At 45.2% G+C, this 137,804-nt stretch overlaps 1 protein-coding gene across 1 annotated transcript; it reads left to right on the plus strand.

Annotated features, from left to right (window-relative positions):
• Positions 1 to 19,691: 19,691 nt before the first annotated feature.
• LOC146360080 (spermatogenesis-associated protein 7 homolog) lies at positions 19,692 to 94,604 on the plus strand. Its single transcript, XM_084821222.1, has 7 exons — positions 19,692 to 19,760; positions 34,580 to 34,672; positions 47,723 to 47,770; positions 86,467 to 86,588; positions 91,040 to 91,494; positions 92,887 to 92,965; positions 94,479 to 94,604. Exons 1-7 carry the CDS (start codon positions 19,700 to 19,702, stop codon positions 94,602 to 94,604), a joined length of 984 nt encoding a protein of 327 aa, XP_084677348.1. The 5' UTR covers positions 19,692 to 19,699.
• Positions 94,605 to 137,804: the final 43,200 nt, after the last annotated feature.

The raw sequence follows: 137,804 nt of genomic DNA on the forward strand, positions 1-137,804 counted from the left end.
TCCCAGTCATGATTTCCACATCCCTCACAATTCCTGTAAACATTCTATCCATGATGGCTAACAATTTGGGCCTCTGCAGCACAAGCCAAGTCCAAAAATAAGAATCACTCTAGTGCTACTACATTGTAGTGTTGTGCCAAAAAAAAATCTTCTACTTTTTTTTTTTTTTACCATTCTCATTCAATTTGTTAGAAAGGAAATTGTTTTCGAAAAGAAATTCAAAGAAGAACATTACTGAGAAATTTTGCTTTGTTGGGTTTGGGATTCTTGTGCTTACCTTACTTATGAGGTGTCTGAGAGCATGTGTGAGCATCCTGCCTTTCATTATAAATCCTCTCTCTGGCAGCCTGTTGCTGCCTCATCTTCCTGCACTTCAATTAAAACCCAGGGGAAGACATCATGAGGTAATTCGTCCCATAAGGCCTTTTAGATTAGGGAGCACAGGCAGATGCTGCAGAGCAATGGAAAGCTGTGTAATAGAACAGAAACACACACACAGCATCCTCAACCATTTTGCAGTGATTAGGTAAGCAGAAAAAACGTCACCAAAATGAATTATAAAATACCCCAACAATGAGACAAAAGAGTCGAAGCCTCTTTTATAGGGAAAGAAAACTTTCAGGAATTTGGAGGACAGATTTTGGCACAGCACTAGGGCCATCTTTTACCTGGAGCTGGACACAACATTGCTCCCGCTCAACCTGTACTGTGGGGGATGCAGAATGGGGGTTAGGCAGCCAACACAGTTGATGAAATGCAAAAAACAACACTCGAAAAAGAAACTGTGCTATAACCCCTGCCAATGCTGAGCCATACCTGCTAGAGAATTGTTGGAGAATTTCTCTTCCCCCTGGATACATTTGGTGACGTTGTCAGTGAATTTCGAGAGGCCGTTTGTGCATGGCTTGACTGTGTTGTGTATGCGCCCTTCTTGCGTTTTCGTGTAGTTTTGCTTCACTTGCTGATTTCTATAGATCAGGCTGTTTAAGGCACAAATGTTGAACAGGCTGTGTATCTCTCCTTCATGCATCCTTTGCAGATCAGTCGGCCATCTTATATGCCAGAAAACCATGATGCATGGTTATTGGATTGCCTACTATGCATTAAAGGAAGGTTTCAGGCAACGGTAGGGTAGCCATGTGTCCTATTTTGCAGAGGACAGTCCTCTACTTGAAGGGCTGTCAGAGGACAGTCACCTCTTTGAAGGTGTCCTCTACTGGAAGGACTGTCTAGTCCACGTCTGCTTTAAAGATAAAGAACCATCAGAAGGGAGAACAAGGGCCTTCAAGTTGCCCTTCCACAGTTAGCACCTGGACTGCAGACTGAGTAGGCACACAGGTCACCTGGTCATAGTTTTCCCCACTTTGGTGAGATACATTATATTTGTTTTGAAATTATATTAATAATTCCTAAATTTGCATCAATATGTATAAATTAGCACATACAATTTTTCTGCAAAACTGTGTCCTCTTTTGTGGCAATGCCTAAGTAGGGATGGCTATCGCAAGGAAATCTGGCCCTTCTTGGGCCTGTCAGATTTCCGTGGAGCCCCCAGCTCAGTTTTACATTTGCAAGTTCAACCTGCCAGCTTTTTCCTGAAATCTGGGAACTGGCTTTTTCTCATTAAAATCGCCATTTATCCAAATTACAGCCAAATTTACATAATTTATGCAGATTGCGGCCATAATTTGCAGAAATTGCAGCCATAACAAGCTTAATTTAGTGCAAACTGCACTTACGATTTGCACAGATTAAGCATATTGCAGTCACAAATTGGACAAATTATGGCCATAATTCATGTAAATTGCAGTTTTAAGAAAACGTTTGCACAATTTGCACAAATATGCTTAATTCTTAGCAAATTGCACCTACAATTTGCACAAATTAACCATATTACAGTCGCAATTTGCACAAATTACAGCTGTGATTTGCATAAATGGCAAAAAAAATCCGCAAGCTGGCCCAACTCAATACAGATACAGATTGAGTTGGGACAGCTCATAGGTAAGCAAGCTGGAGTTCGGGGGGCCAAGCTGCTGAAAGCTTGGTGAACTTCACCCTAAAATGGATTCCTCCAACACCCCTATGCGTAAGAGGCCACCCCAGGCAGTGGGCTAAAGTTGTCAATTTTCCCCCCGATAGGAAAGGGAAAACACAATTATTAAATTACAGAATGGGCCGATATCTAATTATACATTCAAAAATTTAAGAAGGAAAGCCAGTGTGGTGTAGTGGCGAGACTGTTGAACTGGGAGCTGGGAGATCCGGGTTCTAGTCCCCACTCAGCCACGGAAGCTCACTGGGTGACTTTTGGCCAGTTGCAGACTCTCAGCCCAACCCACCTCACAGGGTTGTTGTTGTGAGGATAAAATAGAGGAGGAGGAGGACCATGTATGCCGCCTTGGGTTCCTTAAGGAGGAAAAAAAGGTGGGATAGAAATGTAATAAATAAATAAATAAAGTTTTCTGTGTAAAACAGTGGCTTCAGACTCCCTGGTGGGGCTCTTTACACAGGTCTGCAACAGGATTTTCCCTAGGCCAAAGTAAAAGTGTGGAGTGGGGGAAGTTTGAAGGGTGTGTTGCACCTAAGGAGAAAGTGAACAGTTAATTCTTTGGGCTTCAATACAAGGCATCAAGAGTCTGTCACGGAATTGCTGGAACCTAACCAAAAGGTTAAGGGACAGAACAAAAAATGGCAAGGCTTGTGAATTCAAACAACTTATTAGAGGCCTCTTTTTCGTTATCATGGCTGTATTTGCAGTCAAGCCACCTGCTCAGTTCATAATGTATTGCTACACATTGCAGGTAACATTGTAGAGCCCTGCATGGGCGCTAATTAAATTGCTTGAGTCCACACAGTACTGTCTCTTCCTCTCCCTCACCCGTTTTCAACCTGCAGTTGCTCACTGAACTCTTCAGCTTCAGCTCCAAACAAGGGAAACTGGGATACAACATAACTGAATAAATAACAACGGCCCTCTCATTTTTAAGACTTTCCCGGGGGGCGAGGGATATAACTGCCCCCTTGGATTTATACATGACTAGATCCTCCAGAAAATAGCTCTTCATATAAAATATCAGCTTGTCAGGGTGGAAACTGAGCCAATAGAACCCCAGAATAGTTCTGATTCTGAGGAGGATCAGCAATCCGTGGGAGAGGAGCCAGCTCATCCCTCACAGGCACAGCAGCTGGCAGAGATTCCTCCTGCCAGCATTCCTGGGATAGATAGTGACCCGGGCAGTGAGAGAGTGCAGGAGGGGGGCTTGCTAGATGCTCGATGCAGACGCAGGGATCGACGAGCAATGGAGGGCGTGGAAAGGAGGCATAGCACCCGTTTGGCACGCAAGCAACAGCCGTGTCCCGTGGACCCAAGGGAAAGAGGGAGGATCTCTCCCTAGCCCATAAGTTCAGGGTCTTCAAGTGATTCTCCTTCAAACGGGGACCAACTGCCTACCTGGAGCATAGGCTACTCTGCTGTTCATTGCTTAGTCACTGGTGATTAGCATCTGAAAGAGTCATTACGTTGTAAAAGGATTAAAGCCTTGAAAAGAATCCTTTCATCTGTGTCTTGAGTTGGCTATTGGAGTGAACTGAAAGAGGCCGCTAGGGCGCTCCTGACACAGCTTCTCACAAACAGCTTCTCTCTCTAATACAGTTTATCATCAAGAAATGGCCCCACAACACTTCCAAGTGAGCACCATCACTTGTCCATCCCCACCCCCCTGAATGAGAACTAGACCCACACTCGTATGTTCCGAAAACCGCTGCATGTATACTGTGAGGCCTCATTTGTGACCAGTGAGTATCCGTCAAAAAGCCCTCAGTATTCTGGGGCTGAGCTGACTTCTCAAGAAAACATGTTCCCACTTAATTCTGAGAATGGGGAGTTTGTGTTATTTTACAGAGAACAGCTTTCTGTTTGAAGGTATCATCTGTTTGAAGGGTTGTCTTGTCCAAGTCCAATTCAAAGATAAAAACCATAACAAGAAGAGAAAGCTGGGACCTTGGAGGTGCCTATCAGCAGAGATTGCATTTCTATTTAAACTGTACTAATTATTTCTACATTTGCTCTATACATATGTCAAGGTTTCCCTTATGACCTGGACCCCCTGAGCAACTCTTCAAGGATCTCTTGCCTCCTTAAGAGTCCCACCTTCCTTCTTTTTTTACCTTCCCCTTCCCAGCAACATAGGGTGATTGACACCCTAGACACGGGTTTTAACCACAACAGTTCCCTAGTAGATTTAAAGCAAAGAAATTACAGCTAAAGGTATTTACACAATAGAGCTGAGTGATACCAAAGGCCTTAAAACAAAAGTTGCAAAAAGCAAGTTCCTTTACCCTAGGTGCACTGAGACTTTTACAGGCTGCTTCTTTCTGCTCCCTCTTTAGGCTCTGCTCTCACTCTCTCTGCTCTTGCTGCTGCTGTTGCTCTCTCTCTTTTTATACCTTCCACCCCCAAAATGGAAAGTACTGCTTCAAACATGAAGAAATGAAACTTAGTACTTAGGAGTACTGTGTCCAGTTCTGGGCGCCACACTTTAAGAAGGATGCAGACAAGCTGGAGAGGGTTCAGAGGAGGGCAACAAAGATGATCAGGGGGCTGGATACAAAGCCCTATGAGGAGAGACTAGGAGTGCACGAAAGCCACTTACCTGGTCTCGCAGCTTTTCATGGTGGGGGGGAGGCGCTTCGCTGCTCTCCCCCTGAAGTTCAGGCTGGGGGGGGAGGCTTCCCGCCTCGCCCGGCTGAAATTCAGGCCGGGGGGGAGGCTTCCCGCCTCGCCCGGCTGCGAAATTAAAAGTTAAAAAAAAACACCCCTGTGATAGGCTACGTGACGATTAACATAGCCTGTCACAGCTAGATCTGCAAAGTCAGCCGTGCTAGGCTACGTTAATCGTCACGTAGCCTATCATGGGTGACTTAAAAAAAAAAAAAAAGCGCGTATGCAAACGGCGGCCCCCATAGGGAGCCGCCATTCGCGTTCCTTATTTGGTCGCTGTAGTCTACGTAAATCTTTACGTAGACTACAGCGACCAAATCAGGAACGGGAATGGCGGCTCCCTATGGGGGCCGCCATTAGCCGTATGTGCTTTTTTTTTTAAGTCACCCGTGATCGGCTACATGACGATTGACGTAGCCTATCACGGCTGACTTTGCAAATCTAGCCGTGATAGGCTACGTTAATCGTCACGTACCCTATCACGGGGGCGCGGTTTTTTTTTTTACTTTTATTGGAATGGTGGCGGCGGCAGCTGGTCAAAAGACCAGCTCCCGCCCCTGACCAAGACCCGACGAACCGCCTCTGGGACCCGCCACCGGGAGGGACATTCGGGAAAGGTAAGTCCCGACCCGGGGGGGGGGTGCGGGGTGTGGGGGGGTGCGGAGAATTTCTCCCCGAAACTTCTTCGGGGGGGGCGAACACGTTGGTGCTCGGCCCCCTGAAGTTTCGGGGAGAAATTCTCCGCCATCCCTAGGAGAGACTGAAAGAACTGGGCATGTTCAGCCTTGAGAAGACTGAGGGGAGAGATGATAGCGCTGTTCAGATACTTGAAAGGCTGTCATGGAGAGGAAGGCCAGGATCTCTTCTCAATCATCCCAGAGTGCAGGATACAGAATAATGGGCTCAGAGCACGAGCAGCGGCAGATTTCATGGCTCCTCAATCTGTTTGTTTTAAATTTTTAATTGTTTTAAATTGTCACAATGTGTTTTAAGTTTTAATTTGCCAGTTTAAACCTCTATTATTGTAGTGCACGCCAGGCAACTGTAATGTTTTGGCTGCCCTAAGGTTTAATCTGTTCAAGTTTTTACCAGCTGTGAGGAGGCAATGCGACAGCTCTCAGTGTTTGGACTATGTTTTGAAATCTCCTGATAAAGTCCTTACATACACACACAAACCGTAGAAGCATATGTGAATGCCTGCCTCATTGTTCTGCCAATTTTGCTGACTTCTGTAAGCATTTATCAAGTGGAGGAGCTTGCGGAATGGTGCTACCTGATTTTTCTACCCTCTGTTTGCAATGTGTAGTAAGAAAAAGAGACAGAGAGACCAACTAAGAGTCTCCAACTTTCCCTGTTTCAAAACAATCTAAAATTGATAGCTTCATGTTGGGTGGCTCTGATACCCCTGGAGGACTCCCAATCCTTACTACTAATCGATATTCAATCCTGGCCTCCCCTTTGGAGGAAAATGATGAGTCCCAGGAAGGAAAAATTGAGGACTCCCAGGAATGGAGAAATGAGGAGAAACAGGCAACTACCGGGCTGAAGCCTGAAGATGTGAACATGGCAATTATTGATACCATGGCAGAACAGTGCTTGTTAATTTTTAAAACTCTAATTAATATTTTTGGGACAATCGGAGCTATAAATGATAAACTAACTCCTACCACTGGATATACAAAGCAACTTGATGAGATTATACAACTTCTCAAGGATCAGGATACCAGAACAAAACAAGATGTGAATCCAGAAGTAAATCAGAAAGACATGACACTTCCAGTTTTACAACCTGTACAGGCTTTGGTTCCTTCAACTGTATCCCAGCATTCGAATTTCTTGAACCTTGCAGACTGTGGAGAACTTGTAGAACTGAAGAAGAATTGGGACTTTAAGGGAAACTTAATTTTAGTCCCAGACCAAGTTGCCTTTGAAATATCACCATTGTCAAGTGGGGTTCTGCCTAGTTGGTGGGGAAAAAACTGAGTTGTGTATAATCTTAATGCATTGTTGAACTTAATGGAGTCAGTGCAGTGGAGTCAGTTCTTAATATAAGAAATATTAGATCTGTACACACACTTCCGCGCTCTCTGTATTTACAGAGATGCATAATAACTTTCAACTCACCAATGTTGGTTAAAGAAATATTTGCTGCGAGGCTCCAACTGGGTAAATATGGAGTAAGGGCTAGAAGGGTCTTTAAAACTTCTTCATTAACACCGCTATTTAAGCAGATATCTAGAAGGAAACCCATAGATCAGTATGCCCCAGAAGCAAGTCGACTACATAATGTTCTAGAGCAGTCTAACACTGAAATGCTCATTGATTTTACAACTCAGGAGACAGACGCTGGGACCATTGATATAGAGTCCACTGATCAGGGTCTTCAGAGAACAAACTTTAGGTCTTTATGTCCCTCTAGTCCCCCACTCAAAAATGATGTTTTGTTAGACACTGAAATTCTCTTAACCAGGACTGAAATTCTTATATTGACAACTTTCAGTTGATACCGCAAAAAAAAACAGAAAACAGTGGTGGCTGAAATCAACACCACAGTAGTCCCAATAGCAAATAATTCTCAAAGGAAACACATGATCCAGAACTCCACTTCCCGCTTAAATGGTGCCGTGCAGCTTGACCCCTCAATAGATCAAATTACATTAGATTGTTCCTCCTGACAAAATAAGGCTTTGGGGAGTTCACTTAAGTGTGTCTCCTGGAACATCTCTGGGTGGTCTAATAAAAGGGCAGATGGTTCCTACAGGAAACATGGTTCATGGGGGAAATTCTTCTGAGTGATTACAAAACCTATGAAGTCCCTGCAAGTGTCCCCAGAGGCATGGGACGCCCGTGGGGGGGATTAGCCTGTTGTATATCAAGTTCATTGACAGGCGAAAGCTATCTCATCAGTAATTTGGAGTCCTGGGCTTTGGCCATATTTTTCAAAATTAATTTAACATCATATATCATGGTAAATGTATATATTCCTCCTTGGAAATCAACTCATCACAGCAAAAATGTTTGGGAAAGCCTTACAGATTACATACTTGGCCTGCAGACCCAAATATTTGGAGCTCATTTGATATTAGTTGGTGATTTTAATGCCCAGATTGGCCCAAACTGGAATGCAATAGAGCCAGTCTCCTATTTTTCCCTGGATGACTTCCCACTGATAAAGGATAGACAGTCAAAGGATCACACAATTAACACCCAAGGGAAGCTGTTTATTCAAATGATCTTTCAATCTGGACTTCTCATTCTGAATGGCTCTCTATCCGAGGATTTGACAGGGGAATTTACCTTTATCAACCATCTTGGGGCTAGTGTAATTGATTATATTGCAGTTCCTCCAGCTGTGTTTGGGCTGATTACGCTCTTTAGAGTAGATTCATATCCATGTAGTGATCACCAACCACTGATTGTCCAGTTAGAATGTCTTAAAAATACCCAGGCAAATCAAGAAAATAGGCTCCCAGTCCCAAGCACGAGGGTTGCAACATACCATCGTAAATGGGCAAATGTGAATTTAAATGCTTTGGAACGCTTATGGCATTCTGAGAATGTACAACTCTTGCTGAATACCCTGTCCTCTTCCAAAGAGACGGAAGTAGTACTAGAATGTTATGCCCAGATTATAGCAGCAGTTGAACCTCTCTTATTTTGGAAAGGCCAGTCAAAGAACCAGAGGCCAGAAGAGGGCAATCCATGGTTTGACATGGACTGTAGGAAACTTAAGCAGGAAATTAAAAGACAACATAAATTCCTAAGAGACAGAGGTATAGTCCCTTTACCACAGTCCTATTTGGCACTGCGTAAATTATATAAAAATACAATTAAAGAAAACAAGAGCATGCTAGGTTGCAATGGGTGGAACTAGCATCAGCACTCGAAAGAAATGATAGACCTAGATTTTGGCACCTTACTTCAGACTTAAGATACTCTGAGACTCCATCCATTGACTCTGTTATTACGACACATGAATGGGAACAACACTTCCACTCCCTCTTTTATGATGAGATGGCCTGTCTTCCCCCATTGCAGGAGGAAGACCCAGAATCATCTAGTTGGCCCCCAGTCACCTGTGAGGAAATAGCTATGCTGATATGGAAGTTGAAGCACAGAAAGGCCCCCCGGAAGGAGTGGCATTTCAACAGATTTCTTGATCAATTATCCTCATTGGTGGATCCCAATGTTAGCAACCTTATTTACACTTTTTGATAGAAATGGGAAATTTCCCCAAGATTGGGCAGTAGCTATTGTAGTGCCTATTTATAAAAAGGGCAATCGGTCAGACCCTAAGACTTATCGCCCTATAAGTCTACTGGATGTTATAAGTAAGTTGTATGCAAGACATCTTTTAGATAAGCTGGAAAATTGGGTGCTCAGGGAGAATCTCCTAGTTGAAGAACAAGCAGGCTTCCGATGTGGCAGATCTACAGTAGAACATTGTTTTCTACTAAAATATTTGGCTGGGAAATATACATCTCCCCCTTATCACTCACTTTTTGCTGCATTTGTAGACCTTCGAGTAGCCTTTGACTCTATATCTAGATCCCGCCTTTGGCAGAAGCTTACACTTTTAAATGGGGATCATAAATTGCTCAGGAGAATACAGGGGCTGTATGAGAATTCTATCTTGCATGTGAGAGAGTCTTCAGGTGATCTTTCAGGCCCCATTATTGTTAACAAAGGAGTGCACCAGGGATGTTTGCTTGCACCTCTTTTATTCAATCTATATCTTAATGATATGGTTCCCTACTTATCTAATCCAGACTTCTTCCCACCTCTTTTAAAAGACAGGAATATTTCAGTGTTATTATATGCAGATGATGCTGTTCTCCTGTCATACACCCAGGTGGGGATGTGTAGGCTGTTAAGAGCCCTAAACTCATATTGTGTGAGAGAAGCCCTTCAGGTCAACTATAAAAAAACTAAAATCTTAGTCTTTGGGAAAAGGAGGAAAAAAATACTGATGGCAGCTGGATAACCACCTGCTTGATCAGGTCAACAAATATAAATACCTAGGAGTGATATTTCAAAGTTCAGGATCTTGGTTGGAGCACTTGAAAGCAATAGCCCTGACAACTAATATAACTAGTAATGCCATTCTTCGTTTTGCTGCTGGACCAGGTGGTAAGATGGTGGCCCCTTTAATAGAGCTATACAAGGGCAAATTACTTCCCCAAATATTATATGGGGCACCTGCCTGGACCCATGCTAACATTGCTTCATTGGAGTCAGTGCAGCATAAATTTCTATCCAGAGTACTTGGGGTTCCCAGATCCACTTCTAAGGCCATTGTCCGACTAGAAACAGCTTGTCACTCAGTGGGAATGCTTGTCCAAAAAGCTGCCACTTTCTTCTGGTTAAAGATAGTGTTCCAACTGGCCTCCCCCTTGGTCTTATTAGCATATGAAGCTATGGGAAGGGGCTCATGGGCAGACAAGATAACCACATCTATCTCTGAGTTGGGCTTTTCACAATCGTATTTGCTTGCGAGGGGCTATGATAGAGCTAGGGATGAGATTTCAAAGAGGTTACAGGACATTGATATTCAAACAACAATGGCTGTTGTTGCTGAAAGTTGCTCTAACAAGATCTATAAAAGCATCATGACCTCTCCGGGGAAGGCTCCCCCGTATTTGATTTCCATCACTTCACATGAGTTGAGATGGCTCATGACTAGGTGTAGACTGAACTCACTCCAATTGATGGAGGTGAAGGCACATTATAGGACCCATCATGGCATGAGTGCAGATTGCCCAGCTGGTTGCCCCAAGGTAGAGGACATGGTACACTTTCTAGCAGAATGTCCATTGTATATCGACTTGAGGAAGCAATACCTTGAGCCCCTATTAGCTGTGCTTGAGGATACTTCTGGTGCAAGCATAACTCGATTATTATTAGCTGGAACAGATCATTATACATCATGTAGGACTACTAAGTTTGTCAGTCGAGCCCTGGAGAGGCGAAAGTAATTGACTGTTATAAAAAAATGAAATCCGTAAACATGGTAATAATATTCTGGCAGATATTGTTTTAGGATTTTAAAATGTTTTTAACTTGCTCTTGTTAGTTATTTTATTAATAATTTGTACTTTGGTCTCCCTTTTGGGTTGATGTGAGAATTCTATTTGTTTTGTGTGTGGATGTCCTGATTGGCTAAAAAGCAATAAACTGTATATATGTATGTATGTATGTATGTATAATGGGCTCAAGTTTCAGGAAGCCAGATTCCGGCTGAACATCAGGAAAGACTTCCTGACTGTTAGAGCAATACGACAATGGAACCAATTCCCTAGGGAGGTGGTGGGCTCTCCCACACTGAAGGCATTCAAGACGAGGCTGGGCAGCCATCTGTCAGGGATGCTCCGACTTGGATTCCTGCACTGAGCAGGGGGTTGGACTCGATGGCCTTGTAGGCCCCTTCCAACCCTACTATTCTATGATTCTATGATTAACTGAGGAATTGACCCAGAAACTTCACTGGAGAAATGAAACTACTCTTCTCAGGGTTATCCCCCTCCCAACAGAAAATTTTCAGGCCTCTAAGCCTGACCTTCCCCCACACACACACACCCCTTTGCCTCTTTAGGCCTCAGACCTTTACAGTGTACTACATACACACACAATTTGTATTTACATATACAAAAAATGCATATTCTGATTAATCTAGAAATCTGTGTTCTCTTTTGGACATGTTTTGAATAACGTGTTTCCTCTCTTTTTGGGTGATGTGTAATTGGCTAGCCTAGGTGTTGTGCGACACCCTAACTGCCCAATATAAATCTCTGCAGATCCACAGGTGTTTCTCCTGTTGAATATGTTGATCTTATGCCTCAGATTTGTCAAACGCCCTCACTCTTTAAAGATACTGTTTCTGAACGCTTTGCCCTTGGTGGGATAGTCCATCTTTCTTCCCAAGGAGCGATGATCAGGAAATCCCTGCTGTCATTCATCTCAATCTTCAGAGCATCACTTTCTGTCTTAAAGAGGATTATTCTTTCTCCCAGAGGGGAAAAACAACTTATTATTAACAAGATGCAAAAATCTAAGTGCCTAGTAGTCACTGAAAGTAGGCACCTGGGTTGCTACAGGCTATGCCTTCCAGGTAATCTTAAACTCTGTCACCTCACAATGAAGTACTGCCTGAAAGGAAGGTAGTGAGGGGAAACTGACACAATTGTACCAAAATTGGGATCCCTCTTCTCACTGGTGTGCTTTGCTCAGGTTCCTATATCTCCCCCCTCTAATATGGCTCCTATGTTCCCTTGCATCCCGCCCCCCAGAATGTACATGACAATTTACAGAGTATCTTAAGGGTGGAAAGAAGGAAGAAAGGGGGATCCCAGCCTCCAAGGAGCTCGCAATCTAAAATATAATGGGATGAAAGGGAGAGGGTAACAGTGGAAGAATATTTGTAAATGCAGTTACTCACAAGTTCCCTTGACACATTAATCATGCAAAGGGGGATCAAGTGCAGAAACCCTGCCCACAAAGTTGTATGGCTTCCTCATTCCACCCCACCCATGGCATATTCTTCCATGCATGCATAAGATTGTTGTCTGAGGCCAGACCAGATGGCAGCGGTATCTCACTAATGAGCTAGGATAGTTAGGGGATGGCCAATAGCTTACTGGTAACCCACCTCTGACCAGGTAAGGGCTGGGAAACTAGGGATGTCAGAGAACTTCGCCACGAATCTCAGGGAGGCTGAAATGCCAGCGCATTTGGCCCCCCGAAATTGGTGGCGAAACGGTCTGCCCCCACCGCCCCCCCCCCGGGACGGGACTTACCTTGGGCGAATCCTCCTGGCGGCGGCAGCGGTGCGGCGGCGGCGGGGCCGGTCTTCCGACTGGCTGCCGCCGCCATTTCCAGTAAAAAAAAAAAACACCAGAAAAAGAGATAGGCTACGTAAAGATTTACGTAGCCTATCATGGCTAGATTTTAAAAAAATACCGTGATAGGCTACGTAAATGTTTACGTAGCCTATCACGGCTGAGAAAAAAAAAACAAACCCGCACGTACGCAAATGGCGGCGCCCATGGGCGCCGCCATTTGCGTTCCTTATTTTGACACGTCTAGTCTACGTAAACATTTACGTAGACTACGGCGAAAATAAGGCAACGCTATTCGCTATTTGCCGATGGGCGCCACCATTTGCATATGGTCTTTTTTTTTTCCCCCCAAAGTCAGCTGTGATAGGCTACGTAAACATTTACGTAGCCTATCATGGTGTTTTTTAAAAATCTAGCCATGATAGGCTACGTAAATCCTATCACATTTGCTTGTTTTTTGTTTGTTTTTTACTTGGAAATGGCGGTGGCGGCAGCCGGTCAGAAGACCGGCCACCGCCGCCGCCGAACCGCTGTTGGAGCCGCCGCCGCCAGGGACATTCGACCAAGGTAAGTCCCATCCTGGGGGGGGCGGAGGGGCAGACCGTTTCTCCAGCAATTTCAGGGGGCCAAATGCACTGGCATTCGGCCTCCCCGAGATTTGTGGAGAAATTCTCTGACATCCCTCTAACAAGTAGCTGAGGAAAGAAGGGAAGCGAAAAGCAAGGGAGAAAGGGGAAGATATATCCAACTGAATGCAGAGTTCCAGAGAATAGAAAGGAGAGACAAGAAGGCCTTCTTACATGAACAATGCAAAGAAATCGAGGAAAACAACAGAGTGGGAAAGACTAGAGATCTTTTCAAGAAAATCAGAGATCTCAACGGAACATTTTGTGCAAAGACGGGCATGATAAAGGACAAAGAAGGCAGGGAAATAACAGAAGCAGATGAGATTAAGAAGAAGTGGAAAGAATACACAGAAGAACTATACAGGAAAGATCTTAATGTCCCTGATAGCCATGATAGTGCGGTCACTGAACTTGAGATGGACATCCTAGAGAGTGAAGTCAAGTGGGCCTTAGGAAGCATTACTAACAACAAAGCTAGCAGAGATGACAGTATTCCAGCTGAGCTATTTAAAATCCTAAAAGATGATGCTGTTAAAGTGCTGCACTCAATATGCCAACAAATTTGGAATACTCAGCAGTGGCCACAAGACTGGAAAAGGTCAGTTTACATTCCAATTCCAAAGAAGGGCAATGCCAAACAGTGTTCAAACTACCGTACAATTGCGCTCATTTCACATGCCAGGAAGGTTATGCTCAAAATCCTACAAGCTGGGCTTCAGTAGTATGCGAACCTATAACTACCAGAAGTACAAGCTGGGTTCCGAAGAGGCAGAGGAACTAGAGATCAAATCGCCAACTTTCGCTGGATCATGGGGAAAGCAAGAGAATTCCAGGAAAACATCTATTTCTGCTTCATTGACTACGCTAAAGCCTTTGATTGTGTGGATCACAACAAACTGTGGCAAATGCTTAAAGGGATGGGAGTACCAGACCACCTTACCTGTCTCCTGAGAAACCTGTACGAGGGTCAAGAAGCAACAGTAAGAACCAGACATGGAACAACCGATTGGTTCAAAATTGGGAAAGGGGTACGACAAGGCTGCATATTGTAGGGATGGCGGAAAATTCCGCCACGGATTCCAGTGAGACCGATTGCAGTGGCATTCTCCTCCTGCCCTCCTCCCGTCCCACGGAATCCCCCGGGACGGCACTTACCTGGGGTGGCTGCGGTGGCTGCGGCGGGCGGCTGCGGCGGGCGGCTGCGGCGGCAGTGGTGGAAGGGGTGGAAGGGGCGGGGTGGAGGTGGAAGGGGCGGGGGCGGCAGATGCCACAGTGGCGAGGGCGGCAGATGCCGCAGCGGCAGGGGCGGCAGGGGCGGTGGAAGGTGCGGCAGCGGGGGCGGAAGGGGGGGCAGCGGAAGGGGTGGCAGTGGGGGCGGCGGTGGCAGCGGCTGGTCTCCTGGCCGGCCATAGCTGGGCACAGCGTACGCAAATGGCGGTGGCTACGGCGGCTGCCATTTGCGTTCGCTATTTTTGGCCTTTCTAGCTTACGTAAATATTTATGTAGGCTAGAACGGCGAAGAATAGTGAATGCAAATGGCGGCTGTCGTAGCCGCCGCCATTTCTGTAAGCGTTTTTTTTTACTTTGCTGTGATAGGCTACATAAATATTTATGTAGCCTATCATGGTTAAGTACAGGGATGCAAATGGCAGTGGCTACGGCAGCCGCCATTTGCATCCCTGCAGGCTGCCCAGCGGCCGGATGTCCGGCTGCAGGCAGCCAGAGCTGGCCGGTGGCTCCGCGGCTTGGCCGCAGAGCGGAGCCAGCCAAGCAGGATTCTGGGAGGGAGGGACAGAGCACCTCCCCCCCATCGAGGATTCCAGGGGGGAGGGACGGAGCACCTCCCCCCTGGCGAGGATTCCGGGGGGAGGGACAGAGTGCCTCCCCCTCCAGTGGAAACAGAACGGAATGGAAGGTAAGTGTCCCTATAATATCCCTAGCATATTGTCACCCTGCTTATTTAACTTATATGCAGAGGACATCATGAGAAACGCCGGGTTGGATGAATCACAGGTTGGAATTAAGATTGCCTGGAGAATTATCAACAACCTCAGATACGCAGACGATACCACCCTAATGGCAGAAAGCAAAGAGGATTTAAAGAGCCTCTTGTTGAGGGTGAAAGTGGAGAGTGCAAAAGCTGGTTTGAAACTCCACTTTAAAAAAATGAAGATCATGGCATCTGGCCCCATCACTTCCTGGCATATAGAAGGGGAAGAAATGGAAGCAGTGACAGATTTTACTTTCTTGGGCTCCAAGATCACCGCAGACGGTGACTGTAGCCATGAAATTAAAAGACACTTGCTCCTTGGGAGGAAAGCTCTGGCAAACCTAGACAGCGTAGTAAGAAGCAGAGACATCACCTTGACAACAAAGGTCCGTCTAATCAAAGCTATGGTTTTCCCAGTAGTAATGTATGGTTGTGAGAGCTGGACTATAAGGAAGGCTGAGCGCCGAAGAATCGATGCTTTCGAATTGTGGTGCTGGAGAAGACTCTTACGAGTCCCCTGGACTGCAAGGAGGTCAAATCAGTCAATCCTAAAGGAAATCAACCCAGAGTACTCATTGGAAAGACAGATACTGAAGCTGAAGTTCAAATATTTTGGCCACCTAATGTGAAGAGAAAACTCCCTGGAAAAGACCCTGATGCTGGGAAAGATTGAAGGCAAAAGGAGAAGGGGACGGCAGAGGATGAGATGGCTAGATAGCATCACCGATGCAATGCATATGAACTTGAGCACACTCCGGGAGAGAGCGGAGGACAGGAAGGCCTGGTGTGCTATGGTCCATGGGGTCACGAAGAGTCAGACATGACTTAACGACTGAACAACAACAACAATTCCTTTGAAACTGCCCTATCGTTGGAGACACCATATTTGTATGGTGTACAAATATGAATGAAATAATGCATAATAAATGTACTAAAGCCATAATATTATAATGAAAACAGGGAAGGCAACAAATACAACAAAACAGACAAAACCAAGCAGTTAAAATGCCTGTGGGCCGATCTACATTGCGCCTGCCATCACAACAAAGTCGGGGTCCTGTCGGGTTAAATGCACTCGCATTAAAACGTGATTATCCACACTCATTCATTTTCCCCGTTGGGGTTCTTGATAGAATGCGCGAGTTCAGTTCACACCCGAGAGCTGCGCTGTTTTCCTGATCTTAAAGACGGTGGCTCTCATTGGAGGAGCAGAAACTCTCCCTGTTTCTGCTGATTCCCCACCCACTGTCCCTCTCTTCCTCTATCCCTGTGTGTGTGGGGGGGTAGGGATGGTGTGAGCATCCTTTTGGGGCTCGAAGCCCCATAAGAGCTTGTCCCTTGCTGCCACCACTGTAACCACTGTAACTGTACACCCACAGTTGGGGGTAGAGGGAAGAAGGAGGCACCTATCCTCTTCTCTCCCCCCCCCCACCTGCTGGAGGCCAGGGCAAGAGGCTGGGGGGTGTTAGCCAATGCTCTTTTCCCTGCACCATCCCTTTGCAGCAAGCCACAAGGAAGAGGGGCAGCAGTGATGGCACCCAGCACTTGTGTTTTGGGGAGGGGGGCTGCTAGCTTCTTCAAAGCTTCGAAGAAGGCTGTGAGATGACATTGCATAGGTTCCTCAGCACTCCCCATTTCCTCAGCAACAAGCAAAGGGCTGGATGTGCGCACACTTGTCTGATCTCGGAAGCTCAGCAGGGTCAGTCCTGGTCAGTGGTTGGATGGGAGACCGCCTGGGAATCAGGCTTCCTGCACTGAGCAGTGGGTTGTTCTCTTCCTTCAAATGACACTAACTTTTACCTCCTTCTATCCCCTGCTTTGTCTTTTTAAAAAAATTAAGGATCAGAACTGAGTGTCTGTACACACCCTTCCCCCCATTCTAGTTTAACTGGTGCTGTAATGTTTTCTCACGGCCCCAGTCCCGGGCACTCACTTACTCGGGAGTAAGCCACATTGAACTCAATGGAACGTACTACTGAGTAGACATAAGATCACCCTGTAAATCTGCAAGCCTCGAGTAAGCCCCATTGAGCCCCATAGGGTGCTCTGGAACAAAAGAGAACATTGCTTCTGAGCTTGGAGGGGTGGGGGATCAGAGGTGTCTCCCTTCATTGCAGGGAGGCATTTTACCCTCTGCTCCCTTGGATTGAGAAATGCAGAGGGAGGAGATGCTCAGGTTGGGAGGTGGGGCTGCTTGCACCTTCAAAGACTGCCCAGTGAAGAATTTTATGCTTGTGTGTGGAGAAATCAGGCTGGAGAAGGTCTATTCTTCAAAGATTTGAAGATCTGAAAATTCGAAGTTAATGACTTAATTTAAAAAAAAAAATAACTTACAGGGTGATCATATGTCTACTCAGTAGTAAGTTCCATTGAGTTCAGTGTGGCTTACTTCTGAGTAAGTGAGTGCCCAGGATTGGGGTTGAGAGAAAACATTACAGCACCAGTTAAGCTAGAATGGGGCGCACGGCACTCAGTTGTGATCCTTAATTTTGTTTTAAAAAAAAGCCAAAGCAGGGGACAGAAGGGGGTAAAAGTTAGTGTCATTTGAAGGGAGAGAACAACCCCCTGCTCAGTTCAGGAAGCCTGATTCCCTTGCAGTCTCCCATGGGGATGTCAGAGAATTCCTCCACGGACTCCAGTGAGGCCGGATTCTGGCAGAATCCATGGCGGAACGGCCTCCCCCCCACTACCCCGCAGAATCCCCCCAGGACAGAGCGTACCTGGCAGCAGATGCAGCGGCTCTGGTGGCTCCGGTGGCTGATGCGGTGGCAGCTCCGGCTGGTTTCCGTCATAGTGGCTGCCATTTGCGTGGCTGCCTTACTTTAGTAAATAAATACTAAAATAAAGTCAGTAAATACTTATGTAGCCTATCACGGCAAAGAGCAGTGGCGCATATGGCGGCCACTATGCCATTTGCACCTCTTCTCTTTGCTGTGTCAGGCTATATAAGTATTTACATAGCCTATCATGAAGAAAGGCAGCCACACAAATGGCGTAGCGGCTGCCATTTATGTGGCTGCCTTTTGTTGTGATAGGCTACGTAAATACTTACGTAGCCTGTCATGGCTTGGCGGCCGGTGTAGCGGCCACCATTTGCGGCCACAGCAGCTGGAATTCCGGCTGCAGCCGGCCCTGGCCAGTGGCTCCGCAGAGTCGGCCGGGGAGGATTCCAGGGGGAGGGATGGAGCACTTCCCCCCCCACTGCGGATATCCTGGAATGGAGCCAGGTAAGGCTTTCGTACATCCCTAGTCTCCCATCCGAAATTCTGACCAGGGCTGACCCAGCTGAGCTTCCTAGATCAGGCAAGAGCCAGCACCTCTAGCCCTCTGCTGGTTGGTGATAAAACTTCCAGTGCTAAGGACCCTATGCTGTCAGTAGCCGGAAGACCAGATGGGGGCATCTAGAGATGTGATTGGACAGGAAGAAAATATATTCACTTCCTCATTTAGGCCGTGATAGTCTATGTAAATACTTACATAGCCTATCACGGCTAACGCAGGGATGCCATTTGTGTCCCTGCGGAGGCCGTGATAGGCTACATAAGTATTTACGTAGCCTATCACAGCAAAAAAAAAAGGGAACGCAAATGGCGGCCACCATAGCCGCTGCCATTTGTGTTCCTGTTTTTTTTGCCATGATAGGCTACGTAAATATTTACGTAGCCTATCACGGCAAAAAAAAACAGGGGCACAAATGGCATAGCGGCCACCATTTGCGCCCCTGTCTTTCACCGTGATAGGCTATGTAAATATTATCACGGCCAAAAACATGAACGCAAATGGCGGCCACCGTAGCCGCTGCCATTTGCATCCGCAGGCTCCAGACGCCTGCGAATGCACCCGGCCGGCGCCTCTGTGGAGTTGCCGCGGAACAGAGCCAGCCAGGTTAGGATTTCAGGGGGAGGTGCGGAGCAACCCTGAAGTTTCAAGTTCTGTGTGACCTGGGAAAGCAGGTTTTCAGGTAGTGTATACTCCGCTTTTCTTGCTTCGTGTGCTGCTGACAGACCAAAATCAAGATGTAACCAGAAAGCGCTTCTCATTCCATTTGCATGTAGATTGGGCCCAGAATAAAACCTAGCAGCAATGCAGGGATTTAAAATACAGAGTGCTAAAAAGCTGGGAAATTAAAAATGTCTTCATCTGGTGCCAAAGGGAGTACAATGTGGGTGCTAGGTGAACAACTGTAATGTTGCCAGCAGTCGTATCTCCACGGGAGTATTCTGTCATCGGGATGCCACAACCAAGAAGGTTCTCTCTGTTGACACATAATGTACCTAAAGTACCTGGATAAGAGTCTCCTCTAACAAGCAGGTTGGTATAGCGAGAGATGCTCCTGAATATATTTGGGTCCTAGTTCCTTGATATCTACAAGCCCTGTCTTCTGTACATACATACTATGCTATACTCTCTACTGGCACTACTGTTTTCTTGAATTTTATGCAGTGTATGAACAAAAATGACAAAACTAGTAAAACTTAATATTTCCTGTTTATACCCATTTTTCCCTCAAGGGTCCCAGACAGCAATGATTCCCAAGTATTCTTTGATGGGGCCTTTCAAAGGACATATGAGTATCAAAAGTAGCCGTAAGTATTAACACGTTCAGAAAGAGAAGAGCTAGGCATTTTTATTTTTTATCACCACAGATGAAATGTGCACAAGAGGTACAGAAATGCTGCTACCATTTACCTAGCATACCTGGGATATTTAATGTGGCTCTGAATAATTAGGAGGTTTAGCACAGAAGATATTTTCAGACAGCAATCTTTCCATTTCAGTACTTTAGATTAAAATAGCTTTAAAACTGATTGGGTTTTAAAAAAACCTTAAGATTTGGTTTGCAATTGCTGTAGTGTTTTGGGAGTGTTATATATATAATTCAAAGTCACGAGTTAGTTGGTCATCCCTTTTTGACTCTCTTCCCATTGACTGACTCTCATGAAATACACTTCACTGGAAAGCTCTTGACAGCAGATTCCATGAGTAGCAACGGTTTTCATTATAATTCAAAGCTGGGAATTTATTTATGTCTATAAATCTTCTTTTCTTTTTTTAGGAATGAGGCTATCTTCTATAACAATGTACCATATAGTTTGGTTGTTAATATAAAAAAGTCAAGTATAATTAAACAAACATAATTCATTGCAAATTGGAGCAAAATGAAATATGAACACAAAAAAAGTCTCTGTACACCTTTGTAAACACAGTTGCAGGCCAAAGTACAATGATATGCCAGTAACATACAGCCTGTAAGCAATCATGGAGGGATTAAGAGATACTTACACTTTGAATTAGGGATGTCAGAGAATTCCGCCACGGATCTCAGTGAGGCCGAATGCCAGTGCATTCGGCCCCCCAAACTCTGTGGCGGAATGGCCTGCTACCCCCCTGGCCCCCTGTGGATCCCCCCAGGGATGAGACTTACCTGTGGCGGATCTTCTGGGCGGCGGCGGCAGCTCTGGCGGCGGTTTCGGTGGCTGCGGTGACTGGTCTTCCGACCAGCTGCTGCCGCCGCCATTTCCAGGCTTGTAAAAAAAAAAAAAAGACATGATAGGCTACGTAAAGATTTACATAGCCTATCATGGCTAGGTTTAAAAAAAAACACACACACAACGTGATAGGCTACATAAATCTTTACATAGCTTATCATGGCTGGGTTTTAAAAAAAACAACCGCATACACAAATGGCGGCAGCTACGGCCACTGCCATTTGCGTTCCTTATTTTTGCCGTCTTACTATACGTAAATATTTATGTAGACTATGCGGTAAAAGTAAAGGGGAACGCAAATAGCATAGCGGGTGCTATTTGTGTCCCTTTTTAATTCACCGTTTTAGCCTACATAAATATTTACGTAGGCTAAAACGGCGAATCAAAAAGGGACGCAAATAGCACCTGCTACGCTATTTGCGTTCCCCTTTACTTTCACCATCATAGTCTATGTAAATATTTATGTAGATTAAGACGGTAAAAATAAGGAACGCAAATGACAGCGGCCGTAGCCGCCATTTGCATATGCGTTTTTTTTTGTTTTTTGTTTACCCAGAGCCCTCCGCGGCCAGAAATCTGGCTGCGGACGGCTCTGGCCTGGCTGGGCCTGGCTGGCTGCTCCACGGAGCTGCCACAGAGCACAGCCAGCCGCGGAGGATTCCGGGGGGGAGGAACGGAGCGCCTCCCCCCCCACCATCAACATAATCCGCGAAAGTTAAGTGACTTTCATACATCCATACTTTGAATGTTTCAATAAACACAGCTAAGTAAATCCTTTCGTTAGATTTGGTTTTTCTCCGTGAACTGCAGGGAAGCAACTGGTTTATTGCATAACTGAAAGCTAGGCAATGATATTGTGCAAACAGACAAGGTAGAGTTTGGGGAAGCTTTAAATAGAGTTGGGAGTCCTAGGAATGGGTGAGAAATTAGTTCAGTTTGCATTTTAATGTGAACTTACAAAATTCACACTTCCCAAACCAAGACATGAAACAGAACACAGTTATTACAGTGCTATCATCACTTTCCTGAATTTTGTGATGCAATTTGCAAAACAAAAAAAATGCATATAATAGGCACAAAAATCTGTATATTAGGGGAAAGCGCACACGAAATACATTATGCTGGGGAAATTTGCTTGCAAAAAAAGTGTACACTAGGAAAAGTGTGTACAAAAATGCATATATTGGGAGAAATGTGTATGAAAATGCATACAAATTTTTGTATAGACTTTTAGGGCAAAAAGCCCAAACTGATGCAGAAACTGGGTGGAACGAACCTAAACTTGAAAAAATGAGACACTGAGCGGAATCAAACTTGACAGATTTGTCCATCCCAGGTTTGGACTACAGCATTTACAGGGCACTCAGAAATAACAAATGCAGAGCATTTTGTTTATTAAAAATTGACAGTCAATATTACATTCTCAGTTACGTTATTTTGAATTGATATGCTGCTTTCAGTATAGCAAGCAACATTCCAAAGATGCCTCTAGAATAAAAATGTTTTGAAAATGGTGAGGAGGGGTTCTAAAAGGCTCAAGGCTTCTGCACTAGTTCTGGGCTTAACTCAAGGTACTGCCGATGACATTTTTTTAAAAATATAAAGATAGATTTATATCCTGTAACCCTTCAGCATTAACGTTCTCAGGGCAGCTCACAACAAGAAAAATCAAAATAATGATCTAATCCATAAAAATCAAAGCCAAAATGACACCAACAGATAAAACCACAGTCCAAACAATAAAAGAGAGCTTAAACATTCAGGAATACAGTAGCTTAAAAGATCTTAAAAGAACTAAAAGCAGGAGAGAATAAAAAGGTCTTTCCCTAGTGCTGGAAAGTCAGCAGTGTAGGCACCAAGGATGCTCTTTTCTGGGCAGAGCATTCCTAAGGCAGGTCATCACCACCACAAATATCCTCTCTGCCTGTCATGTTCCCCCTTATCTCAGAGGACAGCGTCAGGCAATGATCTCAGTGACTGGGTGGACTGATGTGGGAGGAGGAGGTCCAAGCAAGTACCTGAGTCCCAGACTGTGTGGAGTTTAAAGGTAGGCACGAGCACCTGGAATTGAGCTCAGAAACAAACTGGGAACCAGTGAAGTAGTATTAACACTGGCAACTGATTTAACACTGATCTCACTGCCCGGCCCCATTCAGCAGTCTAGCAGCTATATTCTGAACTAGCTGGCTTTCCAGAACTATCTTCAAGGCCAGCCACATGTATAACACACTGTAGTAGTCTAGTTTCAAGATTATCAGATCATGACACATAAAGCCTTGAACAATCTCGGTCCAGTATACTTGAGAGACTCACTTTACCCCTATGTTTATTTATTTATTTCATTTTTATACCGCCCAATAGCTGAGGATCTCTGGGTGGTTCACAAAATTGAAACCACAAAAATACAACATGTTCCACTATGACCTTTGCAATCAGCCAGAAACATATTCTTCAGTATTTCATCATTTCATTAACAGAAATGTTCTTGGTGGTTGATTCTCAATTTTGGAATCTTTCTCTAGAAACTTACCAAGCCTGTACATCTTCCAAAAGAGGTGTAAGATATTTTTTATTTATGCTTGTTTTTTGTGGCTAGACATTTGGGATGGGGAGAAATTCATTTCCATTTTGGATCAGAATTTACCAGTTTGCACCTCTTGGAACTGAATGTGAACCTGAACACAATGAACGGTTCGGATGATATGCTGCGGGCACCCAGACGCATATGCAAAACAGACCATGGGTTATGTGAGGGTTGTTTAAGCCTCACATAATCCACACTCAGTGGGTTCACACAACATGACAACCCCCAAGTGGGGGTTGCATATTCAAAATGGTGCTGCTCCCACTGCAGCCTCACCATGCTTTAAATACTTCATGGTGAGCTGTTGTTGGAACAGCCCCATTATGTGGTCTGAAGTCTGTACTTTTCTCAGCTTGTGACATGATTTGCACAACAAAAATGCATTCAGAAAATGCATACATTTGAAAAATGCACACGAACATGCTTTAATCAATGGGAGAAAATCCATATATTTAAAATGTGCACAATTGGTATGTGCATTTGGGAAAATGTGCATGGAAATACACATTAATTTTTGGGTGAAAAAAACTACTAAGCTTGCAGTCTGGTATGGACACAAGGCAGAATGAGCTTCAAGATGGAAATCGCAGATTTGAGTTTTGCTGATTCACACATCCCTACTAGAGTTAGGGAATAATAGGGTAGAATTATCCACCCCAAGTCCTTGGGGTGGGATGGCTATAAATACAATTAACTAATTACTAATTAATACATTGAGACCTCCTGGTTTTCATGCCAATAACTGCTGTAAAATAACTGCTGGGCAGAAGTACTACACGCAGATTTATGTGGCTACTTATGATTTCCTTCTCCAGCCCCCCAAAAGAACCCCAGTTTGAATACAGAGACTGGGGGGCTGTGATTGGAACATGCTACCGTACACCGAGATCTTCATTTTGCATTCCAGTGCAATTCATTTCTTATTCCCATTCAGTGGTATTCTAAATGCCACTAGAAACATAATGCATTATTCATGTGACTATTTCATGTCCGCATTCAATCCAGGCTACCCCAAGGCCATGCACACAACCAGCTTCCTTGGGGCCCGAGCTTCTTCTTTTCTTTTTTTTCTACTCCCACCCACCACTTTTTTTTTTAAACTGAGCATCTAAGAGGAATGGCAGCATGTTTGTAGCTAAAAGCATGATGAGGAACAAAGTAACCTCGCTGTTGCATTTCTGTTCGTAGATTTTTGCTCATGCTAGGGGCATGCTTTATGGCTCTGCTCGTGCATCAATCAAACACTATTATTGCTTCTTTCAGATTTATGACAGGAAATTTATTACTTAAGATATGATTTATTCACGATATAATATGCCAAAGAAATCTATTTCAGTTTAGTCTGCAGATACAGGATAAATTAGTAACTACAATTCTTCAGTTGTAACTGCACAATATATTGACTTTGGAATATGAAAAGTATCCTTGCTGAGATAACTATTGACACTTTTTACTACTGCTAGTTTATTACGCTCTGTGCTCCCTTAGCTGATTTCATAGATGTAGTCCATTTTAGAGAAAAGAAAAGAAATTAGTTTCTACAGCAAATAATAATACCTATTACAGACAGGCAGGCATAGAATGGACTATGTCTACATAGAGCATCGCATGCTTATAAATTCCCACGTTCAGTTCTCAACCTCATGGTTTTCAGAGGCAAGACAGGGGACAGATGGCTGAGAAAAGCCTGCATAGCTGCTCCCTGTCAGAGTTGTCAGTACTGACCTAAATGGTCCATTGGTCTGGTTCAATATTATCAGTCAATCAAAAATATATTTATCTTGCATCCCATCTTTCTGACAATACTCAGGGCAGCTTACATCCTAACATATTATTAAAAACCCAATCAGTAACAATCTTTATAAAATATAAAACCCTGGGTCTAACATTCTGTTAAACTTTGTAACAGGGGTGGGCAACATACAGCATATGCCCCCTATTTGGGGGGGGTCTCCTGCCCCCCCCCACTCCCCATTGCCGCCGTTGTGCCACTGAGATTCATGGTGGCAAATAACTGGCCATTTGAAACCAGATTCCAGCAGCAAGCAGCTACGGAGGGTTAAAAAGGACTTTTTTGTCTTGAAAACAAGCTAGAGATTTATCCTTTTCACCCTCTGTAGTTGTTTGCCACTGAAATGCTTTGGCAAACTGACAATTTTTTGCTGCTGACAAATTTGGCATAGTAGCAGCAGCTAAAGTGCAGCCTGCAGGGGTTCCGGAGGGGGGGTTGAAAGTGGCCCCCAGGTGCCATGAAGTTGTCCACCCCTCCTCTAGAACCTGAAACAGATAGGGACTAGCTCATAACTCAGTGGGATCCATTGAGAACTATGGGGTAAAGTAAATGAGGTGCTCTCTGAGATACAGTTGGGTTCAGAAACAGAGATGTGGTAGCATGAACCAGTGAGTTGTATTTCCAACAGGTGGTCCCAGTTAAACTTCTAGCAGCTGCATTCTGTACCAACTGCAGTTTCTCAGCCCTCTTCAAAGAAAGCCCCATATATAACACGTTACAGTCGTCTAACAGGGAGGTTAGCAGAGCATGCTGTCATGTTCCCTTGGCCCCCTCCTTCCTCATGCGCACACACACAAGAAGAGAGGCTTCAGTCTCACACCTTTAATTCACTATCAACAGGTTCATTACAGATGCAAATCCTCGAAGACTCTCTGGCTACAAAGGAATGGCAACAGGGGATCCAAATGGGAGCTACGATGTTGCCAGCAGTTTGAAACAAGACTTGCTGGCTAGAATAATTTAGGGAAGGATGCCCCTCCTTTCCCTGATGCTCCCCTACGTTGACCCTCACGCATCGCCAACCGGATCAACCATCTGGGCTCTGCCTCTAACTTTTCCCTCTTGGATCTGCACTGCAGTCTAGCATTCCTCAGGTCACACCCCGCACTCTCCTCCTCCTCCTGGGTTGTCACAGAGGAGGGAAAGGGGGGAAACACCCTTTAAGCTGGGTGTTAGCATCCTGAGAAGCACACCTATCCATATCTGAACTCGCTCAGGAAGATGCCTCTCTGGTTCTGGCTGTTCCCCTTCTGAATCTGAACTGCTAACTATCTCCATACGCTCAGAATCAATCCCGACACAGGGCTAGAACTCTGCCTTCCCCGGACAGTTGCAGCTGGTGTATCAAACAAAGTTAGTAGAAGTTCTCCATGCCATTGAGGCTGTTAGTGACAAAACTGGATCTAGGAGCATCCCAAAATGTAAACATAATCTTACAGCTCCAAAGGGGCTGTCAATCCCAGTGATATACCCCAGCATGCACAATTCTATCCCACACTAACAGCCAAAATCTTGAAAAGGGGTATCAGGACTCATACTCCTTTTGTGCTGGGCTTTGTATCATAAGAGCTGTACTGATTGTAGCCATTATGCCTTTCAGCCATGAAATCTTATTAACATTAATTAGCCCCTCTCATTTCATCAGTTGTTTGACAATGTATGCATATTCTGATGGAGCCTCAGTAAATCTTAGGTTATTCCTTTCACCATGCTCAGGTCTGAGGAAACGTGTTTTCTCCCATCCTGCAGAAACATTCTTGATGTAACTGTCATCACACCACATAGAACCTGCCTTCCCTCCAGCAACAATTCTACCATAGAATGTACATGCCAGAGGGTGCATTATACATTTCCCTCAATTTTTCTAACCTTCAATTTGGCTGCTATTCCTGAATACTATAATTCAAACAATAACTTCGGAATTCTGATGGGCATTCTGAAATTTGCTCTGCTTTCGAAGAATCTGCTTTTAACTCACAGTATTCAGTCTTTCATGCCAAACCATCTACATCATTATGAGTCAAGCCATTTTTGTTTTTGTCATATATACAAGATATATAAATCTTAGGGAATTCCAGTATGAATGGAGCTAATCAGAACTTAGTTATCCAGCAGCTTTCACACTTCCTGAATGTTCCAATGTAGGGAGAGAAAATGTGTATGGCTATTTTGAGAGGAAAATACTTTTTAAAATATGTATTTAAAAATAAGTATTAAAATATATAATGTCTTTCCGATATTTGTGAACAGTGCTGAATGTAAGTCTCTCTCTACAGCACCCCAGCCACTGTCCACAGGGCAGACTCTTTCCAACCCCAGGGTCAACCTGTGGCTGGCTGACCAGGCTCTCCTCGTCCGAAAGCCTCTCCGTGCCACCTGCTCACACCTTCCTCCTCACACCTCCTTTCCCCCCTCCTCCTCCCACTCATGCACACTCTTCCGCCAGTCACTCCCTCACTCTCCCCCTCTGCACGTTTCCTGTGTGGGGGTCTGAATGGGGTCTGAATGGGAAAGCCCACCTCCTCCCCCCACATTCTGGGCTGAGAGTGCAAGAGGAGCTGGGGCAAAGGGAAGAGGGCGCCTAGAGAGAGGGGCAGGAAAAAGGGAGAGGGGGGGAAGCGTGTTGCGGGGTCAGTGGGTGGGAGAGTAAAGAGAATGTGTGCACTGCTGCAGCTGAATGTAAGTCTTTATATCTAACAATTGTTGAAGATCAAGAATCTCCTAATACCACTGTGTTATTTGATGAGTTAATGGAAGCCATGGTCAATTGCATGCCTAAGGATATTTCAGTGACAAGAACTGACAGTGCTGCTCTTATAAGATTGGAAACGTGGTTTGATAATTCCTGTTATAAGTTGCAGACGATATTGAGAGGGTTTATCTTAATCAAGACTAGGTTTATCGCATCTCCTGAAACAAATTACAGGATACTGTGAAACTAATTCATTGGGCATTAACTACGGGAAAACCAAGGTGATGAAAAGGAAAAGTAAGTACAAATGGCAGCTAAATGGGCAGGATGTTGAACAAGTCTGGTCATAGTGCCTCTCCAAGGACCGAGATCTGTTGGAGGGGCCCTCCTCTGCATCCCACCAGTGTGAGATGTACACTAAGGTGGAACATGGGAGAGGGCCTTCTCTGCTGTGACAACCCAGTTGTGGAATGCCCTCCCCTTGGAGGCCCGATTGGCACAGACACTGGTTTCATTTCGGTGCCAAGTTAAAACATGGCTTTTCACCAAAGCCTTTGAGGACTAATTGGATTCCCTGCGTTTGCACACTGTTTTAACTGTTTTATTGTTTTAGATTTTAAATTGGTATTAGATAGCTTAACAATTTAACATGTTTTAGCTGTTTAAATTATTTATTGTTTTATACTGTTTAAATTGATTTTACCTGTACACCACCTTGAGATCTTAAAGATATTTAAAACATATACATGATATAAATAAATAGATAGATAGATAGATAGATAGATAGATAGATAGACAGACAGACAGACAGACAGATACTTGACTCTTCCCTAACATCCCAGATTCACCACTTTGAATTATATGGATGAAAGGCAAGGGATATAAATGTAGCCATTTAAAAAAAAAATACTAAGCACTACAAATGTGAATGGGGCTCACAGACCCTCAGAAGTACAGAACAGATTGTGCAAGTTATTTGTTCCCTTATGAGAGGAGTCTTATGTTCTACATGAGATGGATGGTTAGCCACAGATTATATTTGTTAGTTAGGGCCAATTATTGTTTAAGCACCATCTTTCACTTCCGTTATACTAAAGGAGGGAAGTATGTCCCAGTTGCTATCAGGTTTACCAGGCTAAGGTTTATATACCCAAGTTTATATGGAGCATCAATATGGTATACCGATCATCTTAATCAGTATGAAAAACTGCAAGCATGCTTTTTAAGGAAAAGATGCGTGGTAGGTACCTCTTTCAATCTGGAGGCAGGATTATGCACAGTAGCAGGCATCGCATGGAAGCAGATGCTATGTTCCTGGCTGTGCCACTGTTTGAGCGACACAATCAGCACATTTGCCTGCGTAACTTTGATTAATTCTTATGACTCTAAGGGGAATAAAGGTATTCCTGAGTTACTACACAGGCTTGGTTTTTTGATCAACATTTGATCAACAGTGGAGCAATTGCAAGCCATGTGTTTAATTATATAGAGAAGTCAGGATATAAACAGACAGAAGCGAACTGCGTTTGTTCACATTTAGTTTATCAGCCGACATTTTCCGACTTGTTGCAAAGTGCTCAGTATTTACAGAATCTGGCTATTCCAAAGTACCATACGGCTTTCACCTTAGCTAGGGCCAGATCTACACCTTGTGTCATATCATTAGGATCCTGTCATGGTAGCACTATATCCCTCTTACACTTTTATACCTCATAGAATACACAATGACATTTGTGGTGATATATTGGATAATGTGGAATAAAAAGCAGGAAACAACGCTACAAAAACAGTGTATTGAATTTGTGATGTGCCCCAACAGTTATCAGTGCATTTCAATACTGCTGTAGAGCAGGACTGTAGATCTAGCCTAGGTTTAATGTGATGCAGTTCTGATTGTTAGAAGGCCAATATGGAGGAATACTCACTGCTCTAAGATCTGCCATTGTGGTTCTGGGAATGTTGAAACTTCGACACACGCAGCGTTTTACTGTAATTATCAGGGAGCCAGAGCAAAACTGATTCAGCCAATTCTGGCATCTTATCCTGGTTGTTCAGATGTGGCGCTGCTTCTGTTATGTCTCAATCCAGAAGGTTGCGATGTTTTTAAACAGAGCTTTAAAAATTAGACCTAAGATGCTTACAAATGCTGATCCTTGATTTTGCTCATTTAACATTTCAAATTTGCTCATTTATATGTATGCAACTGCTGTCCCTATACTGTTACGAGCATATATTTTGTTTGCATGTGCATTTTCCTTTTATTTGTAAAGAAATGTAAATGGTCTGTGGGCTAATTTTAAATACACGATCTATTTCTCTGTCTCTATATCTTTCTATCTACCTACATTGAAAAGAGAATTATCATACTGATTTTATTTTAAATTGCCAATTAATGTGGAAATGAGACAGAACAGAATTATAGGCGAAAGCGTGCAAAAGTGACATGGACCAGAAATAGACTGATTTACTCACCGCCTCACTAAAAACAACAACCCCCCTCTCTTTCATGGAATTTTTATTTATTTATTTTATTATTTTATTTATTTTATTGCATTTATACCCCGCCTTTTTTCCTCTTGCAAGGAGCCCAAGGCGGCTTACATTATCCTCCTCCTCCTCTCCATTTTATCCTCACAACAACAACCCTGTGAGGTAGGTTGGGCTGAGAGTCTGTGACTGGCCCAAAGTCACCCAGTGAGCTTCCATGGCCGAGTGGGGACTAGAACCCGGATCTCCCGGCTCCCAGCCCATCACTCTCACCACTACGCCACACTGGCTCTCTTCTCACACTTCTCACATTCTCACACTGGAATCAGACCATTGGTCCATCTTGACCACTGTTCTTACAAGTAAACACAAGAACAGCTGTTCTACACGTTCTACAGCTGTTCTTACAGCCTTAAGACTACAAAACCAATGGTGTCATGCAAGTGTGAGCAAAACACACATATGCACAAATGTTCAGGGCCTTTCACTGAAGTGAGCAAATGACTATTTTGGAAGAATGCTAGTCAGTCTCTACCAATTTTGTCTAGATGGCCAATACTAGAAAATTGTGAGTACTTTGTATGTATACCAAAAGATCTTCCACCACCACCACCGAAGTGTGGATTTTTAGGCATGGCCAAATGTTTTCCTCCCTACAAGTAACCTTAAACACTCTCTAAAATAGAGAGAAACATTAAATGGAATGGGCCCACCATCATTTCTAAGTTGTGGATTTTTTTTAAAAAAAAAACAACTGCTACAATCCTACACACGCTTATTTGGGAATAAGCCCTACTGAATCAGTGGGAGTTATTTCTAAATAATTATGCATTGGATTACATTACAAACTAATTTTCAGTAACAGTAGAAGGTCTAATTTACATTACCAAAGAAATGATACTATATATACAAAGCCCATTTTGCAAAGGCCAGTGAGTGCATGGTGGTAGATGAAACAGAAACCAAGATGACCCATCCAACTCCATGTTTCCGGAAATGCCATTCATTTGCTGGTTTCATGTATATATTGTTGATACATTCCAGTCAGGAAGGCTGAACTGCTGCACAACCAAATGCTGGTGTGAATGGGAAATGCATTCAGGAAAACTACTTTAATGATGCTACAGCCATTTTGGCTTCAAGTTGCAAAACAGGTCACTTCAACCTACAGTGCCCATCAGCCAGGTAGGAACACTCAGTAGGATTGCTTTTATTCTTGCCTTCCTACCTCTAACAAAAATGCTGGAGACTAAATGGTAATTAAAATTGCCTCTCGGGGACACAGAGGATTAAACAGTCAATCACTTCTCTAGCTTCAGCTGCAAACCCAGACTTAAACAGACCTAGTCATATAGATCAGGGAAGGAGAGCAAGTTCAGACTTTTACCCTAATGTTTTTAAAAGGGTAATGTTATTTCCCCAGAACTATCCAGCCACAATGCCGCCGTGTCATGCTTGGAAGAAGAATCCTCAAGTGGAAAATGGCACTGTTCATAGAAAAGCTAGAAATAAGTGAAAAGAATAGATATTTTATAGAGATGGAAAAGCAAAAAAAATCCCTTTAATTCTTGATAATATTTTTGCTCCTCCCAGTTTGAAACCATTCAATCAGTTGTCTCTGAATTAAGTGTCGAATACATCCTACTGTATATTTTGGAAAGTAAAATCTTATTTTCTTCAATGCTGACAACAGCTAGTGGTAAACATAAATCTTACTGGGCAGTATCCAAAGCTGCTTGTCCATGAGTGGGTCCCACTGCCACTTCCATTCCATGAGCAGCCAGCCCCACCAATTATGTTATGCAAGTGGTGCCCACCGTTTCTTCAATGGAGATTTAGTGGCTTTCAGGAACAGGGCAGGTTGATGGAATTGGTTGCACAATGGAATTGGTGCGGTTGGTCACTGGTGGGCGGTCACAATTGGATACTGCTCTCAGCCTTCTTAATTTTATTTTAAAGAAGCCTTTGCTTAATAGTAAAATTTGCTATTATAAAACATGGACCTAATGGCATAATTATTCAACAAGCAAAAGCTTGTGTTGGCCCCTTGTTTCCTCCTGGAAGTGAGTTACACCCCACACACGCGCACGCACACATGCTCTTACTATGGGTGCCATCAACCTATATCTCAAAAAGCATTGAGCTGAGCATAGGTGGCGGCTTCTGAAGGATAAATAGGGATGGGCAAATCTTTCAGGCTTTCCAGTGCTAAGTTTGTTCCATTCCAATTCCACATCAGACTGTGACTTTTATTTAGTCCACATGAAAATTCATACACATTCTTTTTGCAGATGTACTCATTTCCCCCCCCACACACACACACACACACATTGAATAAAGCATTTTACATGCATTTTAAATATACAGATTTTTGTGTACATTTTTAATGTGCGCATTTCTTGCACATGTGTGTGTGTGTGTGTATATATATATATATATGCAAACTGCATCTCACACCTCGGAAATGATGGATTTTGGCAACAAATTGCATCCCAGTTTGTGTTTAGGTTTGGGAAGTGCAAATTTGGTATGCTTGCATTGAAATTTCAACCAAACAAATTCCTCAGCCATCCCTAAGGATAAAAGTCTTCTGAAAGGAGAGAAGTCGAGTGAAAAAGACATAGCTCTTGATTCCTTTCCAGTCCCAGTCAAAGCCAGTAAGTGGCTGTGTTAAAATTGTCAACTGGGAAAAGGCTCAAGCAGAAGGCTGACTTTTTCTGAACTATGAAGGCTTTGGACCAATGGTTTGCGCCATTCATACCTGTTTAAGTGGAATGTTCCCCTGAATTTCTATGAGCATCCTGCACATTGTTGACTCTATGGAGGAGGCACAAGACTCATATCACATCCCATAGCATTCCTCTCACATCCTTGCGGTTGGGTCTCAATCCATTGCTCCACCAGTGGAAGGACACCACTTGGGGAAGAGGACAGCTGCATCCTCTCCTCCCCTCTGCAGCTCCCCACACACGTTCCACTCCTGCTCCAGAGGATTGCAGAATGCCCTGGAACAGATCTGGAGGGCACATGGGGCCATAAGGGAGAGAAGGGGATGTAGAATTCAGTACTTTGCCCAAACTTGTAATTACCACTTTGGAATATAAATTTGCCTAGCTCATAACATTCGGATGTAATATGAATGGAAAAACTGAACACTTTTTCTCTCTAAAGTTTATCTACAGGTTGGAAGGTAAATGAAGCTCTGTGTAGACAGAGAGAAAGCCTTTTTTTTTTTTTTTTTTACTTAAGTCTATTTTTAGTCCAGCTTGACAAAATGTTAGATGAATTTTTACACCAATCAACAAAACGTTAGATGAATTTTTACACCAATCGAATATAATGGAAACGTTATGAGTCATTAGAACCCTTGTGGGGAGGGATGACGGTTTTTGTTTTGTTTTTAGAGCTCCCTAGAAACACTGAAATTGGTGACTCGTTTTCAGATTCAACAGAGGGGTCTTCATCCATTACTGTTAACTTCCAGAAGCAACCTAGGAACACAGGATACCTATAAGCTGCCTTCTACCAGGAGACTCTTTTGTCCATCTAACCCAGTTTATTCTGACTGCAGGGTCCTGGAGCAAAGGTTTTTCTCATCACTTGCTACCTGATGTCAGGGACTGAACCTGACACCTTGTACCTGCAACACATTGAATTATGGCACCAAAAGGTTCCTTTCCAATATTGCTGCCAACTCTTAAAAAAAATGCAGGCACCTGGGCTTGGCTAGAGGAGTAGAGCCCAGTGGTTATGGGTGGCTCTGGAGGTGGAGCCTGGTAAATTTGGGAGGATATTGGGTAACGCTCAGACCTGTCCATTCACCTGAAGCAGCCTTCCCCAACCTCGTGCCCTCCAAGTGTGTTGGATTCCAAATTCAAGAATTTCTATCTCTTCTCACTTAGTTTTCTTTAATCTGACTCCAATGAACATTCTGAAAAACAAATGTCGAAAAAAAAACCTAGCTCCATATTTGTATTGCAGTAAAAAATAAACACACATACATTTCTTTCTGCTTTTTCACCTTGATCCCTAGCTTTTAAATCTTTCCAAATGAAGATTATATTGAAGATTAAACAACAAACATAATATTCTCCCAAGAGCAAGAACGGCAGATAATACATAAAGAAATTGTGATTTAATAAGAATACATAGAAAGAACTCATACATTATTTATTGCAAACTATAGTGGTTGAGTAATCAAAGAGAGAGAAAAAAGCCATTTGAATTATCACTTATTTTGCTGCAGGTTCCTCAGACAGCAAATTTATTTCTTTGCATGTGTAAGAATTCAAAACTTTTGGTATTAATGTGCAAGATATTTCTTAAATCCATTGACTGAAATAAAGTTTTTGTTTTCTTAGCATTCTCTCCTAGTTCTTCCTGCAAGCTGTCAAGTCAGTACATCATTCAAGATCACATGGCTACACATTACAGAAAATTGCTATCTGCCAAAGGTATTTGGAATACAGAATAACTATGCCCATCAAGCTCATAGCTGCAATCTAACATGCATCTGGTCTCACTGGAGGAAGGCTGGCTATTTTGCAATCAGAACAACATAGATATTATTTCTCAAAACTCAGACCAAACCAGGGGTGACAGTATATTGCAAAGGATCATATTGCCAAACGTGATATTGTTTAATTCTCAGTTTTGTCTAGAAAACCAAATACTCACATTTTCGACAGTTTTAAGTGGATTTGGGCAAAATCTATGGGGAACTACACCTGTGCAAGCCCCAATGACATGAATGGGATTTTTTTTTTTTTAATTGCCAGGGATGTGTGAAAGCTACAGTAAATTCAGTTGTTATTAGCCTGGGCCTCATCTGGTGTGGCGCAGAGTGGTAGGTGGCAGTATTGCAACCGAAACTCTCCCCACGACCTGAGTTCAATCCCAGCGGAAGCCGGGTCTCGGTTAGCCGGCTCAGGTCGACTCAGCCTTCCATCCTTCCGAGGTTGGTAAAATGAGTACCCAGCTTGCTGGGGAAAAGGTAGTCATGACTGGGGAAGGCAATGGCAAACCACCCTGCTATAGTCTGCCATGAAAACGCCAGTGTAAGCGGCGTCCCTCTAGGGGTCAGCAATGACCCGGTGCTTGCACAGGAGGAAACTTTCCTTTCTTTCCATCTGGCCTAGTTCCTGGTCTTTCCAGTCATTGGGCAGTATCCAGTGGAGCCATTGCACATGCAGCCCCTCCCATCAATTCCATTGTGCAAGAGGCAGCCATCGCTTGCACAATTGAGATGTAACACTTCCTATAGAAAGCCCTGAAATGAGTGGAAACACTTATTTCTGGATCGGGACAGGCCAGTGAAGCAAGCTTTTGCAACCTGCCCCATGCCAGAAATGAGCTTTTTTCCAGTTGCTCCTGGAAGTGCTAAATCTCCATTACGCATGTGGTGGGTCTCGCTTGCAGAATGGAATCACTGTGGGCACAGCGCCCTGCTGGATGCTGCCCTCTGTCGGTTAACATAATTCTACCATGCTGCGTGCTGAGCCTTGGCTACAGACAGCATAGCACAGCTAGACCTTATATTTTACCACTATCTCTTGCAAGAGTTTTGTTCTTGAGATTCCAAGACAAAAGTCATATCTGGCATGTCGGGTGGCCACTTACATACCACCAAGAAAGGGGAAATCTTTCACCAAAAAAAAGGGACAAAAGAGGACACCAATTTGCATATCATATGCATATGCAAATTTATATGTATAAATAAAAATTAGAAATAATACGAATAATTGAAGTAGAAATGCAATCATAGAATAGTAGGGTTGGAAGGTGCCTACAAGACCATCGATTCCAACCCCCTGCTCAATGCAGGAATCTAAGTCAGAGTATCCCTGATAGATGGGTGTCCAGCCTCATCTTGAATGTCTCCAGTGTGGGAGAGCCCACCACCTCCCTAGGGAATTGGTTCCATTGCGTATTGCTCTAACAGTCAGGAGGTTTTTCCTGATGTTCAGCTGGAATCTGGTTTCCTGTAACTTGAGCCCATTATTCTGTGTCCTGCACTCTGGGAGGATCAAGAAGAGATCCTGGCCTTCCTCTCTGTGGCAACCTTTCAAGTACTTGAAGAGTGCTATCATCTCTCCCCTCAATCTTCTCTTCTCAAGGCTAAACATGCTCAGTTCTTTCAGTCTTTCCACATAGGGCTTTGTTTCCTGTCTCCTGATCAACTTTGTTGCCCTCCTCTGAACCCTCTCCAGTTTGTCTACATCCTTCTTAAAGTGCAGTGCCCAGAACTGGGCACAGTACTCCAGATGAGGCCTAACCAGTGCTGAGTAGAGGGGAACTAGTACTTCACATGAATTGGAAGCTATACTTCTATTAATGCAGCCCCAAATAGCATTTGCCTTTTTTGCAGCCACACCACATTGTTGGCTCATATTTAGCTTGTGATCTACAACGGTTCCAAGATCCTACTTGCTTGTAGTATTTTTGAGCCATGTATTCCCCATCTTGTAACTGTGCATTTGGTTTCTTTTTCCTAGGTGCAGTTGGCATTTATCCCTATTAAATTTCATTCTGTTGTTTTCTGCCCAGTGCTCCAGCCTATCAAGATCACTTTGAATTTTGTTTCTGTCTTCCAGGGTATTAGCTATCCCATCCAGTTTTGTGTCATCTGCAAATTTGATAAGCATTCCCTGAACCTCCTCCTCCAAGTCATTAATAAAAATGTTGAAGACCATTGGGCCCAGGACTGAGCCCTGCAATATCCTGCTCGTTACTTCTCCCCAGTTTAAGAAGATCCCATTGATAAGCACTCTTTGAGTCCAATTCTGTAGCGAACTGTGGATCCACCTGATCACTGTTTCATCTAGCCCACTTTGAGCTAGTTTGCTCATCAGGATATCATGGGGCACTTTGTCGAAAGCTTTGCTGAAGTCGAGGTATATGATGTCCACAGCATTCCCACAGTCCACAAGGGAGGTTACCTGATCAAAGAATGAGATCAGATTAGTCTGGCAGGATTTGTTCTTGACAAATCCATGTTGGCTTTGAGTAATCACTGCATTGTTTTCAAGGTGCTTACAGATGGATTGCTTTATCATCTGCTCCAGAATTTTCCCAGGGATTGATGTCAGACTGACTGGTCTGTAGTTCCCAGGTTCCTCCTTTTGCCCTTTTTGAAGATAGGGACAACATTAGCCCTCCTCCAGTCATCTGGCACTTCACCTGTCCTCCATGATTTCTCAAAGAGAATGGACAGTGGTTCTGAGAGTTCTTTTGCCAGATCCTTTATTACTGTAGGATGCAGTTCATCTGGCCCTGGAGATTTGAACTCATTCGAAGTCATTAGGTGTTCCTTGACCATATGCCTATCGATCTCGAGTTGCAATCCTGCCCCTTCAGCCTGTACTTCGCCTTTGTCAGGAGGTACATAAACCCTCTTTCGGGAGAAGACTGAGCCAAAGTAGGAATTGAGTACTTCTGCCTTTTCTTTGTCATCTGTTATCATTTTGCCATCCTTATTTAGTAGTTGAACCACCATTTCTTTTCTCTGTCTTTTACTATGCACGTATCTGAACAAAGCCTTTTTGTTGCTTTTAGCATCCCTCGCTAACCACAGCTCGTTCTCAGTTTTAGCCTTCCTGATGACATCCCTGCAACTCTGTGCTACCTGCCTGTATCTTCCTTTGTAGCTTGGCCTTCCTCCCACTTCCTATAGGAAGTGCTTTTTTCTGAGCTTTTTTGTTTTCAGGTTATCTCTAAGCTTTTTTTGAAACCACATTGGCTTCTTCTGTTGTCTTCCACCTTTTTTTCTTGTTGGAATTGTTTGTAATTGTCCCTTTAGAATTTCCTTTTTTAAAAACTCCTACCCATCTTGGACTCCTTTTCTCGTTAGAGTCGCTTCCCATGGGACCTTACTGTTCATTGTTCTGAGTTTATTAAAATCAGCTTTCCTAAAATCCAGGGTACATGTTTGGATACACTCGGCTTTTGCTTCCTTTAGAACCAAGAACTCAAGTATAACATGGTCGCTTTCCCGCAGAGTTCCTGTAACTGCTACTTTATCCACTAAGTCATCTCTGTTGGTTAGGATCAAGTCAAGGATAGCCAATCCTCTAGTTCCTTCCTCTGCTTTCTGTAGGAGGAAGTTATCAGCAACACAAGTCAGGAATCTCTTGGAGGGGCCATGTTTTGCAGAATTTGTCTCCCAACAAATATCGGGGAAATTGAAGTCCCCCATTACTACTACATCATGCTTCCTTAAAACATTGGCAATTTGCTTTTCAAAAGTTTCATCCTCATCTTCTCCTTGATTGGGTGGCGGGTAGTAGACTCCGACCACCATGTTCCTTTGATTCTTTGCTCCATTTATTTTAACCCAGATGCTCTCAATGGGGCTACCAAGCTCATCCTCCTGTATTTCTGTGCAGAGATATGTATTTTTAACATACAGTGCAACCCCACCTCCCTTTGTGTTTCTCTTGTTCTTTTTGAACCAGTTATATTCTTCTCAGCTGTATTGGGAAGACTGACCAGGTGATCTGTGTGCCTGCTCAGTCTGCTCTCCAGGTACTGTTAATGGGCAACTTCTTCATTCTAATAGTTTTTTAAATAATTGAACAGGACATGGATTGGACAGTGCTTCAAATAGAAGGTACCTTCAAATAGAGGACTGTGAAATAGAGGACTGCCCCTTGTAGAGTAGAACTTACATTATACTGTGGGATCTTGGGCCTACAGATGTCCTACAATTGTATTCCAATAAAAGCTGTGTTCCTGCAAATTTTCAGATTTTATGGGGATCCTTTGCATGGAAATGCTGCAAAACCCAGGCCAGGCCCAGAAAGTCATCCCTTCCCCTCTGTGGTTAGGGTGGCAACTTATGTATCACCCCCACCCCAAAAAAGAGGCCAGAAAATTGCATAATATTTGCATATGTATTTGTATACTTGCAAATTTGGAAATAATTATAGTGTGAATGTTTGAGGCCTACAGAGGCAAAGGGTGGGGGGAAGTCAGGATTAAAGGCCTGGAGTTTTTGATTTGGAGGGGGTATCGCTGAAAGGAGTAGTTTGATTTCTCTGGTTAGGTTTCAGTTTCGTTTCCCCAGTTAAATTTCATTTCTTTGCATTTGAATCAGTACCTTCGATTTTGAGGGAGGAGGGTATATAAAGAGAGAGGCAGCCAGTAAGAGCAGAGTCAGAGAGAGCAGGAAGAAGCAGCCTGGAGAAGTGTAAATGAGCTAGGGTAAAGGAACTTACATTTTGCAACTTTTATTTTCTCTTAATGCTTTTAGTATCACTCAGCACTATCATGTAAATACCTTTAGTTGTTATTTGCTTGCTTTAATGTACTAGTAAACTGTTGTGGTTAAGCCCTGTGTCTAGAGTGTCAATGACCCCATGCTTACAGCTTTAACCCCATGTTACTGGACAGGGGAAGGTAAAAGAAGGAAGGTGGGACTCTTAAGGAGTGAAAGACTTCTCTTTGAGAAGTCGCTCAGGGGTTCCAGATCATAAGGGAAACCCTGCAAGATAGTTTAAAAAGAAATACAGTCCATCTCAGCATAGCGGGGAAGACTGTACTGGGTGACTTGTGTGCCTGCCTGCCCAGTTGGGTGCCCAGGTGCTAGCTGTTGATGGGCAGCTTCAGGGCCTCTGTGGTTCTTTATCTTTAAACTGGACCTTAGTTGTTGTTGTTGTTGTTCAGTCATTCAGTCGTGTCCGACTCTTTGTCACCCAATGGACCATAGCACGCCAGGCCTTCCTGTCCTCGGCTCTCTCGCGGAGTGTGCTCAAGTTCATATTCATTGCATCGGTGATGCTATCTAGCCATCTCATCCTCTGCCGTCCCCTTCTCCTTTTGCCTTCAATCTTTCCCAGCATCAGGGTCTTTTCCAGGGAGTTTTCTCTTCGCATTAGGTGGCCAAAATATTTGAGCTTCAGCTTCAGCTTCAGTATCTGTCCTTCCAATGAGCACTCAGGGTTGATTTCCTTTAGGACTGACTGATTTGACCTCCTTGCAGCCCAGGGGACTCGTAAGAGTCTTCTCCAGAACCACAGTTCGAAAGCATCAATTCTTCGGCGCTCAGCCTTCCTTATAGTCCAGCTCTCACAGCCATACATTGCTACTGGGAAAACCATAGCTTTGATTATACGAACCTTGGTCGATAAGGTGATGTCTCCGCTTCTTCCTATGCTGTCTAGGTTTGCCATAGCTTTCCTCCCAAGGAGCAAGCGTCTTTTAATTTCATGGCTACAGTCACTGTCTGCGGTGATCTTGGAGCCCAAGAAAATAAAATCTGTCACTGCTTCCATTTCTTCCCCTTCTATATGCCAGGAAGTGATGGGGCCAGATGCCATGATCTTAGTTTTTTTAATGTTGAGTTTCAAACCAGCTTTTGCACTCTCCACTTTCACCCTCAACAAGAGGCTCTTTAGATCCTCTTTGCTTTAGACTAGGGATGTACGAAACACTTACCTGGTTTTGTCCAAGGACATCTGTGTGGGGGGAGGCGCTCCGTCCCTCCCCCCAAAATCCTCGTTTGGGGGGGAGGCGCTCTGTCCCTCCCCCCCGGAATCCTGCCTGGCAAGCTCCGCTCTGTGGCCAGGCTGCGGAGCCGCCAGCCAGGCCAACCCACAGCGGGGCCTCCAGCCGGTGCCAGGCTGCTGGGGACGCAAATGGTGTCCTGAGTAGGGGACGCCATTTGCATCCCTATGGTAGCCCATGATAGGCTACGTAAATATTTACGTAGCCTATCACAGCTAAAGCGGGGATGCAAATGGTGTCCCCTACACCATTTGCGTTCCCGCTTTAGCTGTCATTGGCTATGTAAATATTTATGTAGCCTATCACGGAGAAAACGGGAACACAAATGGCATAGGGGACGCCATTTGCGTCCCCGCTTTAGCCGTGATAGGCTACGTAAATATTTACTTAGCCTATCACAGGCTACCATAGGGACGCAAATGGCATCCCCTACTCAGGATGCCATTTGCGTCCGCAGCAGCCTGGCAGCGGCTGGAGCTGCCGCCGCCGCTGGAGCCACTGCCGCAGCCGCAGCCGGAGCTGCCGCCAGGTAGGCTCTGTTGCAGGGGGCTTTCACGGGGTGGTGGGTTGGATTGCTCCTTTCCTCCACGGATTCCGGGGGGCTGAATTCACTGGAATTCGGCCCCCTGGGATCCGTGGCGGAATTCTCTAACATCCCTACTTTAGACATTCCTTCAAATACAGGACAGTCCTCTGACAACCTTTCAAATACAGGTTTGTCCTCTGTAAAGAATGACATGTGGCCACCCTACTTGTGGTGCACCAATCCCTTCAGCTCCCAATTTAAAGCTGAGCTGAAATGCTTCTGGTTACACGTTGGTCTACCTCATCACAAGGTGTCTCTACCTCTCTCTTTCTCTCTCTCTCTCTTTAAACTTTCGTCATGCATAGGCTTGCCTGTCCCCCTTCTGCTTGCTGTTTGAAGTAACCTTTGTCCACCTTTGGCCTAATACATGTAAATCACACAGAAAAGAAACAGCTAGGACGGCCGCAGCCCAAGAATCCAAGCTTTCTCATTTATGCTCATAAATGTGCAAAACATCTGAACTACCTGAGGGTAGCACAGGGCGGCCTCCGTAGTTCACACCTGTTACATTCTCTTCGAAGTTGAGCAGCTCCCTCTCACTGCTGTATCTCACCATGTCATGAAGGAGGATAAAATGGAGCCCAATAGAACATGACGGAACTAATTCAAGGGCATGATATGACCTTCGGTGGATTCTTTCAGCCTGTTGCATTCCTTGGCGCTGAAGCCAAAATTTATAGGGATGAATTCCTGGCGCACCAGGACCTCAGGTAGTATATCTCATTTGTCCAACGGCAGTTTTGGGTTTATTTCACTCCAGTAATGAAACTGCTCACTCTAGCAAAATTAAGCATGTTCCCTTTCCACTGCAAGCTGCAAATCACAGTTCCATCACACCAAGATTTCAGACGTTCAAGGTAGTTGGAAGAAATATTCCTCAAAATTCATTTTCAAGCTCTTAAATGCTGTGCAGACCCATATTAAAAAGCCAAAATACCATTATTAAAACACAGAAAGTGTTCCTTTTCATGTATCCCTAATCACTTCCATAAATTCTAGGCTAAAGAGGGAAATGTAGGAAGACTGTAACCTTGCAAAACAATATAACAATAAATAAATATGAAAATATAGCAATATGAATTTTGCCTCTTCATCCAGAAGGCTTAGGACATGCAAAAAAAAAAAAAGTTTAATCCTAAATTTCTGTAAAAGCGGGACCTGCATTAAAACGGTGGAGTGTGGAGTGTTCTTTTTCCATTAGCCAGCCATGCCCCCACTCCATGACGCTCCATTGCTTTCCATTCCCACCTGGTTTTCTGTCCCTCACCCAGGGCCAGCCCTAGGATAAATAGTGCCCTGGGTGAGGAGTGCCTTTGGTGCCCCCCACCCCGGTCAGTTTTGCAGCGCCACTCAGAGGATTTATGGGATCTGGTGTAGTTGTGATATCCATTGAGAATGACATTGCTCAAAACCTTGGTATCGCAGCCGCCACTGTGCTACAGTTTGCACAAGCCAAAGTTCGAAAAGCCACATTCTGAGCAGTGACCGTGCACATGCAACACAGCAGGACTATCGCAGGCTTGTAGCAAATATTTTTAGTTTTGTAGCAGTTCCTATCTTTTGGTAAGCGTTCTTTATTTTAGAATATCCATTATTTAAAATAATAAAGGAAAGTTATAAATAAATAAAGCCAGCTGACCTCTTACAGCTTACAGCTTTATTTTATTGTTATTTATATAGTGCTTATAGTGTTTACAAAGGGCCGCGGTGGCTTAGTGGTTAAGACGCTGAACTGCAGACTGGAAGGTCGGCAGGACAGCAGTTCGAGACCCGAGTGCCGCGTGACGGAGTGAGCTCCCGTCTTCAGTCCCAGCTCCTGCCAACCTAGCAGTTCGAAAGCAAGAAATGGCAAGTAGATAAATAGGCGCCGCTTCGGCAGGAAAGGTAACCGTGTTCCGTGCACCTCAGTGTTCTGTCATGCCGGCCACATGACCATGGAAGCGTCTTCGGACAGCGCTGGCTCTTGGGCTTAGAAATGGAGATGAGCACCACACCCTAGAGTCGGACACGACTGGTTGGGGACACCTTTTATAGTGTTTACAGCATTTGAAGTGCTACGCGCTCAGTAATGCTGCCTCAAAGTAAAGCTGCGTTCCACCGATTTTTACCTAGTGCAAATGACATCGAAGTGGAAATTGAAAGAGAAAAATATTTCAAAGCTAATTAAAGGAAGATCATTATTGTAGTTAGTACCCAAACAGCCAGTAGAACCTTGAAAGAAAGGTTACAGACACTTACTTTTTACCACACTAGCTCACTGCAGACAGTACATTAAAAAAACACTGTCACCGAGCTCAGCTTGGCACCCCCCTCAGCTTGGTGCCTCGGGTGCCCTGCCAGCTCGCCCACCCCCAAGGCCAGCTCTGCCTCCACTCCCGCCCTAACTGTCAGTGAGCCTTCTCTGACAGCTGGGGATGATGAGCCCTTATTGGCCTGTTTATTGGTCCACCATCGCTGCCCAAGGATTTTTTTGCTACAGGCTTTTCTTCAATTCTGACAAACCTTGGAGTTCGCCCATGCCTACTGAAACCTATCTCTTGTGTGGGAGGTGCAGTTTTGGCTTCATAAGCAATGGCACTCACAACCTGAACATCAGAAAGAGAGGGGATAGTGTAATAGATTCCCTCCTTCCTAGAATGCTAGTTGGTTTAATCATCACCACCTGAAATCAGCTCAGGTTAAAATTTCCAGAGGGGTAGCTGCATTAATCTGTTGCAGCAAAAACAACAAAAGTTTTTGCGGCACCTTAAAGACTAACCAGTTTATTCTGGTACAAGCTTTTGTGGACCGTAGTCTACAAAAGCTTATGCCATAATAAACTTGTTAGCCTTTAATGTGCCACAAGAATCTTCAGAAACATCCTATTTAACTTCCAAAAGATTATCATGCTTGAGTTTTGGGGAATCCTGTTCCACAGAGAATACCATCTTGCACACCTTATCCTTGATGCGCTTGGAGATTATTGCACAATAATCTGATTGTGGTGAGATCTGGGCTAGGTTCAGACATTCTTTCTGTTGCATGGATGGGAACTCTGCCCTGTTTGTTGCTTGGTGTTCTGAGGATTTCTGTGCCCTCTTTTACAGAGGGCTGTCCTCAGTTTTGAAGGCATCCTCTAATTGAAAGACTGTCCAGTATAACGATAAAGAACCATCAGAAGGAAGGCTGGGCCTTGAAGTTGCCTGAGGTTCAACACTAGAGACCTTCGGCTATTAGGCGGAATAGAAATGAAATAAATAAATAAATAGGGTGGCCACTTATGAATCGCCAAAAAAGAGGAAATGCATCACCAAAAAAGAGGACCAAAGGGGACACCAATTTGAATAAATATTGCAGATGCTAATTTATATAGATAGATGCACATTTAGAAATAATTATTATAATTCCAATAGAAATACAGGACATCCCTTCATAGTATGGAAGACTGACCAGGTGACCTGTGTGCGTTGCTTAGGCTGCTGTCCAGGTGCTGTTGATGGGCAACTTCAAGGCCCAGCTCTTTCTTCTGGTGGTTCTTGATCTTTATTCTGGACTTGGACTGGACAGCCTTGAAGTAGAGGATCCCTTCAAACCGAGGGCTGTCCTTTGTGAAAGAGGACACATGGCCACCCTAAATCTATACCTCCCCTGGCAGTCTGCTGGATGGGAAGGAAAATGGGGTGGCAGAGAGAGAGAGAGAGAGAAAGAAAGAGAAATACGGGTGGCCCAGCCCCTGGTAGGTTCATTGCTGGCCACCACAAGCATGCGTCCCCCAGTAGATTACCTCTGAGTTCATGTAATTATTCTTTTCTGCCCACTTCTACAATTGTATGTACTGTACATCTAATCAATCACCCTCCTTCTGCATTACAAGCCAAGGATAAAATGAACAGAGATGTACCAGTGAGTGCTATATTTAATTGAAAGTAAATGCCACTGACTTTACTTGAGCTTACTTCCAAGGAAGCGTACACAGACTGCAGACCACAATAATCAGTTGATGTGAATCGGAAATCCAGTGACTTTGCTGGAGCTATGAAACCCTGACCTAAGGTCTTCTGCTCTTTGAGCTGGCTAAGGCATGCCACTTCTGTTGGCTGATAATAGGAAGAGAGTAAAGACATCTGACCAACTTGTACTTCACAGACTTGGGAAGAATCATGTTTGCAGTCAATGAGCTTTTAAATGCACCCAAAGGAAGAAAGTCATTGAGAATAATGAGTTTGACCTTTGACCTTCAGATGTCTTTTATGCTCTTTAAGTATGTACTAGCCAAGTTGCTGCTGAAGTTATTCATTTTAGGGATGTCAGAGAATTCCGCCACGGATCTCAGTGAGGCTGAATGCCAGTGCATTCGGCCCCCTGAAATCCGTGGCAGAACGAAGCCCCCCGCGAAAGGCGCACGAAACAGAGCACTTACCTGGTGTCGTTCGCACTGCTTTGCAGACGCGGCCGCCATTTGCTTCTTCCTTATTGCTGTGATAGGCTATGTAAATACTTACGTAGCCTATCACGGCTAACGCAGGGATGCCATTTGCGTCCCTGCAAAGGCCATGCTAGGCTACGTAAATATTTACGTAGCCTATCACGGCAAAAAAACAGGGACGCAAATGGCGGCAGCTACAGCGGCCGCCATTTGCGTCCCTGCGCAGCCCAGCAGCCGGATGTCTGGCTGCGGGCGGCTGCGGGCAGCCCTGGCTGGTGGCTCCGTGGAGTCGCCGTGGAGCGGAGCCGGCCGGGGAGAGTTTCGGGAGGAGGAATGGAGTGCCTCCCCCCTACATCGAATGACCCCACGCAGAACGAGGTAAGGGATTCGTACATCCATAATTCATTTGTCCAGAATTAATGCTAACAGCTTCTATTTGTCTGCATATCTAGTAAATAACAAATTGTTCAATATCCCATTGCTTATTGCCTTGGTTCAATCTTAGGACGAGCAGACTGCAGAATGTCCATGTTGCTTAATGACTGATGTACTATTTACGTAGTATTACTAGGGTAATATCAGCTAAGCTGTGGAAAGGTCCTCTTATTATTCAGCACCCCCACCCCTGTATTCTTAATTCACATCAATGTCAGATTTAATGTTTAATTTTGTACTAAAATCCAAAGTTCAAGCAGTTTATGGTGATGAGACCACCATGCTAAACAAACAGTCGTAGGATGCACATCACTTTAACAATGAACCCACTGTGGAAGTGCATTCACCAAATTTGGGGGACACTTATTTTATATCCTGGATTGAGCTCAGGGGGAATCTGTTCTTCTGGTTTTCATGAGCACCAGGATGTGCATAGGGCTAATTGGACCACCCTTCTGTCAGTCATAAAGTCTCTTCCCCTTCTTTTTTAGAGCAGTCTTTTTAGCATGCAACGTATCTTTAAAAATACACACACACACACACATTTGAGCAGAAAAAAACATGCAAGCTGCTTGAAAACAAGAACATAAGCAGACAGCCCACCTGAAACAGCAGCAGGATGGGGCGGGGCGGGGGGAGGCGGCGTGTAGGATCTGGTGACCATACATATGCCAGCAGTGGTATAGTGGAGCCGGGACTCACAAGGATGTGGCACTGGACATCTTTTATTAGCAGGGATGCTGATGACATCTGCCACGCCCCCACCCCCCGAATTCCTTGTTCCCCTGAGCTTAGCTGCAGTCTTCACACTAGCTGTGTCAGGAAATATATATTGCAACAATACATGGTTCCCTTTTGTAATGCAAACTATTTGGGGGTGGCTTGGTCTTGAATGGGCAATAAAGACCCATTTGCTTAAAAAAGACCTGATCCTGGTGGAGATGAAAACTGCTAGAACTTGTCTGTTGATATGCAGTCCGGCATTTTCTGACTCTTCTTGGGTGTGGGGGGTTGCTCTGGGGCTGTCATGATGACTGCCTGCACTTCAGGATGTATCGATACACCGCTGTGGGCCAGTACACGAGTGAAGGCAAGAAGACACAGAGCTCGCTTCGCAACAGGAAAAAAATGTGCCTGCGGTATGCAGCTTTAGGGCGCAATCCTATGCATGTTTAGACAGAGAAAAGGCCTACAATTCCCAGCACTGCTGGGAGTTGTAGGCCTTTTCTCTGTCTAAACATGCATAGGATTGTGCCCTTATTCACTTGAAATCCACAGCTCAGCACTATACTTTTCTTTTAAGCTACAGGTGAGGATTTCAACCTACAATCAAGAAAGAAAGAATATTGATCGATTATAATTTGTAGTTGTATATATTGCATATTATTATTCAATTCATGAACAAAAAGGGTTTAGATCAGTACGTTACTTAAGGGCACTGTTTTAATGGAATCTAGACTTTCAAAAACCTCAGTCCCCTATCAGTTGTATGCAGGCTATATGTTGCTCTTTCCCGTAATCTGAAAGTGAAATACTGAGCACATAGATAAACATTTTTTGTTGTTGTTAATTCAGCTGCTGTTGATTCATCTGCTCCAAAGAGTTTGAACATGAGCATCAAATGTAAGTATAACTTGTTCTGCTTTCAAAATAATGTCTGGGCTCACCTTGTTTGGTCTGGAAATATTTGTTTTGGAAGATCTCTCCCTCTCTTACAACATTCATGCCTTTTGCTTTCGCATACCATACGACACCCGCATAGAGCTAATCTGCGTTAGGGTTGTGTGTATTGCATGGGCTGCTGTATTCAATCCTGAATCTTAGTGATTATTAAACTTCTGTTAACCATATTTGAATCTGATTCTTACAGTATTTACCACATTACAGGTAAAACAGATAGCAGTATGCTGATCACAAAAGGACAAGCACAAACTGACGTTTCAAGCGTGAGGCTGCAACCCATTATAACCAATTTGTTTTTAAATGCAGGAGCATTACTTTGCACCCTTATGCCACCTATAGGCCTAGTGTGATTTATTTAGATATTCCAAAAGGAAAACGCTGAACTCAGTATAACCGTAACACCTTTATTAGGCCAACAGAGATCACAAAACACTGTGCAAGCTTTCGGGTTCTTCAGAACTCTTCATCAGGCAAGAAGGTAAACAAAGCAAAAGAGGGAGGGGAGGAAAGAAGTGGCTGATGTTAAAGCTGCGGAGTCTGCATTTGGTACCAGGCACTGAGATGTTTGTTTGTTTTCTTCTTCCCAGCAAGCATTGAGAGGGTCCCAAGCGTAAGTTAAAACCATCTCAGTACTATCTCAGTAAACCATCTCTGCAGTTTAAGACTGCAAGATCAAACAATCATAGCTCCCTTCACTTTTCATTTAGATATGTTGGTTGTGGACCGTTCCTTTCTCTGTGGATTACACAGAAGATAAGACTGATTTCTCAAGCATGCCACTTAATGTGTTTTTAGCCTCTCTCCTGCTGTTTATGTGCATGTGTGAAAGACAGAAGCATGGTCTTAAATTCACTTGTTCTCACATTTTTAAGTCAATTGATGGCCATGCAAGGAGGTAGATTACCAGGAGATTAATCCTATGCATGTGAACTCGGAACTATGCATGTCCCCCCCCATAACCCCTTTGAGGCATCTACTCTTATGCAATTAGGAACTGTATGAGCCTGCTGGTCATCTCCCCACCTCCCCGTCACATCCCTACGCTCGATCATCTGTGCATGGGGAGAAGATCTAAAGAAGACAGATTTGCAGTGACTCCTTAGACCTGATGAGACACTGCTTTAGAGGAGAGACTGCTGTTCCATCAAGGGTGACTTTTTTCATCTGATCTGCCCCACTCCCCTGCCTGGGAAAACATATAAGGAGCCAGGAGTTACTCCAGCCCTCCTTTGGCATTTTTCTCCTTTGGTTTTTGCTTTTGGACATGAGAAAGAATAAGTTCGGGCTCTAGGTTTTTTCGTTTTAAATCATCATTGTGATATTGTATTTTACTGTATTGTTTGAACTTGTATTTTACTGTATTGTTTGAATGTTGAATTGATTAAAGGGGCACCAGAGTGCACTTTAGTTAAGGTTAGCTGCAAGAAAAAATGTTTCCACCATTATAAGCTTCAAAATTCTATTGCTTATAAAAAATAAAAAAATAAATCTGTTGACCTAGTAACTTGAAACTTGGGATCTGTGATCTATCTAATGAGGTCTACAATTGTCCATAAATTCAAACCAATCCTATAAAAAGTGCCACAGGTACAGCAAGTTAAAAGGTGCTAAATATTGACACAGTTACCCTTTTTACTTCAGTTTGTGGCATGACATATACATTTCTTTCACATTTTGGTGAAACTACCAATGTACTTTATTCAGGCTTGTCATGGAGGTGTGCTTCTCATTGGTTTGGTGAAGTTTTGAGCTGCAGTTCAAAAGTCATTAAGGCTTCCCTGTCCCATTTTAGCCCATGGCAACAGCTGTTTGCAAAGCTAGGTCATGCATGCCCAGGTTCATTCTGAAGCTAGAATGCTGCCAGTACAACAGGTTTTCAACAGGTTTTGCAGAGAAAATCTACAATATTCTATGTTTAGTTTTGAAATGTGAACTCAGAAGGTCAGGCTATACATTGCTACACAAATCGGGACATGTGTGTGTGTGTGTGTCCGTGTGTGGTGGATGGGGTGGGGGTGGTGAACTATAACCCTTTGCCCCACACATTGTAGTCCCAAGCTGGATTAGGGCCCTCACACCTCCAATTGGCAAAAGGCATCCAGTTTCAATGTAAAATGAAGGCACAGGACAAAGAGTAATCCCCCACTCTATCCTTATTAAGTCTGATCCCTGATCTTCCTTTCCATGTGGTCAGTAAAGGAAAAATGAGGTTTGGGGCCTAAGTGCTAACTTTCCAAAGGCAGGAAGACTGAGGGCCTTGATCTCTGTTGTTCTTTTTTGTGTGTTAGGAAAAAGATGTGTAAGCATCATGTCGCACACAGCACACTGCGTTCACACTCTACGTACACTCATTAAGAGGGGTGTGAGAAGCTCGCCTTGTTCAGTTGTTCTCTTCACATTCAAGTTCTACACAAAAGGAGGGTCTCTGATTGAGGTGGTCTCTGATGTGCGTGTACAGTCCCCTAACTTATTGGTGTTGGGGGACTTCAACGTACATTCGGAGGCCATCCTCACAGGAGCACCTCGGGACTTCATGGAGACCATGGCCTCCTAGGAGCTGCACCATATTCTAACTGGGCCCACCCATGTAGCCAGTCATGCACTAGACCTTGTGTTTGTTTCTGGAGAAGCGGGAAGTTTCTGGAAGTTGGGGGTATATCCACCACCCCCTTGTCATGGTCAGATCACTATCTGGTGACGTTGGACTTCTCGGTTCCACAACCCCTCCGCAGGGGTGGATAGGGATGGGGGAGAATTTCTCCCCGAAACTTTGGGGGGCCGAGTGCCAACGTATTCGGCCCCCCGAAGTAGTTTCGGGGAGAAATTCTCCACCCCCCCGCCCCCGCCCCCCCCGGGATGGGACTTACCTTTCCCGAATGTCCCTCCCGGCGGCGGGTCCTGGCGGCGGTTCAGCAGGTCTTCGACAGGGGCAGAGGCGGCAGCCGGTCTTTTGACCAGCTGCCACCACCGCCATTCCAATAAAAGTAAAAAAAAAAAACACGCCCCCGTGATAGGCTACGTGACGATTAACGTAGCCTATCACGGCTAGATTTGCAAAGTCAGCCGTGATAGGCTATGTCAATCGTCACGTAGCCTATCACGGGTGACTTAAAAAAAAAAAAAGTGTGTACAGCTAATGGCGGCCCCCATAGGGAGCCGCCATTCGCGTTCCTTATTTGGTCGCTGTAGTCTACGTAAAGATTAGGTAGACTACGGCGAAAATAAGGGCAGCGCTATTTGCGTTGCCCTTATTTTCGCCGTAGTCTACGTAAAGATTTACGTAGACTACAGCGACCAAATAAGGAACGCGAATGGCGGCTCCCTATGGGGGCCGCCATTTGCGTACGCCCTTTTTTTCTTTTTTTTTAAGTCACCCGTGATAGGCTACGTGACGATTAATGTAGCCTATGACGGCTGACGTTGCAGATCTAGCCGTGATAGGCTACGTTAATCGTCACGTAGCCTATCACGGGGGCGTTTTTGTTTTTTTAAAAAACGTCTTATTTCGCGGCCGGGCGAGGCGAGGCGCCTCCTCCCCGGCCTGAATTTCGGCCGGGCGAGGCGGGAAGCCTCCCCCCCGGCCTGAATTTTGGCTGGGCGAGGAGGGAAGCCTCCCCCCCCGGCCTGAACTTTGGGGGGAGCAGCAAAGCGCTTCCCCGCCACCGCGAAGCAAGCTGAGAGACCAGGTAAGTGGCTTTCGTGCACCCCTAGGGGTGGAGGACCCATTAAAATGGTCCGCCCCAGGCGTCTTATGGATCCAAATGGATTCCTGAACGCGCTTGGGGATTCTCTGGGGCACGCCAACGGCCACTCGGTCAAGACCCTGGTGGGTGGCTGGAATGCCGCAATCACTGGGGCATTAGATTAGGTGGCTCCGAAACGCCCTCTCCCCCTGAACAGGGCTCGGTCTGCACCATGGTTCAATCCGCGGTTACAAGCTCTGAAACAGGAGGTGAGACAGCTAGAGTGCCGGTGGCGGAAGTCTCGCTCCAAAAACTATCGGGCTAGAGCTGTATCTTCAGCCTATCACGTGGAGGTGAAGGCAGCAAAAAAGGAATATTATGCTGCCTCTATCGCGTCTGCAGAGTGCTGTCCCAGGAGGCTGTTCCAAGTGGTCCGGAGCCTGGTCCTGTGGCTCCTGTGAGGCCTTGGCAAGGCACTTTGCAGATAAAATTGATCAGTTTAGGTGTGTTACTCTGCACGCTGTGGATACAGTTAGTGAGCAAGAGGCGGCCTGTGGCAAACTGGTTTTGTGGGATCGGTTCCAGCTTCTTCCTCCTGATGAAGTGGACAAGGTGCTTTCATCTGTACGGCCGACCACCTGCTTACTTGATCCTTGCCCATTTTGGCTCATTATGGGCTGCAGAAAGAGACTGGGTGAGGGGATCAGGGCGGTGGTGAACGCCTCCCTTGAGGAGGGAGTGATGCCATCAGCCCTCAAGGAGGCAGTGATAAGACCGCTCTTAAAGAAGCCCTCCGTGGATCCTCAAGTTCTGAACAACTTTTGCCCACTCTCAAATCTGCCATTTTGGGGCAAGGTGATTGAGCGGGTGGTGGCAGTGCAGTTGAAGGCACACTTGGAAGAAACTGATGATCTAGACCCATTTCAGTCGGGCTTCAGGCTTGGGAATGGGACAGAAACAGCCTTGGTCGCCTTGGTAGATGATATGAGGAGGGAGCTGGATAGGGGTGAATGCTCCTTCCTTGTTCTCCTCGACCTCTCAGCGGCTTTTGATACCATTGACCACGGTATCCTCCTGGACCGCCTGGAGGGGTTGGGCATTGGAGACACCGTATTGCGGTGGTTCCGGTCCTTCCTCTCTGGCAGGTACCAGAGGGTAGCACTGGGAGAGGAGGTTTCGGACCCGTGGCCACTCACTTGTGGGGTGCCACAGGGTTCCATCCTCTCCCCGATGCTATTTAACATCTATGTGAAGCCACTGGGGGCTATCATCAGGAGGTTTGGGGTGCAGTGTCATCAATATGCGGATGACACGCAGCTCTACCTCTCATTCAAATCTTCACCAAGGTTGGCCGTAGAATCCCTGTCCAAATGTCTGGAGACGGTGAGTGGCTGGATGGGGAGGAATAAGCTGAAGCTGAACCCTGACAAGACCGAGGTACTTTTGGTGGGAGACAAGAGGAGGCTAGAGGATGTTGACCTGGTGTTGAATGGGGTACGGCTACCCTTGAAAGACCAGGTCCGCAGCCTGGGGGTCCTTTTGGACTCCCAGCTGTCCATGGAGGCTCAGGTGTCAGCTGTGAGCCGGACAGCGCTGTATCAACTCCATCTGATACGGCGGCTGCGCCCCTTCCTTCCCGACCACCTGCTCCCATCGGTAGTACATGCCCTGGTCTCCTCTCATTTAGACTACTGTAATGTGCTCTACGTGGGGTTAGCCTTGAAGACGGTTCGGAAACTGCAGCTGGTACAGAACGCGGCGGCTCGCCTGATTAAAGGCAGCCACCGGCGAGATCACATCACTCCAGTGCTGAAGGAGTTGCACTGGTTACCACTTGTTTTCTGGGCCAAATTCAAGGTGTTGGTTTTGACCTTTAAAACCCTATATGGTTCCGGCCCAGCCTATCTTAAGGAGCGCCTCCAGCAGCACCAGACAGGCCGCTTAACAAGATCAGCCTCGGATGGCCTTCTCTCTGTCCCATCAGCCAGGACAACTAGACTGGTGGGGATGAGGGAGAGGGCCTTTTCTGTGGTGGCCCCCACTCTGTGGAACTCACTCCCTAGGGAACTCCACCATGCCCCCTCTTTAATGAGCTTCCGTCGTGCATTAAAAACATGGTTGTTCGGGCAGGCATTTGGGGTGGGTTAGGGTATTTTAGAAAATGTTTTTATGGTAGAATTTTATTGTTTTAAACTGTTTTATTGTATTTGTACATCGCCCAGAGTGGCTGGGTGACCAGCCAGATGGGCAATTAATAAATCTAATAAAAAATAAAAAAAATAAATATAAAAAAGGAGGGGGAATGAATCCTCTAGCTCTGTTCTGCTCCCCTCTTCTCCCTCCCTGTTCTTATTATCCTCTACACATGGAGGGAGACTGTCTGCAAAGGAGCGCCTCCTCTGTCTGTGGAAACCCTCCACAATATTTTAGAATCCTGGTGCTTGACATAATGTCAAGCTTGCCCAGTGCAGTTCTCCTGCCAGCATTCTGGCAGTGGGGGAGAGGTAGCAGGAAAATGTCACAAAATGTACCTGCTTCATTGTCTACGCTAAAGCCTTTGATTGTGTGGATCACAACAAGCTGTGGCAAATTCTGAAAGAGATGGGGCTACCAGACCACCTTACCTGTCTCCTGAGAAACCTGTACAAGGGTCAAGAATAGGGATGGCAGAGAATTTCTCCACGAATCTCGGGGAGGCCGAATGCCAACGCATTCGGCCCCCTGAAATTGTTGGTGAAATTCTCTGCCCCCCCCCCCCGGATGGGACTTACCTCCCTCGAATGTCCCTCTCGGCGGAGGGTCCTGGTGGGAGTTCGGCGACGGTTCGTCAGGGGGCGGGGGCAGCGGCCGGTCTTCTGACCAGCTGCCACCACCGCCATTACAAAATAAAGTAAAAAAAAAACAAACCACCCATGATAGACTATGTAACGATTTACGTAGCCTATCACGGCTAGATTCCAAAGTCAGCCGTGATAGGCTACGTAAATCGTTACGTAGCCTATCACGGGTGACTTTGGGGGGGGGAAAGCGCGTACGCAAATGGCGGCGCCCATGGGCGCCACCATTTGCGTTCCTTATTTGGTCCCGGTAGTTTACGTAAAGATTTACGCTATTTACATTGTCCTTATTTTCGACCCGTGATAGGCTACGTAACAATTTATGTAGCCTATCACGGCTGACTTTGGAAATCTAGCCATGATAGGCTACGTAAATCGTTACGTAGCCTATTACGGGTGTTTTTTTTCCTACTTTTTATTTCGCAGCCGGGGAGACGGGGCGCTTCTCCCCAGCCTGAATTTCGGCCGGGCGAGGCGGGGCCCCTCCCCCCCGGCTTGAACTTCGGGGGGAAACCAAAGTGCCTCCCCCCCACCACGAAGCAAGCTGCGGGACCAGGTAAGTGCCTTTCGTACATCCCTAGTCAAGAAGCAACAGTAAGAACCAGACATGGAACAACCGATTGGTTCCAAATTGGGAAAGGAGTACGACAAGGCTGCATATTGTCGCCCTGCTTATTTAAATTATATGGAGAGTACATCATGAGAAACGCCGGGTTCGATGAATCACAGGTCGGAATTACGATTGCCGGGAGAATTATCAACAACCTCCGATATGCAGACGATACCACCCTAATGGCAGAAAGCGAAGAGGATCTAAAGAGCCTCTTGTTGAGGGTGAAAGTGGGGAGTGCAAAAGCTGGTTTGAAACTCAACATTAAAAAAACGAAGATCATGGCATCTGGCCCCATCACTTCCTGGCATATAGAAGGGGAAGAAATGGAAGCAGTGACAGATTTTATTTTCTTGGGATCCAAGATCACCGCAGACAGTGACTGTAGCCATGAAATTAAAAGACGCTTGCTCCTTGGAAGGAAAGCTATGGCAAACCTAGACAGCATAGGAAGAAGCAGAGACATCACCTTGCCGACAAAGGTCCGTCTAATCAAAGCTATGGTTTTTCCAGTAGTAATGTATGGCTGTGAGAGCTGGACTATAAGGAAGGCTGAGCGCCGAAGAATTGATGCTTTCGACCTGTGGTGCTGGAGAAGACTCTTACGAGTCCCCTGGACTGCAAGGAGGTCAAATCAGTCCATCCTAAAGGAAATCAACCCTGAGTGCTCATTGGAATGACAGATACTGAAACTGAAGCTGAAATATTTTGGCCACCTAATGCGAAGAGAAAACTCTCTGGAAAAGACCCTGATGCTGGGAAAGACTGAAGGCAAAAGGAGAAGGGGACGGCAGAGGATGAGATGGCTAGATATCATCACTGATGCAATGAATATGGACTTGAGCACACTCCAGAAGAGAGCGCAGGACAGGAAGGCCTGGTGTGCTATGGTCCATGGAGTCACGAAGAGTTGGACACGACTGAACAAGTGAACAACAACAACAACTTATCCTCCATGCACCTGCACTTTCCCTTGGTTTTTCAGGCCTAAATCCAGGATGGAGTGCCTAGGACCAGCAAAATGCCCCACTTTGTCCTAGCCCCATACAGCCTTATGAAGCATCTGAGCTTTACTATATTGCTAGATAAATTCTCCTGTGAGTTTACCCACACCTATTTGTTGCTTACATCAGTTACAGGCAGGATGGATTAAACCAGCCTTTCCAAACCTGGTGCACTCCAGATCATAGAATCATAGAATAGTAGGGTTGGAAGGGGCCTACAAGACCATCGAGGCCAACCCACTGCTCAATGCAGGAATCCAAGTCAGAGCATCCCCGACAGATGGCTGTCCAGCCTCATCTTGGATGCCTCCAGTGTGGGAGAGCTCACTGCTATGTTGGACTGCAACATAGTGAGGGTTAAATGCTTCATAAGGCTATACAGGATGACTGGGTCATCTTAGCTGGCCCATAAGCAATAGGTTGGATCTTGACTTAGTAATTCTTAGAGTATATCCATTGAACTCAGCGAGACAGATTAGTTATCATGACTAATGAATTCAGTCGGTCTATTCTAAGCATGACTAATGGGCATTTTTACACAAGGCGTTTATTGTGCATTCGTGATTGTTCACTCATAGAAATCCACAGGTCCTTTTCATGTCATCAACCTCCAGTACCTCTCTCATTGTTTTTTAGGTTTATTCCACCATTTTAAAAACCACTGAAAATGCAGTAACACCCCCCCCCCCATCAGCTGCAGGAAAGAAGCAATTCTTGAAATTCAAGAAGTGGTGCGCAATATTTTTGAAATCTTGCAGCACCATCTACTGGCTGATTAAATGAAACTTATGGAACATGCCCACAAAGAGACCCGGAAAAACAAGGTGTGTGGGTGGGGGAGCGCATGTATTGTGCCCATTGTAAACCCGCAAAGACTCTGAAAGATGAAGCCCTGGTAAGTTTGTGGGATTTTTCTTTAATGTAGAGAAGCTCTCTGTCTGGATCCATCACATACCTTCTACACAATATAGAAGAACTCAGTTCACAACTCAGTTGTGTAAAGGAAAACCAGTAGTAGTAGTAATGGTAGTTATGTGCATGAAAATAGATCAACTGATTTTCAGTCTTGGCGAAGTATTTCATCACCTTTAAATCATGTCATTAAGCAAAAATAGCATTTACTTCTTCAGGTAAACTGCATATTGTTTCTTTAAAAGGTACTTCAGAGCTAAGATTAATCTTTCAGAGCCTTTGATCGTTGGACTGATGATCTTCAGGCAATGCACAACTTTGCTGATGCAGTTATTGCTTTGATTGCTGGAAAGCAAGTATCTGATCGTTCCAGGCTAGATGTTCTGCTTTGATGATGAAAAGTCATGAAATGACACGAGACCTCAAAGCAGGCATGACGGCTTTGTTCAGTGAAGGGCAGCTTGTTTCGAGTGAGGACCACCCTGAGCACTTCTAATGGCCATAATGATGGTGCCCAGTTTGCATGACTTTGTCTGCATGAACTTGGCAAACAAACGTAAGACCAGCTGTAGCATTTATTGTACTACCTGAAATGTAGTGTACACTACCTTGATGTGTACAAATCTTCAGACAACCCTTGAAAAATCACGAACAGGTCAAGATTAATCTGTTAATCTGAGTTTCTGTATCATCTTTGCAGTCTTGATTCCATCCCTTGAGCATTTCTTCTTCCATTCAAATGTTCAAGAATATCTCCACAATCAATAGGAGGCCACTTATGCATTGCCAAAGAAGAGCAATGCGTCACCCAAAAAGGAGACAAAAACATGGATCAATTTGCATAACATTTGCATGTGCACGTGCATATGTACAGGTGCACATTTAGAAATAATAACTATAATTTAAATAGAAATGAAATGCATCTTCCCATAGTGGAGAAAACTGACCAGGTTACCAATGTGCCTGCCTGTTCAGTCTGCTGTCCGGGTGCTAACTCTTGATGGGCATCTTCAAGGCCACTGCTCTCTCTCCTTATGGTTCTTTGACTTTAAACCAGACTTAGGGCTTCTCCACATGGAACTTTTATCCTGCAATTGAGACTGGTTACTCACAGAGGTTTGAAGGTCCTTCACAGGACATTGTTAGTCTCCCATGTCTTCTGAACTTTATCCTGTTTTTTCTTTTTTTAAGATCAGCGATAATGAGCCATTAAAATACAGTGTATTGTATTTCTCCATGAAAAGAGGAAGTCATGCAATAATAGGAGCTGTACCACAGCACCATCTATTAGCTATATAATAAAACATATAGAACTCGCAGATAAAGGGGGGGAGGGGGGAGGGGAAGCTCATGTAAAGGGCTGATCTTAATCTCACAAAGAATCCAAAAGCAGAAGCCCCAGTAAAACTGCAGGATAAAACGCCTCTGTGTGGACAAGCCCTTAGACTGGATAGCTCATCAAATAGAGGACACTTTCAAACAGAGGATTGTCCTCTGCCAGCTCTCCAACCTAGAGGACTATCCTCTGTAGAGTAGGCCACCAGGCCACCCTAGCAATCAGGAGGCCTAAGAATGTAGACCCGATTCTACATGGATTAAACGAAACTTTAAAATAGCTGCTTTATCACTGGGAGAATCACTTCCAGGAGATTACGAATGCTGGGGGGGGGGGGATTGGAAAAAATCCATGTTTTCCCCACATTTGTGTATCACAAATAACTGAAATGTGTGGGCAAGGAGGCTACTAATCATTTTTGTAGGCTGGTTGCTTTGCACTTGTTTGCAAGGCTGCTTGGAACCAATGCTCATTGATTCTCCTGTGACTGATCATATCGAGAGCTACCTGCATCCACCACCGAATAATCATGACAAAGAGCCACTCTTTGTCCCAAGGGCTCCCAAGCCTGGTACCTCTTAATGAATGACTTCCTGGAAAAAAGACGGGCAGGTGGAGAGTCCAGAATATGCTAGCAAAACGTGGAGCATAACCCATCCTCTCAGGAGTGCACTCAATTGTCCATCCATTGTAAGTTCCACAAACACCAAAAATTGTGCCCCTCGCTTTGCTAATCACTATGAAGCAAATATATGAGTGCTTCCAGATCATGGAGGGCTCCTAGCACCACCATTCCAAAAATGTTATGCAGTTATTCCATCCTTTACAACATCTTAAAATTCCGTGGAGGCGGCAGGGTGATTGCATAATCAAAGCCTTGTCTGAAAGCATCCATTATGCCACTCTTCTGTTCATTTCTCCTTACTGGATTTTTGGTGGGGGGAAAAAAAGATGGAATACATGGTGGGAAAACATGGGAGGGTTACAAGTGGAAGACGTCATCATCTGGATCCCCTGTCAAATTCCATGAATGAGGCAGGGCAATTCCACAATAAAAGCCTCATCTGGAAGCACCCCAGATAAGTTGCCAGACAAAACTGTCATAATTTTTTTTTAAAGCACAAAGTTAACAGCTTCTTGTGCACTAATAGACAGTTGGTTGTGGGCTTTGTTGTGTTTTTACCAATGAGGAAATCTGAATTAAATGACCCTAAGGTCATTATTAGCATCATGTTCTCAGCCTGTGGAAATGAGCAGAATTATAACATGCTGTGTTTGTTTATAACAGACAAACATGGTCACTGGCCAAAAATAAAGTGTACTTTATAGTGCAGAAAATTAATCAGCTTCTAACACACTTTTCGACCCTATATTGTTTGTCTAACAGTGCAATTTTATACATGCCTACCCAGAAGTAAGCTCCATTGAGCTCAATGGAATTTACTCCTGAGTAAATGTGTTTAAGACTGTAGCCTGAAAGTTATTGCCACTCCTGCTTTATAGGAAGATTTATACGGTCGGGCTTTTTTTAATCTACCTCTGTTCTCATTCTCCCTTTAGGGTTTTTTTCTAAAGTTTTTAATACTTCTGAAAACCTTGGGGGTTCCCCAATACTCCCACTAGCTCCCTCTTGTGCATGGATCGTGCCATTTTGCTACGCAAGTATCAGCACTCCCCCTAAACTTGGCAAGTAGAGGGACCAAGTTGGATCTGCAACAAAACACTATAGTGTGGAGTGCTCCTGTTTAGAGTTTCAGCCAGCCAGCCACAATCTCTTCCAGGACATTTGTCTGGTTTTACTTGCCCCTCTCCAACAGGCATTCAGCATTTTGTGGCCTCTGACCATGCTAAGTCCTCACTGGGCTGTTTTGGTACCCCCCCTCCCAACTTAGGGTTTTTCTTTTGTTGTTTTTACTGTACTTAGGGATGTACAAAAGTGACTTACCTTTCGCGGATTATGTTGATGGGGGGGAGGCAATCCATCCCTCCCCCCGGAATCCTCAAACAGCCGGCTGTGCTCCGCAGCAGCTCTGTGGAGCAGCCAGCCAGGCCCAGCCCGGCCAGGCCAGAGCCATCCACAGCCAGATTTCCGGCCACGGAGGGCTCTGGGTAAAAAAAACACACACAAACAAACAACTGCGTATGCAAATGGTGGCGGCTACGGCCGCTGCCATTTGTGTTCCTTCTTTTTGGCCATCTTAATCTACATAAATATTTACGTAGACTATGACAGCGAAAAGAAAGGGGAACGCAAATAGCGTAGCAGGCGCTATTTGCGTTCCTTTTTCATTCATTGTTTTAGCCTACGTAAATCTTTACGTAGGCTAAAATGGCGAATCAAAAGGGGACGCAAATAGCGCCCGCTACGCTATTTGCGTTCCCCTTGATTTTCGCCATCATAGTCTACGTAAATATTTACGTAGATTAAGACGGTAAAAAGAAGGAACGCAAATGGCGGCGGCAGTAGCCACCGCCATTTGCGTACGCGTTTTGTGTTTTTTTAAAACCCACCCCCAACCATGATAGGCTACGTAAAGATTTACGTAGCCTATCACGTCTTTTTTTTCTTTTCCCACACAAGCCTGGAAATGGCGGCGGCGGCAGCCAGTCAGAAGACCGCCCGCCACCACCACCGGAGCCGCCGCCAGAGTTGCTGCCAGAGCCGCCACCGCCCAGAAGATCCGCCCCAGGTCTCGTCCCGGGGGGGATCTGCGGGGGGGTGGGGGGGTGGCAGGCCGTTCCGCCACAGATTTCGGGGGCCGAATGCCAGTGCATTCGGCCTCACCAAGATCCGTGGCAGAATTCTCTGACATCCCTAACTGTACTCCTGCAGCCCAGTACTGCTGATACTTCCCTCTTGTGGATGGATGGTGCTGTTTTGGATACTTAAGGATCAGCATTTACGGATTGAGTTTGCTGTCATTATACAGGATTATATATTTTCTTGTTTTTCCCTCTTTGTTTCTTTTTGCATGCTCACATATGAAGGAACAAATCTATCTTTATGTGTGTATGTACAATTATGCATACCTAGTTGATTCTCTTCTATAGACAAGTATGAGTTATTGGCTAGCTCAGTTTTGTATATAGCACTGTTTGGAAAATCAGTATTTCTGAAAAGAAAATATTAGTCAATTAAATGAGTTCTTCTGAAAAGCGAAGTTTTTTTTAATTGAGTTATTAAATTGTTTGAGGCCCCTAAGGTTGCAGAATTTCAGAGTAAAGTTTGTATATATATTCCTGGGCATTCATACTGCAATCCTATACTTGTCTACTCAGAAGTAAGCTCCACTGAGTTCAGTGGGATTTACTTCTAGGTATGTGTATATAGGATTGTTGGGTCAGTTACTTCAGGGACAATCCCATCAAAGTTAGGGGGCAATCCTATGGCCGCTAGACAGCTGCTAGATGGCCATAGGATATGTTGTTTTCTGGGAACCAACCTCCCCCCACTTCCGCACTGCCTCTGAGGTGGCGCGGAACAGCCCCATCCTCTGTGCTCGCAAGAGGAGTGCAGAACGGCCAGAAAGGGGCATGGCTGGGGGCGTTCTGGGGCGGGGAGAGTGTAACTGCCTGTACGACACATCCTATGTGTCATACAGCAGCCTCCTTCCCCACTCTGTCCTCCCACGACTAGACAGCCGCAATTGGCTGTCTAGCCAAAAAAGCAAGGCAGGAGAAGCACAGAGGGAATGATCCCCTCCGTGCTTCTCCTGCCCCACTTTGGAGATGTGGTTGCCTCTGAGTTTGGAGGCGGCCACCTATCTAGATAGGATTGCTCACTTAAACACCTTTTAGTCCTACTAATTTCAATGCAAAAGCTTTAAGCATGCACTCAACTCTTGGATTAAATTCAAGGGGAATTCAAATGTTTAATTTTAAGTGGATCATACCCTTTATTTTTTTTTTTAAGTTTCTCCTCCATTAGATGAACAAATGAATATGAAATTGCAGCAAGAGAATTTCAACCTATGTGAATAATCTATATCAATCAATCAAGTAAACAATATTTTCCATGCAGGATTATTACTTACCATTAATCAAAGATAATTAAATTTCATAGCATTTTGGGAGAATTAACTTGTTCAGCCTTCTCCTTTCCCACCCCCACACAGCTGCTGTTGCTAGTTACCTTCTGGCAATTATGCATGTCATGGAGAGGCTGATGTGGGTGGAGATACATCGTTCTTCCTCTCTCATAGTAGCAAAGCCTGCGGTTATCCCGTGTTGCGATTTCATGAGAGATTGAGAACACATGGTACATAGTATTCACTGCCACAAGATGTGATGGCGATATGCTACCTCCAGGTTCAGAGGCAGTAAGCCACTGAATACCAGTTGCTGGGAACACATCAAAGATTGCCCTCATGTTCTGCTCTGTGGGCCTCCCAAGAGAAATGTGGCTGGTCACGGTGGGAATCTGGATTCTGGACTAGATAGGCCTCTGGTCTGATCTAGCAGGGCACTCCATATGTTCTTCTTATGTTCTTGGGTTCACCTGTGATGAAGCCTCATGTTCAATCCTTTAGTGTAGTAGTTTTCAGTCTGTGTTGTGGTGCTCCTCAGAAGCATATCAAGGATTCATCAATTAGAACAAAGGTGATGGGGGAAAATTGGCCCGAGGGCCTCATTGGCTCTGCGCAAGCATGTGGTGGGAAGCATATGGGCAGAGCCATAGACCAAAGTGGATAGGGGCATTGCCCAGAGTCGACGGGGCCACCTCCAATTGCTGGAATGCAGCCCTCTACATTAATTAATTAATTAATTAATTAATTACATTTCTAATCCCCCAATAAGTAATGTTCTCTCTGCAGATTACAACCAGTTAAAAAACTAAAATACCACAAAACACAGTTAAAATATAAAATAAGAACATAAGAAGACCCATGCTGGATCAGACCAAAGGTCCTTCTAGTCCAACATTCTGTTCTCACAGTGGTCAACCAGCTGTCTTCACAAACATGTAGGAAGAAAGCCAGGCCATGAAGCACATGGTCTTCGATGTCTATTCACTAATGCCCAGAGTATGGGAAACAAACAGAACGAACTTGAACTCTTAATACAGGAGGGAAATTATGACTTGATAGGTGTAACTGAGACTTTGTGGGATGATTCTCATGATTGGAATACAGCAACTGAAGGATATAACTTGTTCAAAAAGAACAGGAGGAACAGAAAGGGAGGTGGGGTTGCACATGTTAAAAGTACATATCTCTGCACAGAAATACAGGAGGATGAGCTTGGTAGCCCCATCGAGAGCATCTGAGTTAAAATAAATGCAGCAAAGTATAAAAGAAACATGATGGTCAGAGTCTACTACCGGCCACCCAATCAAGGAGAAGATGACAAGGATGAAACTTTTGAAAAGCAAATAGCCAGTGTTTCAAGGAAGCATGATGTAGTAGTAATGGGGGACTTCAATTTCCCTGATATTTGTTGGGAGACAAATTCTGCAAAACATGGCCCCTCCAGGAAATTCCTGACTTGTGTGTGGCGGATAACTTCCTCCTACAGAAAGTAGAGGTAGGAACTAGAAGATCAGCTATCCTTGACTTGATCCTAACCAACAGAGATGACTTAGTGGGTAAAGTAGAAGTTACGGGAACTCTGGAGGAAAGTGACCATGTTTTACTTGAGTTCATGGTTCTAAAGGAAGCAAAAGCCGAGTGTAGCCAAACATGTACCCTGGATTTTAGGAAAGCTGGTTTTAATAAACTCAGGACAATGACAAGTAAGGTCCCATGGCAAGCGACTCTAATGAGAAGAGGAGTCCAAGATGGGTGGGAGTTTTTAAAATTGGAAATTGTCAAGGCATAATTACAAACAATTCCAACAAGAAAAAACGGTGGAAGACAACAGAAGAAGCCAATGTAGCTTCGCAAAAAGCTAAGAGATGACCTGAAAACAAAAAAGTACACATATAGGAAGTGGAAAGAAGGCCAAGCAACAAAGGAAGAGTACAGGCAGGTAGCACAGAATTGCAGGGATGGCGTCAGGAAGGCAAAAGCTGAACGAGCTGAGGTTAGCGAGGGATGCTAAAAGCAACAAAAAAGCTTTCTTCAGCTACGTGCAAAGTAAAAGACAGAGGAAAGAAATGGTGGTTCAACTATTAAATAAGGATGGCAAAATTATAACAGATGACCAGGAAAAGGCAGAGGTGCTCAATTCCTACTTTGGCTCAGTCTTCTCCCGAAAGGGGGCCTATGAGCCCCCTGGCAAAGGTGAAGTACAGGCTGAAGGGGCAGGATTGCAGCTCGAGATCGATAGGTCAAGGAACACCTAATGACTTTGAATGAGTTCAAATCTCCAGGGCCAGATGAACTGCACCCTAGAGTAATAAAGGAACTAGTAGAAGAACTCTCAGAACCACTGTCTGTTCTCTTTGAGAAATCATGGAGGACAGGTGAAGTGCCAGATGACTGGAGGAGGGCTAACGTTGTCCCTATCTTCAAAAAGGGCAAAAAGGAGGAACCTGGGAACTACAGACCAGTCAGTCTGACATCAATCCCTGGGAAAATTCTGGAGCAGATGATAAAGCAATCCATCTGGAAGCACCTTGACAACAATGCCGTGATTACTCGAAGCCAACATGGATTTGTCAAAAACAAATCCTGCCAGATGAATCTGATCTCATTTTTTGATCAGGTAACCTCCCTTGTGGACTGTGGGAATGCTGTGGACATCATATACCTCGACTTCAGCAAAGCTTTTTACAAAGTGCCCCATGAGATCCTGATGAGCAAACTAGCTCAAAGTGGGCTAGATGAAACAACGATCCGGTGGATCCACAGTTGGCTACAGAATCGGACTCAAAGAGTGCTTATCAATGGGACCTTCTCAAACTGGGGAGAGGTAACGAGTGGGGTACCGCAGGGCTCAGTCCTGGGCCCAGTGCTCTTCAACATTTTTATTAATGACTTGGAGGAGGTGCAGGGAATGCTGATCAAATTTGCAGATGACACAAAATCGGGTGGGAATAGGGATGGCAGAGAATTCCGCCACGGATTTCAGTGAGGCCGAATGCACTGGCATTTGGCACCCCGAAACCCTTGGAGGAACGTCCACCCACCCCCCGCCACCCTGCGGAATCTCCCCCCGGGACAAAACTTACCTGGGGCGGATGTTCCGGTGGCGGCGGCTCCAGTGGTGGCTCTGGCGGCGGCAGCTGGTCTCTCGGCTGGCTGCTGCGGCCGCTGTAGCGGCAACCATTTGTGTCCTGCCAGGCTGCCGTGATAGGCTGCCTAAGTATTTACGTAGCCTATCACGGTAAAGGCAGCCACCACGCAAATGGCGGCCACTATGCCATTTGCGTGGCTGCCTTTACCGTGATAGGCTATGTAAATACTTATGTAGCCTATCACGGCAGCCAGGCAGGACGCAAATGGCAGCCGCTACGGTGGCTGCCATTTGCGGCCGCAGCAGCTGGCCGTGGCCGGAACTCCGGCTGTCTATGGCGCTGGCCGGTGGCTCCGTGGAGCCGCCGCGGAGCAGAGCCGGCCCAGGGAGGATTCCGGGGGGAGGGACGGAGCTCCTCCCCCCCACTGCGAATCCAAGCTGCGAAAAGGTAAGTGACTTTCGTACATCCCTAGGTGGGAAGACTAATACTTTGGAAGACAGAAACAAAATTCAAAGTGATCTTGATAGGCTGGAGTGCTGGGCAGAAAACAATAGAATGACATTTAATAGGGATAAATGCCAAGTTCTGCACCTAGGAAAAAGAAACCAAATGCACAGTTACAAGACGGGGGATACGTGGCTCAACAACACTACAAGCGAGAAGGATCTTGGAATCGTTGTAGATCACAAGCTGAATATGAGCCAACAATGTGATGTGGCTGCAAAAAAGGCAAATGCTATTTGGGGCTGCATTAATAGAAGCATAGCTTCCAAATCCCAGGAAGTACTAGTTCCCCTCTACTCAGCCCTGGTTAGACCTCATCTGGAGTACTGTGTCCAGTTCTGGGCACCACACCTTAAGAAGGATGCAGACAAGGTGGAGAGGGCTCAGAGGAGGGCAACAAAGATGATCAGGGGACTGGAAACAAAGCATTATGAAGAGAGACTGAAAGAACTGGGCACGTTTAGCCTTGAGAAGAGAAGACTGAGGGCAGATATGATAGTGCTCTTCAAGTACTTGAAAGGTTGTCACAGAGAGGAAGGCCAGGAGCTCTTCTCGATCATGCCAGAGTGCAGGACACGGAATAATGGGCTCAAGTTACAGGAAGCCAGATTCTGGCTGAACATCAGGAAAAACTTCCTGACTGTTAGAGCAATATGACAATGGAACCAATTCCCTAGGGAGGTGGTGGGTCTCCCACACTGGAGGCGTTCAAGATGAGCCTGGACAGCCATCTGTCAGGGATGCTCTGACTTGGATTCCTGCATTGAGCAGGGGATTGGATTCGATGGTCTTGTAGGTCCCTTCCAACCCGACTATCCTATGATTCTATGACCAGGAACCCACAAGCAAGATATGAGTACAACAGCACACCCCCCACACCCATGTTCCCCAGCAACTGAAGGCTCACTGCCTCTGGTACTGGAGGTAGCACATAGCCATCAAGACTAGTAGCCATTGAGAGCCTTTTCCTCCAGGAATTTGTCCAACCCCCTTTTAAAGCCATCCAAATTGGTGGCCATCACTACATTCTGAGGCAGCAAATTAGTTTGACTATGCGCTGTGTGAAGAAGGACTTCCTTGTATCTGTCCTGAATTGCCCACCAATCAGCTTCATAGAATGACCCCGGGTTCTAGTATTTTGAGAGAGGGAGAAAAATGTCTCCCTGTCCACATTCTCCACACCATGCATAATTTTGTTCACCTCTATCATGTCTCCCTTTACCCTCCTTTTTTCAAAGCTAAATAATCCCAGCTGTTGTAACCTTCTCTCATAGGGAAGATACTCCAGCCCCTTGATCATTTTCTGCACTTTTTCTAGCTCTACAATATATTTTTTTTAGGTGTGGTGACCTGAACTGTACACAGTATTCCAAGTGTGGTCACACCATAGATTTGTATGAGGGCAGTATGATATTGGCAGTTTTATTCTCAATTCCTTTTCTAATTATGCCTAACATAGAGTTTGCCTTTTTTTTACAGCAGCCACACACTCGGTTGACATCTTCATTGAGCTGTCCACCACAACCCCAAGATTTCTTTCCTGGTCGGTCACCACTAGCTCAAGTCCCATCAGGCTATACACCAAGTTGGGATTTTTTACCCCAATGTGCATCACTTTACACTTGCTTACATTGAACCTCATTTAGATGCATTTGCCATTTAGATGCCCATTCTCCCAGTTTGGAGAGATCCTTTTGGAGCTCTTCATAGTCACTCTTTGTTTTAACCACCCTAAATAATTTGGTGTCAACTGCAAACTTGGCCACTTCACTGCTCACTCCTAATTCCAGATCATTTATGAACAGGATGAAAAGCATTGGGCCTAATACAGATCCCTGCGGGACCCCACTATTTACTTCCTTCCATTGGGAGAATTTACCTTTTATTCCCACTCTCTGCTTTCTGTTCTTTAACCAGTTACTGATCCATAAGAGGACCTCTCCTCTTATTCCATGACTGCTAAGTTTGCTCAGGAGTTGTTGGTGAGGGACTCTGTCAAAAGCCTTTTGGAAGTCCATGTAAACAATACCAGATCACCCTTGTCTACATGTTTATTGACATTCTCAAATAACTCTAAAAAATTAGTGAGACAGGACTTACCTTTGTGGAAGCCGTGTTGATTCTTTTTCAGCAGGGCTTGTCCTCCTATATGCTTACTAATTTTATCTTTAATAATGCCTTCATTACATGCCAGTAAGGTAATGCTCAAGATCTTGCAAGGCAGACTCCAGCAATTCATGGAACGAGAATTGCCAAATGTACAAGCTGGGTTTAGAAAAGGCAGAGGAACTACAGACCAAATTGCCAATATCCGCTGGATAATGGAGAAAGCCAGGGAGTTTCAGAAAAACATCTATTTCTGTTTTATTCACTATTCTAAAGCCTTTGACTGTGTGGATCATAACAAATTGTGGCAAGTTCTTGGTGGGATGGAGATACCAAGTCATATTGTCTGCCTTCTGAGGAATCTGTATAACGATCAAGTAGCAACGGTAAGAACAGACCACGGAACAACGGATTGGTTTAAGATTGAGAAAGGAATACGGCAGGGTTGTATACTCTCACCCTACCTATTCAACCTGTACGCAGAACACATCATGCGACGTGCTGGGCTTGATGAATCCAAGGCTGGAGTTAAAATCGCTGGAAGAAACATGAACAATCTCCGATATGCAGATGATACCACTTTGATGGCTGAAAGCGAGGAGGAGCTGAGGAACCTTATGATGAAGCTGAAAGAAGAAAGTGCAAAAGCTGGGTTGCAGTTAAACCGCAAAAAAACCAAGATTATGGCAACCAGCTTGATTGATAACTGGCAAATAGAGGGAGAAAACGTGGAGGCAGTGACAGACTTTGTCTTTCTAGGCGCAAAGATTACTGCAGACACTGACTGCAGCCAGGAAATCAGAAGACGTTTACTTCTTGGGAGGAGAGCAATGACAAATCTTGATAAAATAGTGAAGAGCAGAGACATCACACTGACAACAAAGGTCTGCATAGTTCAAGCAATGGTATTTGGCTTAGAAATGGATATGAGCACCACACCCTAGAGTCAGACACGACTGGTTGGGGACACCTTTTATGGCTGCAAGAGCTGGACCATAAGGAAGGCTGAGTGAAGGAAGATAGATGCTTTTGAACTGTGGTGCTAGAGGAAAGTTCTGAGAGTGCCTTGGACTGCAAGAAGATCAAACCAGTCCATACTCCAGGAAATAAAGTCAGACTGTTCGCTTGAGGGAATGATATTAAAGGTAAAACTGAAGTTCTTTGGCCACAAAATGAGAAGACAGGATACCTTGCAGAAGATGCTGATGCTAGGGAAAGTGGAAGGCAAAAGGAAGGGGGGCCGACCAAGGGCAAGATGGATGATATTCTGGAGGTGACGGACTTGACCTTGGGGGAGCTGGGGGTGGTGACGGCCGACAGGAAGCTCTGGTGTGGGCTGGTCCATGAAGTCACGAAGAGTCGGAAGTGACTGACCGAATAAACAAGAATGCCTTCAACCAATTTATCCAGAACAGATGTTAAGCTACCTGGCCTGTAATTTCCTGGATCCCTTTTTGAAAATTGGTGTTATATTGGCCATCTTCTAGTCCTCTGGTATAGAGGCTGATCTTAGGGACATGTTGCATATTTTGATTAGAAGATCAGCAATTTCATATTTGAGTTATTTGAGACCCTAGGATGGATACCATCTGGGCCTGGTGATTCCTTTGCTTTCAATTTATCAATACGGTTGTGAACTTCATCTTTTGTCACCACTATCTGCCTCAGTTCCTCAGAATCCCTTCCTGAAAACATCAGTTCAGGCAGAGGTATCTGTCCTATACTTCTGCAGAGAAGATGGATGAAAAGAATTCATTCAGCTTCTCTGCAGTCTCCTTGTCCTCCTTCCGTACTCCTTTAACTCCATTATCATCTGATGGTCCAACTGTGTCCCTAGCTGGTTTTTTTGCTTCTGATCTATTTAAATAATTATTTATTGTTGGCCTTGATGTTGTTAGCGATATGGTCTTCAAAATGCTTTTTTGCATCTCTTATTGTCTGCTTGCATCTCCTTTGTGCAGGCTTGTGCTGCCTTTTGTTTTCCTCACTTGGGCAAGACTTCCATTTTCTGAAGGCAGCTCTCTTTGCTCTAATAGCTCCCTTAACACTACTCATTAACCATGTCTGTGACCTCCTGGACTTGGTGCTACCTTTCCTAACCTGTGGTATTCATTTTAGCTGGGTTTCTATTATTATGGTTTTGAGTAATCTCCAAGCATTTTGAAGGGGTTTAATCCTCTTGACTCCCCCTTTTAACTTCCTTTTCACCAGTTTACTCATGTTAGAGAAGTTTCCTCTTTTGAAGTCAAATACAGTACAAATATTTAAAAGAATAAATTACAATATAATTGTTGTTGTTGTTCAGTCGTTCAGTCGTGTCCGACTCTTCGTGACCCCATGGACCATAGCACGCCTGGCCTTCCTGTCCTGCGCTCTCTCCCGGAGCGTGCTCAAGTTCATATTCATTGCATCCGTGATGCTATCTAGCCATCTCATCCTCTGCCGTCCCCTTCTCCTTTTGCCTTCAGTCTTTCCCAGCATCAGGGTCTTTTCCCGGGAGTTTTCTCTTCGCATTAGGTGGCCAAAATATTGGACCTTCAGCTTCATTATCTGTCCTTCCAATGAGCACTCAGGGTTGATTTCCTTTAGGATGGACTGATTTGACCTCCTTGCAGTCCAGGGGACTCGTAAGAGTCTTCTCCAGCACCACAGGTCGAAAGCATCAATTCTTCGGCGCTCAGCCTTCCTTATAGTCCAGCTCTCACAGCCATACATTACTACTGGGAAAACCATAGCTTTGATTAGACGGACCTTTGTCGACAAGGTGATGTCTCTGCTTCTTACTATGCTGTCTAGGTTGGCCATAGCTTTCCTCCCCAGGAGCAAGCGTCTTTTAATTTCATGGCTACAGTCACCGTCTGCGGTGATCTTGGAGCCCAAGAAAGTAAAATCTGTCACTGCTTCCATTTCTTCCCCTTCTATATGCCAGGAAGTGATGGGGCCAGATGCCATGATCTTAGTTTTTTTAATGTTGAGTTTCAAACCAGCTTTTGCACTCCCCACTTTCACCCTCAACAAGAGGCTCTTTAGATCCTCTTCGCTTTCTGCCATTAGGGTGGTATCGTCTGCATATCGGAGGTTGTTGATAATTCTCCCAGCAATCTTAATTCTGACCTGTGATTCATCGAACCCGGCGTTTCTCATGATGTACTCTGCATATAATTTAAATAAGCAGGGCGACAATATGCAGCCTTGTCGTACTCCTTTCCCAATTTGGAACCAATCGGTTGTTCCATGTCTGGTTCTTACTGTTGCTTCTTGACCCTCGTACAGGTTTCTCAGGAGACAGGTAAGGTGGTCTGGTACTCCCATCACTTTCAGAATTTGCCACAGTTTGTTGTGATCCACACAATCAAAGGCTTTAGCGTAGTCAATGAAGCAGAAATAGACGTTTTTCTGGAATTCTCTTGCTTTCTCCATGATGAAGCGAATGTTGGCGATTTGATCTCTAGTTCCTCTGCCTCTTCTAAACCCAGCTTGTACTTCCGGTAGTTCTCGGTTCGCATACTGCTGAAGCCTAGCTTGTAGGATTTTGAGCATCACCTTGCTGGCATGTGAAATGAGCGCAATTGTGCGGTAGTTTGAACACTCTTTGGCGTTGCCCTTCTTTGGAATTGGAATGTAAACTGACCTTTTCCAGTCTTGTGGCCACTGTTGAGTGTTCCAGATTTGTTGACATATTGAATGCAGCACTTTAACAGCATCATCTTTTAGGATTTTAAATAGCTCGGCTGGAATACTGTCATCTCCGCTAGCTTTGTTGTTACTAATGCTTCCTAAGGCCCACTTGACTTCACTCTCTAGGATGTCCGGCTCAAGTTCAGTGACCGCACTATCATAGCTATCAGGGACATTCAGATCTTTCCTGTATAGTTCTTCTGTGTATTCTTGCCACCTCTTCTTAATCTCATCTGCTTCTGTTAGGTCCCTGCCTTCTTTGTCCTTTATCATGCCCGTCTTTGCACAAAACATTCCCTTGAGATCTCCAATTTTCTTGAAGAGATCTCTAGTCTTTCCCATTCTGTTGTTTTCCTCGATTTCTTTGCATTGTTCATTTAAGAAGGCCTTCTTGTCTCTCCTTGCTATTCTCTGGAACTCTGCGTTCAGTTGGGTATATCTTCCCCTTTCTCCCTTGCTTTCGCTTCCCTTCTTTCCTCAGCTACTTGTAAAGCCTCCTCAGACAGCCACTTTGCTTTCTTGCATTCCTTTTTCTTTGGGATGGATTTCGTTGCTGCCTCCTGAACAATGTTACGGATCTCCGTCCATAGTTCCTCAGGCACTCTGTCTATCAGGTCTAATCCCTGAAATCTATTCCTCACCTCCACTGTATATTCATAAGGGATATGATTTAGGTCATACCTGAACGGTTTAGTGGTTTTTCCGACGTTCTTCAATTTAAGCTGAAATTTTGCAAGAAGCAGCTCATGATCTGAGCCACAGTCAGCTCCAGGTCTTGTTTTTACTGACTGTATGGAGCTTCTCCATCTTTGGCTGCAAAGGACATAATCAATCTGATTTCAATATTGACCATCTGGTGACGTCCATGTGTAGAGTCGCCTCTTGTGCTGTTGGAAAAGAGTGTTTGCTATGATCAGCATGTTCTCTTGGCAAAACTCTATTAGCTTTTGTCCTGCTTCATTTTGTACACCAAGGCCATGCCTGCCTGTTATCCCGGTGATTTCTTGATTTCCTACTTTAGCATTCCAATCCCCTATGATGAAGAGGACATCTTTTTTTGGTGTTAGTTCTAGAAGGTGTTGTAGGTCTTCATAGAACCGATCAACCTCAGCTTCTTCGGCCTCAGTGGTTGGGGCATAGACTTGAATTACTGTGATGTTGAATGGTTTGCCTTGGATTCGTACTGAGATCATTCTATCATTTTTAAGATTGTACCCCAGTACTGCTTTTCCCACCCTTTTGTTGACTAGGAGTGCTACTCCATTTCTTCTAAGGGATTCTTGCCCACAATAGTAGATATGATGGTCACCTGAATTAAATTCACCCATGCCTGTCCATTTTAGTTCGCTGATTCCCAAGATGTCGATGTTCAATCTTGCCATCTCATGTTTGACCACCTCCAGCTGACCTTGATTCATTGATCTGACATTCCAGGTTCCTAAACAATATTGTTCTTTACAGCATCGGATTTTCTTTTCACCACCAGACACATCCACAGCTGAGTGTCCTTTCGGGTTTGGCCCAGCCGCTTCACCCTTTCTGGCGCTACTTGGAAATACCCTCTGCTCTTCCCCAGTAGCATATTGGACACCTTCCGACCTGAGGGGCTCATCTTCCGGCGTCATATCTTTTAGCCTTGTGATACGTTCCATGGGGTTTTCTTGGCAAGAATACTGGAGTGGGTTGCCATTTCCTTCTCCAGTGGACCACATTTTGTCAGAACTCTCTGCCATGACCTGTCCGTCTTGGGTGGCCCTGCACGGCATAGCTTATGGCTTCACTGAGTTACGCAAGCCCCTTCGCCACAACAAGGCAGTGATCCATGAAGGGGTACAATATAATGCAAAATAATAAACAGCACAGGAGTCAATAAAACAGCCATAATAACCCAGAATTAGCTCTCTAAAATGCCTGGGGGGAAAAAAAAGCTCTTTGCCTGTTGCAGAAAAGATAACAATGTAGGTGCTAGGTGAACTTCTTTGGGGACTTTATTCCATAAGTGGAGTGCCACCACTGAGAAGGCCCTCTTCTCTCTTGTAGCCACCTGCCTAGCTTAGTTTGGCTGAGGCACTTGGAGGAGGGCCTCTGAAGATGACCTAAGGGTCTGAGCAGGTACATGCAGGAGGAGAGGTGCTGTTAGATACTCTGGTACCAAGCCAGAGTTTAGAGCTTTACAGGTCAACACCAGCACTTTGAACTGGCTCAGAGATAGACTGTAAGCCAGTGCAACTGACAAAGACCTGGCATCACATGGTTGAATCTCCATGATTGGGTGAAAACACACATATATTCATAATACATTCACATCCCAGTCACAGCCACATTCCGTTTTTAACACTTCCTTGTCACCCTCTCACCACTGAAGCCAATACCCTATTCCTCCTTTCCAACTTCGTTACCTCTCCTACTCTTAATGCACACTATACTTTTGTGGATGATTTCCCCCACCCCGCCCCGCCCCGCCCCGCTCCCCTGACCCATACTTTCCATGGATAGATTTGATCATGGGATTTAAAAATTATACCAAACTGTATTTAAAGACTTTCACATTCTAACAATTTTAGTATTTTGTTGTTTGGGCATGGGGCTGCTTGGCAGAGGTTTTTTTTTTTTAATCTAGTGCTAAGGCTTTGGGCAGATTAAGGGGAAAAGCTAGAGCTATCAAGACCAGCTGAAATAAATTTGTCCCCAAGGTTAAGTCATCAAAATTACAAGCATGTACAGCTGAGTGGTTGTAATATGCACCTAATGGAAGCAGCATGTTGTTGACACAGTACTAAATACTACTCAGATAGCAAAAGGATTATACGACCAATTGGGAAAATCAATCATTCCGTAGCAAGCTTTTGTTCCATAGCCATTTTTCACAATTTAATAACTTGGCTGTTTTTCCTGTATTGCGAGAGCTCCTGGTGAAACTGAGCCCTTTCGTTCTTAGAGAGTTGTAACAGTACTGAAAATTGTGCTGCATTTTAATTTCTGTAAGAACCACTTACTGTAAGGAAATAGCTCTTCTGAACAGCTAACCAATTTATAATTTTATATGCATATGCCATAGCACTATGTGGCATTCCTAAGATGAACTGGATAAGCTAGGAGCCTGTTTTTTGTTTTTTTCCGGGCCTGCCACTGACAAATTGTGTGATATTTTGCAAGTCACTTCATCTCACTCTGAGGCCAGCCCGGCCCAAGACATTTTGCTACCTGCAAAAGCTGACCACACTGGCAGTTGAACCTTGCTTCAACAGTGGCAATAGGAAAGCATCCTCTGATGTGGCTGAGGGCAGCAGGCTAATTTAGGGGGTTCAGAGGAAGCCGTGTGGCAGACGCAGCTCCATTCACTGACACCTTGCTTCCATTTCCCACCCTGCAGCATCTGCCACCAGAGGCAGTTGGCTCACTCTACCTAGTGGTAGGGCTGGCCCTGTGTCTCTATTTCATAGAGCTCTCTTGCCTGCTTATAAAGTTATGTATTTGAGGCTGATAATGTTGCCTCTTGGCTGTCAGCTGGTGAGGCTGTAAACAAGAACTGTCATCCCTACTGCAGCGTCATGGCATCATTATGTACATGGGGCTAGAATTTCAGTGATATAAAGGCAGAAACATGATCCCATCCGACTCCAAATGGAGAATAAAAAATGAACATAATGCTGAGACAAGTTGTCCTTCCTGGCTCTGCAGTACTAATGTCAACTGTGGAGTAATACCTGTTACTTTAAACAAACAATCAATCAAACTATCTGGGAAGCTTAGTAAAAGTACGAGGTATAAGTAATAGGTATATTTGTAGGTAAGGATATCTTATCACTAATCAGATAACTCACACAGATCTAATTGTCTGAAACTGCCTTATGCTATGATTCAAGAGCTGTATGCAGAAACATCAGTCAGTTTATCGGACCATGATGGCCCAGTATTAGTGTCTGATAGCAGTGATGCCCAGTATTATTTTATTTTTTTATTCATTACATTTTTATCATGTCCAATAACTGAGGCTCCCTGGGCAGTTCACAATTAAAACCATAAAATACGACTTGACAAGACATAATATAAAACTTTTACAAGTTCAAAAGTATCATGTAAAACCAGAGTAAAACCCAGCAGCAGTTACAGCTCAGGGAAAGCCTGTGTGAAAAGGTGTGTTTTCAGGAAGGGTTTCAAAGACGTCATATTTTGTACCTCTCAGACTGCATGAGGGAGGGCTTTCCAGAGGGTATGTGCAAGGACTGCCAAGGAGTACCCAGTATTATGGCAAGGAGACCTGGTTGCAGACCCTGACGCACTCCTGCTACCCCTCTCTATACCCCGGGAACAGCACCTGAACGTACATGTTTCAAATGAAGGTGAGAATGGAAGAACAGATGATATAGGCCCCTTATGCTCTCCTAGCAAAATGCATGTCATCATGACTGGCTGTGCGAATGGAGGGAGGTGTTTTACACTGCAATGACCCACGGTGGGTGCAACCCCCTGCACAATCCTTGCAGGTGGGGAGAGTAGGTTTTGCTTTTATCACAACTGTGACACCAAGTGCCGCTGTTTACTTTTCATTCATTCATTTTTTATATTTCTATCCTGCCCCATAGCTGAAGCTCTCTGAACAGTTTGCAAAAATTAAAAAGCATTAAAATACATTATGCACAGGGCAAAACTATTTACATAAAAACATATAAACAGCTAGCCCCCACCGAGACAACACATAGTTCAAAACCATTTTTAAACAATCGACCACAGACAATCCAGGGCCTGATTTTCCTTACATGAGTGGATGACAACAACTGTTCATTTCTCTGGAATAAAGTAGCAGGAATGAGAGTACTGGGTATGATGGCAAAACCTTTCTGTACCCTGGTGACTCTCATGGATTCCAGAGATTCAGAAATCACTTTGCTCCTATTTTTATAGCCCCACCCTGGGTTGTTGCTTTCTTGGTCACGCTAGGCTGTGACAGAAAGTTGGGAGGGTGTCACAGAACATTGGGAATTAGCTTTTAAAACCCTCTTGGCCATTCATCCACCCAGTGGAGGCTGGTGGCTCTGATGTCAGTGGGGCTGAGAATCTACTCTGGGCTTCAGTCAGAACCAGTCAGAACTCTAAAGGAGCTATGCAAGGTGCTGAACCCTATCCCCAAAATAGGTCTAGCACCTTGGATAGCTCCTTTAGAGTTCTGACTGGTTCTGACTGAAGCCCAGAGTAGATTCTCAGCCCCACTGATATCAGAGCCACCAGCCACCACTGCATCCACCTAAAACAGTGTCATATTCCTATGCCATTGTCCACAAGTAGCTCAATAAAACAGGGCAGAGAAGGGTGTGTCTGCCTCTCTTGAAAAGTATACGTTACCATTTTAGCTACCACAGCACAAACCAGTGTTGATGTTGACCCACAGGAACAGGCTGGTAACTGCCTCAATAGACTGAGTGTCAAGTTTTGTTTCTGTAGTTTCATTGCACAAAGTAAATTGGTTTATCACATTGTTTGTCCGGAGTTCGGCAAAATGGTTACAGGCTGCTCCAGATACATTCCCAAAGAAGTAATGGTAACTGAGAAGACAGCTGTCACTTCCACCCATGCTGTCAGGGTGGAAACTGAGCCCATAGAGCCCCAGAGCAGTTCTGATTCTGAGGAGGAACAGCAATCCGTGGGAGAGGAGCTCGCTCATCTCTCACAAGCACAGCAGCTGGCAAAGATTCCTCCTGCCAGCATGCCTGGGATAGATAGTGACCCTGGCAGCGAGAGAGCGCTGCAGGGGGGCTTGCTGGACGCTCGGTGCAGACGCAGGGAGGGGCGACAGATGGAGGGTGCCGAAAGGAGGCACTCCGCTCATTTGGCGCTCAAACAACGGTTGCGTCCTGAGGACCCAAGGGAAAGAGGGAGGATCTCTCCCTAGCCCATAAGTTCAGGGTCTTCCCATGGTTCCCCTTCAAACAGGGACCAACTGCCTTACCTGGAGCTTAGGCTACTCAGCTATCTTTCCCCAGTGCTGTTCCTTGCTTAGTCGCTAGTGATTAGTATCTGAAAGAGTCATAAAGTAATAAACGAATAAAGCCTTGGGAAGAATCCTCATCCTCTGTGTCCTGAGTTGGCTATTGCAAGGGACTGCAAGATGCAGCTAGGGCACTCCTGACAGCTTGGTCCCCGTTCCTCTTTTCTCTCTCTCTCTCTCTCTCTCTCTCTCTGCTCCTACTGCCTCTGGAGGCTGCCATGGACTCGGCGGTGCAAGCTCTCGCACAAGAGAACCAGGCTCTTCGTGATCAAGTGGCTCAACTAACGACTGCCATACAGAGTCTGCAACCTGCGGTTCAACCCCCACCACCTTCGATTCCCCCCTGCCACAAGTGCCTGGTGGCTCTGCCAGATATGTTTTCTGGTGAGAAAGGACTTTTTCAGATTTTCTGTGCCCAATCAGAGCTGTACATGCGCCAAGACCTGAGGATTTCCTGACAGAACAGGTTCGTGTGGGCTTCATCATTAACCTACTTTCAGGTGTGGCACCTAGATGGGCTTCGGGACTTCTTATCGCTAATGACCCCCTGCTTGGGGACTATCAAGGTTTCATGACAGCGATGGCCAGATGTTTTGGTGACCCCCTGCACATGCAGACGGCTTCTCAGGAGATTCGCCGCCTCAGGCAGGGCAAGGACTCAGTTTCCAGCTACGCAACAACTTTTTGCTTGCTGATGCAGGATTGACAGTGGAATGATGCCGCGCTGGTGGCTCAGTTTTTGGTAGGGATGTCAGAGAATTCCGCCACGGATCTCAGGGAGGCTGAATGCCAGCGCATTCGGCCCCCTGAAATTGGTGGTGGAACGGCCTGCCACACACCCCCGCCACCCCCCAGGACGGGACTTACCTTGGGCGGATCTTCCTGGCAGCGGCGGCTCCAGCAGCAGCTCCGGCAGTGGTTCGGCTCCGGCAGCTGCGGCGGCCGGTCTTCCAACCGGCTGCCGCTGCTGCCATTTCCAGTTAAAAAAATGAAAAAACAAAAAAAGTGATAGGCTACGTAAAGATTTACGTAGCCTATCACAGCTAGATGTTTTAAAAACACCGTGATAGGCTACGTAAATGTTCACGTAGCCTATCACAGCTGATTTAAAAGAAAAAACAAACAAACACACGCGTACGCAAATGGCGGCGCCCATGGGCGCCGCCATTTGCGTTCCTTATTTTGGCACGTCTTAGTCTACGTAAACATTTACGTAGACTAAGACGGCGAAAATAAGGGGAATGCAAATAGTGTAGACGCTATGCTATTTGCGTTCCCCTTATTTTTGCCGTCTTAGTCTACGTAAATGTTCACGTAGACTAAGACATGCCAAAATAAGGAACGCAAATGGCAGCGCCCATGGGCGCCGCCATTTGCGTACGCGCATTTTTTTCCCTTTTAAATCAGCCATGATAGGCTACGTAAACATTTACGTAGCCTATCACGGCTGACTGCAGGGACGCAAACGACGGCGGCTACTGAATCCCTGCGGAGCGAAGCCGGCTGGGCAGGATTCGGGGGGGAGGGACGGAGCACCTCCCCCCCGGCCAGAATTTCGGGGGGAGGGACGGAGCGCATCCCCACCACCACGAATGTCACCCTTTGAAAAGGTAAGTGACTTTCGTACATCCTAGTTTTTGGATGGTTTGAACGACGAGATCTTGGATGACTTGGCATGCACGCCTAGCCCGCCTACTTTGGAGGACCTCATCCAGACCTGCCTCCAGATAGATAGTCAGCTGGAGGGGTGCCGGCAGACCCGGCGGGGCGCCAGGGGCTGAGATTTCCCTCCTTCCATTCCCCACGTTTCCTGCCCCCTCCCCCAACCCCTGCCCCTGCGGTCAGGGCGGAGGAGACCCCGATGCAGCTGGGAGCCCTGCTGCCACCGGAGGAACTAGAGCGGTGGCACGTGGCGCACCGATGCTTTCAGTGTGGAAAGCTAGGACATTTCACCAAAACCTGCCACGCCAGACCTGCAGCCCCACTGCCTCTCCCTCCTCTCCTTCCTCCTCCCCTCCTCCTCATTCCCAGGCCTGACTAGGCTGCCCCCCAAGCCTGTTGGGGGTCTCCAGTGTGGGGGTTGGTTCCCCACCAGGTGGGTGCCTTCCACAACCCCCCCACACCCTCCCATCTGCTATTGCATGTTCACCTCTGCTCCTCCCAGTGGGGTGGGGTGGAGGCCCTAGCTTAGTGGACTCTGGGGCTATGACCAGTTTCATGGATGAAACGTTCGCTCACTTCCACAAGATTCCTACCCTGCCTCTTCCTGCCCCCTTGGCAGTGGAGACCATTGATGGGCGTCCTCTTTCTTCGGGTGCGGTGACCCGGATTACGGCTCTGCTCACTCTGCGCACCCAGTCCCATGTTGAGCAGATTCAGTTTCACTTGGCTGAGGTTCCCCAATACCCAATCGTGCTGGGTGTTTCCTGGCTGTCTAAGCATAATCCTCAGATTTCTTGGGAGCTTCAGCAAGTGGAGTTTGCGTCTCCTTACTGCCGGGAGCATTGCCTCCTGACTGAGGTGCCAGTCCCAGCCCAGGCCTTAACCCTTTCCTCCCCCTCCTCATCTGCTTCTAGCAGTTCTTCAGCCACCGTGATCCTCCCAGAGAAGTATGAGGCTTTTCGGGATGTTTTCGACAAGAAGGAGGCTGACCAGCTCCCCCCTCACCGCCTTTTTGACTGTGCCATTAACCTCATTCCTGGGGCGACCATCCCCACCAGCCAGCTGTTTTCGATGTCGGAGCCAGAACGTCGAGCTCTGCGGGAGTTTTTGGACACAAACCTCAGACGTGGTTTCATTTGCCCCTCCTCCTCCCCCGCCTGCACCCCTACCATGTTTGTGCGCAAAAAATTGGGAGAACTCTGCCCGGTGCACGACTTCAGAGCATTGAATTCAGTCTTGATCCCCGACAAGTACCCCCTCCCCGTCATACGGGAGATGCTGGAGCACCTGGGGCGAGCCAAGATTTTCACAAAGTTGGACCTGCGTGGCACCTACAATCTGATTTGCACCCAGGAGGGGGATGAGCGGAAGACCTGTTTCGGCACCCAGTATGGAGCGTATGAATACTAGTGATGGCGTTTGGGCTCGCCTGCAACCCCCACAAGTTTTCGCGTTTTATGAATGCCATCTTCTGGGACTATTTGGACACTTTCCTCATTATGTATCTCGATGATTTACTTATATTTTCTGAGGACTCCCACGCCCATCAGCACCATGTCTCCGCCGTCCTCCAGCGCCTCCACGAGCACCATCTTTATGCCAAACTGGAGAAATGTGCGTTTGACCTAACCTCTTTGGACTATCTCGGCTACATTATCTCAGCTGATGGTATCAGGATGGATCCTGCAAAGGTCCAGGCTGTCCTCTCCTGGCAGGCTCCATCCACCAAGAAGCACTTGCAACGTTTTCTGGGGTTTGCTAATTTTTACAGAAAGTTCCTGCCTAGCTTTGCTCAGCTGACATCTCCTCTCACAGACCTCCTTAAGGGCAGGAAATCTCCTTTTCATTGGACAGCATCTGCCCAACAGGCTTTCAAGGAACTAAAGAAGCTTTTTAGTTCTGAGCCGATCCCGTTACATCCCGACCCGAGGAAGCCTTTTGTAGTGCAAACTGATGCCTCTGACTTTGCTGTGGGGTCAGTGCTTTTTCAGCCAGATTGGGCGGGCGGCGTGTTACAACCCTCCGCCTACCACTCCAGGAAGGTGAACATGTCTGAGAGGAATTATACCATCTGGGAGAAGGAACTGTTGGCCATCAAGTCCGCTTTGGAGACCTGGTGTCATTTGCTGGAGGGGGCACAGCACGCAGTCAAAGTTAGAACCGACCATCGCAACCTGGAACATCGTCAGACAGCCCGTGCCTTAAACCAGCGGCAGATTAGGTGGTCGCTTTTTTCCCCCCAGTTCCACCTTAAGATTTGCCATGTGAAGGCCTCTGACAACCTACAAGCAGATGCTCTTTCTTGTAAGCCAGACCTCCAGCCAGGGGGTGAGGGAAATCCCCCCCCCTCTGATTCTTCCCCCCCCCCAGAGCCTGGTGGCAGCTGCGGTACCTCACTCTTGGGAGGAGCTCCTTCACTCTGCACAGGCTCAGGATGCTTTTGTTCGCACAAAAGTGGAGGAATTGGGGCTAGCCTCTGACCCCCCCACTCTACCCCCTTCTCTTTGCGAGGTGGCCTGCTTTACCATTCTGGTTGGGTCTATGTGCCTTCTAGACCCCTCCGTGAGAAGGTCCTTCATCAGTGCCATGACTCCCCCACCGCTGAGCATTTTGGCTTCGCCAAGACCCTGCACGGAGTGACGCAGGATTTTTGGTGGCCTCGTGTGTGTCGGGACGTCAAGACCTATGTCGCCTCCTGCCCAACCTGCCAGTGGGCGAAGGCCCCCTCAGGCAAGCCCACCGGCTTGCTTCACCCCCTGCCTACCCCCTCAGGACCTTGGAAACTGCTCTCCCTTGACTTCATCACTGACTTGCCTCCCTCACACTGTAGCAGAAATCAGAGTCAGAGAGACCACGGAGTAAAGAAAAATGAGTATTCTTTATTTAACGCGCGGGCTTAAGGCTGGAATCTTTTCCAAAGAGCCAAAAGCCCCGAGGCATAGCCACACATTACTTTTATAGAGATGATGACACACAAGCGACCCTTTCTCCCACCCCCTCTCCTGTGGTTTTACAGTTGGTACAGTTGTTTATAGTACAGAAAATGGGCCATAGGACATTCTATCTTGAGAACAAGGATACAGTCTTGCAGTAAGCAAAAAGGCAAAATCATGACTGTGTTGTGCAATTCGGCTTGCTGACAGGGGAAATCTCTACATTGCTGTTCCTGCCAAACTATGCTAGCTCAGCAAGAACATGAGACCACTTAGTCTGACCCCTGACATGGCTGCTACAACACGGTAAGACCACCATTCTGGTGGTGGTGGATTTGTTTTCTAAGATGGCCCATTTCATCCCCTGCTCTGGGTTGCCCACAGCCAGGGAGACAGCGGAGCTTTTTTTGGCGCATGTTTTCCGGCTCCATGGATGGCCCAAGTGTCTCATTTCGGATAGGGGGGCCCAATTCACTGCCCATTTCTGGAGGGAGCTACTTGGGCTTCTCCATGTGATGCTTCGTCTTTCCTCCACCCACCATCCACAGACCGACGGTCAGACTGAGTGCACCAATGTGACTCTGGAGCAATATTTGCACTGTTATGTCAATTACGAGCAAGATGACTGGTTTTCCTTGCTGCCTCTCACAGAATTTGCTTATAACAATGCCTGCCATGTTTCCACCCGCCAAACTCCATTTTTTGCCAATTTTGGTTACCACCCCAAGGCTTTCCCAACCGCCCTAGCTCCCTCTTTGGTGCCGGCGGCCCATGAGTGTTTAGAGGAGTTGCAAGCGGTACACCACCTCTTACGGGACTCCCTCGAGCAAGCCAAGACAGCCTACAAGGCCTCTGCAGACCAGCGGCGCCAGCCAGGTCCGTCTCTGCAACTGGGGGACTGGGTTTGGTTGTCCACCCAATACCTCCCCTCTCACTCGCCCGCAAAGAGGCTTGCACCTCGCTGCATTGGGCCTTTCCAGATTACGGCCCAGATTAACCCTGTTGCTTTTCACCTGGCTCTCCCCCCCTCCATGAAGATCCATCCTGTTTTTCATCAGTCCTTGCTGTCCCCCCTGGTTTCTGGCGACCTTCATTGTTCAGTCAGTTCCCCCCCACCGCCAGTGCTGGTGGAGGGGGAGAAGGAGTTTGAGGTCACGGAGATTCTGGACTCTCGCCTTTCTCATGGCCGCCTGCAATATCTGGTGGACTGGAAGGGGTACGGGCCAGATGAGCGATCCTGGCAACGCACAGAAAATGTGCATGCTCCATTGCTGCTGAGGCGCTTCCACCAGCTGTACCCCCACAAACCCGGAACCCCAGGGGAGGAGCACGAGGGGGGGCCTCATGGGAGCGGGGATGATGTCAGGGTGGAAACTGAGCCCATAGAGCCCCAGAGCAGTTCTGATTCTGAGGAGGAACAGCAATCCGTGGGAGAGGAGCTCGCTCCTCTCTCACAAGCACAGCAGCTGGCAGAGATTCCTCCTGCCAGCATTCCTGGGATAGACAGTGATCCTGGCAGTGAGAGAGCGCTGGAGGGGGGCTTGCTGGATGCTCGGCGCAGATGCAGGGAGCATCGACAGATGGAGGGCGCTGAAAGGAGGCGTTCCACTCATTTGGCGCTCAAACAACGGTTGCGTCCCGAGAACCCAAGGGAAAGAGGGAGGATCTCTCCATAGCCCATAGGTTCAGGGTCCTCCCATGGTATCCCCTTCAAACGGGGACCAGCTGCCTTACCTGGAGCTTAGGCTACTCTGCTATCTTACCCCAGTGCTGTTCCTTGCTTAGTCACTAGTGATTAGTATATGAAAGAGTCATTAAGTAATAAAGGAATAAAGCCTTGGAAAGAATCCTCGTCGTCTGTGTCCTGAGTTGGCTATTGGAAGGGACTGCAAGACGCAGCTAGCGCGCTCCTGACACATGCCAACAGGTATAAGGAAAATAGGATGATGATGATGAGCAATCAAACCCATTAAGTCAGTGTTGCCAGACACGACTTCTCATGATGTGTGTGGATGCCAGATATTAACATGCACCACTGATTACCATGACCAGAACAAAAGGCGAATGAAAATAATGCTAAAAGCAAGAGTTTTGTGGGGGGGTGGGGGGGAGTGTGGATACCTTCTGGAAACAACTGCTTTTTCCTGGCTTCTTCCAGATAGCATTTCTCCTTGAAACTTTTAACAGAAAAAACACTTCAAGTCATCTTTCAAATAATATAGGATGCTGCTCTTTCCAAGGTTCCTTGCTTAGACTTGAGGTTGGCAAGTACTGGATTTTAGAATAGTCCTTTTGGGGGTGACCTCCAACTATGCATCTCAAAGTGAAGGCACCAGCATATTCTTCAAAAAGCTCTGCGGAGATATGGTTAGAAGGCACACCGAGACCAATTATCTTCAAACTTTTTTGACCCATCTTTAACGCAACCGATATCATGGGATCCACTTTTAATTTTTTACCATATGTTGTGTGTGTGTGTGTGTGTGTGTCTGTATTCATTTCTCCTACTCCTTTTTTCCTTTTCTTAAAAACACTTTTAAATGGTGGTGGTACACTGTTGGAACTCACCTTAGGTGACATCATAACCCACCTGTTCACAATCCACAAACCAACAATCGAGAAGACCCACTGTGACCTTTTTGCATCGCACTTTCAGGACAAAATTGCTCATCTCCAAAGCAAACTTGAAGCTGTTGTTAGTGCAGTTCCAATTGAGGTGTCTCACACCACCATCTGCCTGATTTTGTGGGATCAGTTTCAGTTGCTGCAGCCTGATGACGTAGACAAGGTGCTTGCAGCAATGTGACCAACCATGTGGCCTCTCAATCCTTGCCCCTCCTGGCTAATTAAAGCTAGCTGAGGGGGTATGACTGGGTGGATCCAGGGTGTGGTGAAAGCTTCTCTGCAGGAAGGGGTGGTTTCTGCTGTCCTTCAAGAGGCAGTAGTGCGTCCACTCTTGAAGAAGCCCACTCTGGACCCAATGGTTTTAGACAACTACCACCAAGTTGCAAATACCCCTTTCTTAGGGAAGGTACTGGAGAGGGTCATGGTGGAACAACTGCAGGGACTCTTGGAGAATACTGATTATCTAGACCCATTCCAGTCTGGGACTGAATCAGCCTTGGTCGCCTGACCTTTATCGAGAGAGGGACAGGGGAAGTGCAACCCTGCTAATTCTGCTTGATCTCTCACCAGCTTTTGATACCATTGACCATGGTATCCTCTGGGATCGACCTTGTGAGATGGGCATCGGAGGCACTGTGTTACAGTGGTTCTGGTCTTACCTGTGGAGTTGATTTCAGAAAGTAACATTGGGTGACCACTCCTTTGCCCCTTGGCAATTGAGGTATGGGGTTTCTCAGGATACCATCCTGTCCCCAATGTTATTTAACATCTATATGAAGCCACTGGGAGTGGTCATTAAGGGTCTTGGAGCCAAGTACCATCAGTATGCTGATGACACACAGCTCTCTCTCCCTGTAACATCTGAATCAGGTGAGGCTGTGCAAGTTCTGGATCAGTGCCTAGATGCAGTAATGGATGAGGGCCAATAAACTGAAACTGAATCCTGGCAAGATGGAAGCCCTTTGGGTGAGTGATTCCTGAGTCTGGGTGTTAGGTTCATTGCCTGTTTCAGATGGGGTTGCACTCCCTCTGAAAGATCAGGTCCTTCGTTTGGGGGTAGTTTTAGATCCATCACTGTTGCTGGATGCCCAAGTGCCTTTTACCAGCTTCGGCTGGTTCGCCAGCTACGAAGCTTGGCCACCATGGTCCAGATGCTAGTAACCTCAAGACTGGATTACTACAAAGCACTCTATGTGGGGCTGCCTTTGAGGCTGGTCTGGAAGCTGGAGCTAATGCAGAATGCAGGAGCTTGGCTGGTATCAGAAGCTGCCCGTTTTCAGCATGCAATGCCTTTGCTGAGGGCACTGCACTCGCTGCCTATTCACTGCTGGGCCACTTTTAAGGTTTTGGTACTAGTGTACAAAGCCCTAAGGAACTTGGGGCTAGGATACCTTCACATGTCTCCTTCACATGTTTCCCATAAAAATATAATTCATTTATAATATCTTATTGAGACTTGGCAAGTGTATAAAAGAAAACGTATTTGTGGGAAAGGATATAGGTAGCTACATTCCAGGCTCCTTTATTCAGCATCTCTCTTCCAAACTATTTTAATGTTTTTTATTCCACACTAAATATGCTGAAAAGCCACTTAACTGGCCATTACTCTTTCTAATAAATCCTTCATATTTCCCTATATACAGACAGGGATCAGCAGAAAAGAGAGAGGCTTATCAAAGCAGCTGAGAAATTCAAGAAAGAAGTGGTGTGGATCCGTTCTGCACCCCCATGTCATTCCAGAAGTGTTTCCACTGTGAACTGTAAAGTAAGTGGGTATATTTGCTGTACAATCTGTATGCAACCAGCTTTTGAGGGCAATGGAACATGAGTTAGTTCTCTTCCCAAGGGACTGTTTTCCAGGCCTGTTCAACCTGTGGCTGATACTTTTGTTTTTATTAAGAATGCTGAACATCTCTGCTTTCGGGGGTGGAGGGAGGGGGTGTTCCTCAGAAGAAAAGGAAGCCTCAAGCTTTCTGGGTTGAGAATAAATGTTTGAAAATATGTTGGCAGTCTATGTGAAGGAGAAAGAACTCCATAGTGTATTGCTTTAAAAATTCATGAATCTCAAGGTATATTCTTATAACTATAACAGCTACTCAGGGAAGTGGTGGTCCTGGGAAAAACAACAGTGTGTGGTGACTCCCAGCTTAGAATGAGCAGGTCATGTCCAGGACTGCCAGGCAAGGACTCATATTGAGATGAGCCACTTTTGAACGTTGTCCATTAACTGTATTCATGATGCCAGAAGAATATCATTTGCTTGTCATCCCATGCAGCTTTTCCAGTTCCTGCTGTTGTTACCCATACTTCCTGGCCATGTGGAATGGCTCCCAAGTTCATGGCATCAAGCTGCACCCTGCAGTGCAGAGCTTGCACTGAGCAGGGGAGGGGTGGACTAAAGTATCTCCAAGGTCCCTTCCAACTCAATGATTCTATGAACTTGTTTAGTCATTTAGCATCTTACAGTTAGTACTAATGAAATTCCTTGATTCCTGGAAGACCCAAGTACTGAGAGCCAAAGTGTCCATCATGTGTCTTCTTGGTGAATACCTTAATTGTTTGAAAGAGAATGCTGTCAGTAGATATTTCTCCTTCACATTTCCAATTCATTAAGGTTTCCATAACCAGTGCCTTTGTGGACATGTCTCCACTTCACGCATTAGGATGCTTAGTGCAGGAACATGCAATGTGGCCCCATTTGCATTATCAAGTGGTACTCCAGTGCCTTTGTGGACATGTCTCCACTTCACGCATTAGGATGCTTAGTGCAGGAACATGCAATGTGGCCCCATTTGCATTATCAAGTGGTACTATCTTTTGTGGAATGTGTGATGTACTTTTTCTGAACTTTGCACAGGATCATAGCAATAACAGCATCTTTCCTGTATTTTATTTTCAATTCTGTTATAATGTTTTCTACATATGTGCCTCCAAGAGAACCATGTCAAAAGTATTCCTGTGGGAAAAAACATTATATTGGGATAGGTCCTATTATTATTATTATTATATACTATGGCCTGCAGTTCGTAGCCTCATATTTTTTCCAAGGTGGAATACATCTTTGCCGAACAAGCTGTCTTTTTTGGGTAGGTGCATATTCAGCAGGAGCAACTGTCCTCACCCCCGCCCCTTTGGGTTTTTATTTTGAACTAGGCTTCTCTTTGCTTTAATTAAAATACCTATTACTATTACATTACTATTAAGTCAGGGATTACATGGTAGGTATTTAATTTAAATTGTTTTTGCCAACACCATTTGCTTCGCCCACTCTGCAACTGAAACTAATCAGCACATGTCCCATGAGATCTGACATTTTCCTGTGAGTTGGAGTCATTTGACATAAATATTGGTATCATTGACTTAAGTCGTGGTCAGCATTACCTTCTGCTCAAACTTTCATCATCCCACCCACTCACCTCATCCTGCTGTCCTTGCTTGCCCTGCACACGGAGTGCTGAGGCCTTCATAACAAATTCATTCTCACCCTAAGGACACAGCATTTTAGTAATTCAAACTCATATGTTGGCCCCACTCTTGCACACTTTTACGAAGTAAAATGCATGCTTAAAACAAGTCCTGGTTTATACATGAATGAAGTGGAAGTGAGAAAATTAGCACATCAGGGAGAAAAGCTCTGGCCTATCCTTTTCCTTGTGTGTTAGTTTTATATGTGTTTGTATTTTTTTTTTTAACATGGGGAAGCATTAGAAATATGGTATTTCACCTGCAACTTGTAGTGGTACAGTGTAGATGGGCCTCTACCTCAAAATACTTCACTTATATCCTGCCCGTCATTAAAAAAAAATCCCAGGGCAAGTAACAGCAGCATTAAAACATCTCTCCCTTCCTCCTTCCATGTGTGTGTGTGTGTGTGTGTGTGTGTGTGTATGAAAGATAGAAAGGCTAACAACAGAGTATTAAAAAATATACTTAAAGCTAAATGTTTCGGCTTCTGCCCTCATCAGTAGCTGTGCTGTTAACTGAGTGTCAGGAGTGGCAGTTTGGAACGCCTGGAGAGGAAAGTTCCTTATGAGAAAAAACAGAGGTATGATTGGTATATGGACTTGAGCACGCTCCGGGAGAGAGCGCAGGACAGGAAGGCCTGGCGTGCTATGGTTCATGAGGTCATGAAGAGTCGGACACGACTGAACGACTGAACAACAACAACATGATTGGTATAATACTTACAAATTGTCCTCCAGATTAAGACCATTTGGATGAAGAGTTCTCAGTCTATAGATCCAGAAATTTCCCCTTTTGTCAAGCGTATCAGGGTCTTTTGTTTTTTCTCTTGGAACCAATTGTAAATCGGAGAGACTATGTGCAGGAGAGTTGAAATGTCTTGCAACAGGCTACTCCAGCTTTTTGGAAAGAATCGCAGATTTGTGGTTACAGAATCTTGTTCTTAGGACTGTTGTAGTTTTCCCTAGATATTGCATATGACATCCTTTTTTTTAACATTTATTTAAATAATCCACATTAAGTAGAAGTGAATGTTAATGATTGTCTAATGCAATACGTTTTGTTAGTAACTGTGCTCCTGAAAGAAGTGGTCTCTTGGAGGTAAGTGCAGGTAATGCCGCGTGTTGATTTACAATGGTATGATGCTGGGTTGCAAGTATCTTGTTTAAGTGCAGCTTTAACTAACAATTTACACAGATTGGGTGGTTTTCTGAATGCGTTGCATGGTGGAGAAGCAATAGCTTCTATTAAATGAGCACAATAAGATATAATAGGGTAACTATCTTTAATTATCTTGTGGTAATTAGGGGTGATAGCATCACCGATGCAATGAATATGGACTTGAGCACGCTCCGGGAGAGAGCGCAGGACAGGAAGGCCTGGCGTGCTGTGGTCCATGGGGTCACGAGGAGTCGGACACGACTTAACGACTGAACAACAACAATTAGGGGCAGCAGGATGGCATTCCACAAATGGAATGCAATTTTCTTTCAAAGGGTTAGCCTTTCTTCATAAAGAAGGCTATCTCTGGATATTACTGATGCTCGATTAATGTTGTAGTTAATAATGTAATTAGGATATCTGCATTGTTGGAGATGTTCTTTAAATTCATATATCTATCTATATATCACACACATACACATATAATCTATTTCTATATGTGTGTGTGTGTGTGTGTGTATTAATTAAAATTATTCAATTAATCAATCCACAGCAGAGCTACTAGGTATAAATGCCCAGGAGAAAAGATAGGCCTTAGCCTGATGCCAAACTGATAGTAAGGTCGGAGCCAGGCGTACCTCTTTGGGGAGGGCATTCCAGTTGGAGTGCCACCATGGAGAAGGCCCTGACTCATGTCACCAGCCAATGTATGTCCGCCAGTGGTGGAACAAGTTGGGCCTCTCATTGAAAATGCTTATTAATAAAGCTAATTTTCCTTTGAACACATCCCACACCAGTTTCCCAAATTACTTTATTATAGAATTTATAGGAATTATAGGATAACCTTACATGAGTTTATTGATCATAATAATTGGGGGCAGGGAGAGAATATCTGCTCCTGTGTATTTAAATGTATCTTCAGAAGCTGTCCTCCAGGGGCCCCAGCAATCTGAGGTAAGACGGGCGGTGACCAGTAAGGAAGGCCTTCTCAGTAGTGGCTGTTTGTAGAATTTCCTTCCCAGGTAGGCCCACCTGCCAGCTGTTATCGTTTGGGCATCAAGCAGTGATGTTTTTACTCTCCCAGGCTTTTTAATATATTTTAATGTTGTTGTTTTTAACATGCTGTTATGTATTTGGTTGGATCCTGCCTTTTTCCACTGGTGGGAGCATCGCCTGAGTAGAAAGGAGGGCCAGGGTAAGCAATCTTCGCCGATTCCACTTCTGCAGCCTCCAGTGCCACCTCCCCCACTGTTCTGGAGGGTCCCCAACCCTCTGGAGCAGATTCTGGAGAAGCAGAGGAAAAAACTGCAGGGGGAGGGGGTGTTTGACAAAGATTTTCTCCCCCCCCCCCCGCACTTTCCACCTCTAAGATTTCTCCACTGGATCAGAAGCCTCCGATGGGTGGAAAGAGCCCTTCCATCCATAGGAGGTCAATTCTGGATGCAGACCATTGTATTTTATCTTGTTTTTGTAAACTGCCCTAAAAGATTTGCTGAAGGACACTATATAAATCTTTTAAGTAATTAAATTAAAAATGCATGCTCCTTCACTATTCCCTCTAAAAAAATGTTTTTTAAAAAAAAAAATCTGCAGTGGATACCGAACAATCTGATTTTGGCTGCAAGTGAAAGAATGCCATCCTTGAAGAAAAGAGAACAGTATTCTTCGAGATGTTTTGAGATGACACTTCCAAATATTCAGTCCCCAGCTTTGAGTGCAGAGGAGACTATCCAAGATATTGTCCAGTGGTCCTTATCTCAGATGGACAATCATGGCAGGAATAGAGCCCAGCACCATGCTTTGCCACTCACTCTGAGACACACCAGAAAGAAGACTTCTCAAATCCCTCAGAAAAAAAATATTGGTGGAGATCTACTGGACACACATGCACAGTGGTTTACAGAAACAAAGGAGCCTTTTACTCCCAAAGTCTTAAAAACAGCAAGTAAATCGTTTCTTTCAAAATGCAGGTATTATAATTGTCCACGTGGAAAGAAAAGCCTCTCACTTGACCAACAATCGCACAAAAGACCAAGAAAGATTTGCAGGTAAAATACTCATCAGCTTAGCTTGCATGTGGTTGGCTAAGCTGAGTTGTGTAAGAGTTTGAGCACAATCCTATGGATTGGAGCTCTCTATCTATCTTATGCCCTACCAGCAAGAGCCACGCAAGGTGGGAGGAGGACAAAGGCAATTTCACCTCCCGTTCTTCTTTAAAAATCAAAAACTCAGCTAGATGGGCCTTGTAGTGGGCAGGGATGATGATAGAGAGATCATAGGATCTTGTGGATCCTGACCTCTTTTTCCCCCTCCCCTCCCTGCTCACCAGAATGCCCCCTATTTAACCTCTTCAAGGTCTTCTGAGGCCACTGTTGCAACCTTGATAAAGCAGTCACTGTGGTGCTTTATATGGCAGTGGCAAGGCAGAATGGAAACAGCCCAATGTGTCAGGGGTGTTTCTGAATGCAGGGAGTGGGACAGCAGTTCAGATACTCCTCACGTCCCACCCCCCGTGAGAGACAGCAAACAGGAGGTTGACGTAATAGATGCCAGGCACAGGCACAGAGCAAAGAGAGAGAAGGCAGGGGTTGCCCGATTGGCCTTGCGTGAGAAGCTGCACTTAGAAGCCTCACGAGAAGAGAGGGACCTCCCCCCCTTAAGTTAGGCTAGCGAGACCGCCTCCCTCTTCAAATGGCAGGCAAGCTGTCAAGATTCCCTTAGCCTCCACTTCACTTCAGTGCCCAAACATACACAGATGAGAGGCTTCAGTCTATGGCTTTTAATCCATTACTTCACAGGGTCATACAGATGCAAATTCTCAAAGAAACTCTCCGTCTACAAGGAATGCCTTCAGGGGATCCAAATGGAATTGACAAGAGTTGCTCGCCATTTGAAGAGGAAGGCAGTCTCGCTAGCCTAACTTAAGGGGGAGAGGTCCCTCTCTTCTCGTGAGGCCTGTAAGCGCAGCCTCTCATGCAAGGCCAATCGGGTAGACCATCTAAGTTCCGCCCGTGCCTTCTCTCTCTTTGCTTTGCGCCTGCGCCTGGCATCTATTAGGTCCTCTTCCTGTTCGCTGCATCTCAAGGGGGGGGAGGGACCCTCAAGCTCAGCCATCTGTATGTTTGTAACCTGAGAAATAGGCCTACTCATATCTCGACTAGCCTGGGAAAACACCTCCCCCATGTCTGATGGTTCTCCCTTAGAATCTGAATTGCTATCCCACTCTCTGCACTCAGAAACACCCCTGACACAATGCCAGATTCCCCCTTCCAAGGTTGCAAGAGTGTGTACAGCCTCAGGTGGGGGAATCCAACATATCCTATGGTCCCTGGGATGCTCTTCCAGGGACCATCAGATTGCAATGCCTATGAATTCAGTTCCAAGCAAATAATTTTAAACTGCCATCAGTGTTATTCAGAATTTCTTTTTTCATCTTTCAGGTCTTTGGAAGATGAATGTCTAAGATCTTATGCAGATTACCCTAGATGGCATCCAGTCAAGGTTGTTGTACCCTGTTTGGTATTGGATAAAATGATATGGGCAGTAGTATTCATAAATATAAGCAATTTTGGATCTGAGTGTAATGTGATTTTAGAGAAAAGCAATTCATAGCATGATAAAAATGCATCAGGCATAGCTGATTTTTTAAAATCCACAATGAGGCTGCAATCCTATACCTAGTTACCTGGGAGAAAGTCCCACTGAACTCAATGGGACTCACTTCTGAGTAAGCATATATAGGTTTATGCTGTGAATAATGTTGTTTGGTGCTGTTAACTCAAACTGGTTATGAAAACAATTGACAACTGCACAATCTGGGAAATTTAGTATTTCGAGATGGATAATGACAAAGGCCTTTTGGGATTATAAATCTAAAATAACAGAGCTTTTTTGAACAGATAAACAGTATTTTAAAAACATATATAAACAACAGCTGAATTATCCCCAAGCTAGAATTATTCCTGTAGAAACTGACTGCAAGTGTAGTCAGAAATCATGTGGGAAAAACACAATATTTTTTTTCACTTTTCAAAAGCTTGTACTTTAAAACAACAACACACTATGTCTGAATTTAAAGTGTCTCCTTTTACTTTTCTTTTTGGCTATTACTGAATAGTGGAGATTAAAAACAGAAAGGGAGAACAGTCTCAGAATGGAAAATAGAAGAATAGCAATGTAATATTTATAATCAAATGTGCCTTCCTATGTTGCAACTCCCCAGTGTAAGAATGGTATAATTATTCTGCCTCTCTCCACCAATAATTTGCAACCCTGTTTTGAGCCTTTCAAAACTCAAATTGACATCATAGTTTTGCCTATTTGGTAAAACATTAACCAAACAGCAGGACAGCAATGGGAGACTCATGCCTGTTTCTCACCCCTGGATTGCTCATTCTTAATGAGAGGACAGTAACAATAAAGGGGACCATTGGGTCAAAGAGTTTTTCAACTCTGCTGTGAAATTTGATCAGGGAAGCTACAGATTTTAGACTCTGAAGCTGACTCCTTAATTCTGTCTACTTTCTCACCATCCCTGTTTCATGGCTACAAAGGCCCATGCAAGTGTTTATGAAGTGAAAAACAATTGCTGGGAGATGTGCCCTAATACTGCATTAATACCCAGCATTTCTCTTAGCTGCCTGTTATTTCAGGAGTAGAGTTCATGCTTTACCTGGTAAGGAACCTCCAGCAGCAGTGCTGAGAATGGCCTTGGAGAGTCACTGCCAGGCAGAGTAGGTAACATTGGGCTAGATCAGGGGTGTCAAACCTCTTTTAGCCTGAGGGCCAGTTTCAGGGGCTGCATTCCAGTGGTGGGCAGGGCTGAAGGCAAAAGGGGACAGGGCTCAAATAGCATAAATAGCATAAACTAAACCTTAAGAGAGACATTTCAACCTTTTAGAATGGGGAAAACACATACACACACACCAGCCAGGAAACGGCCCAATGATTGGTGGCCAAGGGAAAGGGGGTGGGGCCAGGGGAAGGGGTGTAGCCTTCTGGGGAACCCCAGTGGGCCATATTGGGAACCCAGGTGGATGTCATAGATCCCAACCCCTTGTCCTCTGCAGAAGAGGCTCCAGAGTCAGCAGTTCAGGAAGAAGATTTGGTCACAGAAGGGTGTTACGAGGCTTCCCCCAGGACCCAGTTCCCAGAATGATACCTGGGGTTGGATCCCCTGTATCCGGAGCAGGTTGCCTTACCATCTTTGGATTCTGAGGACTCCAGCCATGAGGATACTTGCATGCAACAGCCACTCCCACACAGGCACCACTTGAGGCTGCTAAAACAGGCCAGACCCCTTTAAGAGACAAAGCCTCAGTCAGTGTGAAGGTGGAGTCAACCAGCCTAAATGCAGCCAAACACTTAATCAGTCCTTGTTGGAGCACCATACAGACAACCCTGTCCAGCTTCCAACCCTAGTACCATTTGGAGGATTCCATGGTACTGATCTCTTCTGGTCTTGCTTCCTTGAGAAACCTAACCTGACCCTGCTAAAGATCTAACCCATAGGCTATAGCAGAACCCTGCAAGTCAGGCTACAGTGCAGAGCATCAACAGAACCTACAGTGTGAAATGGTACAGTGGGCTGGATTTAACCCCATTGTACATAAAAGTACACATGAACAGCAAGCAGGCCCAAATCATATTTGATGTGTAATACATGTATTTTGTATACCGGTATTCATACAAAAATATAAGGAGAATACACACACACACACATTATACACACACACACACACACACACTATAATATATCTCTTAAGAACTGGCTCTGTATTTGACAGGGATTGGGGCCAAATTTCAAGTACTTTTTCTCACAACCATTACTGAGACTTCTTCTCAGACTGTGTACCTTATGATCCTTCCTGTTAACACAGGGTTCTGCCCTAGAAGGTAGCTAGTGCACCATTGGTGCAGGTAGTTAGTTCATTGCAATGCCGTGATACAAATCTTCTTTTCTTCATGTTTAAATTTACAGAAACGCTCCCAGAACTCAGTTTCTCTACAGTCACTGCTTTATGCAAAGTAAGTAGGTCATACTTTTTAAAAAATCAACTATTCTGTTCTCTATGTAACGAAATATTAAAATATGACCCTTATAAATGACTAAAGCAACCTGGTGGAATATGAAGCCAACTCAGTTATAGGAACTTCAGAAGAGCCCTGCTGGATCAGACCAAAGGCCTATCTAGCCCTGTTTCCCACAGTAGCCAACTAGGTGCTTCTGGAAAGCCAGCAAGTAGGACAAATCCTCTGCTCTGTGGCTTTTATCTTGTCAGTGGTCAGTGTTAGAGATGTACAGAAGGATGGGTTACATATTCCCTAATTCCCATTGTTCACCCCTCTGCCCCCTTCTCCTCATCAACTCTTTTACTGGGATTCGGCCATGACTTTGACCAGCACAAATGATTGTTTCACAGGGCACAATCCAGCCAATGCTGGATGGCCTATATAGCTCAAGGACAAAACATATGCTTTGCCTGTCAAAGGAGCCAGGTTTGATCCCTGGGAATTTAAAGGGATTTGATGTAGCGGGGATGTGAAAATCACCTCCTCGAGACCTTGAAGAATCGCCGATAGTCATAGTAGGCAATAATGGGTGGCTAGATAGGCCGATGGTCTTATTCTTGCTGATGGGAAAAAGTAGAACATTATGCACATGCTTAAATTTCCCATTGAAATCAGTGGGTCTATAAAGTGCTTCCATTTGGCTAGATCATACCAATATCCTTGTGGCTGTTCACCTAATTTCAATTTTAGCATACATTATAGGATTTTTAAAATTACCAAGGTAAAACATAAGGAACAGTCTTCCTTTGATTTACTTTATCTTGATGTTTAATTCCATGTTTCTAAAGAGAAGAAGAGTTGACGTACCTTCGGTTCCTTCAGGATGTCACAAATGACATTTTGATTAGAAGCTGTTATGGGAAGGAGTGAGTATTCAGACTTTTTTTTGTAATCAACATCGAATTCATTTCTATAAAGAAAGAAATGATACACAGTTATGCATGCATAATGGCTTGGACCTCTTCACATGCTGCAGTTGCATGTACTAAATGCGTACACACGTGTAAACTCGGTGAACAGCATAACGTGTTTGAAACGGCTTCTGGTGTCCATTCCATCACATGTACACATGCCAAGTGCAGTACCATTTGCCACAGTTTGAGAAGGATGATCCCTGCTCCCCCCCCCCCACCGACAAAGGGTAACTTTTTTCTTAAGGTACTTTTTCATATAAAAAGGTAAAGGTGTCCCCAACCAGTCGTGTCCGACTCTAGGGATTTGGTGCTCATCTCCATTTCTAAGCCGAAGAGCCAGCGCTGTCTGAAGACACTTCCGTGGTCATGTGGCCGGCATGACTGAACACTGAGGTGCACGGAACGCTGTTACCTTTCCCGCCGAAGCGGCACCTATTTATCTACTTGCAATTTCTTGCTTTCGAACTGCTAGGTTGGCAGGAGCTGGGACTGAAGACGGGAGCTCACTCGGTCACGCGGCACTCGGGTCTCGAACTGCTGTCCTGCCGACCTTCCGGTCTGCAGTTCAGCGTCTTAACCACTAAGCCACCGCGCCCCCCCTTTTTTTCATATACTTAGGTCAGTAATGGGGGGGGCAAGCAGAGGGGCCTGCTTATTTTATCCCTGCCTTCCATTTTGTTTATATCAGTCTGGCTAACCTTATTGGCTTGGTACCACAAGTACAGTGCAAAGCAAGTGCTATTCTAGTGAGAGAATATTATCCTAGCATAGACTACAGTACTCATGCAGTGCCTTGAGCCTTGGAGGACATTTGCCTCTAGGTAGCTGAGCTGATAAGTCGGCTAGAACCCTACTTGGGCATTCAATTTATCTTTTACTTGTACACAGAAGGCAGGAGGGGCGCCGTGTTGCATAGCCCAAACCCTGATGTCATGCTTGCAATGTAGCCCCACCCTCCGGTGTGCATGTGTAGGGCATGGATTTCTGCATGTACAGCTGCATAGATGAGTCTATGCAGTCATCTGTGTTATATGTGCGGATGCCAGGTGATGGGGCTACGCAGCACGGTCCTGATCCCGGATCGCATATTGGAATATAAGGTAAATTGAATGCCCAAGTAGGGCTTGGGCTTCAGTGACATGTAGCATAAAAGATATATGCGCTGTGTTGGCAGTTGGCGGATATTGCTTGCAAATCTAGACTAAAGGAATGCTATACTGGTTTTTTTAGGAAAGAACTTCTCACCATATCAAATTGGCTCCTGAGCTTAAGTGAAAGGGTAGGTCTTTCACAACCATGTGTCACACATGGTAAATATCAGTTACTGCATCCATCCAGGTGTTATTCTTTATCCTAAACTTCAATACTTTAAGGCTCCATTGGTGCAGAGTATCTTGGTCTTTTTGCTTGCAACACATCACACTCTGGTGAAGTCTAATCTATCGTGAGCTGAATTCTTCCATGATGCCAATCAGGAATGGTTGGGAATGGAGCTTTGTGCCTTGACAAGCAGGGTTGGTTTAGGAAACACAGAGCCAGTTTGCACATAATGAGAAGCCACCTTGGGTGAATTTCCCTGCAAGGCTTCTTCATGTGGCACTGGCCACCATTTTGAAAATTCAAGCAGGGTGGGGGGGGGGGACAGCAGCTTGTCAAACCCATTGAGGGCGGGTTGTTGGGGTGGTTAATAAGCCACCTGCAACCCTAAAATAGGCCATGGATTGTTAACCACCCCAACAACCCACCCTTGACAGGTTTGCATGTAACAAGCCATGGTGTGCTCCCAACGCAGCTTGATTTTTCAAAAAGCAAAACAGCAAGCCCCGCAGGGAAATTCACCCATGGTGGCTTGCCGTTACATGCAAACCAGGTCACAAACTCCTTCCAAGCCAACAATCATTGGATCATAATACCAAAAGATAAAGGAAGAATAGCTCAGCCAGTCACATGGCTACGTGCATTTTAAAATAACGGGCATTAGGAATTGTTTAGATTATGCAGCCAAACCTGGGGTAACCATTGAATCAACTGGAAACTGCAGACCATCCTGGATTTCCACCAAGGCCTGGTTTGCAGGATCATAGGGTGGTTAACAAGCCACTATGGCTTGTTAACCACCCTGCATGTGCCATTTACATAATTACCCTTGCCAGTGCAGCTTCTCATGTCATGCAAACCCAGCAAGGGTGGCTTGTTGGGGTGGGTAAAAAAACCACCCCACCCTGATGGTTCTGAGTGGTTTGTTACCCACCCCAACAAGCCACCCTCATCAGGTTCGCAGGACATGAGAAGCCGCATCGGCTGTCTTTGTATAGGCCTCCAATTGAGAGATTCTGTCAGATATATTTTTTACAAATAACTTGTGTTGTGGTTTCATTTCTTGCCACTCGGTCTTCAAGCTCATTAATTTTGTACTCCATTTTTTTCTGTGACGCATTAATTAAATCCACGGCTCTCTGCATATCAGTGATGGAATTTTGAATTAAGTCCAGTCTTTGAACTAGTCCCGAAAATTGCGAAGATAGAGTTTTCATCATCGTAAATAATTCTGCTAAATCTTCTGTTTTCAGCACCTTTGACACAGGAGTTGTGGGAGGTGTTGAAGCAAGCCCTTTTCGCCTCCTTGATTCAGCCATAGTTTTTTCCAATAAATCTTACAGGTCCTCAGATGATCTCAAATATTGTTCAAAGTTTTTAAATTGTCTCTCATAGGTTGCTGATTTTTCTTGCAGGATATATTGTTATGGAACATGCCGGCCCTGTTTTCTCCTATAAAATAGGAGTCTCATTACAGCTTTTCATGTTGGTACAGCCCTGGGGGAAACCCTGGCATCCAGCTCCTCCATTTTCGCATGGGGGTTACCTTACTCCAGGCAAAAATTCAGAGCTATTTGCCTTGCCCCTCCTTTCATTTCTAGGGGGGAGATGAAAAGGTTTTTCAACTTTTTTAAAAGCTGTTTGAGAAAGCTCCCATGGAGAGTCCGTGGAAGCTGCCAGGACTACATCAGTCCCAAACCAGAAGTCGTATAGCGGGGATTAAAAGCTTGTCTAATGATGTGAAATTGTCTACTTTTGTGGATAAGCTTTTGCATGAGATACTTTCTATATCCTCTGATTATTCTCTTGATATTGAGCAGGCATTTCATGTGCCAAATCCTAAAGGGAATGATTATACAATTGTAGTTCAATTTGCAAAAGTCTCCACAAAGTGTTATATCCTGAATTTAGCAAAACACGCTGGAAGCCTTCCCTGGAAACAGGATAAAATTATGCTCTTCCCAGATTACATCAAAGAAGTGGCGAATGAAAGAAGGCAATTTATCAAAACAAAGAATCTGGCAAACCAAATGCACTTACAATATTACTTAAAATATCCTGCTACACTTTGTATTGCGTCTGAAGACCAGATGAAGAAGTTTACGAATCATGAAATGGCGGAGGCTTGGTTGAATGTTAAAATGCATGAGAACTCTCACAATTCCATGAAATGGAATTTCTAAACAAGTACTGTTAACTGCTTGTGTGTAGCTTTCATGATCTAGGCTAACTCAAAAGAAATGATTTTTTATATATTTGTTTATCTTTATGTATTCTTTTTTTCTCTTTCTTTTTATGTATCTGCTTCTATTTTATATTTTAAAATAGACAAAATATCTAGTATAAAAATATTAGTGACTGTTGGAGATTTACCTTAAGTTTTATTATAACACAATACTATACTCTTTCTTTTTTATTACTATTATTATTACTATTATTATTACTAATATTCAGGCTTTTGGGAATGAAGTGTAGAACTGTTGTGTTGATATAAAAGATTGTTTTACTAAATTGTAAGATTGTGTAATAGATATAGTTTTTAAAAATAGAATACCATTGGAGGTTGGGAGATGTTGGAGTTTATTTTTCTTTTTTCTTTTTGCCTTTCTTTCTTCTCTTTCTGTTATTATGGTGTCCTAACTAAAATATTCCCCTTCATCACTGCCTTGTTGTGGCCTTGTTGATCACTGCCTTATTGTGGTGAAGGGGCATGCGTAACTCAGTGAAGCCAAAAGCTATGCCGTGCAGGGCCACCCAAGACAGACAGGTCATGGTGGAGAGTTCTGACAAAATGTAGTCCACTGGAGAAGGAAATGGCAACCCACTCCAGTATTCTTGCCAAGAAAACCCCATGGAACGTATCACAAGGCTAAAAGATAAGATGCCGGAAGATGAGCCCCTCAGGTCGGAAGGTGTCCAATATACTACTGGGGAAGAGTAGAGGGAATTTCCAAGTAGCGCCAGAAAGAGTGAAGCGGCTGGGCCAAAGCTGAAAGGACACTTCGCTGTGGATGCGTCTGGTGGTGAAAAGAAAGTCCGATGCTGTAAAGAACAATATTGTTTAGGAACCTGGAATGTCAGATCAATGAATCAAGGTCAGCTGGAGGTGGTCAAACATGAGATGGCAAGATTGAACATCGACATCTTGGGAATCAGCGAACTCAAATGGACAAGCATGGGCGAATTTAATTCAAGTGACCATTGTATCTACTACTGTGGGCAAGAATCCCTTAGAAGAAATGGAGTAGCACTCATCGTCAACAAAAGGGTGGGAAAAGCAGTACTGGGGTACAATCTCAAAAATGATAGAATGATCTCAGTACAAATCCAAGGCAAACCATTCAACATCACAGTAATTCAAGTCTATGCCCCAACCACTGATGCCGAAGAAGCTGAGGTTGATGGGTTCTATGAAGACCTACAACACCTTCTAGAACTAACACCAAAAAAAGATGTCCTCTTCATCATAGGAGATTGGAATGCTAAAATAGGAAGTCAAGAAATCAGCGGGATAACAGGCAAGCATGGCCTTGGTGTACAAAATGACACAGGACAAAGGCTAATAAGAGTTTTGCCAAGAGAACCCGCTGATCATAGCAAACACTCTTTTCCAACAGCACAAGAGACGACTCTACATATGGACATCACCAGATGGTCAATATTGAAATCAGATTGATTATGTCCTTTGCAGCCAAAGATGGAGAAGTTCTATACAGTCAGTGAAAACAAGACCTGGAGCTGACTGTGGCTCAGATCATGAGCTTCTTATCGCAAAATTCCAGCTTAAATTGAAGAACGTAGGGAAAACCACTAAACCATTCAGGTATGACCTAAATCATATCCCTTATGAATATACAGTGGAGGTGAGGAATAGATTTAAGGGATTAGACCTGATAGACAGAGAGCCTGAGGAACTATGGATGGAGGTCCGTAACATTGTTCAGGAGGCAGCAACTCAATCCATCCCAAAGAAAAAGAAATGCAAGAAAGCAAAGTGGCTGTCTGAGGAGGCTTTACAAGTAGCTGAGGAAAGAAGGGAAGCGAAAAGCAAGGGAGAAAGGGGAAGATATATCCAACTGAATTAGGGATGGCAGAGAATTTCTCCCCGAAACTTCGGGGGGCCGAGCACCAACGTGTTCGGCCCCCCGAACAAGTTTCGGGGAGAAATTCTCCTCACCCCCCCGCACCCCGCACCCCCCCCCCGGGACGGGACTTACCTTTGCCGAATGTCCCTCCCGGCGGCGGGTCCAGCTGGTGGTTCGTTGGGTCTTCGTCAGGGGCGGGGGCAGCAGCCGATCTTTCAACCGGCTGCCACCGCTGCCATTGCAATAAAAGAAAAAAAAAAAACTCCCCCATGATAGGCTACGTGACGATTAACGTAGCCTATCACGGCTAGATCTGCAAAGTCAAACATTTACATAGACTACCGCGACCAAATAAGGAACGGGAATGGCGGCTCCCTATGGGGGCTGCCATTTGCGTACGCGCTTTTTTTTTTTTTTAAGTCACCCGTGATAGGCTACGTGGCGATTTACGTAGCCTATCACGGCTGACTTTGCAGATCTAGCCGTGATAGGCTACGTTAATCGTCACGTAGCCTATCACGGGGGCGTTTTTTTTTTTACTGTTTACTTCGCGGCCGGGCGAGGCGAGGCGCCTCCTCCCCGGCCTGAATTTCGGCCGGGCGAGGCGGGAAGCCTCCCCCCCGGCCTGAATTTCGGCCGGGCGAGGCGGGAAGCCTCCCCCCCCGGCCTGAACTTCGCGGGGGGAGCAACGAAGCACCTCCCCCCCACCGCGGGAAATCTTCGAGGACAGGTAAGTGACTTTCGTCCACCCCTAAACTGAATGCAGATTTCCAGAGAATAGCAAGGAGAGACAAGAAGGCCTTCTTAAATGAAAAATGCAAAGAAATCGAAGAAAACAATAGAATGGGAAAGACTAGAGATCTCTTCAAGAAAATCGGAGATCTCAAGGGAACATTTTGTGCAAAGACGGGCATGATAAAGGACAAAGAAGGCAGGGACCTAACAGAAGCAGATGAGATTAAGAAGAGATGCAAAGAATACACAGAATAACTATACAGGAAAGATCGTAATGTCCCTGATAGCCGTGAAAGTGTGGTCACTGAACTTGAGCCAGACATCCTAGAGAGTGAAGTCAAGTGGACCTTAGAAGCATTACTAACAACAAAGCTAGCAGAGATGACAGTATTCTAGCTGAGCTATTTAAGATCCTAAAAGATGATGCTGTTAAAGTGCTGCACTCAATATGCCAACAAATTTGGAACACTCAACAATGGCCACAAGACTGGAAAAGGTCAGTTTATATTCCAATTCCGAAGAAGGGCAATGCCAAAGAGTGTTCAAACTACCGTACAATTGCGCTCATTTCACATGCCAGCAAGGTTATGCTCAAAATCCTACAAGCTAGGCTTCAGCAGTATGTGAACTGAGAACTACCGGAAGTACAAGCGGGGTTTCAAAGAAGCAGAGGAACTAGAGATCAAATCACCAACATTCGTTGGATCATGGAGAAAGCAAGAGAATTCCAGAAAAATGTCTATTTCTGCTTCCTTGACTACACTAAAGCCTTTGATTGTGTGGATCACAACAAACTGTGACAAATTCTTAAAGAGATGGGAGTACCAGACCACCTTACCTGTCTCCTGAGAAACCTATACAAGGGTCAAGAAGCAACAGTAAGAACCGGACATGGAACAACCGATTGGTTCAAAATTGGGAAAGGAGTACGACAAGGCTGCATATTGTCACCCTGCTTATTTAATTTATATGCAGAGTACATCATGAGAAACGCCGAGTTGGATGAATCACAGCAGGTCAGAATTAAGATTTCCGGGAGAATTATCAACAACCTCAGATACACAGACAATACCACCCTAATGGCAGAAAGCAAAGAGGATCTAAAGAGCCTCTTGTTGAGGGTGAAAGTGGAGAGTGCAAAAGCTGGTTTGAAACTCAACATTAAAAAAACTAAAATCATGGCATCTGGCCCCATCACTTCCTGGCATATAGAAGGGGAAGAAATGGAAGCAGTGACAGATTTTACTTTCTTGGGCTCCAGGATCACCGCAGACAGTGACTGTAGCCATGAAATTAAAAGACGCTTGCTCCTTGGGAGGAAAGCTGTGGCAAACCTAGACAGCATCGTAAGAAGCAGAGACATCACCTTGCCGACAAAGGTTCGTATAATCAAAGCTATGGTTTTCCCAGTAGCAATGTATGGCTGTGAGAGCTGGACTATAAGGAAGGCTGAGCGCCGAAGAATTGATGCTTTCGACCTGTGGTGCTGGAGAAGACTCTTACGAGTGCCCTGGACTGCAAGGTGGTCAAATCAGTCAATCCTAAAGGAAATCAACCCTGAGTGCTCATTGGAAGAACAGATACTGAAGCTGAAGCTCAAATATTTTGGCCACCAAATGCAAAGAGAAAAGTCACTGATGCTGGGAAAGATTGAAGGCTAAAGGAGAAGGGGACGGCAGAGGATGGGATGGCTAGATAGCATCACCGATGCAATGAATATGGACTTGAGCAGACTCTGGGAGAGAGCACAGGACAGGAGGGCCTGGCGTGCTGTGGTCCATGGGGTCACGAAGAGTCAGACACGAGTGAACGACTGAACAACAACAACAACAAACTAAAATATTGTATGGATAAGAACTGAAGTATTGAGTAGGTTGTTGGTAATTTTGGTAGTGTTTATAAAGATAAAATATATTCAAAAAATATCCAAAAAAAAAGAGAGAAGAAGCCACGTCGGCAAGAGTAATTACACAATCCAGCCAGCGCACGCACTGTGGCTTGTCAGCCACCCTGCGATCGTGTGAACAGGCCCCAAGAGTGTGATGCCCCAGTTTGCAAATGTTCTTGTGACATATATACTTTACATTAGACTTATCAGTGCAATTTTATACGTGTCTGCTCTAAAGTAAGTCCCACTGAATTCAGTGAGGCTTACTGCACAGTAAGTGTGGATATGCTGCAACCCTACTGTATACACACTTACCTCGGAATAAATCCTATTGAACTGAATGGGAATAACTTCTGAGTAAACATGCATAGGATAGCACTGCAAGTCAACAAACATGAAGTGTAAAGACATCCTTGTTTCTCAGGGAGGCAAACTTTGCTTTTTTATAACAATAAAATGGAAATCCTAGGGTGAGGATAAAGATCCAAGCGTTTTCTGTACTGCTTTAGCAAACAGGCTAGCATCTATTTTCCTTGCTGCTTGTTGCTATTTTTATTGCCACCTATTGGTTCTGTTTCGAGTCTCTGCTGATGTACAATTTTATTCTCTTCCTAGGGCATTAGGTGGTATATTTCAGATGCACATTCGAAACAGAAGATATGACCTTGATGAGGTGAACAAAAATATATATATTTTATGAAACGCACTGTCACCAGCAATGGAATACTCCTACATCTGTCTAGAACAGCAATTTATAACATTTGGGCTGCTACACTTCTTAATTAAAAAGGGAATAAGAAAAGACGCCTGCATGAAGTAAGAGCTACAGGCTGAATTTTATGTGAAGCAGACAAAAATAAAAAAATAAATGAGTTACCCTGCCCTATACATTGCACAAGTTAAGCCGAATAGTGTTTGATGAAATATGTAGCAGACTGCATTCTGAAGGGAGGCCCTTGTTGTGAAAAATGTTTCCTGCGATGCATTTCTGCTGTTTCTGCCATTTGAAGCAACAGATAAAGCCGGCGAGGATTTGTAACCCTCCGCTTTTAGAAATGGGTCAATTGATGCATGAGCTAAACTACAAAGCCTTGCCACCATCTTTGAAGTTCTCCTGGCCTCGAAAGCCCTTGCTTGAAATCTGTTTTGATGGCACAGAGTGCACGTTGAGCAGAAGCACAGAAATACATAGGGCAGCGTGGTTTGCATGTTCAAATGGGAAGAGAAAATCTTAGGGGGATTAGCCAAGCATTGTATTGCCCTACAGAGAAATATTCACCTTCATAGCTTTGTTCATCATAATATGGTTCCTACTCTCATCATGAATGCTAATAGCCATTTGAAAAGAAAAGGGCCAAGGGTCGCCAGGGTTAGGGACCTGCCAAGGTGCAGCGGGGGGCCTGCTGACAAGAGCTGTCTAGACTAGGGATGTATGGACTCTGTAAAATTCGCTCCGTCTGTGTTTCACAGACTGTCCGGCACCTTTTGTTCCATCGTCCGCTCACAGACGGATGCAAATGTTCAGCATGCGGAAAAATATGCAAATAATTACATAAGAGATTTTGTAACAAATAACATAATTTACTTTAGTAAATAACATTTAGCACATTGTCCCCCACTCCAGTCAACTTTTCCTCAGCAGAAACGTGTGTATTTTCCTACGAATAAATATGCATACATTTCAGGAAAGTAAAAAAAAAAAAAAATCCGAAAGGCTTTTTTCTCTGTGCGGCCTGAGGGGGTCGCTCTGTATCAGATCCCGCAGGTCGGATTCTTAGAAACCCAAGCTGATTTCTGTCCGTCTTGATTTCTCCAACATCTGTACTCTAGACCTGTTCCTCCTCCTCATCGTCGCAACTTGCTTGTTCACCCTAGTCTCGCTCTGGACCAGGCAATGGTGATAGTGTTGTAGTATTTTCAGTATCACCCTAAAAATCACTGCCCCTTTTCACACACCCCACACACACACCCAGCCCCCACACACATACACACAACAAATCACCAAAACAAATTGTTTTGGCAAACCAGGAAACAACCCTAAATCACATTAGATACGAAAACGGCAGAGCTGCCTTTTCTTATTGTTAAGTGTTCTTCGATAGTGTTCTCCGAAACAAGAGGTTATGTGGGACTTAACCTTGTTCAGTATAAAGGACGATTAAGGGGTAATCAAGATAATTACAGAGTAATTGGATTGCAGAGTGGTTTTGTGTCATTGTAAGTGGAGCGATTGTGATAGAATGGGTGGGTTTGGTAACTGTAGTGTTCAGACATTAGGGTGAATAACAGGCAGTAGGCTGTACAAGAGCTGTTAAAGAACAATCAGAGCACAATTTCAGGTTAATTTTTTAAAAAGAAAACAGCACTTGGCAAAACGTTTCATTAAAGTGAATGGATTTATAATGTACACCAGATAAGCAGTTCTGAATTCATCCCTTTTTAAGGACACATCCTACAAGACAGAGAACAGGGGTGCAGACCATCAGGCATACAAGTCACGTGCAGACGGCCTGGGGACCCAATCTGGCCCACTAGAATCCCCCATGTGGCCACACCTCCTTCTTCTGGCCCCTCCCCTTTTCTCCAGCTGCCAATCATTTGGTGGTTCCCAGCTTTTGCACAGTCTCCCCATTCTAATAGGTCAAAATGCCTCTCCCAAGGCAGTAAGAACTTAAAGCTAAAGTATGCTGGTAATTTTTAGTGCTGTGCCAAAAATTTCTCCCACATGTTTTTCAACCATTCTCATTCAAATTGATAGAAAAGAAATTGCTTGAGAAAAGAAATTCCAAGGAGACATTTCAAAGAAATTCTCATGGCTTGGGTTGGGGTTCTTGTCCTTACCTTACTTGTGAGGTGGCTGAGGAGTGTGCGTGAGTGTCCTGTCTGTCATTGTACAATAATATCTGTGGCAGCCTGTAGCCTCCTTGGCTTCTCACACTTCAGTTAAAGCCATCATGAGGAAGACATCATGAGGCAATTCCTCCCATGGGCTTTTTCAGTTCAGAAAGTGCAGGTGGCTTGGGAGGCTGCAGAGCCATGGAAAGATGTGTAATAGAGAGAGAAAACACACACAGCACCGTTGGGCACCTCGTGGTGATTAGGTAAGCTCAAAAATACCACCAAAAGAAATTCAAATTCTGCCTCAGAAAAGTGGAAGCCTCAGCACAGTTGATGCTGTTGCCACTTACAGAAGCAGCACAATAAAAGCCGTAGGAAAAAAGAAAGAACCTGTGCTACAACCCCTTCCAATAGTGAGCCCTATTTGTGGGAAACTACTGGAGATTTTCTCCTCCTCTAGGAGAAATATGGTGAAATTGTCGTCCCCCCCCCCCAATTTCTCTGCCTACAAATAGGCTGGAGAATGTTGAGAGGCCATTTGTACATAGCTCTCCAATTTTGGTATTTTGGCCCACTGTCTTTGCTGTTTTACATTTTGACTGGAGTGTGGGCCCCAAATTGAATCTGGGCTTTGCTTTCTCATATAGAGCAATCTTAATATGACCATATTGAGGGATCTAATCTTCTAAGGCTTAATAGCACTGCAATATCCTTACCTTCAGCCCACATCTTTATTGATTTTCAAGCAAAATATACAAGGAGTGCTTTGAAGATGTAAAGTGGAACTGTAGATCTCACTATGGCCCCAAGAGGAGTTTGGTGTTATTTGTTTCTCCTGTTTTTTCATTGAAGGAGCTTGATTTGCCATACGTGGTTCCCCCTCCTCCATTTTATCCTCACAACAAGCCTGTGATGCAGGTTTAAGCTGCCACGTTCAAGGTCACCTGTTGTTGTTGTTGTTGTTGTTGTTCAGTCATTAAGTCGTGTCCGACTCTTTGTGACCTCATGGACCATAGCACGCCAGGCCTTCCTGTCCTCTGCTCTCTTCAAAACTAAGAATTTAAAGTGGGATCTTCCCAATCCAAATATTCTATATCTTCCCCAAACCTGGTGCCCTCCAGGTGTTTTGAACTTGAGCTTTCATCAGCCCCTGCTAGCATAGCCAATGGACAGGAATGCTGGGAGCTGTAGTCCAAAACAACTGTAAGACACCAGATTGGAGAAGGCTGGAGTATACCATACCAATTCTTTGTTTTTCAAGATGGAATTCAGTGGCATCTGTGCTCAGAGAGCAACATGCAGAAAGGCTCCCATATGACCCTCCCCTCCCATATCTCATCAGCTGCTTCTTCGCCTCACATACTGCACTGCATGGACACTGATTGACATGACTGGGTTATTTGTGCTCAGCCAAGGTTCTCCCATACATTACCTTCAAGCATCCTTGGGACCCACTCCATCCCAAGCCTGTGCATACCCCTATGTCTACCTGGGAGTAGCCTGTGCAGCAGGGGCTTAACAAGTTAGATATAATCAATGACATTTTCAGCAGTGTCAAAAAGTGCACCCTATCTTACTTCTCCCCTTCATGGATGCCTTGTTGTGGCGAAGGGGCTTGCATAACTCAGTGCAGCCATAAGGTATGCCGTGCAGGGCCACCCAAGACAGACAGGTCATGGCAGAGAGTTCTGACAAAATGTGGTCCACTGGAGAAGGAAATGGCAACCCACTCCAGTATTCTTGCCAAGAAAACCCCATGGAATGTATCACAAGGCTAAAAGATATGACGCTGGAAGATGAGCCCCTCAGGTCGGAAGGTGTCCAATATACTACTGGGGAAGAGCAGAGGGTATTTCCAAGTAGCTCCAGAAAGAGTGAAGCGGCTGGGCCAAAGCCGAAATGACACTCAGCTGTGGATGTGTCTGGTGGCGAAAAGAAAATCCGATGCTGTAAAGAACAATATTGTTTAGGAACCTGGAATGTCAGATCAATGAATCAAGGTCAGCTGGAGGTGGTCAAACATGAGATGGAGAGACTGAACATCGACATCTTGGGAATCAGCGAACTCAAATGGACAGGCATGGGCGAATTTAATTCAGGTGACCATCATATCTACTACTGTGGGCAAGAATCCCTTAGAAGAAATGGAGTAGCACTCATCATCAACAAAAGGGTGGGAAAAGCAGTACTGGGGTACAATCTTAAAAATGATAGAATGATCTCAGTACGAATCCAAGGCAAACCATTCAACATCACAGTAATTCAAGTCTATGCCCCAACCACTGAGGCCGAAGAAGCTGAGGTTGATGGGTTCTATGAAGACCTACAACACCTTCTAGAACTAACACCAAAAAAAGATGTCCTCTTCATCATAGGGGATTGGAATGCTAAAGTAGGAAGTCAAGAAATCACCGGGATAACAGGCAGGCATGGCCTTGGTGTACAAAATGAAGCAGGACAAAAGCTAATAGAGTTTTGCCAAGAGAACACGTTGATCATAGCAAACACTCTTTTCCAACAGCACAAGAGGTGACTCTACACATGGACATCACCAGATGGTCAATATCGAAATCAGATTGATTATGTCCTTTGCAGCCAAAGATGGAGAAGTTCTATACTGTCAGTAAAAACAAGACCTGGAGCTGACTGTGGCTCAGATCATGAGCTTCTTGTTGCAAAATTTCAGCTTAAATTGAAGAACGTAGGGAAAACCACTAAACCATTCAGGTATGACCTAAATCATATCCCTTATGAATATACAGTGGAGGTGAGGAATAGATTTAAGGGATTAGACCTGATAGACAGAGAGCATGAGGAACTATGGACGGAGGTCCATAACATTGTTCAGGAGGCAGCAACTCAATCCATCCCAAAGAAAAAGAAGTGCAAGAAAGCCAAGTGGCTGTCTGATGAGGCTTTACAAGTAGCTGAGGAAAGAAGGGAAGCGAAAAGCGAGGGAGAAAGGGGAAGATATATCCAACTGAATGCAGAGTTCCAGAGAATAGCAAGGAGAGACAAGAAGGCCTTCTTAAATGAACAATGCAAAGTATTAGAGGAAAACAACAGAATGGGAAAGACTAGAGATCTCTTCAAGAAAATCAGAGATCTCAAGGGAATGTTTTGTGCAAAGATGGGCATGATAAATGACAAAGAAGGCAGGGACCTAACAGAAGCAGATGAGATTAAGAAGAGGTGGAAGGAATACACAGAAGAACTATACAGGAAAGATCTTAATGTCCCTGATAGCCATGATAGCGCGGTCACTGAACTTGAGCCAGACATCCTAGAGAGTGAAGTTAAGTGGGCCTTAGGTAGCATTAGTAACAACAAAGCTAGCGGAGATGACAGTATTCCAGCTGAGCTATTTAAGATCCTAAAAGATGATGCTGTTAAAGTGCTGCACTCAATATGCCAACAAATTTGGAACACTCAACAATGGCCACAAGACTGGAAAAGGTCAGTTTACATTCCAATTCCAAAGAAGGGCAACGCCAAGGAGTGTTCAAACTACCACACAATTGCGCTCATTTCACATGCCAGCAAGGTGATGCTCAAAATCCTACAAGCTAGGCTTCAGCAGTATGTGAACCAAGAACTACCAGAAGTACAAGCGGGGTTTCGAAGAGGCAGAGGAACTAGAGATCAAATTGCCAACTTTTGCTGGATCATGGAGAAAGCAAGAGAATTCCAGAAAAATGTCTATTTCTGCTTCCTTGACTACACTAAAGCCTTTGATTGTGTGGATCACAACAAACTGTGGCAAATTCTTAAAGTGATGGGAGTACCAGACTACCTTACCTGTCTCCTGAGAAACCTGTACGAGGGTCAAGAAGCAACAGTAAGAACCAGACATGGAACAACTGAGTGGTTCAAAAGTGGGAAAGGAGTACGACAAGGCTGCATATTGTCACCCTGCTTATTTAACTTATATTCAGAGTACATCATGAGAAACGCCGGGTTCGATGAATCACAGGTCGGAATTAAGATTGCTGGGAGAATTATCAACAACCTCCGATATGCAGATGATACCACCCTAATGGCAGAAAGCGAAGAGGATCTAAAAAGCCTCTTGTTGAGGGTGAAAGAGGAGAGTGCAAAAGCTGGTTTGAAACTCAACATTAAAAAGATGAAGATCATGGCATCTGGCCCCATCACTTCCTGGCATATAGAAGGGGAAGAAATGGAAGCAGTGACAGATTTTACTTTCTTGGGCTCCAAGATCACCGCAGACGGTGACTGTAGCCATAAAATTAAAAGACGCTTGCTCCTTGGGAGGAAAGCTATGGCAAACCTAGACAGCATCGTAAGAAGCAGAGACATCACCTTGCCGACAAAGGTTCATATAATCAAAGCTATGGTTTCCCCAGTAGCAATGTATGGCTGTGAGAGCTGGACTATAAGGAAGGCTGAGTGCTGAAAAATCGATGCTTTTGAACTGTGGTGCTGGAGAAGACTCTTACAAGTCCCCTGGACTGCAAGGAGGTCAAATCAGTCCATCCTAAAGGAAATCAACCCTGAGTGCTCATTGGAAGGACAGATACTGAAGCTGAAGCTCAAATATTTTGGCCACCTAATGCGAAGAGAAAAGTCACTGGAAAAGACCCTGATGCTGGGAAAGACTGAAGGCAAAAGGAGAAGGGGACAGCAGAGGATGAGATGGCTAGATAGCATCACCGATGCAATGAATATGAACTTGAGCACACTCCGGGAGAGAGCGCAGGACAGGAAGGCCTGGCATGCTATGGTCGATGGGGTCACGAAGAGTCGGACACGACTGAACGACTGAACAACATCTTACTTCTAAAGGGGTCAAAAGTGTCCACTTGTTCAGAAAGTAGTGCCCTTGCTCTAAACGGGCTTCATTGCCTTCAGTGACATCATCCTGCACTTTATGATTATCAGTGGCCGTGAATGTCTATAAGTCTGATTCCGGAAGCATTGGCCTTACCCTGAATTGACTTCATTAGCCCTCCATGACATTGTGGAGTCAAATCTGATTGGCTGTGTAGTGTCATGGCATTATTTTTCAGCAGGTGATCTGATTTGTTAGGATTGTCCATGTACTAATTGAGAAGCAGCAGCAGCAGACAGAGCAAACAATGGCAACTAAGAGGATTTAAGGAAGAGGTGAACATTCTGTCAATTTAGGGGTTTTTTCCCCCCCAGGAAATATTTCTGCCTCACCAGGAAATATTTCTGTCTCTCCCCACCCTCTCCCAAAAAACTAGCCACCAATTTGTAATTATTTGTAAGTGTATCCTATTTTGTGCAACGGGTGGTAAGCACAGCGGCTGCGATTTTAGTTTGTCGTCATTCTTACGTAAACTCTTTCTGAGAAAGCATTAGAGTTAGATGCGAGGGTAGCTTCATATTGCTGCTATTTGTGTAATCAGTTTAAGCATACAGCACCTCAAAAATCCTCCCTCATCCAAAACGATGCAGAAATTATATACAACCAAGGGAGGTGGGAGCATAGCAGGGCCCCACAGTTCTTATGGTCTGACCTCCTAATGCATCATTTCATTCCCAGAAAAGCAGAGACCAGGGACCAGGAGTCTCCTGTTGGTTTGATACCTCAGGTGTTCGCGGTGCACAAGGGTGGGTCCTGGTTATTTCAGGGAACAACTTTGCTCATATAAATCTTCCCAATATCTAAGTTTAGCCAGTAAGTCCCTACTTTGGGTTCCAACTTGTGCAGAAGCCAGATTCGGTCCTATAAAAAGCAGGTCCTTTTCAGGTATGGCTTTGTGGAAAGCACTGGCATATGACAGGAATCGTATCTGGAGAAGCAGCTTGTTCCATATCAGCCTGCTGTTACTGAGAAGCTCAGCCATGGCTTTATCATGTGTATTTTGTTGGCATGTTCTAGAAGGACTACATGGGCAAAGGCCTAATGGCAGCCAGGAGCAAAAGGATCCTGATGGTAATGTGCACCTCATGTGTTTAAAGTTCATGACCTGTGTGTCCTCCACTGTAATGAAATGATTAGGAGTTGCCCTCATTTGAATACGCAAACTATGGGAACGCTGGATATATATAAATGCCATCCTGCCCTTCAGGTCACCACCTTAGTCAAGCAAACCATGAGGAGGACCTAAATAGGCCAATCTAATGCTTTGGAGGGACACCTGGTCCGATCTTGAAGTGCCCTCACCTCCAGATAGATCAGCAGGTTACAGCACCATCAGGTGATCCCTCGTAGTCTCTTTTGTTTTGGAAACTCTAGCTGTTTGTCCCTCAAAAGCATGACTTTTGTTATTCTTAGTCAGCTAGCCAAAATCCAGTCAGGAGTCTCAGGAAGACTTCCATTCATGCAAGGCAGGAACCAAGTTGTCAGTTCTTTTGCTTAACTTCAGCTTGAGTATCCTCCTTGCCTCCCTCCTTCCTCCACATTCCTTTGCCTCTCTGTGTGTGTTGGTTATACTCTCTGGGCTAGTCAGGTTCTAAGATAGGGATGGGCACCTTGTGACATTCCAGATGTTTTGGCCTACAACTCCCATCATGCCTCACCATTGGCTATGCTGGCTAGGGCTGATGGGAGTTTTAGGACAAAGCACCCTGGAGCCCTGCCCAAATTCCCTAAACCTTAAAATTACACCCTTAATATTATTTGAGTGAGTCTTTTGGAAGGGAGGAGGTTAACGCAGGGATGTACGAAAGTCACTTACCTTTTCACGGATTGTGTTCGCGGTGGGGGGGAGGTCCTTCTCCCCAGAATCCTCGACGGTGGGGGAGGTGATCTGGTCCTCCCCCCTGGAATCCTGCCCAGCTGGCTCTGCTCTGCAGGAGTTCCGGCCGCGGACGGGCTGCTGTGGACGCAAATGGCGGCCGCCATAGCGGCCGCCATTTGCATCCAGCCAGGCAGCCATGATAGGTTATGTAAGTATTTACGTAGCCTATCACGGCTGGGCAAAAAAAACAACAACAGTGTACGCAAATGGCGGCGGCTACGGTGGCCACCATTTGCGTTCCCTATTTTTCGCCGTTTTAGCTTATGTAAATATTTATGTAAGCTATTACGGCGGGGGAAAAAAGGAACGCAAATAGTGCCCACTACACTATTTGCGTTCCCCTTTTTTTTGCTGTAATAGCCTACGTAAATATTTATGTAGACTAAAACGGCGAAAAATAGGGAACGCAAATGGTGGCCGCCGTAGCCACCGCCATTTGCGTACACTGTTGGTTTTTTTTTTGCCCAGCCGTGATAGGCTACGTAAATACTTACGTAGCCTATCACAGCAAAGACCTGGATGCAGATGGCAGCCGCGGCAGCTGGTCGAAAGACCAGCCGCCGCCGCCAGACCCGCCGCCATCCAGAACATCTGCCCCAGGTGAGCCTCGTCCCCGGGGGAATCCGTGGGGGGGGCAGGCCGTTCCAACATGGATTTTGGGGGGCTGAATGCCAGTGCATTCGGCCTCACTGAAATCAGTGGCGGAATTCTCCGCCATCCCTAGATTAACGTTTTACCAGAATTTTGCTCTTGTTTTTTAAACTCTGTTTTATTTTTGTGATTTTAGTTCAAATATGGAATTTGTTTTTAACTTAGTTTTTGAGCCACCTTGAATACTCCGGTACAAAAGCAGGATGGAAACACGTTTGAAAAAAATTAATAACTATGGGTAAATTCTAATATATGCCCTACTTAAAGTAGACACATTGAAATGAATGGGACTTAACTTAGTCATGACTAACTTCAGTCCCATTCATTTCAATGGATTTCCTCTAGGTAGGATTCATGTTGGAGTTTACCCAATATTTCCAGTTGGAAGGGTTTATACTGTTCAGGAGCCCTTAACAGTTGCCCCTTTTTTATGGAGACAACTACATGGGTTTTTGTCCTTCCTTGGCTTCAACAGCCCAGCATATATTAAGTATACCAAACTTTGAGAATTAGGTGTCTTTAAAAACTGAGAAGTAATTACTGAAATAAAATGAATAATTCACAAAGATGTACATTGTTCATGCTCAACAGTTTAACCCGCTTTACTTTTTTTCATTCACCCCCTTAACTCCAGCTCCCTGGAAATTTTTATCCCCTCCTTTGGGAAGGTGGGCCCTGCTGCACTGAATTGCAGGCAGGTTTATCACTTACATAGGTTACTCACTGATCAGGGAGAGAGATGTCTTCACCCTGCATAGTTGCCTGCACCTCATTTTCTATAACGCCTAGGGTTTCTCCACACAGAGGCTTTTTATCCCACAGGGGCATCTGCTTCCGGATTCTTTGCAGGATTAAGATTGGCCCTTGCGCTTCCCTTCTCCCCCCGCTTTCTCCCCCTTCATCTGCAAGTTCTATATGTTTCATTATACAGCCACTAGATGGCACTGTTGTTATAGTGCCACTTCCTCTTTACATGGACAAATTCAAACCGATTCAAACCGGTTCTTATTATTAGCTCATTATTTCCATTTCAAATTAAGCTGCAGAAATGGTCAGAAACCATGGGAGTGGCGCTGGAGGTTGACGATATCATGTAAAGGACCCGCAAACTTCCATGAGTAACCAGTCGCAATCGCAGGCCCCAAGTGGAGAAACCCCTAGTCGCTGCTATCCTGTTTCCAAATGCCCAATGTTGGCACAAAACATGAAAAAGCTTCCAAATTGCCACCAGTAATCCAAAGAACTGAGCTGTTTAGTCTATTGACTCTGGACATAAAGGATGCCCTTTTGATCTGATGCCTTTGTAGCCACTTCTACACCTCTCTTCCATGTATTTATCCAACCATGTATATATACTGTTATGCTAGTGGCTATGACAGCACCCTGAGCATCCACTGATTGATGTGAAGTACTGAGGGCTATCAGGCGGAAGGGTCTATTAAATTCCCTAAATTGTCCTTTCCCCAAGCTGGTGCCCTCCAGATGTTTTGGACTTGAAATTCCATCGACCCAAACCATCATGGCCACTGCTCAGGAATGCTGGGAGTTGTAGTTCAGAACATCTGGAGGGCACCAGTTTGGAAGGCTGCCCTACATGAACCTGGGCTTTCCTCAGCAATCTGGTCAAAGCGCCCACTGAAGTCCCAAAATAAACCCACTCTGTTACAGCTGGACAGTTTAGGCTTAGTAAAGTACCCTAAATTTGGAAATGGAAAAGAATATGTTTCTGCCATGTCAGTGACAAGTCACTAGCTCTTAATGTTCAAAATGCATTTATATTCAAAATGCATTTGTGTGGTTGTGGTTGTTATTTAAAACCCAAACCAAATAAGCTCAGCTGGACACGGCTTAACTTCTGAGAGCACGATAGTTGCCACAGAGACTGTCGGTTTTCGATAATGAGTATCTGTTGAACATTGCAAATGTTTTACAACTCACACAGGCATAATATAGCATCCTTTGTTTCTGTGGACAGGAAGCAATGGAGTGGAACTTGGTGAAGTGTGAAACTAGGCCACTGAACAGCCCAGAATTATTATGCCTAATTAGGAGGGGTGGAAATGTAATGCACTGAACACCAGGGCTATTCTCAGAACAAGGCTCCTTCAATGCCTATGGCATCTCTATTTTTAAATGGTGCCATATATTTCCTGGACAAGAAACACAAAAGAGTAATGGGGCTGAGCTCAAAAGCAGCTATGTGTGTTAAAGAGGTTGATCCAGACCATTGCGGAACCACTTTCCTCCCTTCCCCTCTCCTGCTGGCCCTTGGTTAGGAGCTAGCAGTGCTGGGTGCATCACAAAACACCTGGCCATTGCCATGAACGGGGACCCAGTCTGCACCTCTCATAGATGAATCCATTCCTTCCCAAGGTCTTCGACTACAGGCTACTTGTGCGCGAGACGTCTGCCTGCCCGCCCCACCTCCTTTGGGCTCTTACCACTGTCACTGGAGGCAGGGGGGCGGGAACTGTGGTGGACGTTTCCGCCGCTGCACCAACAAGTCATCTGAGGGCAGACCTCCATCTCCACCTGCAGAGAGGGAGCGCCACTGCAGTCCGGGAAGCCCCTCCAGGGACCATAGGATTGCAGTCAAATAAATAAAAAACTTTTCTAAACTGCAGTCACATAGAATGAGCATCAAATTTCACAAACTGCATGTCCGGCCTGGGAAATCACATGCGCCCACAGTGACGCTCTACATGGCGCTGCCTTTATAGATGCTTTGGAATTCAACTGGTAGAGAGTGCATCAGCAAGAATGCTTGTAGGAGCTAAGCATTCAGAATACATTACTTCAATTCTGTACCAGTTACACAGGCTGCCTGTGTGCTTCAGGCCCTTCTCTACATATTTTGGCACCCTAGGCAAGATGGTACTTTGGCACCCTGGTGAACATGCCACCACATCTGTCCCTTCTATTCTCTCCCCCCATCCCAGGCTGCCCCTGCCCCACCCCCAGCTATTGCCACTCCCTCACTCTGATCCAACCTCCTCTTCTTGGCCAGCACCATCCTCCTCCTCCTCTTTCTCTTTACTTTCGCCACCACTTGTCTCCCCCTCCATACCGTACTTTGAGGGGTCCTTCCTTAAAGTGTGAAGCATTCTGGGAGAGGTGGCGCTAGAAATTGCCCATGTGATGCCATGGCAGCACAGGCGATCTTCATAGCCACCTCACCCAGAATGCCTTGCTTTAAGGACGGGCCCCTCAAAGTGCAGCATTTGGGCCCGCCCAGTTCTGCGGTGAGCCATGTTGGCTGTTTTGTGTAGCTGTTGCAGCTCTCCAGAGAGCCTACCTGATGTCTCATTCTGGGAGATTCCTGAGTGAGAGATGGGGCAAGCGGGCTTGTTCTGTGAGGGGCACAGATGGGTGGCTGCCTGGCATAGAGAGGGAGTTGGAGTGGTGCTGCCACCTTCGGGGGGGTCATTATGGTGACCCCAAAATTTGGTGTCCTGTTTACCCCCCTCCCCCCCTCAAAAGAAACAGCCCTAGTTTGCTTCCAGGCTCTATTTAAAGCGCTGGTCTTGGCCTTTAAAGCCCTTAACCGTTTGGGACCAGATTACCTAAAGGACCACCTGTACCTGTACAAGTCTGCCCAGGCTTTACGACGAGTTACTAAGGCCCTGCCCTCTGGCCCATCAATAAGAGGTGTTAGGATGATGGATACCAGGGGCAGGACTTTTATGGTGGTGGCCCGCACCTATGTATTTTCCCTCCAGGAAATGTGTGTGGCTCTCTCTTTACAAACGCTAATGATTGGGGGGGGGGGTAACATTATTTCAGTCTACCTTTTTAGTATTTATTATTATTTATTACATTTCTATACCACCCCATAGCTGAAGCTCTCTGGAGGTATTTGCTGGGATTCATTAATTCTCAGTTTGTGTATTGTAGTTTTAACTGGATAGTTATATTTTATTATTATTTACTGTTTTAATGAAATTTTGTACGCTGCCTTGGGAGGACAGATAAGGCAGTTTATAAATAATTGTGAATAAATAAATAAAATCCTGTGTCTAATTCCCTCACATGTGACAATGACCACAAGGGACTTCCATTCAGGAAATTCTTGTGTTGTTTCATGGCGAAAAGGCCTCTAAATCATCCAATTTCAAACCGTTGTTTCTATGACATTAATACATTTCAGGCCTCCAAACGCACATAATGAAAACCCTTGCAAATGAGGAAATAACCCCTATCGAGACAAATGATAGATTTCTTGTTTTTTTATTTCTTCCTCATAAACGATTTTTAAGGCATCTGCTAAAATTTAGATTGCTGCGTTGTACTCTTGAGATTAAATTCAAGAGCCAAGGCTGATCGCAAAGGACAAGGAAGGACAAGTATTTGCATTAGGATTCTTGAATAACACATTGAGTTAGATATTAAGCAACAAAAATTAGGGATGGACGAAAGGGACTTACCTGGTCCCGCAGCTTGCTTCGTGGTGGGGGGGAGGCGCTTTGGTTCTCCCCCCGAAGTTCAGGCGAGGGGGGGGAGGCGCCCCGCCTCGCCTGGCCAAAATTCAGGCCGGGGGGGAGGCGCCCCATTCCTCGCCGCCGAAATTCAGGCCGGGGAGGAGTGCCCTGTCTACCCGGCCGCGAAAAAAAAAAGTAAAAAAAAACACCTGTGATAGGCTACGTAACGATTTATGTAGCCTATCACGGCTAGATTTCCAAAGTAAAAAAAAAAGCGCGTACTGCCGCCGCCATTGCAAAATAAAAAAGGAAAGTTAAAAAAACACACACACACGCCCGTGATAGGCTACGTAACGATTGACGAAGCCTATCACGGCTAGATTTCAAAAGTCAGCCGTGATAGGCTATGTAAATCGTCACGTAGCCTATCACGGGTGACTTTGAAAAAAAAAGCACGACTTTGAAAAAAAAAAGCCCATGGGGCGCCGCCATTTGCGTTCCTTAGTTTGGCATGTCTAGTCTACGTAAAGATTTACGTAGACTATGGCGAATATAAGGGAACGCTAAAGCTCTTTCAATTGGAAGCAGGTCTGTGGATGAGACGTTCCCAGCAGATGGTATTGACCTAAGCCAGCCTTCCCCAACCTGGTGCCCTCCAGATGTTTTGGACTACAATTCCCACCAGCCCTAACCAGCATGGCCAATGGGTAGGGTTGTTAGGAGTTGTTGTTCAAAACATCTGGAGGCACGACTTGGGAAAGGCTGGCCTAAACACTTCAGTTACAGGGATATACTGTCAGTACTTATATACACTAATGTTTATGGATGCATGACAAAATTTATCTTTCCCTCTCTCTTTCTCCCTGACCCCTGGTTTGTTTGTTTTTAAATTAGGTAAAAATGCAAAGAATTTTTCAAGCCCTGAAGGATGATTTGAGCATCCGCACTAATGTTCCAGATTCTGTCAGTTGCACTGGCTCAAAGTACAGGAATAGCTGTCTCAATGCACCTTATATGTAACCACCATCTTTCGCGTCACAGTGGTCTTCCAAAAGATTGGACTAAAAGGAATGAAGGAAAGTTAGCATGCAGAAAGCAATTTAGACCAATACTATGAATCTTAGTTAAACTTAACTACCTTGAATGAATGTGCTGTCTGCAGAAGATAGCAGTTGAGTCCTGTGTTTCTTCATGCAGTCATCTTTTTATAAGGTATATACAAATTGTGAAATCACTCTCCAAATGTCAATCCTTATGAAACCAAAATGGCACCAGCCATGAAGAAAATGGGGGTATCCGCAGGTAGGGAAACCCTAAGGTTTGCAGAAGTACACCCCCCCCCCCGGAAAAAAACACGGGAGGGGCACCACAAAAAAACACAGCAAGGACTGAGCATGCTCAGTGGCCACAGAATACTGAGTCTTTTGGGAGTAGGGGTGGAAATGGAGTATCCTGCAGAAGGGCTGATTTGCTGAAACCCTGAGCAGGAGCAGTCCACACTGCTACAGTTTGTTGTGGTTCCCACTTGTTATGTGCAACTATTTTGTTTCAAAGTTTCCTTAAAAGGACAGTGATACTAGGTCAGGAATTCCCAAATAGTGTGCCATAAAAGAACTGCTGGTAAATAATTAGAGGCCAGGAAACACCCTACATCACCACCCCTGAATTCTCTGAATGCCCTCCCACCACCATGCCAAAGATCATCTTCTCAGATGAGATGCAGTGTTAACATTTTCCAATTGTAGACATTAAATTTCAACCAGATCTCAGTGCTATGTTTCCTGGAATGGACAAAGTAGGAATTCATCATTGGTCACTTCCAAGTAGGAGTGGGCGAACTCTGCATAAATGGGGCTATTTATGGTTGCCACTTTATGCAAATAGTGACTTACATAAACAACAGAGCCACCATTTTTACTCAAAATGGCGGCTTGCGGACAAGCAGGGGTCCTTGTGCTTGCCCAACTTGGGGCACACTGAGTCGGGCAAGCACGGGGATCTGCAGACTGGCATCTGGGGGGGGGCAAGCCAGTGAGAAATCTGCCTGAACATGTGAATTAACTAAAGTACATCAGTTCAAGGACTGGAACTACTGGACACACAAGAAGCAGCTCAAAATGAACTCAATGCATTTTAAAAATTCATTAACAGCACTGTGGAAAATTACAAGAAGAATGTAAATGTAGGTAACTTTAATTAAAACTCAAATAAAATGTAATGAAACTGTCATGAATATGAAACTACTTTTTCTTCAGTTTTTTTAAAATGCCATACAGCCCAAGCCGACATTTGCCAAGCCCATATCCTGCTCCCTTCCCCTCCTGAAAATTCATCCACTCCTTCCCCAACTGCAATTCCTGGGGAAAAAATACTGATTAGAGGCCTTTGTGAGCCCTGCTACCCAGCCAGAGGGAAGGCTGAGAAAGCTCAGGGGGAGAGCACATGCTTTGCATGCAGATGGCCCCAGATTCAATTCCTCACAATGGTGTAACCAGGACTCGCAGGGTTGAAGCACTGCGATTTCTTGATTAGCAGGGCCATGACATCATCGGCTACCTTCGCTCAGGCTTCCCCATCCCCTCTGAGTTCAGCTGCAATCCGCACAGTAGTTGCAGGAGTTCCCACAACAGTATATTGCTGTGAGCTATCCCTGTTGTAATGCAAAGTATTTTGGGGTGGCTTCATCTTGAATGGGCATTAGCTTAGCTGCCTTTACAAAAGTCCTACAGAAGACAAACACGCAGAGACCTGGTTTGCGTGATCGCTGGTGCCCACTGTGGTTTAAATAAATCATGGTGGATTGCGGCAGGTGCCAGCTGATGTTGTGAATATTCAAGGCATGACGGGCTGTCACCAAGGCTTATCATGATGTGTGAACCTGGGCAGGGTGGCTTGCTGCCATGGGTAACAAAGCCACTCAGCACCCATGGGCTGCTGTAAGGTTCTGGGGTGGCTTGTGAACCACAGCAACAAGCCACCCTGCCTGGGTTCGCACATCACAATAAGCCATGATGACTGCCTGCTATGGCTTGAATCAATATTCACAGTGGTGGCTGGCATGCACCATGGCTTATTTAAACCATGGTGAGCACCAGCAATCGTACGAAATGGCTGAGACAGAGAAGGATCAAACAGCGGACTACATTTCTGGACTCCCCTTGGGGGCATGGCTATGGAAAGTGTCATGATGAGTGCTTACCACTCCACCACTGATTCCTCGCATCTCCAGGTAGGGCTGGGAATAGGGATGGGCAGATTCCCTACCTGTCGTTCTGGCCGGGAATCTGCCCATGGGGGCAGGCAATCCATCCCTCCCCCCGGAATCTCTTCAGCTGGCTTTGCTCCGCAGCTATTCCGTGGAGCCAGCCATCGACTCCGTATCGCCAGCGATACAACCACCATCGCCATGCTGCATCGCTGGCTGAGAGCTCACTCCAGACGCAAATGGCATAGCGGACGCCAATTGCAGCCATCAAGCTCTTAGATTAAGCTAAATGCAGCCATAAATGGCTGTATGATGAAACATATTGAACTTGCAGAGAAAGCCAGTCCTCCAGGAAAAAAACCAGGAAGTGAAAGTGCCCATCTTAATCCCGCAAAGAATCCAGAAGCAGAAGCTCCAGTAAAGTTGTGGGATAAAAAGCCTGATGTGGAGATAAAGCAGCTTCCTATGTTCCACCTCTGAATGAATAACTGCATTATCCTTGCTTTCTTACACAAACAGATTTCTGCAAATATATTAAAATTTATTAATGCTGCAACATCAGAGCCAAAGTTATTACTACACACTCTCTCCATGCATGTGCACCAGAGAAGCACTTCGCCTAGGTACTGAAGGCTAAGAAGAAGCAAAAATGATTGAATGTTTGCTGCAAGAGTGAGAGGATTTAGCCCAATTCTTTCTGCATTTCCTGACTTAATGAGCCATTGGCCTCAAGGCCTAAAATTTGATCAGACAAAATATTTAATGTTTTATCATTAAGGCCAACTCTCTGCCATGCTGAACTGTGCTTCTTTTATTTTATATTTATGATCTGGTCCTCAACATATTAAGAATAAGTATAAATAGGAAAGTATACCCTCAAAACACCTGGGGATAAAGGCACAATGCGAATTTCCTGTACCATTTCCATTATGATTTTCCATTAAGATGCACATTTAATATCAGTCACCTACTGTTGCCTACTGTCCTCAGCTGTCATCTGAGCTGGTTTAAGGGAGCAATCCTATCGGGATAGGCAGCAGCCTCTGAACTTGGAGGTGACCGCCTATCCAATGCAGGGTGGGCGGGGCACAGAGGGATCTCCTCCTCCGCACTCTGGCTGCCCTGCACTCATGGCTAGGCAGACGATTTCAGCTGTCTAGCCATGGGACTTTGGAGCAGGGGTGGAAGGGAGGCCAGACAACGCATAGGAAGCGTCAGACTGGCACTTCCACACTTCCCGGGAACACCCCCTTCTTCCCCACTCTGTGCTGCTCATCTGACCATGGAGCCCAGGGACGATCCACACCGCCCAGGCAATAGGGAAGGGAGCATGGAGGCGGTTTTCTGGGTACCGAACAATCCCATGGCCATCTAGCCACTGTCTAGAGTTCATAGGCTTGCACCCTAAGAAGATTCACATCCATTTGGCATATCTGCAAAGTTTGTAGAGATGGTTACAACCTATGGTGCTGACTGAAATTTTGGAGATTTTTCCTAGGTTGAGAGATATCCTTTGCAAAGTATGATATTTCTAGCAGGATATCAACATCTCTCCCCCCCCAACCCTACTATTCTGATTCTATGACTCTACGTTCTTATGGATCTCCAGAGCACCCGCTGGAGGTGGCATGGCAGCATTGGCAGGCCCTCCTGGTGGGGGCAGTGGCTGGGAGTAGTGCTGGGAGTGGCGCAATTGGTTGCTCCTCTTACTCCGCTGCCTGATACGGGCACATCACCCTGCTTCATGATAGCTTTGAGCAGGGGGTTGGACTCGATGGCCTTGTAGGCCCCTTCCAACCCTACTATTCTATGATTCTATAGGGCCGGGCCTGTCTTATACTAAGAGGCACAGACAGAAGGGAAGGGACCTGTGATATCAGTTCATTGCCACAGAGAAAGCAGCCCATTCTGGTTCCATAAGGCAGCCTTTTCACCAGACTGGTGCCCTCCATATACTTTGGGCTTCAACTCCTATCAGTCTCAGCCAAACATCTGGAAGCCGCCACACTGGGGAGGCTGACATAAGAACTGTGCTGCCACCGCTCTAGTGCGTATTGTACAAAGTCATTCTGTGCTGCTGAGCCTCAGTGGATCATAAGCACACATTGGCAACATCAGTCACATTACCCCAGATCCCAATAACCTTATAAGTAAGACTTAATTTCCCCCTTCCAAATCTAGATAGCGGAATGAATATATATATATATATATATATAGAGAGAGAGAGAGAGAGAGAGAGAGGTATTAGAATTTCATTAATGTGGACTGTGATAGAAACAATTGTGTTTTGGGCTTTGTTAAGGGGTGTTTCCCAGCCCATGCTGGAAAGACAGAAGAGGAACAAGCTAATCTTGACTATTTTTAAAAGGGCGATAAATTTATTTAAAACCTCAGGGTGCCGCTGTATAATTGCTAGCATAAATCAGCACAGCTCTATTAAAGTAAATGAAACCACTCTGATTAAAACCAGCACAAGTTCAAGTTCTGAGGCGTAGGCATTTCATGTTCTCATGCAACAACTTATTTCCTTGCTTTCTAACTGCATTTGCCTAACGAGGGCATTCCTCTGGGGAGCAAATTCCAATGGCGGTTTTAAAAATCCTTTTCGCCAGCCCCTTTTAAACAACCACCCGCTTGGCATGATCCCTTTTCCATTGACATGGACCATCCACTTATCTTGAAGAGCTTCTGCTTACATACTGATGTAAAATTCAATATAACAAAGTAATAAATATCCCCTTCATCCATATCTTCTGTCCTTAATGCATCTGTAAATTTCTAGCCAAGACTAGGAGGTAATAACAACACATACCAAGCTTGCACAAAACAGCAATTGCTTGCGACTGACAGTAAACCAAGGTGATGTGCTCAAGAACAAAGACACAAAGTACCAACTTTCACTTAATTGCACCTTTCATGGACATCATGCAGGAGAGCAGCAACAAAATGGATAGATATTCAAGTTAAGAATTTGTAGAGACTCTTACATTTCTATCTGGCCTTCCTCTGAGGAATGATGTGCATGTCGTTTGCTTTCGTAGCCTTCCCTCAGGATTGTTATAAGCAAGGACTGAATGGGCCTGCTCAAGTTTACAAATTCACCCAGGTGTAGGCAACCTGGTACCCTCCAGGAGTTTTGAAATACAGTTCCCATAAACCCTGATAAATTGATCATGCTGGCTGGGGCTTTGGGGGATTGTAGGTTTTATGCCTCCTCCAAGGGAAGCTCAGAAGCTGGCAACAAGAGAGAGGGCCTTCTCAGAGGTGGCACCCCGATTCTGGAATGATCTCTCCAATGAGGCCTGCCTAGTGACTACATTGTTATCTTTTCAGTGCTAGGTTAAGACTTTCCTCTAGTCTCAGTATTTGGCAGCATATGATAAGGCTTTTAATTGGGTCCTGGGATTTCTTATTATTGATTGTTACAATTGTTTAGGGGTGTGTATGTTTGTGTATGGATCACTGCCTTGTTGTGGCGAAGGGGCTTGCGTAACTCAGTGAAGCCATAAGCTATGCCGTGCAGGGCCACCCAAGACGGACAGGTCATGGCAGAGAGTTCTGACAAAATGTGGTCCACTGGAGAAGGAAATGGCAACCCACTCCAGTATTCTTGCCAAGAAAACCCCATGGAACGTATCACAAGGCTAAAAGATATGACGCCGGAAGATGAGCCCCTCAGGTCGGAAGGTGTCCAATATGCTACTGGGGAAGAGCAGAGGGTATTTCCAAGTAGCGCCAGAAAGGGTGAAGCGGCTGGGCCAAAGCCGAAAGGACACTCAGCTGTGGATGTGTCTGGTGGTGAAAAGAAAATCCGATGCTGTAAAGAACAATATTGTTTAGGAACCTGGAATGTCAGATCAATGAATCAAGGTCAGCTGGAGGTGGTCAAACATGAGATGGCAAGATTGAACATCGACATCTTGGGAATCAGCGAACTAAAATGGACAGGCATGGGCGAATTTAATTCAGGTGACCATCATATGTACTATTGTGGGCAAGAATCCCTTAGAAGAAATGGAGTAGCACTCATCGTCAACAAAAGGGTGGGAAAAGCAGTACTGGGGTACAATCTTAAAAATGATAGAATGATCTCAGTACGAATCCAAGGCAAACCATTCAACATCACAGTAATTCAAGTCTATGCCCCAACCACTGAGGCCGAAGAAGCTGAGGTTGATCAGTTCTATGAAGACCTACAACACCTTCTAGAACTAACACCAAAAAAAGATGTCCTCTTCATCATAGGGGATTGGAATGCTAAAGTAGGAAGTCAAGAAATCACCGGGATAACAGGCAGGCATGGCCTTGGTGTACAGAATGAAGCAGGACAAAAGCTAATAGAGTTTTGCCAAGAGAACATGCTGATCATAGCAAACACTCTTTTCCAACAGCACAAGAGGCGACTCTACACATGGACGTCACCAGATGGTCAATATCGAAATCAGATTGATTATGTCCTTTGCAGTCAAAGATGGAGAAGCTCCATACAGTCAGTAAAAACAAGACCTGGAGCTGACTGTGGCTCAGATCATGAGCTGCTTCTTGCAAAATTTCGGCTTAAATTGAAGAACGTCGGGAAAACCACTAAACCGTTCAGGTATGACCTAAATCATATCCCTGATGAATATACAGTGGAGGTGAGGAATAGATTTCAGGGATTAGACCTGATAGACAGAGTGCCTGAGGAACTATGGACGGAGGTCCGTAACGTTGTTCAGGAGGCAGCAACGAAATCCATCCCAAAGAAAAAGAAATGCAAGAAAGCAAAGTGGCTGTCTGATGAGGCTTTACAAGTAGCTGAGGAAAGAAGGGAAGCGAAAGCAAGGGAGAAAGGGGAAGATATACCCAACTGAATGCAGAGTTCCAGAGAATAGCAAGGAGAGACAAGAAGGCCTTCTTAAATGAACAATGCAAAGAAATCGAGGAAAACAACAGAATGGGAAAGACTAGAGATCTCTTCAAGAAAATTGGAGATCTCAAGGGAACGTTTTGTGCAAAGACGGGCATGATAAAGGACAAAGAAGGCAGGGACCTAACAGAAGCAGATGAGATTAAGAAGAGGTGGCAAGAATACACAGAAGAACTATACAGGAAAGATCTGAATGTCCCTGATAGCCATGATAGTGCGGTCACTGAACTTGAGCCGGACATCCTAGAGAGTGAAGTCAAGTGGGCCTTAGGAAGCATTAGTAACAACAAAGCTAGCGGAGATGACAGTATTCCAGCTGAGCTATTTAAAATCCTAAAAGATTATGCTGTTAAAGTGCTGCATTCAATATGCCAACAAATCTGGAACACTCAACAGTGGCCACAAGACTGGAAAAGGTCAGTTTACATTCCAATTCCAAAGAAGGGCAACGCCAAAGAGTGTTCAAACTACCGCACAATTGCGCTCATTTCACATGCCAGCAAGGTGATGCTCAAAATCCTACAAGCTAGGCTTCAGCAGTATGCGAACCGAGAACTACCGGAAGTACAAGCTGGGTTTCGAAGAGGCAGAGGAACTAGAGATCAAATCGCCAACATTCGCTGCATCATGGAGAAAGCAAGAGAATTCCAGAAAAACATCTATTTCTGCTTCCTTGACTACGCTAAAGCCTTTGATTGTGTGGAAAACAACAAACTGTGGCAAATTCTGAAAGTGATGGGAGTACCAGACCACCTTACCTGTCTCCTGAGAAACCTGTACGAGGGTCAAGAAGCAACAGTAAGAACCAGACATGGAACAACCGAGTGGTTCAAAATTGGGAAAGGAGTACGACAAGGCTGCATATTGTCACCCTGCTTATTTAACTTATATGCAGAGTTCATCATGAGAAATGCCGGGTTGGATGAATCAGAGGTCGGAATTAAGATTGCTGGGAGAATTATCAACAACCTCCGATATGCAGACGATACCACCCTAATGGCAGAAAGCGAAGAAGATCTAAAGAGCCTCTTGTTGAGGGTGAAAGAGGAGAGTGCAAAAGCTGGTTTGAAACTCAACATTAAAAAAACGAAGATCATGGCATCTGGCCCCATCACTTCCTGGCATATAGAAGGGGAAGAAATGGAAACAGTGACAGATTTTACTTTCTTGGGCTCCAAGATCACTGCAGACGGTGACTGTAGCCATGAAATTAAAAGACGCTTGCTCCTTGGGAGGAAAGCTATGGCCAACCTAGACAGCATAGTAAGAAGCAGAGACATCACCTTGCTGACAAAGGTCCGTCTAATCAAAGCTATGGTTTTCCCAGTAGTAATGTATGGCTGTGAGAGCTGGACTATAAGGAAGGCTGAGCGCCGAAGAATTGATGCTTTCGAACTGTGGTGCTGGAGAAGACTCTTACGAGTCCCCTGGACTGCAAGGAGGTCAAATCAGTCCATCCTAAAGGAAATCAACTCTGAGTGCTCATTGGAAGGACAGATAATGAAGCTGAAGCTCCAATATTTTGGCCACCTAATACGAAGAGAAAACTCCCTGGAAAAGACCCTGATGCTGGGAAAGACTGAAGGCAAAAGGAGAAGGGGACAGCAGAGGATGAGATGGCTAGATAGCATCACGGATGCAATGAATATGAACTTGAGCACGCTCCGGAAGAGAGCGCAGGACAGGAAGGCCTGGCGTGCTATGGTCCATGGGGTCACGAAGAGTCGGACAGGACTGAACGACTGAACAACAACAACAACATGTTTGTGTGTGTGTGTGTGTGTGTGAGCGAGAGAGAGAGGCAGAGACAGAGACAGAGAGAGAGACAGAGACTTGGCAAGTTATCCTTACTTTAACTATTGCAAAGCACTCTACATAGGGCTACCTATGTACTGGTACTGGTTTTAATCACTAAAGTCCAAAATGGCTTAGGATCTGGCTAAGGGATCACCTGTCTCATTATGAGCCCGCCCAGTTTCTCAGACCTGTAAAAGAGAGTACCATCACCCACACAGGCCCATTTGGGGGGCATGTATGAAGGGCTTCCTCGTGAGTTGCTCCCAAACTGTGGAATGCACTCCCTCAAGAACTACAGTTGGCCCCTACTCTCCTTGCTTTTAGAAAGGGTGTGAAGACACAGCTTTTTAATGTAGCCTTTTAAATTATATAGTTGTTTTGATGTTTTATAGTTTTTAATGCTATTTTTATCGTGTTAAGTTTTTATTGTTTTAAGGCACAATCCTATTCATGTTTAGATAGGAAAAAAGGTTTGTTCATTTTTAATAATATGAACAGTTTTCCTGCAAGAATCCTAGGAACAGGAACACAAACAATAACAATTCATGGGATGTGGTGCTGTGACAAATGGCTATGTCTGCACTTTCATCCTGCGAGGCAGTCTAAAGTGTAAGACAGCCTTTATCTATTTTTTTCAGAGGTAGGCAGCTACCAACCACATATTAATAACTCTTATGCAATATTAATATTCAATAACTCGACTTTGGTTTGATATTAATATTTAGTAACATAACCTGGATCACATGTTTATGGCTTTTACATACAGAGAAGGACTGGCTCCTTTTTCCAAAGCTTCCTTTAAACTCTTTAACAGCCAGGTGAGTGTGCTTGGCAAGCAGTCCATTGCGTGGATAAAGCCAGCTTCAGGCTAGGCAAAGAATCACATCAACTCTAGTTTCCAATTTATATATATATATATATATATATATATGCACGCACATGTGTGTGCACCCGTCCATGTCTACACCCCCGCCCCCAATCAGAGAGAAGTTCAAACATAGCCCGTTGCTTTTAAACTAAAATTAAACATCCGAGCTATCTCACTCATCAGGATTCTAAGAATAACTCACCAAAGCAGTTTACAGGTGCATAGGAGAGCTTTGCCTTGTCCTTGCCAACCACGTAAAGAAAATATGTCACAATCACTGTTTCACATGGGGCGGCGGGGGGATGCCGGACAGCTGCCCAGGAGGAAAACTCAGAGCTTTTCTCCATGAGGCTATTAATTGACTGCATCTACTTCCAGGTTTGTCTCAGAATTGAGATCCAAGCACTACGTAAGATTGTGCCCTTTCCTGCTTTTCCACTACATAGCCATTAGGTGGCACTGTGGTATAGTGGAAAAGAACAATTACACAAGTAGGAAAAGGTGTTTTCTTTTGATTTTACAAATACTACATTTTCTCTGCTCTGAGAAAACTTGCAGAAAGTGCTGTTTAAAAACAGAAGTGAAATTGGAGGGTCACAACATCATCTAAAGAACCCGTAAACAACCTGTCCAATTAGTAAGCACTGACAGCTCAGTATGTGGCTTTTGAAGGTCAAAATATGCCAGCAGATGTCACTGTTGCTCTAGGTCTCCTACTGAAGATCTCTTCCTCACCCCCCTCAACCGCTGCTGCCACCCCAGAAAGTCAGTGTACTTCTGTTTGGGCAGATTATGTGGTGCTTTGTAAGGGCAGATTACTAGCCAGAGAGCAGGCTAAATAAACATATTTGCACAGTAGTTTGCATAATAAGAGTGCATCACATTTAAAATGCCTGTGTATAACATGGGCCACCAGACTATGTCTCATATTTTAAAATCTGGGGAATATGGGTGGGAGGGTGCTGTTGCAGTCATGTCCTGTTTGTGAGTTCCTGGTTGGCAGCTGGTCGGCCACTGTGTGAACAGAATGCTGGACTAGATGGACCCTTGGTCTGTTCCAGCAGGGCTCTTTTTCTGTTCTTAAAAGACAATTCCAATAGGGCTCAGTATTAACATTCAGTGCTGATTCAGACAAGGAACTCTATGGCTTGTGTCCTGCTCTGCAACAGTATTTGGAGTTGCACCTGAGTAGTGAAGGCTTCCAGCCAGCCGAAAGCAGGTTGTAGACAGCTGAATAGGCAGAGAGGGAGCTAGGTTCAGAGCTGGAGAGGCTGGCATGTCGAACCTGGGATGTTGCAGTAGAGTTGCTGTAGTAATGTTCTGAGGTCAGAGAAGCTAACAAGCAGAAAAGCATCAGGAGCCAACTAAAGCAAGGAGCAGACAAGAAAGCAGGGTTGAGAACGGTCCAGGCCATAAATCAGGGAATCCAAGCAAAGAGAGAACCACCCAGGCACTTAAGCCAGAGACAGGTTTTTGTTTCCGGCAGAGGGACCAAGCTCCTGCAAGGGTTTTCAAGCCAGTCAGCTTCAGACTCTACCCAGCTGCAACTGATCAAGGGCCTCCAGACACCCTCCTCTTGAGAAGCCTGCAGCTCAGCTCTGTGCCTGAGCAGAGTCAGCGGTGTATGCCTCTTCAACCCATGCCTCTCCTGGGGAGTTATGAAAGGGCCTGCTCCTGGTCAGACTCCGAGTTCTACCGAGATACATGGGGACGGCCTGGCTGTTCATCATCAGGCTGGCATGGTAGTTCTTGGATCTTCCCCAGTGTCTGGTAAGCTGTTTTCATCAGCTGAATGATAGAATCATAGAACAGTAGGGTTGGAAGGGTCCTATAAGACCATCGAGTCCAACCCTCTGCTCAATGCAGGAATCCAAGTCAAAGTATTCCTGACAGATGGCTGTCCAGCCTCATCTTGAATGCCTCCAGCGTGGGAGAGCCCACCACCTCCCTAGGGAATTGGTTCCATTGTCGTATTGCTATAACAGTCAGGAAGTGTCTCCTGATGTTCAGCCGAAATCTGGCTTCCTGTAACTTGAGCCCATTATTCCATGTCCTGCACTCTGATCAAGAAGAGATCCTGGCCTTCCTCTCTGTGACAACCTTTTGGGTACTTGAAGAGCGCTATCGTATCTCCCCTCAGTCTTCTCTTCTCAATGCTAAACATGCCCAGTTCTTTCGGTCTCTCCTCATAGGGCTTTGTTTCCAGTCCCCTGATCATCTTTGTTGCCCTCTTCTGAACTCTCTCCAGTTTGTCTGCATCCTTCTTAAAGTGTGGTGCCCAGAACTGGACACAATACTCAAGATGAGGCCTAACCACTGCTGAATAGAGGGGAACTAGTACTTCACGTGATCCAGTTGAGGAAGAGTCCTCCAGGGAAGGCATGACAGGTTGTGCCACTGAGCAGGTTGCTCACGTGTTCACACGTATGGGCTCTGCATCTGTGCGGAGCCCCATTTGGGAAGCTTCTATATCCCCCATCATCCCAATGTGTATGTCCTATGGGTATGTTCCTACCTGTTCCCTCTGTTCTCTTGAGACTGCTGAATGCAGCCTTGAACCAAGAGACCAAAGAACCAGAAAGAAAAAAGAGAGAGGCACAGAAGAGGGGACACTAGGTGTGTTATGTGAATGCACAGGTGAGCACTCAAAGAACCACAGTTAAAGGAAAGCAACCTATTCTTCTTCGTGGTCACTGTGCATCACACAAAGAGCTGACTAGCAAGGTGATGTACTGGAGGAGGGTCAGTGCTCTACCGAAGAACAGAAGAAAACAGAGCTTGACCAAAGGACATTTTGGCTCATGCTCTGATGTTCAGTCTGTAATATCATATGAAAGTTGACAGCCTTGACCAGGTAGCTGCATGGCATAAGACAGAAAGGGAAGTACCCTTTCTACCCCAAGTAGACAGCGCCCTTGTTGAATGGGCTGGGATTAAGTCTGACAGCAGCAGGCCTACTAGCTCAGAGGCCAATTTGTTGGCCCATGATGATAATCGTTGAGAAGAGACAGGGAAGCCTTTTCAGGCACAACAGAGAAGGAGTCAAGAAGATTGGCAGAAAGTCTCCATATGAAATTTGTAGAAAGCCAGCACCCGCTGGGCATCCAGACAGTGAAGGGTTGACTCCACTGGTGTGCACCTTGAAGGAGCACCTTTCAGTTTGGGAGCAACACAGGAGAAAACTTTCATGCATGCCTGGCAGAGGGGCTTCTATGGAAAATGGTGCCCTCAAAAGGGCCTCTCCTACAGATCTTAATAACTGGGCAGGTTTATAACAAGACTGTTGGTCCTTTAGAAAACCAGGTCTAAGCCATTTAGGGCTTTAAGGGTGCAATCCTATGCATGTTTAGACAGAGAAGATTCTCTGCAACTCCCAGCATTCCCCAACCAACCACTCTGGGGAATGCTGAGAGTTGCAGGACTTTATTCTGTCTAAACATGCCCTCAAAACCAAGGCCTTGAACTGAGCCCGGAAATCAATTGGCAACCAGTGCAGGTCTTTCATGGCAGGTGTAATATTTTCCCAGGCATTGTAGCATTTTAGCTTTCTAGACTGTTAGCTTTGCTGTTTTAAACTGTATTTTAAATCTCTGCATTGCTGCTTGGTTTTATTCTGGTTGTATTGTTATATTGTGGTTTTAATGTTTTTATATTTTATAGTTTTACTGTGTGCTTTTTGGTTTTAACTTTTGTGAACCGCCCTGAGAGCTTTGGCTATTGGGTGGCATAGAAATAAATAAATAAATAAATAAATGGTCTCATGCATTTTAGGTAAGCTCTGTTCAGATGTACAAGATAATATTCACCTCTTGGTGATGACTGGAAATCCTATGAACAGAAATTGCATTCCCCTCTCCCCAAACTTGTAGACTCTCAAATTCTTAATGGTATTGCTGAATCAATGGCAGAGCTGGCACTGTGCTTAGGGATGTATGAATTACTTACCTGCCATTCTGGCGGGGGGGGGGGGTTGTGGGGAGGGAGGCAATCCGTCCCTCCCTCCAGAATCCTTGCTGGCTGACTCCGCAAATGGCGTATTTGCATCCCTGTTCCTTCGCGCGATAGTATATGTAAAGATTTATGTAGCCTATGATGTCAAAGAGCAGGGACGCAAATGGTGTCCGTTACGCCGGATGCCATTTGCATCCGCAGTTTGTTAGTCCAGCCAGCGATACAGCAATGGCGGCCGTATCGCTGGGGCTACGGAGCTGGCAGCAGGCAGGCTCCGCCGGCGAGGACTTCACAGGGGAGGTGGAGGTAGGAGATCCGATCCTCCACGGACTCATTGGGGTCCATGGAGGATTTCTCCGACATCCCTAACTGTGCTAAAACAATGATTTGCCCAGTTTGTCCCATGATTGTAACCGAATTGCTCTCTATGCTTCTATGGGTTTGGGGTGGGGGGTGTAGTTCATATTTGATATAGCTGTGTGGTCTCATGGAATTTTATACTTGGTTTCTTTAATGTGTAGATTATGCTCCAGGCCTTTATATTTTAGAGATTCACTCTGAATTGAGCAACGATAATTAATATAGTGCTGCTTTAGATAGATTATGGCTTGGCTCCAGATTTAGTCCTGCCCAGAACAGACCCACTGAAATCAATGGGACTTGAGTTAGGCACGACTAACTTAAGGCCCATTGATTCCAAGAGGTCTAGTCTGGGTATGACTAAATCTTGATCCAACCCATTGACTAGAACTTAAAAAATAATACAATTATTAAGGGGGGCCAGGGAGTAGGTGTTCACATGTTAGTGTTTTCCACTGTGTTTTGGGGTGTTGCAGGGTGTATCAGAAGCTTCTCAGAGGTTCCTTGGTGAGATCTGCAATGGTGAACAAACATCACCTGAAGACTGTTTCTCATCCACTTCCATTGCAACACACACAACCACAGGTAAGTGTTGTGTATATCATAGGTGCATGTTCAGTTCATACAGAGCAATAGTAAGGTCCAACAAGACTAATTAACGTCTGGCATGACTGGCCGTCCCCCGCTCCCAGAATCCACTGCAGCACAGCGATTCTGTGGCAGAAGTGCAGGGGTTTCTTGGCAGACAAGTCAATATGGTTTGTGTTCCCTCAAGAGTAGCTTGAAGGGGAGAAAAATTACATTGCTTCAAGTAAGCAGGACCCAGAGCGTTTCTTGTTGTTGTTCAGTCGTTCAGTCGTGTCCGACTCTTCGTGACCCCATGGACCATAGCACGCCAGGCCTTCCTGTCCTGCGCTCTCTCCCGGAGCGTGCTCAAGTTCATATTCATTGCATCTGTGATGCTATCTAGCCATCTCATCCTCTGCCGTCCCCTTCTCCTTTTGCCTTCAGTCTTTCCCAGCATCAGGGTCTTTTCCAGGGAGTTTTCTCTTCGCATTAGGTGGCCAAAATATTGGAGCTTCAGCTTCAGTATCTGTCCTTCCAATGAGCAGTCAGGGTTGATTTCCTTTAGGATGGACTGATTTGACCTCCTTGCAGTCCAGGGCACTCGTAAGAGTCTTCTCCAGCACCACAGTTCGAAGGCATCAATTCTTCGGCGCTCAGCCTTCCTTATAGTCCAGCTCTCACAGCCATACATTACTACTGGGAAAACCATAGCTTTGATTAGACGGACCTTTGTTGGCAAGGTGATGTCTCTGCTTCTTACTATGCTGTCTAGGTTGGCCATAGCTTTCCTCCCAAGGAGCAAGCGTCTTTTAATTTCATGGCTACAGTCACCATCTGCGGTGATCTTGGAGCCCAAGAAAGTAAAATCTGTCACTGCTTCCATTTCTTCCCCTTCTATATGCCAGGAAGTGATGGGGCCAGATGCCATGATCTTAGTTTTTTTAATGTTGAGTTTCAAACCAGCTTTTGCACTCTCCTCTTTCACCCTCAACAAGAGGCTCTTGAGATCTTTAAGTCATATGCAGTACCTTGAACTGGGCCGTGAAACAGTGGCTAATACAGCCACTGCAGCACTCAAAACTGTGAAATATTCATATATTTTGAATACCCATGCTCTGATTTCTGTTATAGTTATATGTACAACATAGAATTCAACTTGCTAATTTGTTTGCAGAAGTGTGGCTTAGGGCCCTAAGATTGGTTCCTTTAACTGAGTGGAATACTTAAGGGGTTGGGTGGGAGAACCAGGGCAGCTAACAGGTGCAATTAAATACACCAAGCTGAATTCATCTGCATTCTTAAGCAGATTAGTTTGTAGGTAGAAATTACTCTTGGGTACCTACTGAACTCCTGTTCCAATATGTTTTCAAGGAAAATAATTTGAAACAGCAAATGCTGACTCATGGGTCATGTTCTTCCAGTCCAGCCATCAGCAAAAATATAACTGATGAAGGCCATATGCTACTCTCTTCAGGCATGAGGCTCTTTTATAGGCTCCAACTGCAGTGTGGAGGCAACCGTACCCTTTTCCCTAGCTGGCTGGCCTAACACAGAGCCTGATAAGCCTAATTACAATCACAAAATGGACCTCAGAGAGTCCATAATCTTATCTGGGTTGGAATGAAGTACTGGCATATTAACAGGAATCATCATGTGCCCCATGATATCCTGATGAGCAAACTAGCTCAAAGTGGGCTAGATGAAACAATGATCCAGTGGATCCACAGTTGGCTGCAGAATCGGACTCCAAGAGTGCTTATCAATGGGATCTTCTCAAACTGGGCAGAGGTAACGAGTGGGGTACCACAGGGCTTAGTCCTGGGCCCAGTGCTCTTCAACCTTTTTATTAATGACTTGGAGGAGGAGGTGCAGGGAATGCTGATCAGATCTACAGATGACACAGAGTTGGGCGGGATAGCTAATACCCTGGAAGACAGAAACAAAATTCAAAGTGATCTTGATAGACTGGAGTGCTGGGCTGAAAACAATAGAATGAAATTTAATAGGGATAAATGCCAAGTTCTGCACCTAGGAAAAACAAACCAAATGCACAGTTACAAGATGGGGAATATGTGGCTCAACAACACTACAAGCAAGAAGGATCTTGGAATTGTTGTAGATCACAAGCTGAATATGAGCCAACAATGTGATGTGGCTGCAAAAAAGGCAAATGCTATTTGGGGCTGCATTAATAGAAGTATAGCTTCCAAATCCCAGGAAGTGTTAGTTCCCCTGTACTCAGCACTGGTTAGGCCTCATCTGGGGTACTGTGTCCAGTTCTGGGCACTGCACTTTAAGAAGGATGCAGACAAGCTGGAGAGGGTTCAGAGGAGGGCAACAAAGATGATCAGGGGACTGGAAACAAAGCCCTATGAAGACAGACTGAAAGAACTGGGCACGTTTAGCCTTGAGAAGAGAAGACTGATGGGAGATATGATAGCGCTCTTCAAGTACTTGAAAGGTTGTCACAGAGAGGAAGGCCAGGAGCTCTTCTTGATCATCCCAGAGTGCAGGACACAGAAAGCCAGATTCTGGCTGAACATCAGCAAAAACTTCCTGACTATATGCAATATAGTATATGCAGAGCAATATGACAATGGAACCAATTCCCTAGGGAGGTAGTGGGCTCTCCCACACTGGAGGTATACTTGAGGCTGGAAAGCCATCTGTAACGGATGCTCTGACTTGGATTCCTGCATTGAGCAGGAGGTTGGACTCGATGGTCTCGTAGGCCCCTTCCAACCCTACTATTCTATGATCATTTTGTGGCGGATGGTAGATCTAGGCCAGTCTTCCCCAACCTGAAGCCCTCCAGAGGTTTTGGAGTACAGCTGTCACCATCTCTGACCATTGGCTAGGCTTGCTAAGACTGATAGGAGTTCGTGGAGATTTGTGCAGATTTAATGTTATTATTCCCCCCCCCCCCAATCTTCTGGGAGGTTTGTGGATATGTGAAGATAGAAAGATACAGTATATTTAACATTACTTCCTTAGCACAGTAGTTACTCTGCTTTAGTGGATTTGTGCAAATCTCCCCAGAAGTTTTGTTTTA

The sequence above is a fragment of the Heloderma suspectum genome, chromosome 1 (genome assembly GCF_057233095.1).
Source record: "Heloderma suspectum isolate Gila_16-S chromosome 1, 16-S_ref, whole genome shotgun sequence".
Taxonomy (NCBI): Eukaryota; Metazoa; Chordata; class Lepidosauria; order Squamata; family Helodermatidae; genus Heloderma; species Heloderma suspectum.

Bases quoted from the DNA above. Each gene is read 5' to 3' on its own strand.
- LOC146360080 (XM_084821222.1), top strand. From the start codon at position 19,700: ATGATTCCCAAGTATTCTTTGATGGGGCCTTTCAAAGGACATATGAGT. The intron at 47,771-86,466 runs GTAAGTATAACT...CCCTATATACAG, and splicing joins TTTGAACATGAGCATCAAAT to ACAGGGATCAGCAGAAAAGA. The intron at 92,966-94,478 runs GTATTGGATAAA...TTGGGAACCCAG, and splicing joins AGGTTGTTGTACCCTGTTTG to GTGGATGTCATAGATCCCAA.